The sequence below is a fragment of the Poecilia mexicana genome, unplaced genomic scaffold (genome assembly GCF_051168715.1).
Source record: "Poecilia mexicana isolate PSO_F unplaced genomic scaffold, ASM5116871v1 scaffold_3, whole genome shotgun sequence".
Taxonomy (NCBI): domain Eukaryota; kingdom Metazoa; phylum Chordata; class Actinopteri; order Cyprinodontiformes; family Poeciliidae; genus Poecilia; species Poecilia mexicana.
Genome location: NW_028263372.1, coordinates 15239463 through 15383641, shown reverse-complemented (window position 1 = coordinate 15383641; position 144179 = coordinate 15239463). Strand labels below are relative to the sequence as shown.

The 144179-nt window shown below is 36.9% G+C and overlaps 1 protein-coding gene across 1 annotated transcript; it reads right to left on the bottom strand.

The window, feature by feature from the left end:
• Positions 1-73269: 73269 nt before the first annotated feature.
• Positions 73270-129310, bottom strand: LOC148160193 (protocadherin-9-like). Its single transcript, XM_088004620.1, has 3 exons — positions 129227-129310; positions 117272-117473; positions 73270-75412 (listed from the first exon to the last, which is right to left on the bottom strand). Exons 1-3 carry the CDS (start codon positions 129308-129310, stop codon positions 75042-75044), a joined length of 657 nt encoding a protein of 218 aa, XP_087860746.1. The 3' UTR covers positions 73270-75041.
• Positions 129311-144179: the final 14869 nt, after the last annotated feature.

Sequence of the window (144179 nt, the reverse complement as noted above, 5' to 3'; positions counted from 1 at the left end):
ATATGAGATGTCACGATGTATTGTGCAGCAGATTTAATAATATTGGGCTTTTGCAATGCTGATTTGTTAGGTTTGGTCATTTGGAGTTTATCCACCCTTGACACAATTAGTAATGGAAATACTAAAAATGTAATTCGTACCCATTTTAAATTTTCTGCTTAAAGTGGAAAATGGTGATTGCAGTATTGCGGTGCTGAAGACCAGTCTCCCTGGATACCACATTTTCAAATTGGTACAGGAAATAAAATAATTTCACTCAGTTACTGTAATTCCCAGATGTGTGAGAGATTATTTTATTTGGATTTTAGCCTCAGTTCTAACAAATGAATGTGGTGAAATGAATCTAATAAATACCATAAGAGTATTTTACTCAAGCTAAATGTTGACATCTTTTCAGTTTAATCTGTTTCCTAATTTCAGTTGTCATAATCTACCCTGGAAATTGTTTAAATTTCAATTAGATGTTGTAACATGAATGTAAACCAGACATGAATGATAATTAAATACTACAAAAAAAGGTAAATAATTGTGTGCAGAAATATAATGCTGGAAAAACAAAAACTCAACGTGAGCAGATTCACACAGATTTTTGCAATGATAAGATATATTGCAATATAGATCATCTTAACTTCCACCACAAAAATAACAAAAAAAAAAATAAAAAAAATAAAAAAAACTATAGATGACATTTCATCTAAAGATTAGCATTGCATTTTGTTGCTGGTGTATGCCTTGTTGCAGTCCAAGTTTAGCCTTTTGTATAAACCCTGTGTTGATCTAAAAGATAATAATAATGTTAGTCTGAGATAGAAAAATAAGTAGTAATGCAGCTCCTGAAACACCAAAAAACTGGAGAAGGTTTTTAATCACTGAAATAAAGATGATTATTAGGCATTTTGAAAATGGCCATACTCAAAAAAAAAGAATCTCTGTCATATGGAAGTACTGTAAACACAAGTAAGGCACACTTTGTATAGACACCTGGCATGATCTCAGCACCGTAGCACAAACATGAAAGACGAGCTTTTCATGCCCCAAACTGTCACATCTTCAGCCAGACTCCTCGGCAGCCCTGTGAGAATTTCCCTGCCTTAATCTGTGACAAATTTGCAGAAACACAGGAAGAAAGAGCGATGTAATTTTATTATATGGGACGGCAGAGCGGAAAGACAGGAAGACGGGATGGTTTGAGCAACTGCAAGGCTTGAGTACACATGCTGCTTATCAAGTCTTTGTGAAAAATGTCCACGACTTTGGTTGCCTCCAGACATGTTGGGGTACACCCAAAGTCTGTACCTGCCATTTACCTGAGAGGTGACACAAGGTTGCACAACTGTGATAGCATGTCCCCCTTTAGTCAGATTTGTTTTTTTTTTTATTTGCAAACTAAAATTCAATAGAATTTGCTAGACTTCAAGGTTTGCATTTGCCTTTACTAAACTAAAGGCAAATGCATTTAGTTTAGTAAATTTACTAAATTAAATTCCTTTACTAAAAAGCTGACAGTCTTTGTGTAATTTTTCACAAAGACTTTGTGTTCTATATTAAATAAAACCATTAGCTTCACTCAAGTTATGTTTGCAAAGTGCATTGTAATTGGTGTTCAATATCTACAGTATTCAGGCATATTCAACAATGGGGTTACTTTACATTTTATGCAATATCATAACATTATATGAATATATTTCAATGTTTAACACTGAAATATATTTCAGTATATATATATATATATATATATATATATATATATATATATATATATATATATATATATATATATATATATATATATATATATATATATATATATATACAAGACATGCTGCATGTTCTGTCCCTTAAATCAAATTTTTAAAATCTGACTAAAGATCAGATTTGTAGGTTGTGTGTTTGAACCTACAGATTTGCTCCAACAATATAGACTTTTTAATGCTAAAGTAATGCCAAAGCACCTGGAAAAAAACAAGGCTAACAGTGTACAGACATCATAAAGTACAGCAATGATACAAAATCTGTAGAGAAAACCAAGGCAGTTGCCACCGAAGCACTTTAGAAAGTGCCAGCTTTGAAAATAACTGTCATTCTGTCTTGATGGAAGATGTCCAACAGCAGAAGCACTCAGCCCTTTCCCAGTAAGGAGGGGAAAGATTGTATCAGATAGGTCAGGATACTACCTTAAGGGGGAGATGGGATCCAGTTATTTTTGTGGCTGTGAGTACTTTAACCTGTATTAGCAAATGTTTTGTTTTCCAACTCCAGCACTGTAGCACACGTACGTGTGAAAAGGTAACCCTGACAATGCATCATTTGCATAGTGGTATTTGCAAATTATATACATCATCTGATATGTTTTCCAGTATGTAAAACTCTGCATTGTAAACTTCTAATTTTCACCATGTAGTGAATTGATAGTCTAGAAAAGTTTACAAAGTTAGATTCACTGAATATGACTTACTGTGTCAAGTGAAGCATGTTCGCTTTTCATGAGAAGCGGATTACAGATGGAACCACAGTTGAACACACTGTTAACACAGTTCTCAGCCTCAAAATGCCAGTAGTCTTAGAAAGCTTCATGGTGGATTTTCCTAAAGAATTTGTTTTTTCAAGTTTTTCACTTATTACCAACCACGGTTTTGCAATTAGTTTTAATTCTTAAATCTAACCTGAAACCCAACAATCCAACAGGATTGCTATGTTAAACATAGCTCTTGTTTAACATAACAATGTTTGTCTTTAATGTTATGCAAAACATGTTGAAAATCTAAGTGCACCATTAAAACCAAGATCAAGTCATTTTTCTTGAGTGTGGAAATATCTGGTTCAGCTTTTTATTATATGTGGTTTGTGTGCGGCAAACCGATGAAAGGAGGATGAAAGCTGTCCCCTACTAAACAACCATCTTTAAATTACCAAGAAAAAAATAACATAATTTCATCATAAACATTATCATGGTATCATTGTATATTAATTGCAAAAGGAAACAAATCACCGTTTTGCTATGTCATGGTTGATATCTAATTAGATCATGGATTCTATGACCCCGTCCTTAAAAAAATCATTTACAAATTCTATTCTTGCCAACTGGTTTCTAATAAAAATGTAATATAGCCAGTTCTGGGAACCAACCACTTGAGTGAAAAACTTCCTGGAAAATGCATAGAAGCAGAACCGTCATACAAAAGCCAAGGCAATTATTGTAGTTATGCAACAGGGCCATAACATGACCTTCAAAATGGTGACATCACAGTAATCTGAAACACTTGTCAGATCAAAAGCTATGTATTTTTCTTTGCTTTGTAAACTGGATGGATGCTAATGCCTCAATTACCAAAATATTTTTATTCACATCTTTTGTTTCCATTTTAATTTTATCAATATTCTTAATAGGATTAAGAATATCTCTTTATGGTAAACCCTACTTCCCATTTCATGCAACTATGCAGACAGATGTTTCTCCTAAAAAAAAGGTTCAGTCAATTTGACACAAAGGGCACCTTCCCTGTTGCCTATTTCTGGGGAAAGTTGAAACAAATTAACCAACCAAACAACAATAATAAGAAAATGCACAGCATCAACTTGTCGCAATCTAATTGTATTTGTCTGCAACTTTTTCTTCCCCATCAGGAGTTCACTGGGGGGTGATATAAAGTGATTATTGACTTTCTCATTGTCACCTCAAGCAGCACTATTTATTTGTTCTAAGAAAGGCAGCGTCCTACTAGGTTCACACGTGCACATAAGCATGGGCACCAACACATTTCCATGTGACAGAGACTAAACAAAATAATTTAACAAGTCTCTGAGCAGCAGATGGGCCTTTGCAGGACAGGTGTGACAAGTAGACAATGAGATTAATACTTATTAGATGGTTTCAAACTAAGCTCCCACTCAACAGAAGTGGTAACTTCTCTTTCTAAGAAAGCAAAGACAACTCATAAACCTCTTTGCTTCATAAATCAAAGTACTCTTTGGATCAAATAGCTCCATTGCATTTAGCAAAGTTGACTGCAGCCACCCTTGCAGGTAAGCACAGTGATTCTTCAATTTATTTTCCTAGCCATTAGCCAAAAGTATTTTATGGATCATTATTTATATATATTTAAGTACAAATATGTGACATTATTTTTATTTGTTATGCTAAATTTAGTTATTTTTAAATACTCACCTTGCAAAAATTACCAGCAATGATTTAATCAGATGAACTTCATGAAATGCAATGTACTGTGGTAGTTTGCATGTTGTCTTTTTCAATAAGCAAGACATTTTTGATTCTTTCAGTTGTTTTGTTACTAGTCTGTAGACAAACCTCTAGGACAAGATTTAACAGCATTAAAAAACAAAACTCTAGGATTTGAGAAGAAGTGGCAGTCAAAGGACATCTGTCTTTTCAAGTCTCATTAATAAATGACCCACTCAATACAAACACTAGTTAATACTCAAAGAAGCAATCTTGACAATTAGGGCACAAAGTAAACTGCAGATGTTACAGTGGCCCAAAGTGTTGAAGTTTACCATTTGTCAAACGACTGAAAAAACTGTACACATATTACAGGAACTATTAAATCGGTCTCTCACGGCATTTCAGTGCCCATTTCAAGCTGAATTTCTCCAAGAGGCTGTTTGGAATGAGGCTGCCGTCTGTGTCTGAAATTGATGCTTTTAAAGATGGATTGTGTGATGTATTTAAATTTAATTGTTGCTCTGAGAGCAAGCAAAGCTTTCTGCATTTTCTGTTAAATGTGTCATGAACAGTTGATGGAAACAGAATAAGTGATATGACATAAAAATATCAAATAATTTTAGAACAGGCTAAACCTGAATTTCTCCAACGTGGGGCTGTTGTTATTTCTATTCTTTTCTGATCAATTGGGCTTTTTAAGCTTTACAATAGAGCAGTGATAATACATGGCCTGTGTCCAGTCCTTTACCAGTGTTTGTCTGATGGGAATCTTACAGAATTTGTGGGTGTACACATAGTTGCTCTTTACTCTGACGCACTTAAACAGTCCAATCTAAAAACATTACACAAAGAAAGGTAAAGGGAAGTCACCTCTTCTTCACTGGGGAACACTCAGTGCTGACAAAAAACAGTGTCTGAGGGCCATGACAGGGACAATAAGTAACTACCCCCCTTTTCTCTGCTTCTCTCCCAGGGTGACTCCACTGTAGAATAATATCAGCCTCTCCTGGGGAATAAACGTGTACCGTATCAAGCCTGCATGTCTCAACCTCTAACAGTAGACTGGGTTTTTTTTTTTCTTTTTACAAAAAATAATTAATATTTTACATCTGTGTTACAATGATTTCATTAGATTGCATAGCAATCCACTTTTGAATTGGGCACTTCTGTTAGGTTAGGCAACAAATCTACTGAACACCAAATAAGACACCAGTAAGACTGATGTCTTATTTAGACTGGTGTCTAAATAATACCATAAGACTGGTACAGTCTTATTTGAGTTTAGCTGGATCTCATGACAGCTAAACTGTCATGAGACAACTAATCCTGGCTCCCTTTCAACTTAAGACAAAATACGTTAAATGAGCGAGAACTAGATTCAGTTGGAACTAAAACATATGTAGCTGTTGAAGTATGAATGTGAATTAGTTCACCTTAATTAGGGTGAAGGCAATTTAGTCAGAATTAATTCTTACTATGATGAACTGGAACAACACTGCCAATGGTTGAGTTTGGGTTTGCCAAAATTGATCAAATTTGTAGGTTTGGTGCAGCTTTAATATTTTGGTGTGGGTTTGTTTCTCAGGAATTAGCCTCGGACTTTAGTTACTGTGAAAGGAAATCCTAACTACACTACACCAGTACATTTTGGATGATTTTAAGTACCTTCATGTGGAAGAACTTGAACATTTGTGTTCTAGTGTCAAATTGCGTCATTCCTGTTTTGTTTACTCTTAAGAACCAGTTTGGAGCAAGTCTCTCCTCCACTTGTGGCTATAGGATTATTCCTTTGTCAATGTGGTTGTTATAGGAGAGGGCTGTGGCAAAGGTTATTGCTTTGACTGGCTTCCTCCTGTCACATGTCAACGTGCCTCTGGGCAGGGCACTTGACTCCCAAGTTGCGTACTGATCTTCATATTGATGTGTGCATGTTTCTGAGTGAGACTGGGTGAATATTTCTGTACCATAAAGTGCTTTGAGTGGTCAGTCTGGCTGGAAAAGTGCTGTGTATGTTCAGTTAGTTTGCCAGTTTTATAACACAGGAATGATCATCATGATGTGTTTTTGCATGTGTTTTCACTGGAGTTTTAATATCTTGTTGTTTTATACATTTTGAGGGAAAAAAAACACCTGACTAAACAGAGACAATGCATAAGAAAAGACAAAAATGTTTTGTTATTTTTTCTGTTTTGTGAATAGCAACACAGTTATGATGAAAAGAAAGCAACCCCTTAAAAATAACGTATTTTGCACGTTTCCTATGTACTTGGGATGGATAATACCTTGATATATAAATCTGTAGACATTAAAGACGTTGTACTTGCATGACCATAAACCTTCCTTATAATTGTTGTATTGTTCAAATAAGTAAAAAAAAACAAAACATAAACTGAAAATTAACTGCAATCTTTTTTTTTAATGATCATAACTATATATGCACTTCTCTCTGACTCAAGCTTAACTTTGAACATAGGTAGGCATGCTATCTACAGACAAGCAACCATAAATATGTACTTCTTAATGGCAAACTTCACAAAAAAAATAACTCAATCAAATTATACATACATTTCAATTGATCCTAACTGTCAAACAATGCAGTCAAGTTCAATCTATTATTCAACTTGGTTATAACAGTTTTCTAACTAATGAAACCCAGCACACTGCATCTAGTTAATGGCTTGCAGCAGCATGTTGCAGCAGCAGACAATCTAATGATAGATGATGAATAATGATAATCCCTGCAGTTAGAACCAAAGTCCTGGCACAAGATAACCTATTTCATAAATCAAAACTGTCACTTTGAGACATTTTAGCAAAGTTCTGTTGATATTCCATATGAAAAAAGGGTGTTAGACCCACTAACCTCAATTAAGTAAAGAAAGAAGAATATGTTAATATCTTATTTTCAAAACATTATTAAAGACTCTGCTGATGCTTACACTGCTGCAGCCCCTATAAGCTTAAGGATCATTTTGAGGGCAAACTGAGGACTGTTCCTGATAATAAACCAAGAAAGAACAAATCTACACACTAACTGGGTGACGCTGTCAGCTGCTACTGTACAGGACTGACTGGTACTGACTTCTAGTCATTATTAGTGACTCACCTGCAGACTTAGCACCTCCTGACATTTTAAGTCACAAAGATCATTAGTTTTTTGGTTACCTTTAGTGGATCCCACAATTTATTAGATGCAAATAAAAATGTAAGCAAAACACTAATGTGGATTAAGCAGGGAATATTAAAACTTCAACAAACTGAATTAAAATGTGATCTTTACTTTGCACTTATCAAATCAGCATAACAACTGGTAACTGGTTTTATAACTTATTTATTTGTTGACCAAATCACCTGTGGTTTGTGTCGTATGTTTGCTAATGACTTGGATTGATTGAAAAAATGCTACGGACAGCTGGTATGGATAACTTTAGTTCATTAGTTTTTAAAATATTTATTATATTAGATTTTACAGTTGGTTGATGTTTTGCTTTACAATGCTTATAAAGTTTATACCTGGAATAATGTCATTTTTTTAACATATTGCTATTTTAATTAGTGACTTACTTGTTAAAAAAAATGGACATAATAACTTCCAAGATGGTGTTGATAGAGCTGCCAGATTGTTTTAAATTGTGTCAAGAACTGTTTTATTTGACTAAATCCAAGATGAAGATAAAGAAGAGTAACAATGAAAAAATGCCCACATAAAAATTTTCTTTTCTTTCAATTTAGCTTTTCCTTCTGAATCAATGCTTAAATTCAAAATAAAATCCACCATCTGCTGAGACAGAAAAATGGAAACTGATCCAGGAACTGTAGATGGGATTTTAGGAATAATGTCCAAAAAAGAAAGATAGCAACTAAAAAAAAGAGTGTGGTTTTCCGTTTCTTGAATAACAATGAGCTTAACACAAACATGTTTTAAAATGGAGCTTTAGCAGAAGTTCAAGCTGGAAGACTCCGCCCCCTCCGTTCACCCATCGACATCATGCTCATCCCCATCCGCAGCCTGGACCTCACCCTGCACGTTCAATCAGCAATCAGGCTCTGCATAAAAGGATCCACACCCAAACCGTCAGACGCTTCCCAGCTGCGTTCAATCCGTTCATCTGCACGTCTCAGCTCCTCCACAGCTTCGTGATTCCCCGTCCTTCGACCTCTTATCCTGCGTTGGTCCTTTCTTTTTTCCCCTCAGACGCTCCCCGGATGCAAGAGATTTCACCCGGCCCCAGCTTCGATCACTTCAAGCAGCTTCTCCCGCCTATCTCTCACCTGCCTAGGGTTTCACTTACTCCACGATCCACCTCCGAAAAACATAAGCCCTCCGGTCACCTTGTTTACTTTGACCCCTTTGGCCTGTGAGGCACGACGCATTACCTCCCGCTCAGTCGTGAGACAAGGTAGTTAACTACGGAGCTCTACGTGGAGGGAACAGCCTGTTTAAAGATGCCACGTAAAGAAAAACGACAGAATCAAAAGGAAGGATCTGAGGGAAGCAGCAAAAGGCCATCTTCCTTCGCCCGCCAGCTTCTCTCACTTCCGCATGCCGTCATGGTCAGCACCTTTCCGGATTTCCCCCTCTACGCCCGTCTCAGGCTGTCAGGATGCTCCTCAGATGCAAGAGATTCCTCGATGATTTCAAGCGGCGTCTCCCGCCTTGATGATTTCAAGTAGCGTCTTCCCCCTTTCTCTCGCCTGACCGGGATTTCTCCATCTTCCGCTCCCTCGCCACCTACTCCACGATCCACCTCTGGCAAACAGACACTTGATCCCACTGTTTTCAACCCGCACCGTCTTCTTCACCTCAGCGCCTTCACACCAGTGCCACGCTAAGGATCAGCATGCCTACGATTTCCCTCTCCTGCATGGTCGCTGTCAGCCCGCTCAGCAACACCTCTCTGGTTTTCCCTCACTACGCCTGTTTCAGGCTACCAGGGTAAGACGTAGCATTCTCATGTCTCATTCGAGTCTCGCAATACTTCGTAACGCAGACACTTTTCATTAGTTTATCCCCTCCCGAACACTTTGGCCGTATATACATGCGCCACTCGGGTTCTAATGTTCAAGGACTTTTATCCGAGCATTGACTTAGTTAAACCATCGTCACCTGTTTCTCCGAGGCGCCTTTAAACATAACATTGGTTCAGCAGGTGATCAGCTGTTGCGTAAGAGCTGCAAGGCGTATGTTAGAATCCAGTCAGCCTGGAGGGATGTCTATCGTAGGAATAGCAGATGCATGTGCACTCAACTGCGAGCAGTGCAGCCCATCTTTAACTGGTCGTTTGGTCACCGCAGTTATCTATCTGCTTCACATTAGTTATTCGTCGCTAGTCAGCGCACTATTCTTCGTCGTCTGTGCTGTATTATAATTTATGCTACCCAGGCCCGGCAGCTTGGGCGGTCACTTCAGTTGTGTCCCAGCTGTTCTGCAATCCCCGTGTTTTACCTACATGACCAACTCTTTGATATTCCTGCATCGATTTGGTACCGGAGTTTCCTCCATCTCCCTTATCGCGTCCTCTGCAACCTTGTTCTGCAATTAAAATCAGTTTGTATGCGCTGTTAACATATAATCTATTCAAACCGCCTTCAAACGCAACTTAAGCCCGGAGACGTTCACACCAGTCGCCAACGGCGTAGGAGCCGCTAGTGTAACGCCAATACTTTGTGTAATTTAACCGACCGAGTAGAGTAATGCCGCTGGATGCAGGTGATGTTAGCTTAGTTATGACTAATTTCAATACAACCCCTTAAGCTTGTTAACAATTCGCCCGTGGCCATTGTCGTTGTGTATGTTCAGCTAGTAGATTCATTCGGCCTGTTGAAGATTTTAGGTTGTAATTTTGGAAAATCTCTGGCTCCATCTTCTTCTCACGGATCCCAGGTTCTCCCGGCGGCCAAGTTAAATCACACAGAAAACGAGTGTAGACATCTCAGAATTAGAGTTTAATCCAAAGAAGACACACACGAATTACAACTGAACTGCAGAACAGAGACATGCATTAATTTACCTGAGTCGAATGGAAGAAGGAAGAAAGAAGCTTAGACGTCTTTGGAGAATTACAAAAGCAAATCCGAGTAGTTACTGCTGTGTACAAAGTTTTATAGTAAAGGCGTATTCTAGACTTTCATTTATTCTAATAAGGCGTAGCTTTGCTCATCCAACCAGGGGTTGTCTCCGATCCTCTTTAGAGTTACACTCCCTGCAATTTGTTTTCAAACTCAAGCGCAAACTGTCACCTTTATCTTAACAAGTGGAAGCGGAGCTTCTCCTCTACTGGCCTGGACTCCTGCTGTTTCAAAGCTTTTCACAGATCAGTGTGAAAGCTGGAACTTCTCCTGATGATTTCCCACACAAAGGGCAGTTCAAAAGATCTCGGCAAACAATCTACTTTATTTACAGGTAACATAAAGGTTAACAGGACAGAATAAGTTATTAATCTGAGAACTATAGTTAGGCTTTCCAATAAAGATATGGCAAGTTTTAAAACTAGCATATTTTAAATTTACTCCTCATGACCTAAACAGTCAATTCAATCAGCTAATTTCGTCTGGAGCAGGGGTTCGCGTCTCGGCTGGCCTTCTCATACCACGGTATGAGGCATAAATTGTCATTCACCCAATTGTGGACTTTACCCTGTTGCGACGCAATGCGTGTAGTAGAGTGGCTTGCCAACGTAACATGAAGTCGACTAATAATTCCTCCTCAGTTCGGTTGAGTCTGTCCAGCGCTTCTGCTAATTATTAATCGGCCTTAAATTCTTGTTGACGAGGGCATTGTCCAATCATTGTTTCTAAAAATTTTTGCCCGTGTCCATTCACTACTTATCAAAGCAACCTTAAATAGAACTGGTTTAGTCTCAATGTAAGACGTAGTTTTTTCTTTTTAAAGCATTCGATTTATAGGAATTTTCCACATGCGCAATGTATAGTGGTTGATTCATATTTCATTCCGGTAGCTCAGTTCAGAACAATCCAGGGGATTTAAATGGTCTGGCAGTCGCTATTCCAGCAGGTGATCCTTTTTGTAGCTTAAGTCTTAGGTTTTTCTTAGCTGAACTCTGGATATTCCTGGTCTACTTGCCTCGCCACTATCAACCAAGCTGTTCCATATTCTGATGTGTCCTGTTCAAGTCCCATGGGTCGCTTCTCAGTTCTTATCTCAAGATCTCCCAGAATCGGCAGATCATTCCCCAGGCCATCCTGCCACTTTCAGGCTATGTAGTCGGTTCTCTCACTTACCCCGGTCCCATACTCAAACGTGCTCATTCCAGTCTCACTTCTGGGCCAATAGCCTTTAGACTCTTACCAGTCATTCTTGTGGGTCTGTCGCTACGGCAACCAGCTCTTGCAGGTATCCTAAAGCTCACAGCCATTCTAGTCTAAACTCCCAACCCCATTGCCAGATCCAGTGAAATTCATTCGAGTGACTCATCTCTACACGGCAAAGCTTTTTGATGAGTTTAGATGGTATTTTCTTTCTATTTTTCATTTTAAATTCAGTCTGTCGGGCATGGCCCTTTTTGGGGGGGATCTCCTATGTAGTTGGTTCAGCTTCATCTTCATTTCAGCAGCTCGAGTTTCCAGCTTTTTACGAAATTGTTCCACAGCCATAACCCGTTTCCTGAGGGGCTAACTCCGCAAGCAATCCCTAATTGTCGCTCTCATCAGTCGTGTGTTACTATAAAGCTGAACCTTCACCAGTCCGTTTCATGTCATCAACCGACTTAATCTTATCTGTTTTTCACCCATGATCATTTTGACTGCTGTTGATGAGCTGTCTCCACCTCTGCCCAGTCCAGTTCAGCCATTAGACGGCATCGCTCATTTCACGTTTAATCTCAGGTCTCGCTCTATAATTTATTAGTGAGGGCTCCCTCAGTGCCTAGGTGAGCACTGCGCATTTCGCTGGTGGTGGTTGGTCTTTTCTTGCCTAAGCAAGCATTCTTATCCAGTGATTTGTCCCATTTTCCTTCTCACGCCTCCATGCTCCCACCTACACGTCGCATCACAAGCACACTCCTTCTACCGCATCCTTAGTCTCGTGAGTCTCTTTATCATCTCACTGATTACTTCCCCTCTTGACTTTTCCTTCTCTCTCCATTGCTAACTCTTTTTCTGTTTTTTTTTTGGCTTTTCCTCTGTCCCTGCTGCTGGCCCATGTCCCAGCGTCTCCTGCCCCTTGCTGCTGGCCCATGTCCCAGCGTCTCCTGCCCCTTGCTGCTGGCCCATGTCCCAGCGTCTCCTGCCCCTTGCTGCTGGCCCATGTCCCAGTGTCTTCTGCCCCTTGCCGCTGGCCCATGTCCCAGTGTCTTCTGCCCCTTGCCGCTGGCCCATGTCCCAGTGTCTTCTGCCCCTTGCCGCTGGCCCATGTCCCAGCGTCTCCTGCCCCTTGCCGCTGGCCCATGTCCCAGCGTCTCCTGCCCCTTGCCGCTGGCCCATGTCCCAGCGTCTCCTGCCCCTTGCCGCTGGCCCATGTCCCAGCGTCTCCTGCCCCTTGCCGCTGGCCCATGTCCCAGCGTCTCCTGCCCCTTGCCGCTGGCCCATGTCCCAGCGTCTCCTGCCCCTGCCGCTGGCCCATGTCCCAGCGTTCTCTGCCCCTGCCGCTGGCCCATGTCCCAGCGTTCTCTGCCCCTGCCGCTGGCCCATGTCCCAGCGTTCTCTGCCCCTGCCGCTGGCCCATGTCCCAGCGTTCTCTGCCCCTGCCACTGGCCCATGTCCCAGCCTTTCTCTCAATGTTGGCCCATGTCTCAGGTGTTTCTTTTTCCCTCATATTTTTCAGTGTTGGCTCCCTTACAGTGGGCACCTATCCCTCCATCATTCTCCAGTTGATGTCAGCTGATCCTATCCCCAGCCTGGCTCCACACCTTCACTGTCTTTCACTCTCATGCCTTGTATTATTTCGGCCCCTTCTCTGAGCATGCCTTCATTCTTCAGCTGTGCATCATGATATCATGAAAACCCCTCTATCAAATTTGATTACTCCTGCCAGCTTCTCTCCTTCTGGTCTTCTGCACTCCGTTAGCCTACAACCGTATTGTACTTTTCTCCCTGCATTCCTAAGTCAGCACACGAGTTTTAGGTCTCACCTTTCCTTGGGCCTCGGCCCCGGCCTCAGCCCCTTTTTGGGGGGAGAGCATCCCTAATCAGTTATCGGGATGTTCATCGAGTTCACATCAAATCTCAGCTCAAATCAGCTGCCGGGGCCCGAGCGCCAAAGAACTGTTATTTATTGCTGTCATTAAATCTTTTAATTGTTCCTTGTTCTCCGTCTGAGTCTCTCCAGATTGAAATGGAGCTTTAGCAGAAGTTCAAGCTGGAAGACTCCGCCCCCTCCGTTCACCCATCGACATCATGCTCATCCCCATCCGCAGCCTGGACCTCACCCTGCACGTTCAATCAGCAATCAGGCTCTGCATAAAAGGATCCACACCCAAACCGTCAGACGCTTCCCAGCTGCGTTCAACCCACCACCTCCCCATCTCCACCCTCATCCTTCGGTTCTCCAGGATGGAACCCTTCCTGACCACCACCACCAGTGTCGGGGCCCCGGGGGGAGAGCATCCCTAATCAGTTATCGGGATGTTCATCGAGTTCACATCAAATCTCAGCTCAAATCAGCTGCCGGGGCCCGAGCGCCAAAGAACTGTTATTTATTGCTGTCATTAAATCTTTTAATTGTTCCTTGTTCTCCGTCTGAGTCTCTCCAGATTGAAATAGCTAATTTTATCTAAATGACAGAAGGAGTCAGGTGTTTTGGATTTTCAAACTATTAAGTGTTTAGTCATAAACTGATTTGAGTGTCCAGAGAATACCAGATAAACAACTAACAAATTCAGATTTTTTTTGTTGGATTATTTACTACATCATGTCTTGTAAAACTGGGATTATTTGTAATTTATTAAATTTTTGCCCAGCATAGACATAACTGCAGATATACTTCACCAAGAATCACCACCTTCTCATCCCTTTACATTATTTTGAAGTTTTAAATTTGAACTTAGGAGAGCAGACAGTTACTTTAGGTTTCATCACTTTTTATTAATAATTCATAAGTTTCACAACCATGGAAATTACCATATCAGCATTCAAGCATTTTTTTTTTTTTTTCTGTGATTTCAAGTACGCAGGCAAACATAACTGTGCTTTTTCAAGCTTTTGGGGTTTTCCACAAAAACAGGATGGACGATTTCAAAGAATGAATTGCGAAGGCTCTCTGTAGCTCCTAATATGAGATTGCTCTTGGTCTTACATATTAGGACTGCAAGCCATTTGTTATTTACGCAACACGTTTTTTTTCCTCTTATCTGTTTCTCTCTTGCCTACTTGCTGTTGTCCAGTTTTTGCCTGCTTTCTAAATTATTTTCTATATCCCTTAAAAATATATGCGCTCTTACAAGTCTTTACATTGCTTTTAATAGACATTATTTAAAACTTCATGTGTATCAGTGAAATTAAAACCTTATTAGCAAAAGCATTGAGTGATTCATTGTAATTTTATGGCATGTTCTGAACTCATTTTTGTTCAAATGTTTTTTTGCTTCGCCTGTACTATTTTAGTAACCAAGGACCCTTTGTGGATTCAGTCAATCCAAAGTCCAAAACAAACTGTAAATAATGGATTAGTGGAACTTCCTCCTTCTTAACCCTCATGGTGTAATAACCTGTCAAGATTTTCCTCCAGTTTGCTTATTTACCCTCTTAGTGATATCCTCTCTTGGAGCTTTGCAGCATTTGTTTGGGTCTCAAAGCTGGGACATATAATCTCTCAGTAGAAAATTAAGCAGACAACAACCAGTGATGCTGCTAGCCGAGGGCCAAGGATCTTGGCATATGGTAGATATGACTAATACTTGTATTGCCATGTTCAGACAGCTTCTTTATTCTTATATTTGTCGATGTTTCACACGCCGGATCTTTGAAATGTCTTCAACTCATCTCGTATAGGTTTGCAATAAGTTTTATTATGATAGCCTGATTAAGTAAAATATACACTCTGGGCTCTGGACAACATAAGGAAACATTGGAGAAGTTTAGTGTAGATAATTTAATAAAAATAAAAAAATAAAAATATGAGAGAAATTGTTCATATGTGCTGTTTGAAATACAAATAAATACATTTTTGAAGTGAAGTGTAGGACAGTGAAATCCATCTAAATAAGATCACTTTTGACTGGGTGCAGAGTTCAAACAAACACATAAGCATATACTAAATATATCACTTATTTTCTCAGTGGATCTGCAAAGTGAACGCTCCCCTGCCGGCAAGCCATGTTTTATGTTTTGTGAATAATTACACGAGGGATGATGTTTTCAAGCCCTTGTTTTTAAATGTTAATTATGGTGATTTTCCATTAATACAGCTAATTAAAGCATGACAATTACAATTTTAAATAGTACACAAGAAGCCAAATGAAAAGTATGTTTAACTCCTGCCTAAAGAATCTCATTTTCAAAAGGTATTTTTGAAAGATGACCGTGCTGAAATAAAAGCAAACAACATTATTGAAAAGCTTTAAAGGTGTTCATAGTTATTGTCAAAATGTACTTCCTGTTACATGTATGAGATAAATTTTACAAGTTACAGCTGGGCTTTGTTCTGTACATTTATACCATGTGATTAAATACCGTATTACTAAACACCTGAAGAAAATATGCAAGCATCTAATATACGTATGCAATTAGGCCCTATTTAGTCCACAACAGTGAAAGTGAATGTAATTTGATGTTTCCTTTCAATTGTATTAGTGTATTCCTCAAAAGCTTGGTTTCCGAGCAATGATAGCAAGAAAATACAGGCCTATTTGTTGAATAAATAAGTGATTAAATAAATAAATAAATAAATAAATAAATAAATAAATAAAATAAAATACAATGCAGACTGTTTTCTACCAGATAAATAGGCTCCCTCATGAGTGTGCACAATGAGGTGAGTTTGGCCTTCATACAACTCTTCTCATGTGTTTCAGGTTTATGCCTATGATGTGCTTTGGGGAACTCCCCATTGAGTATTGCTAATAAATCTGAGTGGGAGAGATGGAGCACATTTTATCCCAGGTTACTCTCCATCAAAATACTGCCTCAGGAAAATAATGTTCAGTCTACCACTTTGTATATCCATCTACTCAGTCCAGACCAAAAATCTGGGTGATGTATTTTTCACTCTGTTTTGAGAGACATGTGTCTGGAGACTTTCACTTCCTGACTGACTCAAAGCCCTAATATTGTTAAAAATGTTGATGATGAGTAAACAATTATCGCAATAGTCACTTGATCAATATCAACACACAATACATCCAATAAAATGCTGATAATTTTACTCTTCATCAATCCTCAACCACACTGCATTCTGGGGGATGTAGTAATACTCTAGCCACAACCACTGATGGCTCAGTTGAGAAAGATCGGTGCCATCAACTAACGATCTCAGTCTTTGGTGAGCTAACAACAACAAGTAACTTGGACAGTAACAGCTTCTTGTTGCCCCAACCTACTTGGGGACTCTTCAATCACGGGGCTGACTCAATGTGGATGTTTGCCGGACACGTCTCCACAAAAGTACATTTTTATAGCCACGTGCGTGTACTCAGTGGTGTACTGACTCACAGTGGGAAACTGCTTGGCAGGAAACAGCAATCACATAAACTGCTTTTGTGACACCACGCTGATAATGTTAAGAGTTAGTGCAACCACTACCAAGGGCTGATAGTGTAACTGCTGCTCTCTGTGCAGCACTGATAGTTTTGCGGTTGCTGCCTTTAAAACTTGCAAGTATCCATTCGGATTGTGGGGAATGAAGGAATTTGTCATGAGGAACGTAGTCAATCTGTATTCTTGACTATGAAATCTTAATCGTCCGTGGACAGTTTGCATAGAGTCAGCGAGCCTCAGAATACACACAGTGTGCTTGGGTATGTGAGAGCAGCTTCAAGTTTAGCCACCGTTCCTCATAGCTGCTTACAAAAACAAAACATGGAAATGTGAGTTCAACAGCTTCAGGGGAAATTGTGGATAGAAGAGGAAATGCCATGTTACCAGTCTGTCAGTACTTTGGATATTTAAATAACCGATAAATATTGATGTTGACTCATATGAAATGCTTCTATCATTAGCAATTTAGCTCAACCCTAAATGAAACAACGTAAAGAAAAGGACAATAGGAGAAAAATGACAACAGAAAAGTTCTCATTAGTTTAGTAGAGCTAATGACGCTGCAATCTGATTTCTTCTTGTTTTGTTTTCTTGGCAGCTTCAAGCTGTATGTATGTGTATATGTGTGTGTATATGTGTGTGGTTTACACTTGGCTTAAAAAATGTTTTTATTTAGAAGGGAAACAGGACATGGGAAGACTATTTAGGTCACGGTCTACATGATGGACACGGGGTGTGATTAAATAACGTCGACTTCTTCACAGCCCTTTTCAGATACAGTTACCAAATAAGTGGTGTATTTTAACGTGATAGCGTATGTGTGGTATGTAATAAGATCTTGTATTTACACTGAGGAACATGTATATATTACTTTGTTTTGTTTTCCGGTAGGAAATGTCTGAAATAAATTCACCGTTTTCAAGCTGCAAGAAAAGACGGTAACCAATTTTTATACCACTAACATTCTTGCTAGGAATCTAGAACAATGTACTTTATAGCTATACATATCTATGTTTACAGTGATGGAATATCTCATTTTAATCTGGGTAAGATGTTGACAAGCGTGACTTGGAAAAATAATTTCCACATTATACATCAGCTCCAGTTATGTGTAATTTAAATGAATTATGAGGCCTCTCTTAAACCCTGTCTCCATGAGATTTACCTGCATAAATAAAAATGTAATTAAGTATTAATGATAGTAAAAAAAAAAATAAAAAATGGTGAAGTTAATAGTCACTTAATGATTTAAAGCTTTAGTTGTGTGTGAAGTACTACGATTTTGATTTCACCTTCACTTTAAACTTGAGCTGTTCAACAGCTACGCAGACCAAATGCGATCACTGCAAGGAAAATGTAGAGCTGAAGCAAAAATACTGAAAAAACTGAAGCGTAAATGATGAAAAGAAAAAAAAAGTTGTTTTATGTTTTAAATAAGAAACAACAAAATTAAATTTCATGTCCAAAAAGCCAAGGGTTAAAAGCAGACAAGGCAACAAATCAAGAGGAATTAAAAGTAGGAAGGTCACTGTCAGAGAGAGCAGATTTTCTATGAGTTTAACTTCTGTGTAGTTTTTGCTTTTATGCCCGTTTCTTCCTTGAGATTAAAATGTTACCCTATGTTTGGAAATGAGTTTAAATTAGTGAGTAAATCCCTCTGCATTGTGTCTGGTATTGCTAAGAAAGAATTGCAAAGCTTTCTTCCATGAGAACAGTAAACCTAGATGTAAGCCTCCGATATTAAGACAAACATAGAGATCCTTTATTTGAATAAGGGCATGCTATATTTTCGTGCCTCTGGATAGATTTAATTTAAACTGTTTTCTCTCGGAGTGCTATCTTGCTCGATAATCACAATAGCATATTTTTCTCATGTGTCTTCTTTTTTGACTCTGCCTTGTAATCCATTTTTCTCAATTTCAGAACTTGAAGCTTGCCACTAAGGGCCACAGGATCAATATTTGCCAAGTTTAAACCACAGGATTATCCGTCCGTCAGGGCTCCCAACAGAAGCTCTCAACTGTGACATAAATCTTGGACTGTCCTCCACAATTTGAGAAGGTCACACCTTCCAAACAGCCTTTGTTACTTTGTAAACCTAAAGGATGGCTTAAGAAGTCAATACCACATTGCTACACTGTACAATGATATGAGCAATATACCATGAAAGTCTTAAAGGGGGGCTTTTTTTTTAGCTCTATATCATGTTATAATGATATCCCTCATTAGGAACATGCCTGGAGTGTTGTTTTGATTCTTTCACTCATGTCTGAGGAACTCTTTAATCTGCCATGGTAGCCATTTGGGTGCATAAACGCTTGGCACCGCCTATTTCCACAAAGTCCTCCCTTAGAGCTGCAGTCCCCAGTCAAGCGTCCGCCTCACAGAGCACCCTCCTCCATGCCTTCCCCAGTCAGCATGGGGCAGGGTGCTGCTACTAGCCCCATCAGACTAGCAGCAGCAATTACCAAACGCCTAGTTGAACTGCACATCTGCTGAGATAAGAATACAAACTACTTCTCAGTCCAATGCGGCCAAGAGCGTTTGGAAGCGGTAAAATAAAATAAAGGAGCATTGTTTAATCAGTGGTTAATTCAATGTACTGATGAGCAAAATGAAGGTTTCATAACATAAACAGAAAACGTTCAGCACTTGCAGAAAGAGGACAGGACATGGAGTGCAGACAGTGCTCCAAGTTTATTACTGGAGGAACCAGTTCTAAACTGTGACAACCAGCGAGTTCATTTACAGAGGAAAGAGTGGGGAGTGAAGGAAACTGAACACAAAGAAAACTACAAACCAGGGACTGAAATATACCAAAACTTATTGATCCCACCTAAGGAAGAGTGAATGCTGTGATTAAATCAAAAATGCCTCAACAAAGGATTGGTTTAAGGATGTGTCCCACTATAAAGACATGTTTTGGACAGGATAAATGTCAGATTTAAGGTGTAAAAAAAAAAAAAAGAACATTTAAAGTGATTGATTATGGCCTCATTTTTAATATAGCAAAACCCTCAAATTTTAACAGTATGGGCACATTTTTGATAGCCAGTATTCTTATTTCATCTAAGCTGATTTTAAGCTGCTTTTCACTGCTAAAATGACCAATCCCTATTTGGTAACACTTTATTTGAAGGTGGGTGAATAAGACTGACATGACACTGTCATAACACCTGTCATGAACATGAATAAGTCTTCATGAATGTTTATGACTGTTGTCATAAAGCGTCATTCGGTAAATTATGACACTTTTAATACAAAGTTGACATTATTCAAAATGTCTTTGTTATGACAACTTGACATTAACCAAGAAATCATTACTGATATAAATTTGTTATAAAAGTATTACTGATTGCACTTTAAAAATGAGGTAACTTTATGTTATTAAAGGTAAGGTTTAAACAGTAATGATTTCTTGGTTACTGTCAAGTTGTCATAACAAAGACATTTTGAATAATGTCAACTTTGTATTAAAAGTGTCATAATTTACCAAATGACGCTTTATGACAACAGTCATAAATATTCATGAAGGCTTATTGACGTTCATGACAGGTGTTATGTCATGTTTATGAAAGTGTCATGACAGTCTTATTCACCCCCCTTCAAATAAAGTGTTTTTATGGTATTTACATTACTGTAAGTCTCAAAAGTCCCCTGAAAAAAATCCTATAACACAGAAGTTTAAATTTGACTTGCATATCAAACAGTGAAATAACTACCTGCCAGAACCTCACAAAAAATACAGCACATACAACGCTGAGTCAGTCAGTCAATTATTCATAGATACTCATGACCCTAATATGTCGTGTGAATGAAACACATTGCAGATGATAAACGTAAGCCTGTACTTCTAAAGGTCTTCATCAAGTCCAGAAGACCCAAAGTGCTTCACACCACATTCAGCCATTCACACCCACTGGTGGCAAACCTCTGGATAGCCACAGCTGCCCTCGGTACACTGACGCAAGTGAGGCTGCCACCACGCACCTCTGAAATGTTTTACCACCAAAGTCCTGTTTGCAGAAGCAAACTCCTCTCCTCATAACCATGGGCAGATGGTCCAGTGGAATTTCCCTGTCCAATCCCAAGGTATTTCTAACAATAGAGGACAGTGTCTTCCTGATGCATAGGATTAAAACAAAATACTGGGTCTAACCCTATGACATCATCCAAAAAATTATTTAGAAACTTTCTAAGCATCCTTTAATAACAAGAGAAACATGCTCATAGTGCAGTTTTAACCTGTAAGTTAAGGGTCATCAGCTTGTTATTTTTCTATATCAAAGCATATTTAGTGCAAGCAAACAAGTATTCTCCGCAAGAGGTTATCAAAAATCAAAAATAAGCAGCTCTAAAATAAACACCATCACAAACATAACTTGACACTAGTGAGATACTTTAAACTTTTGTCTGGAAACAGAATTTTATCGTTTGATTTATTGTGCTATTCACGTATACCCAAAGGGATAGTACTGACAAAGCTGATTGATAAACGGCCATTTTATTCAACCACTGACTTCCTGTAGTGGATTTTAAGTGAAATTGAATTTCAAGCTCCAGTGAGATGTCAGTGTTAACACACCAGAAGCCCTCTCAGGGAAAATGTTGCTGTCAATGCAAAAATACATTTAGGATTTTTCTTCTTTCTTTTTCATTTTCAAATATTCCTCCATTCAAATATACTGAGACATTGGCAAAAATGAAAGAACAAGGTTTTGCTTTAGGAAAACTTTACTAGTTATATTTTAATTCCACATTGTAAAATATGCTCAGTTACTTTGCAGACATTTTTTATACAGACATCTGCATAAAAAGGGGCAAACTTTGCTGAAATATACAGTGTTTGTATTTGACAAGTTACTACAAGTACCATGTTGAAATGAAACAAGTTGTATTAGACAGGTCATTAAAGACAACATGTTATCTGCCTCTCTTCCTATTAAATCATTTCATTATAACTAGCTAGCACTTGGTATGTCACCCACTTAACCAACAAACCTGTCCCCTTGCTTGAAGTGGAGCTGTATTTGTATCTGGAACAAAGTAGCTGATCATATTATAGAACTTGTAAATTACAATGTAGAGCCTCTGAGAATCAGAGTTAAATGTCTGGCAAAGCACAAACTAAATTTAGAGCCGTTTTATTTTGAAGAGAAGTAGATTTCATAAATAGAAAGTATATTCTTGAATTTTTCTCTTTTTGACACTGAGAACATTATCTTGTTGCAGAGATTACCCCCAGAGATGACTTTCTCTAAAGAGGTGCTGGTGTGGAAACCTATTTGTACTACTGGAATGTTCTAAGCTAAACCTTATGAATTACAGCTCATAAACGTGTCCTTGTAAATTATTACCTACTTGCATCATGTACCCCTCTTTGCTTGCCTTTTTCTCTTGATACCATGTATCGTTTGCACAGACATAATGCAACGGGAAATGTTATTTTTTTAATTCTTTTGCAGTCATTCGTTGATGCTCGGATGATCGCAACAGGCGCTTTCAGTAGTAGGTAAACTGCAGTCGGAGTTTAGAGTTTGGTTCGGTCGCTCCCCACTTTAAAACTCAACATAATAGAAAACAAAAATATTTATGAACCCAGCATCGACTTTTTACAGCAATTTAGCTGTAGCACCTTTCCCATTGGTCTCAAACACACTATATCCCTGACAAAATGGTTAGCAGCTTATCCAATCTTATGCATGTTACTACACTGAAGATCCCTGGTTCACTTTCCAACTATTGACTAACAGGGTCAAAAAAATACATAGTCCACTTTACTCGTCAACTTTTAAATTGACAGGTAAAAATCCACATTCATTTCAACTAATACTCAGTCTGAACAAGCTAAATTTAGAAGCCACATTGTAACACCACAAATCCAGCAGACATATATATTTTTACCTTTTTCTCTGCAGTGACAATAACCACTGACTGGCATCTCTAGCGACACTTAAATAATAAACGATTCACCACCTGCGGCCTGATCGTGCAACAACTTCCTCCCAGTCTGTGTGGACTTAAATTGCGCACCCATATTGTGCAGAATCAATCGTCATAAGAGGGGTTGCTGCATGAGGTTTTGGACGTTTGCTTTGGACAGATTATCTCACAGGGGTTTTGATATTGATCTGTAGACTGAATCCATGTTTTACTGCCACACAGGAGACTGGAATTACAAATGGTACTTCAGCCAAAATTTTCAAATTGGGGAACATTTCTCCAAATGAAATAATCAAACATTGCCATGACTCTCTGAACCAGGGGGATCCTGATCTCTCAAGCCCTCGCTTCAGCTGGAGGAGATCTCATGCATGCACAGAAGCATCCTGTGATCTAGCACTGGTATATGACCTGTAGTGGTCACAGATGCACTCCAACGCCTTCTGTCCAAAACTCTTCAACTCACTGACGGCTCCTAAATAGCGAGATGAATAGAGTGCCCTGGTCAGAGATGATGCTCTGATGGGAATCTTTTTTTATTATTATTATTTATTATTGATTTAGTGACCTTAGCAATGAGTCTGTGTGTGTAAAATTGAAAATATCTGGGAGTCTGAACCAAGTGATCAGGTGTGTGAATTAAAATCTGTCAAAAATGACAGATGGTCTTTCATCGTGTTAAAAAAGTGTCAAAGACAGAAAATATTCAGTTAACATGACCTCTAACCTAAACCATCCACTCCATAAAAAGCCATTATCCACAAATGAAGAGCATGTGGAACAGTAATTAACCTCCCCAGCAGCGATCAGCCTATCCAAATTACTCCAAGAGCACAGTACTCATCCAAAAGGTCGCCAAAAGAAGCAGAACACCGTCTAACAGGCTGAAGACTTCACCTACCTCAATTAGGGTCAGGTGTGACAAAAAAAAGAAAGAAATAGATAAATAAATCTGCAAAGGGACAAATACTACTATAATGCACATTAAGAAGGCCTTGGTTCTGGTCCTGAAAGATTTGGCAACTACAACACCAACAGCAGATGTGTCATCTTTAGTATGTTAAAAATACCAATGGATTTTATATAGACTAGGCTTTAAGTACTAAATGTAATTGCATTGAATGAGTAACTGGCAAGGGGACATAATTTGAAAAATAGGGTAAGGACAAGTTAAGTATAAAATTGTATTGATGTCGATCAAGAGACTTAGGATTTTAGGTTTGCTGGAAACAGATGGGAATCTAACTATGTATCCAACATACAACAAACTTAAAAAGAGGTTTTCATCTTTCATCTTCAAGTTTTCAAAATGTAAGTAGTTTGGCCTCGTTTAAAACCAAAATATTAAATTCTGCAAGAGGTTGTGCGGTATTAATATCCACTTCTGACAGTAAGCACATCAGAGATTTTACAGAGCACATCACTTTACAAGCTTACACCAAAGCCCATCACCCCTACAGTGTTTATGCCTTCTCTTTTAAGATTTGAATAGTTCTATTAAATCTTATCAACATTTCACAGTCCATGCATCTTGTATGTTGTCTGCATAATCAAAAATAAATGCCTTTACCATGTAACGGTAAAGACATTTTTTATAACAAATAGCTTCTATAAAATTCGTAGAACTGAAGTGAGAGAGCATTTTTAATGCACTAAAAGAGTAATAAAGAATCTCGTTGATGAGTATAATTATTCTTTTTCTTAGAGGTTAATGTTAGGATTCTGAAAAGCTGCAGAGTAATTGATAAATGGCTGTATGGCCTAGAGATGTATTCAGGATAACTGGACTGCAATGCGCCTGGAGCAGCTCTTAAACTGAATTATTAAAGAGCGTACATTTCCCCATTTCTTTGGGTAGACTAGATCGCTTCTAAGTTGAAAACTAGAATAAGTGAAATATTCTGTATGAAGTATATTATCCCAAGAGGATTTTTTTTTCAGCTCTAGCATTTCATTAATTCTTTCACAGTAAATAAAGTAACACATCATTTAGAATTTGATATTCAATTTCCATTTGTTGAACTGCTTTGTTTTTTTTGTTGTTTTTTTTTTTTTTACAATTAAAAAAATTTTGAAAATATCTGAACTGCAGCTGTACAAAGCAGTGACTTTGTTTCTGGCACCTTTAGTGCCGCGCTTCTGTAGCTTTTACGAAACTGAAAACAAAAGTTCATGCTGCATTATTATTTGATCTCTTACATTCTTGTAAAGCTACGCGCTTCGCATTTTAAATACATAAGTGCTTTGGAGTCCTACCCAGTATATGTTTCATAGTGAGGGATTCTGAAGAGGGCTTGAACTGAGCACATCTAACTGTTTTCACCCAAAGGTAAAATCGATCTGATGAGCACCTAGAGGGCAGAGAGTAGTGGGAGGGTATTAGGGTAAGTGTCCCTCTTGGCCCTTGACATCTTCTTGTGATGATGACCTGACCAGCCATACTGTGACTCTCCACTTGTGTTGCTTTAGGAGAGGGCAAGATTTATGCCAAGAATATGAACCTAAGGTCACGGTATCCCCCTCCAGCAGCTGCTCTCTGTCTTAACGTGCTCTCTTCACTGGTCTCAAATCTCAGGAGGAATAGAGGGAATAAAAATGGGTAGGACAAACCTGAGGTGCACATATTTTAGATTTGCTTTTTCAAACATCACACCGTATGTTCTGTGCTTTTTTTGCCTGGTTTTGTAAGTTTATACAGTACAAGAAGAAGTCAACAGGTATCTTTAAAAAATTTGAAAAAAAAAACAGTTTTTTACATTGTTTTGTAGAAAAAAATAGCTCTTAAAATATTTTAAATTCGAGTCAAAATGTACATTTAAAACAGATTTATTTATTTATAGAGGGAGCATATAAAAAAAAAAAAAAAAAAAAAAAAAACAAGCCCACTTTTTGACATCTGCTGAGACCGAGGGTCGGCAGGGGGTATAGTATAGTATAGAATATTGTTTGACACATTGCAGTGTGAAAGCACTCTACTGTCAATTAATAACATTGAAAAGGGATTTTTCTTTTTAAGTACAACATCTGTTGGTTATTATTCTCAGCCTGTAAGAGGAGTACAATAGAAGCCCACACCAGTCATAGACAATAGTGCCCACAATACTAATGGTCAAAGTGAGTACTGGATGTGCGTTTTTACTCACTAAGGTCAAAAGGTAAAGTGGTAGTGTTTGTTTAAAACTCCCTTCACACAAATTCATTTTTAGAAATTGAATGGCCTAGGTGTTTCAGTCTGGTTTTAAAAAGCTTCATTGCACAGAATCTGCTCTCTTACGGATTTTACATGTTCTCATTATGCTTAATATGTTCATCCTTTGTTGGAATCCCTAAATGAAATCCAAGCTTGGATGGCCTTGAGATCTTTGAAGTATATTGATGAAAAGACTCAGATCATATTACTATACAACTCATATTACCCAGGTAAGCATTGTCTTGAGCATACTCCAGCAACATAATTTAAAACAGTCTTTATAGGAATAAGAGTGTTATATATATATATATATATATATATATATATATATATATATATATATATATATATATATATATATATATATATATATTTTTTTTTTTTTTTTTTAAGTCAAACTATTTTTTTTCCTGGCATTGAACTCAACTTGAGTTGAAAGAACCATTTCTATAGGTGCATAGCACAATAAATTCAAAGTGAAGTCACCAGTCTTCCAGTTGATCCTCAGTTAGCTTTTCACAGATAGCCAAAGTCCGCTAGCATTACAGTGAGTTAATGCTAGCATACTCAGTGGGTCACCACCCACTGGTTTACTCTAATTTATCTCTTCAACTCTCATAAGTCAGCATCATACATGCATTCAAATATAGATTTACTGACCTGTGGCACAGAAAACATGACACACACATTGAGCTTCTGTTAGCTTCCAATATGAGGGATTGCTTGTTCTATTTCTGTTTTCCCATGAGCCTCTATGCCACCAACAAGGCAGGTGCCCCCTACTGGGTGGATGTGGAATAGCGCTCAAAAACTGAAATAAGACTTATTAAAAAAATAAGTTAAGGATATAAACAACAGGACAAAAAAATGATGGGGAACCTATTCCCTCTCTCTACTTAATTAGTGCTTTTATTTACTCGTAACCCCACTTGTTTTTCACTCATCTACACTTAAAGTGGTTAGAATTTAAATTAAATCAAGAATAAACAAGTTACATTTATTACAGCATTGTAGTAGTTTATAATATGCTTAACATAGAAATAAAATGAAAACGAAATGTCAAATGCAACAGATAGATGTGTTTTTCATAATAATGTTAATTTTAGGATTAATATTATTGTTTAAGAAAACAATCTCTGCAGTGTACAAATGAATAAACATAGCAGGCTCAAAGCTAAAGTTTGCAAGGACTATGAAAACAGGTGGGGAGCTCAAAGTCAAAGGTTATTTACATAGTTTTCTGTCTTTTTGTAAACTTTTTTTAGGCTTTGTGTGGCGATATTGATTACACATTACTATCCACAGTAAGGAAATGTATGTTTATTACATCAGTCTATGCCTAGCACCGAATACTATAAGAACACCACATCTCTGTCCTTCTCATTCCTCACCAGTATCTGGCCATTTTAGGTCTATGTGACAAACACTCACCTTGAGTGCTGAATCACACATCCCAAGGGCTGCCTAACTCTGCCTGATGAATTTTTCTTGGGAAGGAAACGAGGGGTTATCTTGGAGGTCACCCTAATGTGAGCGACATTCATCAAACTTCGCTCTTGAGGAAGCGTTTGAAATTGGAAAACGGAAAAGGTAGCGATACCTGAAGGGATGCAGGCAAGCAAGGGCACACAAAGAGGGACAGGCGAACAAAACAAACAAACAGCTTTAATGCAAAGTCGGATGATAGCTAATGGGTTAGAGATATGGCAAGTGGCCAGTGCATGGTTACATGTTGTAAACTGAAATCAGCTCATTCATCACAACTGCCTCAAGACTTTACCATTGCAGGCTCTGCTTTTCCTCTGGTAGCTGTTGCAAACACTTTCCCGTCAAATGAAATTAATCTGTTCATTTAAACTTCTTGATAATGGTTAAAATACCTATACAATGTGTTTTTCTGATGTTATTGATACTGTTTGTTTGTTTGTTTGTTTGTTTGTTTGTTTGTTTGTTTGTTTGTTTGTTTTTTAATTAGAATGTGTTACTTAATGAAAGTAATCACATCATAAATATTTATAATTTTATAAAATAATCCTGTGCCTTTTGTTAGTTACCAAAAAAGAATGTTTTAAATTTATGACACAACTAAGATTTTTTTCTTGTGTATTTTATCTGGCTATTGTAACTCATTTAATATACAGCTTTGCAAAAAATTAAGAGACCACTTAAAATGATCAGTTTCCCTGATTTTACTCTTTATAGGTATATATTTGAGTAAAATGAACATTGTTATTTTATTTTATGAATTACTGACAACATGTCTGAAATTCCAAGCAAAAATGTAATATTTATTTGCATAAAATGAGAAATGGTCAAAATAACAAAAAAAATGTAGTGCTTTCAGACCTCAAATAATGCAAAGAAAATAAATTCATATTCATTTAGAAGCAAAAATACTAATGTTTTAACCCAGGAAGAGTTCAGAAATCAATATTTGGTGGAATAACAATGAGGTTTTTAATGGGGTTCAGTGCAGTGGTCTCTTAATATTTTCCACAGCTGTATGTATAGTGCATTGTTGTTCAGGCTCAGTTTAGTGTTATTTTTTAGCAGCGTTTGAGTGTTTCGATTTTTCACATTGTTATCTACTTGTGTGTGGGAGTGGGAGTTAGCATAAAAAAGAGAAGAAAAAGATAGTTATGTTTGGCTTCCACGTGCACATTGAGAAGGAACTAAAAAAAAATGCTTGTATTTAATTTTGAGTAAATGTGAATAACCTGCCTGTGACCTAAAATCAGTAATAGTAGTATTTGGAATAGAAAATAGTTTTTAGACTTGGTTATGTTAAAAAGGTTTAATTGCACTGACCCTTAAGTACTGTGATACACAGGCAGTCAATAAAAGTAGACTTATGATGATCCAGTATGGTGTTGTGGAGGAGAACAAGAAAATCAACAAATAGCTTGGACATGTATTAAGAGAAAAAATATACCTAGTATTATTGCACATCAGCTGGTCACACAAGTAGTTTGATAAAATACAATTCTATAGAAAAATCACATTCCTATATCATTTTTCCTTTGCATTTAACTCTATATAACTGTGTAGACTTTCATCCTGGCTCTGATTGGCTGTTTTTGTCTGGGAGGGGTTTATTCCTCAAATGGAGTAGGACCACCAGCAGGAGCCAGAGGATGCATACGCATTTTCACAAATTATCGGTCTTACACTGTAACGACAACGTAATAGTTTTAGTAAATATGTAAAAATGCAGCTGTAAATGTTATATACGCACAAAATCTTTAGAATTGATCATTTTTAAAATGTTTTAATGTCCCTATGTGATTTCAGTTCAAAGTGACACGCAACATCTGTCAGGATGGAGTGCTAGAATAAAGTAGTGATAGAACCAGGATGAGAATAATGTTCATCTGAGGCCTAAAAGAGCAGCCCTGTTGGCTAAACATTCCTCTCTTATGTTTTTCCAGAGACAGTTCCTTTGGGGCTAAATGTGGGAAGTAGGTCATCTCTTTTTGGAGCCACCATTTTCTATGGTACAGCATAAATATTTGATGTAAACAGTATCCCTTATGGATAGAGGAAATTTTTGACTAGAGGGATGGGTTTGTAAAGACTGTGCATGCACAGTCATCAAATGGTACATGGTATTACAAACATTACCCCGAGGCTATCCGATAGACTGATTGCACAAGTACACTGTCACTGCTAATGTAAAGGAACACACATTCACATACATATGAAGGCTGAGGATGGTTTAAAAAGCTGTTTCAAAGGATAGTCTATGCATTTACAAAGTGCTTACATTACTACAGCAAGCAACAACTAGAGCAAGAATAAACGATTTGCTTTTCCCGCTTCACTCTGAATCCACCTGCTAAAAATTCAGCAATGTCTTTCTGAATATTCATTAGATGTTCAGTCTGCCGATTTATGACAAACCTTCAGTTTTAGCTCATGTCCAATCTGTTTTCTCAAACCTACAAAATTACGTCTCTGACACATGTCCAGAAAACACTTGCAGTCATAACATTTGTGTGCAGGAGTCATTCAAAAAGACTTCTGTTTGTAACGCACTCTTTTATTTATGTCACCTGTCATTGTAAAATTCTTAAATTACAAAGTATCAGTTGACTAACTTCATGATGTTTTCTTAGGGTAATAAGAATACAACATCAGTTAGATTGTCTGTTAAGATCACAGCTATCAGTTGTTTAAATAAACCACAGTTAAAGTGCAAACAAGTTGACAAAGCAAGCAGCATGAAGTTACAATTGTTTAACGCATATTTTCTGCTGCTGTTTTACGTCCAGATGCCTTTTAATTGAGGATATTCAACTCATAAATTTAGCTTACAATTCTTGTCATACCATTCAACTGAATGAGTCGCCACTGTCAGCATACTTTAGCTTTTAGGCTCAGACAATACAGATCAATCTGTCTAATCAATGTTTAAATTAGAGACGTATTGGTTAATTTCCATTTTCTGCTGCAAATTTGCTGGAGTTTGAGAGCAGATAGATGTATTTTGAACACGCAGGCCCAACTTTTGCATGTTTCCAATGCTTAATTGGTTGAAAACATCTAATTAAAATGAATTTGTCATTAGGAGTTTCATGCAGAACTTGCAGACAGGCTAAAGAAAAAAATCCTTCCTGTAGATGAAGTGTGTTAGAGCAGAAACTCTTGTTAGACTTGCAGAAGGAGGATAAGTTTGGCCAAATTGTTAGACAGTACATGGTCTAACATTCCCTCTTGCACAATGCTGTTTTAGGTGGTACAAATGTATCAGTAAATAGTTTTAATTTTTGTCCTATTTTTTTGTGAGCTAACCACAAATATGTAACCTTGTCTTCTTGACTTCTTTTCACATTCCAAATTACATTTTTGGTACAATTTGTCAAATTAAAGGGAATACAAGAAAGAAACAAACATTAGTTTTAACATAATCTAATAAGTGAAAGTGGTACTTCACACTCTTTCAAAAATGTAAATAGTCATTGGTATTAAATTGTCTTTTTTCATATTTAGATGTACTCTATGTCTTACAGGGACAACACTTTTGGTAGGAGGACATTAATGCACAATTATATGCACCAGGCATTAGATATGATATATGAAAAAAGGCAACTGATACCATAATCACCAAGATGTAGCCATGTTCTCGTTGAGATAAATCATCAAATCATGAATCAACAGAGGCCTACACAAGACCTACACTAACAACAATTTATTTATTTTTTTTTACTCTGTTAAGGACTTAGTCTCCTGTTTTAATTAGATGTTGTTATGACTTGGCTCACTTATTTAAAATCCCAGGGACCAACTTGTGACAAAACTGCTACTAGTCACAACAGAGACTAAAGCTCCAGTGTTAAAAGTATCTTTATTGTTCAGATTTGTATTAATAAGCACTATTAATCAATTGAAGTAATTTGACTGGCAAGTAAGTTATTTTTCCTTTTAGTTATTCCTGGCAAAAGTGGATAGTTTTTTTTATTCTCAAATGAACATTGAAAATACAACACCTGTTATTATTCCAGCGGTGGAAATTGCTTTTTTTTTACTGCATATTTTGAAAGTCATAAACTTAAAATGAGTGAGACTACTGACCAGTTCAAAATCACAACAGAGCCACATACACACACAAGGAACTACAAGAAGTGCTCAGGTTGGTTTATCTGACAAAGTAATGCTCCGAGGCAGAGATGACAAGGTACCCAGTACCAGGAAAGATGGATGGAGGTTATTCAGTACTCTAACAAGATCCTAGCCCCCCAACAAGAACAAAAGAATATTGAAGATCAAGACCAACAAAAAATAAAAAAAGTAAACTGGGCTCTAGCTGTTCGATTTTAGTGCAACCGAAGACACTTGTGGCAACGACTATCTGCAAAAAAGGTGAGCTCAGCTGTAAGTTGATTAAATAAATCTTCATGCAGTTAGAAAGTCATCAACTTTATGTTTAGACTATTGTGTTATGTGCATTCTGTTTTCAAAAGAAACCAAACATCACCAAATATGTTTATTAAAAAAACAACACATACGACTATTAAAAATCTTCACTGTGTGCCCTTCAGGTAATGTCTTGAAAGTGTTGTATGCTATCTTTGCAAGACTGAGGAGATCCTCAGAAAATCATTGCATGCTTTTTCACAATAAAGTAGATTTTCAGACCTCAAACCTCCTTCTGCATTTATCTGCGTTCATAACAACCTATTAAAGGTCCTGACTGTTTATGTCGATAAGTTTGTGTGCTTGTCTAATTTTCATGATAAGGTTTGTGGATGGCTGCGCATGAGCACAGTGCTGTCATGTGCAACCATGAAGACACTAGTGTGTTTATGTTTTCCCCATCTGTGTATTGTCCCTTAGACCCCCACCACCAAAAAAAATAAATAAATAAATAGCCTTATTAGGTCTCCAGCTGGCGGATCCACTGAATGCTACAATGCAAGCTGCTGAGAGGTCTGTTGAGCAATAAAAAAAATGGAGAGCTTTTTGGCAATTATCAGCAAATTATTTTTTGAAATCAGCCTCTGATCCATATCTGTATGTTCCATTACATCAACAATTTTTATTGTGTCTATAAGAAATACACACAGATTGCAAATATATATCTATATTTTTTTTTTCTGCACAGAACAAACAAATATTCCTGATTTGGTGAGATGTCTGGAGTGTAATTTTATTATTTTTTTATTTTTATTTTTTCTCTGAACAGTCATAAAAACTCACTTTAATTTACCCTGAGCTTTGCAAAACCAAAGAGCCAATAGAGAATAAACAAAACAGGGAGCTAATGAGTCTTCTCATTCAAGAGATTATCATTCCCAAGAGACACTGGTACTTGAAATTTCAAAGAAGTGTATTTGAGGTTTTCGTCAGAGAACTGGTGATCCTGAATTGTGACCCAAGCTCTCTTGTAACTTGCTGTGCTCAGCCATCTCTCACAAGAATACTGAGAATTTCTCATTACAAGGCATTAGCAAAATACCAAGCAGGAGGGCAAGAGAGTAATCCATGGTTAGCACTAAACAAAGGAGGGCTGTCTGGAGGACATTGCTGATGATGAGGGGAAGCTTAGATGCTAATGCAATTCAACACTAAAGTCTTCATAGCATTATTAGATGGTAGAGCTGGGATATAAAACACAAAGAGACACAAACATGTGTACGCTCCAACAATTCTAGAAATGTTTGACCCAAGGAAAGTTTATTAAAGTCCATTTTTGACAAATAAACATTTCCAGTAAGACAAAGACTGTTACAGAGACGTTGCTAGACCAAAATTTTGCTTGGGCAAAGTCCTCTTGGAATCTGTGATTCTATTACAGGATGTGTCATTGCTCTGCTCTTATCAATGTCTTGCCCGTGCTGATAAAAACACTGGTAAGAAGAGTAGGACTGGAAAGATGGGCACTAAAAAATAATTTACTTGTGGGTGACTGGGGAGGACTCTGGCTCAAAAAATATCCTTGGACTTTCAACTGGACAAGCACATTACTCAGATGCATACTTACAATCAGCAACAGTGTTTTACTGTGATCTGTCTCTCAATGTGATACATATTGAAGTTCTTAGAAAAACACATTCAGCACACAGCCTCTGTATTTTGCCTCTTTCATGTTGCTCCAATATTTGAAAGATGTATTTCAAATCCTTCATTTCCCTTGTGGACTTCATTAATGTTACAGGACGTTGCACAACAACCAAAACATTTAAGGCAGTCTTTGGTTAACTTTTCCCTGCATCTCTATATGTTCTATATTACTCTTCAACTAACGCCTATTTATATTTCTAAAGGAGTAAATATTACATTTGATTATTTTTCCCCTTGCACATTTAGGACAAATTATTAAAAGACAACTAACAATAAAGATAACAGTCAAATGTCCACATTGTATTTCAGACCTAAGTAAAAACAGAGACGGTTCAGAGCCCAAACCCACAGCAATAAAGACTTAGCGCTTCACTAGATGCTGTAGTGTGATGAGAAAATGTTTCTCTAAGTTATGTGAGACTTGACTCTGAATTGAGGCAAAATACTTGGGGCTGAACTTGGGACTTGGCCCTCAAATACTGCAGACTTGACTTGGAGTTGTGAACATCTTTAAATAAGAAGTTAAGACTACGATGTGTGAACTCAGTCCAAAATAAAAATGTATAAAATGAAAGATTATCTGCTATATTTAACAGATTGATCTTGAATTTACTTTACTCTCCACTGTCTCACCAGCAGGGACAGTGGGGAGCCGCTGAGGTTTAAAATAATAAGAAAATGTCCTTAGATGGTCAAATTAGTGATTTCAGTCATTTGTATTTTCCCTTTGCAGACAGTGTGTAGTTTTTTTTTTTTTTTTTTTTTTGTAGATTGCAGCTCATTTTATAACATGCAATGAACAAAGAAAAGTGATTTGCAGCAAAACACAACAGGACGTTCAATATGTTCTACTTGCATATGTTTTATAGCTTTTTTGCTCATAATTGTTCCTGGTCAGTACTCAGGGGAACACAAGATTATAGAGGAAAGACATTTTCAGCTCATGGCTGCTGAATGTGGCTACAGGTATTCCAATAACTGCACCTTAAGGACTTTTTCCCATTCAAAATGTTCTCAAATTGCACCTTCTAATCAATTTCAATTAATAGACTGTTTTATGGAATCCAACAGCTTTTAATGGACTCGTAATGAAACACAGTTTATAGTTACTCATTTGTGCTGGATCGTTAAATCACTTACCAGTGAAGTAAGTTTAAATTTGGCACCTTTACAGTTGTGCTTCATCCACATGCTATTATTGTGATACAGCAGTGGAAATATTCACCTATTTTTTTTTTCCTGTTTCTTGTTGTTTGCAGACAAAGAGAATTGTGGGTGTTGCATTGTTTCTTTTAGGGTCTGAAAGAGTTGAGTGCCATGATAGCTCTGGGATATAAACTGTTTGTGTGTGATTTGAGGGGTCTGTAATGCCTCCCAGAGGCAGTTCAGACAAGTAATGCCCCTGGTGGGATGGGTCTGCCAGAATGCTGCAGAATCTCCTGAGAAAGCAAAAGCTGTATATTTCCTTTAGGGAGGGCAGGGGGTGGAAGATGATTTTCTGCATAGTGAAAATGACCCCCTGAAGCCATTCTCTGTGTTGAAGAGCTGTGGGTGAACCACACTGAGATGTAGTAGTTTAGCACAAGCCTAATAGAGCAGCAGTAGAAGGTCAACAGTAGTTTCTCAGATAGCTATTTTTTAGGGGATAGCCATTAAGAAATAAAGATGCAGCTGAACCTTGCAATACAGGAAACACTTCTTTTCCTCTTTCAGAATAATACATTGTATGCAGTTTTGAATAATAATAATGATAAAAATAATAATAATAATGTAATTGTTTACTTTGAATTTGGTGTTGCCGGTGTTGGAGCTCGTGTCAAAAACCCTGCTCATTTTCTTCACAAATTAGGTCCTGCACAAGAAGCTGAAGTGTAAACTCGATGATCACAGGTGGATTATCAAGTCATATGACTTAGAAAAAAGCACGATGTCCAAAGCTGCTCCATACAGCGTACATAACAGATTCTTTTTTTTTTTTTTTTTTTGATGCAAAACAAAAACCAGCCATTGGTAACCATACATTAACAGAAGGATTGGAGATGTTAATGAGTTCTCAATCTTTTTTTTTTTTTGTATGTGTTTGTGGGCGTTAATCTTGTACTGAACTATGGACAAAAGGACAAATGGCAGGCAGTTTGTAAGGTGATGTTGAACCTGTTACTTGATCCACCTCAGTAGTTAGAACCTCTAGGTGAGTTACTGATATGCACAGAACAAGTCTGATGATAGCTTGATATAGTATACAGTGCAAACCAGAGGAAAATAAATGAATGCTCAGATATATGCATAAGTACTTATACGTACACATATATGTATTATCACAATTGCATATCAAAATAATCTACTTTCTTCAAAACCGTAAGTGGAAATCACATTTTTGTAAGCTATGCTTTCTTAGCCGATCAGCATGTTGCATGTTTCCATTGGCATTGAGGTCTTTGAGGTTGGCAGGACTCGTTACCATCATCTTCATTTTGCTTCACAAATCATCAAATTGATGTTAAAAAGCTGGCTGGGCTACTATAAAGCAATGCCAATACTTCTAGTCAGATGAAAAGCATTGGCAAATCTTAAGACATAGACTCAACTGTAAAACATATCATTACAGTTCATGAGTTTTGTTTATGCCTGTGTTGGGGTTATTCAAGTCGCTTCATTATTTCCCACAGCTTTTATCTTTGTCTGAGTGGCGATCCACACTGAGAAGTTATTAGAGTTTTTCTTTATTTCTCTAACCACAGAAAATGTTATTCTTTTGATCCTTACCCAAGAAACACAGTGGAATTACAGTAGCTGAGCAGTCAAAAGTCTCTTGATCACATATAGAGGAATGTAAAAAAGCAAGAGGAGCAAAAAATAGGGTTGGACAATTTTTCATAATCCTATTCAGGGTTGGAGAGGGGCTAGAAAACTTCCAGCTGCCAAAGGGCAAAAGGCAAGTGATGATCTAAACAGGTTGCCATTACATTATTTCAACACAGAAACAAATAAGACAAGCACACACACACACACACGCACACACACGTACGCACACGCACACACACAACATTCACACAGAAATAACGTAATAAATTTTCTCCCCCACCCACTAAGAAAAACCAACTATAATACAAATCCTAAATAAACTCTACCAAACCATTGGTAAAATTGGGAAAATTCATTAAAGTTATTCTTGATTTCTGACACAAACTTGAAAAATGTGCAGAAATCTCTCAAACTCTGTGTAAATACTGGAATGGAAGAGATCATATAATGATGTTTTATACAGCCACCAAAGCATATGGTTAACAGAGGTGAGGTGTTCAATACTAAAGTCAGCTGTTCCCGAGGGTTAATTGAACCTTCAAATGTTGTAAACCGATCTGATCTAGACAACGGTAAATAAAGCGTTGACAGGGGTTCAACATTTTTATCCATCCATGCTTCCAAACCGAACTTTGATAGTCAAAGCAACTCTATCACCTTGCTTTCTCTTTTTCTTTAGTCAAAAATTACTATGGCCGCAAGAGGACTTTGTCATAATAAAAAAAAAGTCGTGGATTGTAATAAGCCTCTTGCTCAAATGACCTACGGGGTTGTTTTTATGGGAAGATGGTCTTTACTAACACAGCTGTCACTTCTTCTTCACTTTCATTCTTTTAAGGGACAATAAAGCTGTCGTCTTTGATGTGTGATTCTGTCTTTTATTGTCACAATGGCTTAGTTTGGTGAGTCTATTGTTGTATTTGCTACATTGAGTTCTAGTGTTTTTGAAATGTGTAAGACACCATTTTTTTATTATTTCCAACTTGTATGTTTTAGCATTCAACTTTTTAAAATCTAATTTTGTGTCATTAATTTTGATAGGGATTAGTTTTCATTTAAAAACCTTAAATCTAAAACATTCTAATTTACACATTTACCTTGGCAATCTACTTAGCTTGTTTTTATCCTTCTTCCTTTACTGAAATCAGCAGTGATCAAATAAAAATATAATTTTTAGTGTTTATACCACTAACTGACACGTTTGCTGAGATCAGTCACTTTACTAAGCCTGGTATATTGGACCTGTATCTGTCGCCTTAGTCTGAAAATAGCAATTTTTTTTTAACATAAGACTTCATATTATTGATTTTAATTTAGCTTAATATTAAAAACTGGGTATGGGCAACAAAATAAGAACAAATAAACTGAGACAACCACAATTATTTTTCCTTATCCTGTATTAAATGTGTTGTCTAGCAACAACATTTTCACGCATTATATTTTTCTTCGTCAGGTGCATATCTGCTTATAGATTGTCACTATCCTTTTCCTGTACTATTCCCCCTTTGACATTTCAGCCATTGCATAATCAGCACAGATGCAGAGCTGAGACATCTTGGGAATTAATAGATGTGATGTTGATGTAAAGAAATTAAGGTCTAAACTGGACTTTCATGTCAGTCTATTCCCCTCAAAACACGTAATGTGTCCTAATTTGTTTGTGTACCTTTGAGTTAGGTAAACAATATATTTTTCCTCTTCTCCAGTTCTTGTTGTTCATTGGACGTGCTACACCACATCATGTAAGAGTGAGCGATGCATTACCAAGGGGTACATGGAAAGAAGTGGAGAAAGAAAATGAAAGAAAAAAACAAAGAAAAGAAAGAAAGAAAGAAAGAGAAAAGAAAAGGAAAGAAAAAAGAGACAAATGTAGATTTTTATTGTAATATTATTGAGTTAATATGTAGATATATAGACTTTTTAATTCACATTCAAGAGGAGATTGATTCCTCATTATGCCACAAAAAGGTTCACCAGCTCAGACTTTTATTTCATTTTACTCATCTTAATTTGACCAGGTAAAAAAACAACAACAAAAAAAAAAACAAAGCTGTCTTTGATAAATAATATTTAACAACTGAGTTAGCTAAAACAAAGGGCAGATTTGCATATATGGTGTAATGTAAGTGTCAACATCATTAAATCCTGTCTGAAGTAAGACCAAGACTAAAACTGCTTGATTTTGACATCTGTGGTTTTAAACTCAATAATGGAGAAACGTTTTTGTCATATCCATTTATATGACCTGTTTCTTTTTTGTTTTGTTTTGTTTCTTAGGCATTTGTTTAAAACTGCATATGAGTAATAAATCTATCTTTCTGTTATCAAGGTTTTAGTTTGTGCACTGAGTTATGAGTTTTTAATCATTGCATAATATTATTAGTAACATCTTTTCTTCAGTTTCAGAGTTCCAGAACGAATGCATGGAAAATGACAAAACGTTGTGGTAGTGAAAGAAGATTATGACATAGCAATCAAGATGGAGCTGGATGAGTCACATTTCAAACTATTTAGCACTCTAAAATTGTAAAATTGATTGTACATCCTTTAAATCAGTCTGTGATTGTCCTTTCAAATTAAAAGAAAAAAAAGATGTAAATATACATCTTTTTTTCACAGCTTTACTGCATGAATTATTTTACATCTTCTCATTTAAATAATGATGATTAAATGGTTTCTTCCTGCATTTTGGAGCATGGTTCGATAGCTTCACTGAATGAACACGTCTTTTTATGGAGTCAGTGATAAAAGCAAAATTATTTGGAAATAGATGGACGTCAGTGTCCACATCATTTGCAGTCACTGTACAAAAATGGTAGCAGGTGTGCTGGAGGACTGTGAGCATTTTTTTTTTCTTTCAATAAATGCTTCTAAATCAATATGTTCAATTTCACCTTATGGATAGTTTTCACATTTTGCTCCTCAAGATGGCACATCTCATCCTAGAGTTGACAGCAGCTAATCTCAAAGCTTTGTTTTTCAGCATGATCCACTGCTGATGAGGCGGATGTGTATTGGCTCTATCAACCTTTAAAAGTTAACAAGTTGTCTGGGGAAATGCCATTTGTACCAGTTCAATATGAAATGTCAGACTCTGATAAGATGGTAAAGTCATACACACATGCCAGCTGTTGGAGAGGATCTACAGGAATGCCTTCGTGGCTTAGAGAGCTGATTTCATCACTTTCACTGGCTTTTACCAACAACAATGAGAGTGGGGGAAACAAATTAAATGATCTGTTCTAAACCCTGAATCAAAAATTACAAGAGTGATTTAGGACTTACTTCAGTTAAGATTGACTTAAAATGTAATTTTCATACCATCAAAGTGATAACAAAGGGGTAGCTATGATTGCATAATCATCTTTTTCACAGGTCCCTCTAATCAGTGATTTGATTGGCTTCAATCATTTGCAGGAAAAATGAACAACAGCAGATTACATGTGAAAGAAACTCACTATCATAGACAGCTGTATTAGACACTATTGTGAAGCTGTTTGCAAAATACTGACAAGAATGCAAGGATTAGAAACAACCAATGCATCTGGGCTTCACTGATGATACAAATTAAGGCAACATTTTCCACACAGGCAGGGACTTCATAATATTACAACAGAAAATACCAGTTTTCTGTTGTAATATTATCCAGTTTGCAGAATGTTACTTAGACTGGTCAGCGACTAGGATTGATCTTGTTATCAGCGCCCATTATTTGTGCCTGATTCTCTTCCTTGTTAAAATGTAAGGCATCATGTTCAACATCAGGTCACTTTAAATAAACATCTAGGTATCATCTATATGGAATCAGAATATTGGTCATTGTTGTTTTTTCTCCAAAATGAACACTCAATCCAAATTGGAAAGGCCATTTGAGGGTTAAATAGATGCATTTTGTGACAAAAAATACAATAAGTAAAATGTAATGTAAGATGCATGTAATGGGTATATGACTTTATGTGTAGGTTGTAAACAAAATAATGATTTCAATATGACTACTTTATTTTTGCATATTTTAAAGCAACTGCATGTATTGTAGGAGTTGATGTTCAAAAGCACAATATCTAAAAACTATGATTACGATCAAACATCTGCCAAACCGTCTGTTGTCACTTAAGTAAACTTTCTACAATACTCTCTTAATGAGCTAAAACCATTGTTGTTAAAACTGTTCTTCAATCACTAACTGATATTTAAATGGGCATTTTATATTGGTGCTTATAAATAAGTACTTTGTTCCGACAACCTCTGTATGAGATCTTAGTTTAAAGCTCTTGCAAAATAAGTGGATAATCAGTCATAATTAAATTATAACTAGATAAATAAGATAGGCAAACAGTTTAAATATAATTACAGCTATTACAAATGTGCAGTGAGAAACAGACAATATCATCTACAATTTTGATGATGACAACACAAAGATACTTTGTCATTCGCCTCACTTGTCAGGAATCTGTTATGAATTGTCTTTCTTTCTCAGTGACAGAACTACAAAGTACCACATATCTACTTATGCACTTTGCATAACATTAAGAAGCAGTCTTCATTTTTAGAATTTAAAGTTAGACATTTAATGCAAACTATGCATGCATGCAAATTTAGCTTTGGGAGATATAGCTCTACAAAATGAATTACGCAGCGAACCTGTAAACACATACTACTTTATCCACATACAAATTTTTAGAAAAATTCTTATTTGGTATATTTCTCTTTAATCTCATAAAAAGGAAAATCCACTTAAAATCTTTTCTCCAAAGGTTTTTCTCCAACTTTCCCAGAAATAAAAAGAGAACTGACAACCCTGTGCATATCTTACCCTCATGTAAACACACCCTGACACGCAGAGATAGATTTTAGTTTACCTTCCATAAACTTCCTCAGAGTCTTCATCTCATCTCTTGACCTTGATACATTCATTCTTCAGGCCGGCGCATCGGGTCACCAAGACAGAATTCCGGATGAGAAGATTCCTTACCATTCTGTGGCCGGATCACTGTTGTCCAATGGGATTCAGTTTGGAAGTTGATATACAATTGGGAGCAGTGAGGATCTCTGGCTCCACGCCACGTCCCCGACTGTCCCTTTCTCCTTTAATGCAACACTGTCCCGCTTCTGTTTTATTTTCTTCAACTCTTATAGGTTTTCCTAATACTGTTTCCTCCCCCCACCAAATCAAAGAATCTATATTTGCTTATTCATCTCTTTATTTAATTAAAATGTTTGCCGATGTTGGAGAGACGTAAAACTGTAAATGAAAGCAGATAAGATCACCAGCAGAATCTACAAGGTGGTGACTGAAATTTCAACACAACACTGCAACGACATATTAGTTGATTCATTTTGAAATCTGACATATATATATATTTTGAAATCTGACATATATATATATATATATATATATATATATATATATATATATATATATATATATATATATATATATATATATATATAAAAGAAATGTTATTTAGGCATTGTCAACTATGTTATTGTGAAAAAAGGAAACATTTTTGAGAATCAATCTTAAATCTGTGGCATTATTTGCATAAAGAAATAGACTCCTGTACAGCGTGTAGCGTACCTTAACTGTGGAAGCATATTTGGTCACTGAGATAAATGTTTAAGTGACAAATTTCTTGTCTTTTTAAAAATTTAATGAGAACATTACATCTAGTGTTTAACCGCAAAGTACCATTTGATTGAATTTATCATAAAGAACTATATTTGAATCAGAGGAAGACAGCAGCATAGCCTTGGAAAATAAATTATACCTAATTGACAAATTACGTTGCCTCAATTAGTCTGCTCCTGCATTTGTCTCTGTAATGCGCAGCTTTCTACATATAAATGATCTTTCCTTTGCTATTTTCAGTTCTATTTTAGCTCTGTCTCAGATCATGAGCGTTGTAATATGCAAGCGTTAATAGGAGGCATTACAACTCTAATTAATATTAACAAGTAAGGATCAGTCAGATCAAATTAGAACAGACAAGGCGCTTTCACTGAACATTTGGATTTCATATTGAAAGAATTGGGGTTCTATGTCTTTCTGCATTCTCCAAAATTATACATATTTAAAAATATATATATCGAAAAGGCTAAGCTATGTATAAACCCAGATGACTTGGTCAGAATCTAAACACTGAAAACATCCATTTCTACTTTTTCCTTTGAAACAGTCTCTGCTCTGAGCTTTGACCACAGCTCACCTCAGTCCAACAATTACCTTTCATTCTCTTAACATTTTTACTTGCCAAAAAAAGTGACAGGACATTTTTTTTATGATTTTATATATATGTGATGCAAAAATTATGTGGAAATACAGCGAAATTGTAAAAAATAAAATAAAATTTAAAAAATCCAGGGACTCAATGTCATTTGATCAGTTATTATTTTGTTGTGTTTTGGGTTTGCTGGTGTTTCCAGAGACCAATTTCTCACATTTCTTTGATGTTTTGATGATTTTTATTAGGATTTTATAAACCGAAGGTCATCTTGATCATCTGTTTTGTTGCAATGTCTCTGGAACAAAAAGGGGAATCCTTGCAAAATTTGTGTTTTATAAATCTCAAATTTGCATTATTCTGTCAGTGTACTGAGACTTTCATCTTACCTGAAACTGCTCACTGAGACTGAAGTTTGGTCTAACAAAGTCTTGACCTAAAGATCAAACAGATTATGTTTGATCTTTTCACATCAATCATACATCTATGCCAAGATATATTTCAAACTCTGCAGTCTACACATAGTTGCCACACAACCCTTGTCTTAACCTGAGGCTACAGCAAGAATAAATAAAAGTGATGCCAAACATACTAGAAAACTTGCTTTAAAGGCCAATACAGGGATCTGATCTCTCAAGGAACCAATTTGTTTCCTTATTGGTGCCATTTTTTCTACATCTCCATAAATTTACAAAGAATTGGGGCCAACAAGATAAAGTTTTTATACACAATATGAACTAATATAAATAACAGCATATTGACAGATTTTATTACTATGTTTAATGACAAATACAGAAGCAGGGACATACAGCATATGTTTTTCTTGTAATACACCATTTTACACTCGCTACAAATTCTGTAGCTTTAATGCCACACTAAATTCTTGAGAGAGAATTGAAAAGTGATCAGAAAGACAGAGTGGCTCAGGTGAACTCGTCGCTCTAATTCCAGTATTGCAAATCTTGTCACACTCAGATTGGAAAAATTGCAGCTGCTCTTGAAGATTAACATATGGAAAACAACTGCAGACCCCAAGAGGCAGCAACATGTGCAAGAACAAGAAAGAAGAGAGTGACATTAACTTTTTTTTCTATATTTTCCAAATTTCCACTGTTGTTAATTCTATCTTTCTTGTCATGCCAACTTTATTGTGTAAGACATGTGGATGGGGAAATAATTCCTTGTAAAGTTTGTCTTATGTTTTTATTGTTGCTCAAAGACATGAAAATACTTCATGTTATTCTACTCTGCGAGATAACGTACATCTGTTGGGAGTTATAATGGAGAACTTTTATTACTTTTATTGTCCCTCAGTGGGAAAATCAGGTATGTCCGCAGCACAGTGCAGGTAAGTCGAAGCATTCAAAGTCAAAAAAGTAAATATCTAACATAATAATGCATATGCTATATGAACCACGTTGGTCTCTAATTAATTCTCAGGAGCTGTTGGGCTCAGGGCCGTCCCAGGTAAACCTGTTAAAACCCTGAGAGATGATTCTGCTTTTTAATGCGTTTGTCCCAAACCGTATCGATACGTTGCTGTGTGCACCCTCTGCTTTTGAATGCATTAAGAAATAAAAAAAAAAAAAATCACCGTAGATCTTTTAGAAGAACATTTTTTTTTTTTTTTTGTAATGACTCTGTGATTGCACTGGCCATAAACACAAACGTTATTTTTTTTTTATTTATTTATTTATTATTTTTTGTAACTGCAAAGCACAGTTTGTACGTTTGTGGGCAAAATATTTTATTTCATCTAGTAGTTTTCCGAAATACTCAAAAAAAAAAAAATAATAAAAACACAAGCTACTGACTGAAGTGATCTGAGCTGACGCTTCTCTTTTGTCCAATCCAAGCAAACAGCAACTAAAGTTTGCCATTGTTAATGGCTCTGGCTGGTTTCTTGCCTCTGCTTTGCTTTCAAGGCTTGTGTCAAACCCTCTTCCATATAGTTATGGAAGAGTGTGGTAGTGACAACACTGGCTTAAAAAAACAACTTCAAGCATAACACTGCGCATTCTTGTGTCCGGTAACATTACACTCAGGTACCATTTAAGGGGGGTAGCTGAGGGAAACATTTGAAGAAACACCTATCAGAGATCATTTTATTTTAATGAGAACCACTGTAGCCTGTTCCCACTGTGGCAGTCACAGCAGCTGTTAAGCAGCATTGTGCTTTACACCCAGCCAAATGTCTTATATTGAATTCAATCAACTTTGTTTACAAAACACTGTTCTCAGCACAGCAAATGTCAAAGAACTCCCCCCCCCCCCAGGGATGAGTGCTAACAGCCTTGAGTGCTAACCCTGTTTCTCATCTCTCTACGTTATGCAATCCTGCCCAGAAACAAAGGAGGAAAACTTATAGCAGAACACCAGAAAGTGTTGGCCTGGAAGCATAACGTATTAGGCTTTCACATTTTAAATAATGCAATTTACATGAAGTTGCCAAACAGGCAGCACACCTGTCAAACCATGTTCTTTTGATATTTATTCATGTGAGCAAATAACTATTTCATGTTTCATGCACCTTTTCACCCTGGAACCTGTGAACAGAGAGAAAAATAAAAGTGCATTGCTTGACCAGTTTGAGTCCAGTTTCACCCCATGCCACTCATGATTTAGTCTGGTGAAAACCAGGCCTTTGTTCTACACTTTGCGTCTGGACTCTCTTCTATTCAGAAACGATTGCTTCCTGGAGGCATGTACCGCGTTGAAGTTTTAAATCTTACCCAATTGCTATCGTATGCGCGTGGCACATGCAATGCGCCAGTTCGATGCTATGAAACTTACTGGAAATTGCCTGTGCTACATAACAACCATCTCCCACTGCGAAGAGAGAATGCTGAGCAGAACGAGATGGCTGTTAATGTCAATTCACTATTTGGAATTGTTAGTTTATTTATTTATTTATTTATTTACTACATTTGTTTTACAAAAGGTACCTGCAATTTCTTACATGGGCTAAACGCACAAGACCAAGGAAAATCACAGGTTTTGATATTGTGTTCAATGTTTTAAAATGCCACGTTTACAGCTGCCATTTGAGAATTTGTTAAAATGAAAGAAAATTAGATTTAAAAAAATCTGTTTTAAAGCTGAAAAAGGAAGGTGTTGCACACACACTAAATTCAGCAAAGATTCAACATGATCTAAAAAGATGTCAGGCGAGGGTTTGGATGACTAAGCCAGTTACTGCAATATAAATATTACACCAACAAACTCAAACTATTTTTAAATGAAGGACCAAAGAATTCTCTGTGAAAGAGGGTTTCATCTCTCTCTAGCCAAAGACACATATATAATCTTCCAAAGCGCATATTTTCAAACTGCTTTCATCTAAAAAGAATCAAATTACACAACAAGAGAAACATCATTAGACAAGCTTTTCAGCGTGTGTTCATCAAGGGACCACTCTCTTCTCATATAAAAGACCCCTGTGGAATTTTGTTGCCAGGGTTAGAGAAGCTTGAGGTAGAAGAGAAATGAAATGGTGCAGCAGATTTCCACAGGCAAACTAAGTGTGTCTTGTAGCTATGCGTGTACCCTTCGTCCTGCGAATGTGAAAGAGGGAGTGCAGAGTGGTTGAGATTGGAAGATGTTACAATTGCCCACAGCAAGTAGCTGCATCAACTCTCCCTTCAAAACTTGAAAGGCCTGCTGGTCCTCTCTCATGTCTCTTGTCATCACAGTGGTCCACACTGGCAGGGGGTCCCCTCTACGTCCATGTCATTAGCTGAGCCCCCAGCAAGATGCCTTTCTACTCTTGACTCCCACTTTCCTGTTCTTTATGACCAGCAGTACATAAAACGAAAGAGGGTGATCGAATGTTTTTTTTTTTTTTTTCTAACTTTGAAGGTCATAAGCACCATCAATGTTTGGTTAAGATAAAAAAAAAAACTTGGGGTTTTCATTTAGAAAAAAGTAAAGCTTTCTTTTTTCTTCTTCTTTTTTTTTCTCGGTCACATAGCATACTGTCATCTGGAATCATTTTCATTTTACAAGAAATGAGACCAGTGGCTGAGAGCCTCTTCTTAAATCATGAACTTCCTCTGTATGGAGAGCCATTTCAGCCAAAATTAAATAAATAAATAGGGAAAATATTTATTTATTTATTTATTTATTTATTTATTTAAATTTAATTCAATTTAATTGTTATTTAATTTTGGCTGAAATGGTTCTCCATAGACCTGAAACAGAAAGGTGTTCTGAATATTAAATTGAGAGAAAATATTTAGTGAAAATAAAAGCATCTTTTGTTTTCACCACATAATCTGACAAGTAACAAGCACAGGGAAAACAGAGTTTTCACAAACATTTGTTGGTAGATGTAATATATGACAAATGATAAATGACTTGTACTTTTATGGCAGTTTATTAAGTCCAGAGGACGCCAGATCACTTCACACTATCTTCAGTCATTCACTCATTCATGCACACACACATTCACACACTGATGGCAAGTTACTACATTATAGCCACAGCTGCCCTGGGGCAGCCTGAGAGAAGGGAGTCCACCACGCAAACCGATGACCCACAGATTACAGGATGAACTCCTGCTGCTGTCACCACTGTTGCCCCTACAAAACAAAGTAATGTAATTATACCTTAGTACTACAGCAGTTAAAAAAATAAGCTTTTTTTTTTTTTTTTTTTTTTCCCACCCAGTTTCAGTATTTTGTTATACATTTTTAGTTCTGAAACATGAGGTGGTTAAAAAAAAGTGAGATAGCATTTATGAAAATGATTCCTTAGCATTAATGACCTGTACTAAAATTACACTTTTAATTAAACGTACACTCAAAATGGAGGTCAGACTAGATTCACCAGAAATATCTAATATGATGAACTGTTGTAAGAGAAAGGCACAGAAGATAAAACTCAGTGTAAAGGAAGGTTCATTTGAACTAAATGACGCAGTCTTTGCAGATCATTAACATGTTGTATATACCAGAACACGTGCGGTTAAATCTACACAGTTCACGACTGGCAGTTTTCTCTGTGTCAAGTTTACATTTGTTGACAATTAGTGAGCCAATGTTTCCCACACAAGGTCCAAAATATCACCTCTGTCAGAACCAGGACTACGTAGTTGTAACTGTGACAGACATTTGGACATTTTCTCACACTCAGATGTCAACAGTGTCCTTCGAGGAAATAGATGCAAACACCTTTTATTCTTTCATCTCTTCTCTCCAGATCTCAAGCCTATTATTTTCTCACTTCCGTCAAAGCTCTTACAAGGCAATCACGGAGAAAGTCAAAGAGGTAAAATAGTTATATAATGTGGCATCGCACAAGGATTTGTCTCAGCTGACTGAGAACAAGATTCCGTTTCTTCATTCAACATTAACATAATCTTCCGTGATCCATCTGACCCAGTGCAGTGCCCTCTCATCTACAGAACAGCTTAGAGAGATGACTGGGTGCTTTGACAGTGCAGATTATTGAGCATGTCAGTTGACATTCTTTTGCTCTAATGTACATTGAAATTCAAATACATATACATATATGCATACATGCACCAGACAAAAGACACACACAGACGTTTTTTCTCACTGTGTGGCATTGAATAAGAGCAAACTTCTTTTGTTTTAGGTCAGTTAGAAATTAACAACATTACTTTTGATTTGCTAATTGCCAGAAAACTTAGTGAAAACCTATTTTAGAGATACATTTGGTCAGTGTCTTTTAAACTGTTTAAAAGTCACAACAGTTTGCTGGAGTTCTGGCCCCTTCATCCTGACAGAACTGGCGTAACTCACTCAATCAGTCATACCTTAAAGCTGATGTTAGGGGTTTGTGATGGCCATGCCAAAACATTGACTTTGTTGTCCTTAACCCTCCCGCAGTCTTAAGAGAAGGGGTTATGTAGACCCCACAAGATTTTTACTCTGTGCACAGTCTGGCAGGGGCGCACTGACGTTGTGTTTTATGATATTTTCACCACTGTCTGACTGTGACATTTGCAGCACTCCTCATGAGCGTTACACAAAGACGGCGGGATATTTTAGCCACTTTATAACCACTTCCATTCTATTCTATTGTCACTGAGATTTTTTTTTTTTTTACCACCTTTCCTGGCTAGACAGGCAAAGAAGGATTTGATTCATGTGATGAGGCAATGTCCTGCATAAAATCCTTTGAAAGATATAGACTTCTTCCTAAAGCACTGTTTGAAGAAAATATCTTCTAAAACCTAGCAGTAGGTTTGGGAGTTGATATTAATCTTAAAGCGAATAAATGTAGAACCATCTCAAACCAGAACCAGTACTCATCCATGTCCACCTTGTGCCCATTAGTGTTCCTCCACAGTTTCATCCATCCACCCATCCATTCATTCATTCATCCATCCATCCATCCATCCATCCATCCATCCATCCATCCATCCATCCATCCATCCATCCATCCATCCATCCATACACTATCTTACACGCTTGTCCCTAGTGGGGTCATGAGTTGTGCTGGTGCCCATCTCCAGCAGTCCAGTTTCATCTGTTTTTTTGTTTTTGTTTGTTTGTTTAATAAAAATCCATCAAGCTTCACATATGTATTTACATACACAAAAGTATATTTCGCATATGTAAATACACAAGTAAAATCTGACAACAATATGAACATTCAGGTGTGACACGGCAATCTTTGCCAAATGCTCTCCTGCTTTGTTCTTTCTGCGACAGTGAAACAAAAATGCCAACATGTTGATAATATTTGACCTCATTTACATATGGTGTACCTTGATAGTAACAGGCACAGACTGCCTTTCTGGCATTTAAATTTCTTAAGTGTACTGGGTGGCACCAGACCTTTGCAAGCTGCTTTGTCTTTCCCACCATATGGCATCTTGACAGTGTTTTCCTCGCTAATTAATCCTTAACACATATGCCAGGTCCAAATCACTGTAATGTCAAGCTACATGCTGTATCCTTGCTGCATCAAAAATAAGCTGCCACACAGTATGCTAGCAAAAGGAAGCATTTCACTTTACTTCAGGTACGACAAATACTATTTTGTTTTTCCCGTAAAAATCTGATTGTAGATTGAAGAATTTGCCTCAAGAAAAATTGGTGCTAAAATTGTTTTAGATGTCGGCTCTGCACCACATTACACTGATTTTCCTTTCTTTCTGTTTCTATCTGAGATACTTTCATTACCTGAAAACTGATTAAAAAATAATCACATGCTAAAATGAATTGTTGATATAAATAAATGTAAATGTAAAACATGGCTGTCAAAATTAGTTTGCAATGAATCATTTAAAATAAAATACTTTACTAAACATGTTAGGAAGTCCAAAAATTATAGCAAACATTTCTTAAGGGATTTCCAGTGTAATCTCTAAGCTTTTGATAGGTAGAAAGTCTTAACATAAAAGTTTTGGTAACCAATCTTTATTTGTAGAGAAAACACATTTTGTGGATTGAGCAGTAGATCCTCCTGACTACCAGTAGTTCATTTTTGTCCTCTGTAGAGGACATTTCTAAACCTGAATATCTCCCACCCCCTGCATTCTACTGAATTAATTCCTTTTGGTATCTAGAGAGGACATTTAGGGCTTTTCAAAGATACCACATGTGAAGGGGTGGGACTTTTCTACGTACCTTTTTCTAATTCATAAAAATGGCGTTCATCAGTAAAAGCACATTTTATGGGAAGAGACAAAGTAAGTGCATAAAACCTTTTATTACCTTACAAAGAATGTGGGATTTAAAAAAAATGGTGATTGGACAATATTTTTTTCCTGGTAGTCAGGAGGATATGAGTTATGCCCATGGAAAACTTACCAAAACCTTTCTGCCGATATCAAATTGATTATTGTGTTATTGACTTTTGTTTGGCGACATTTATTGGATTAGATTATGCAATTTTACTGACAAATTCCAGAGGTTTTACCCAACAAAGCCCTTTCTGTCTGGATGAGCGCTGACATCTTTGAGGACGACATTTGGTTGCTACGAATGGAGGTATGGTATTACCACAGGCTGCAGAATTGTATCTTGCTATCTCTCTGCATGAAGATTGCTTTTACTGATAACAAGTCTTGTTTTTCCAATGATGGCTGCGCCAGCTCACAAAGTCGCTTCCACAAAAGGGTGTTCAGAACATGTAGAGAGCATTTTCCATAGGCTTTTATTAATTAGAATGAGTAAAATTCTAATTAGATCGCTTTTCTCTGACTTAATGAATTATATCAAACAGTGTTAGATGATTAACCACTCTGCACTTGTCAATGACAGTATTCCTTAAAGTCTTCTGAGATGGGGTGAATAAGAATGCATGGTTCTTTATGTGACTTCTGTTGCTAGATTACTGTGGTTCTTTTTTGGCATGGACAAAGTGATGTTGTTTCCGTTCTTCACTTTGAGCACCTTACATTTCATTCTCCCTCTCCTTATCTTCCTGTTTGCGTTGGGACAACTCTGCACATTAATTTGGCAAGGAAAAAGAAGAACAAGGAGAAATGCTTCTCATGCCTTAACACCTTGCATCTACTGATTCAGCAATATGAAGCCATATCCCTCATTTCCACTGTCTTTCCCTCCACCTGTAGCTCACACAAGCCAACCAGGTATGTTGAAGAGAAAATTAATCACTTTTATTTTGGCTCAATGAACTTTAGGTATTTCTTGTGTGCACAGAAAGATTTGGCGAATAAGTTCAAGTAAAAAAAAAGCCTTGTAGGAAAATGTGATCTCCCTGGTTTAAAGTTGTGCTCTAGCCCTTTATTATTGTTGGCCACTGAGCAGATAAATTAAAAAGGCAGAGTGTGTACAACGGAAACATCTCACTCCGGAACAACACATTTATCCTTGGTGATTTGAATAGATTAATCCCGATCCCTGACAAAAGCAAAGTCTCATGTGTGATTTTTAGTCATCAAATTAACAAGATCCTATTACTGTCAGTAAACCAGACCAAGAAAAGAAATGCATACGTTAGGAAGAAATGACTATGTGTGACCAAGCACACTGCCAGACAAAACTATAGATGTGAGTACGAAAATTAACAATTTAACCAAAAGATCAAGATATTGTTGACCTATTTTCGTAAAACCACTCAGACATTTTTATCTTTTATAAAATGCAAATGGGACAAAAAATAAATCAATGGTCCCATTCTCTTTTTATTTTGCATTTAATGCTAATACATATAATGCATTTCTATCTGCAGTTCTACCTCTTTTAAAGATAAACTATCTGATAACCTCATTTATTGAAAGAGGAAATGACACCTAACTTTAGATTTGCAAAATTGTATCTGAACAAAAACTCAAGCATTGTGGCTAGCATGTCTTGTACAGAAGAAATTAAAGAACAGTTTGCAATCCATAAAGTACAGAACACTGACAAGCAAAATATTTTATTTGCATCACTGATCCAACCAAGAGGGAATGTATATATACAAATTAAACATACAATGCATTGTTGTTAGTTACACTTAGGCCATATTTCATCAAACAGAAGCATCCAATGATTCACAAAACAAGGCTGAAAAAGACTGAAAAAGTTTGTTTACTTTCTGCTCAGGTTTTATTTGATGATTTTTAAGTCTTGGTAATGACCAGATAATTTAAGTTTTGATTTGTTTCTCATGTAAAAAATCCTAAAATTAAAATAGTGTCCACTTTCCTTTTGCCACTTCTGTTTAAGTATTCTGTATATTACAAAAGCAGAGCATTCAATATACTTTTTCTGTTACTTTCCGATATTGGTATGCTGAATCTGTAATTTGTCCCCTAACACAGCTTGCAAGGTTGCATCCATGTGGTCAGGTGCGCAGGGCCTTGACCGGTTGATGTTGAGCTTCCTTGCACACTAAGGAGTCTGGCACTCAGGTCAGTTGTAATGGCCGAAGCCAGATGGTACCTATCCACTGGGGACGGAGGACACAGACACGCTGGTCACAGTTTAACTTTGGAGGTTGCATATTCTAGCATTATTTAATACTTGATTACATGCATCATTTATCACAATTATGTCTTGATAAAAGTTTGATGCAAAACATAGCAGGGACATGCTGAATATTCAAACTTTGCCCTCTCCTGTCTAATCAACCTCAAACAGCGGAGCAAGGGGAGCGGGAGCTGAAACAAAGAAAAACAGAAGTTAAGATCAGCAAAAATGACTTTGATGACACAATTGCATATTAAACTAGCTGATCATATTTCTTACATATAGATTGTGGAAAACAATCTATATTGCGCTTTACTTTTTTCTGCTTAACAGCACAAAAAAAAACAAAAGGCTTTTGAATATATGTCTGTTTTTTGGGGTTCATGAAGATACATAGACAATTAAAATATGATTAAGATTTTATGTGATGTATAGATTGCATCAGATTGATAAACATTCACACTTGTGGCTGTAAACCTTTAGTTTTTTTAGTCAATGATATTGATAATATTTACATGTTATTTACAAACTAATTCTTCTATTTTATTCTAGTGAATAAATAGTAGCTTAGTTCAAAAGGAGCACTCTTTGTAAAGGCGATCATAGGCACTAAATATTGCCAGGCTGCTCATCTTCCCTTTTGAATAATTCAGAAATAAAAAAAAAGAAAAATATATTCAAATTAAAATACATAAAGAATATCAGGGTTTGAGGTTTGGCAAAGTAACAATGGATGGATGTTGTTGCAGATGCATTTACATTTTGATTGGATTATGTAAAACAAAAGTTGAATTCAAAATCCATTTGACTGAAACTCAGCGAAGGCTATCTAGGGACAGAGACATCATTATGAATATTAATTGTTAATAATTATCCACCCCCTCAGGGTAACTAATTTTTCAGGGCAGAAGATTTAGAGAGATAAAAAAAAAATGCATGTCGCAAGATGGAAAGAGCGAAGCATAAGAGAGAGAAAAGAACAGCATCTATATCTTTACTGACACTTGCAGATTTTTCTTAACTTCTGCTGAAAACTCTCTGTTGTATACGTTGCTTAAGGACTTGAGGTATTAACATGAAATCCAGATTAGTGTCAGACCATCTGCTTTAAAATATTTGTATCCACACAGAGGATTTCATTTAATACCAAGACTGTCAGGAGAAGTGTCACATTTTGTAAGCACGGCTGTCCATGTTGAAGCCCCAAAGACTGTTCAATTATTTCAAATAATTCTTTATGGCTGATGAAACGTCAGTGAATCTTTGAGTTTCTGTGAAATGATTCCCCAAATGTGAAGCACGGTCTGAGAAAATCGTTTTTTTTTTGTTTTGTTTTTTTTTTACATTCATATTTTTCCACTGCAACTGTTGAAAAACACGATAACGTGTTAAAAAGTATTCTGTTGCTGGAGATTCAGTGATATGGACAAAAAATATATCATGATGTTTTTTTCTGAATTTAATGATTTAAATATCATGAGATTTATTATTATTATTATTATTATTATTATTATTATTATTATTATTATTATTATTATTATTGATCGTAAATAACACTTTGACATTTTGAACCACAACTAAAAAATCATGCAAATTAAATTCACACTACTGATTTTAATCAGTCTTGCTTAATGGTTTCCACCTTATTGCATGTTATGCCAAATGTGTTATCTGTTTTATTGAATTTTAAAGCTGGTGTGTACAATCATTACTGATATTTTCTGTCTCTCAGTAAATTACAAAAATGGTTTTATTGTCCAGCACAGTATGAGACTGAATAATTTTCCATCATATTTCTTTCATTAAAATGCAAAAGAGAATAATAATAATAATAAGAAGAAGAAGAAGAAGAAGAATAAGAATAAGAATAATAAGAATAAGAATAATGCAAAAAGATCAGAATGCAAAAAGGAGTTTTATTAAAAATGCGGGAGAAAACTTCTGGATCAATACAACCTGGTGGGCTGGTCCTTTGAAAATAATCTGACTCTGAAAGCTGCAAAGGCAAAGGAGTAATGAAATGATTGAAGTCTTGTCATTTTTGGGAAGAGAAGTATCAATTTACTGGTAACCATTTAAGAAAAAATAAGAGAAATACTGCTTACTGTCAGTGTTTCAGTTAAGTTTCTGGTCCACATGCAAGACTCTCAGGAGACAGCAGTAACAGTAATAGATTTATTGTACAAGGAATCTGCAATTGATAATGGTCTTGATTCGGGGGTTGATTCTGCTGCTCGCAAAACAGTAACTATAGGGAAAAGGGAGATGGTGAGGCTGAGAAGGTAACAGAGATTGTGGAGGTTGAAGTAATGAGCTTATGGCAGGTGGTGAAGGAAGACGCCAGGGAGGAGTGAGCAGAGCCTGGAGTGCTAGGTTTGTGTGGCAGGTGATCGGGGAAGCCGGAGCTGATCTGACAGATGGCGGCAGGAAGAGCGTTGGAGGGCGGACAGGACAGGTTGGTTCGATGGATGTGTAGATGATTGAGGAGCTTGTGGTTTCCGGCCGTGGTTGAAAATACAGAAGGTTGTGGAGCGAGAGATAATTGTGGAGGCATCCAGGAAGTGACGCGGAGGTCAATTTCCAGGAAACAAAGAGGTACCTTCAGGAATGGAGGATAAAATGAGAGTGAGAATAAACAGGAACAACAAGGGAATTTACAGGGGGGTAGAAGTACTGCAGAGGAAAACACTCAGGAGTCGAAGAACCTGCAGCACAAAGCAGGTGTATGGGAGCACCCTGCTCTTACCTGCAGTCCGGGGAAAACCTGCAGCTCCAGCATGGACAGAAAACTACACAAACACAAACAGAATCAAACTCTGAAATTTGCACATGTAAGAAAGGCAACACAGTTACTGTTTTTTACTGAAGTCATTCAGAAAAGCCTGCCTGTTGCATGAGATTGCTTGTACACTTCAGAACTGCATCCTACTACCTATCAGGGTCTTGGAGTAAGAAAAATCCAAACAACTCTCCAGGTTGATAAAGGGAAATGCCAAAGCAATCCCAGGTCCAGTGAGGTGCGGTGAGGTTCATGACCGGTGAGGAACTGACTTCCTCAGAGTTGGAAGAACAAATCCAAAATCCAATGTAGAAGCTTGTATTTCAATTTTGACTAACTCATTGAAGCGTTTAATTATGCTTTAATCATTTTTGTATAATTTAACAATATGACAACACGAAAAGAAATATTTAACATATGGTCAAATTATTTTTTAAATTATTTGTATTACTTTTATTTTACTGTGTATTTTGGCTGACCTCTCTATTTCCTGATTAAAATTAAAAATAATGTATGACCTTACCTATATTTTCATATGAAGTCCATGCATGTCTCATTCTCCATCTCTGGCACTCTGATTTAAAAACACGTCCTTGCTTGTCTCTCATTTTCCTCTCACTTTTAACAACCAGGCAGCTTCAATGGGGATGATCACCAAGGAGTAAGTGCATCTTTTTTGTATTTTCTGACTGCTTCCAGTCTTTTCAAAGTGTAGAAGAAGAGGACCCGTTGTGCCAGTGGGGTCCATCACTGCCCTCTATCAGAGAGGCACGGTACTTTTTGCCTCACCCTTTTGCATGTTCGCTGTGCATTTATGGCCAATCAAAAAGACTACGCGTCATCCACATTCATTTAATATATAGGACAGACTGTGGAACGTCGACGTATGAATGTGTAATTTATCAAATGCATTGACGTGAGGAGAGAAAGCAACAGGCATGCGCCAGCTGCTTGGTTCATTTACACCTCAGGCTTCTTCCATGTAATTGAAAAAGTTGTAATTCAGCCATTTTGACCATAAAGATGTTGATATTACCAAGAGATATAGTAAAAAAAAACCAAACATTTAGAAAGTAAATTGGACAAAGAGATTTTCTGTCATCATTATTAGTTTTACTTTCCATTTTACTTCTTTGGATCGCCCTTGACTGCACATCACTGCCAAAGCCACAGGGGACGAATAATCCTAGTTCTGGGTCTGTGTGAGGTTCCTCCCCAAGTAGGATGTACATAGAAAATTATACTGAATTCATCCCAATCAAATGGCTGAACAATCTTAACTAACTTCTTTTGATTCACTACAAAAGCACTACAGGTGATGGAGTTGCTAGCTTTCATCCTGAGGCGGAGAAAGGTCATTTTCACAACTTGTTTCTAGGATCCCGTTCTTTTTATCATGATGTATTATTGAGTCTCATAACCATCAGTGATGGTTGGGATGTAGATGGTAACAGTCACTGAGAGCTTCGGGTTTTGCCTAAGCTGTTTCCCCAGCGTGCAGCACATGCTCTAGGATTTTCTTGTTGTTTATAGAATAATAAAGCGCACACAAAACCAACTCCAGTTGGTTTCAGGTCCACTGAGATCATGAGTGTAAATGTTTCTGGCTCTTAAATGTAGTAAAACATTTGCTTTGCTCTGGCTGGGGATGACACATTCAGAGGTTTGGCATGGCAAGAACCAGTAGCTGCTCATTTTAATCTTACAACAGAGCCTGACTGGAGGAAGAAAAGATGGATAATGTTTCATGTTTTCTGTCTCTGAGGCTACTGTGAATTTTAAATGTGTTTTCTTAGTAAAAAAAAAAAAAAATATGGAGACATGAATTATAGAAATAAAACTGACGAGGTGTCAATTTTACAGGTCGAAAATTAATGGGCCTTGACCAAAGTTGTAAGTTGCTGCTGGGGGATGTTCACCTTGAAGCAAATTAAGTGTCTGAGCATAAATACTTTAAACTTTAGTGGGTTCTTAATTACTTATAAAATAATACCAACTGTTGGCTTAAAAATGTTATTCTCCTGAAAGATCTTAGCTTACTTTGGATGCCAGTGGAGACGACACAGCAAAAATATGTTAAATAATAATGTTTGACTGTTAAGCCTTGATGACAAATAAGTGGTTTCACAAATTCTGACAGCGTGTTGCCACTTTACATTCTTCTTGCGTTGTAGATGATAATTACTAAAGCATATGCCTAAATTCTAACAAGATATTAATTTGCAATACATTATTAACCCCCTTTGTCCATGAAATTAACATACCCCATGGTCAAAAACATACTTGCTGTGATTAGTAATTCTAAACTGACCTTAAAGCAAAATCCAACCTTAGTGTTTTACCTGTACCTTAAGCCCTACTCCTGTCTTATCTGTGTTTAAGGGTGGAAATGAAAGAGTAGGCATCGCAAATTGTTTCCGTACTGCACAAAGACGGGGAAGAGGCATGGAGTTTGGAGCCCTTCTGAGAATTTTTCACAGACACATTTGAAAATGATTCAAGTAAGATTACCACTGGTAAATAAAAATAAATATTAATACTTTTCGAAAAATATCTAGCTTGCAGATTTCCCATGACACGTGATCAGTCCAAATCTACAAGGTCTCCACAGAAGCAGACCAGACATGTGTGGGAATCTGCCTGACATGGACAGATACAGACAAACACTGATGCAATTACCAATAAATACCAGGCAAGAAAGTTTGACAAAAAGCTTCTTGAAGCATCTCTTTCACCTCCCTAGTCCTTTAGCAATAGAAATGTGTGTTCTTTATTCAACTCTGACTGTGGTTTATTAAAAAGAGTAAGGCTACTCTTATAAGCAGAGTGTCTTCTTTCCTTTGGAGCTGTTTCTACCAAGAGGAGCCTGATAAAAGCTCTCCTTCACCCCCACCTGTTACTCTTCAAACCACAAGTAAACCAACTGTGTGCACTGCTGGGAAATGATGCAACTATGAATTCTTAAGGATAATCTACTAAATGTTTTAGCCTACAAATATTAGGAATTTTATACTATATTCTGAACTTAACCGGGATTCAGTAAAAAGAAGCTGAAATTGGACAAATATCTTCTTTGAACATTAACACCCTGTGGACAGCATTTTTGAAGGCATTTCAGAGATTTTTTTGTTTCCCCTTCATGATTAACTCGAGTGTGTGCGAAGGATTCAGTTTTTGCCTGAACAAAACAGAATCTGCCAAATAAGTCGTGCACTAGCAAGGTTCTGTTTTCTTTATACCCAATGTCATGACTAGGCCTGTAACAATAGAGAAAAAAAAAGATTTGTTATTTTAGCAATTATATAACAACTTCAGGTATGACAGTGGCAGCTGCAGCAGTTTGCTTTGGTACATTGTAAGCCATCTATGTGGAGCAAGTCTCACTCAGTTTCTTCCCAAAAAGTCCTGTCTTTGCTATAATTTGAGTACAAGGTACTTAAATAAGCTGACCTAAAATTGACTGACAGCAGAGGAAAAAATGGTTTATTTGAGAGAATAGTTTGAACAAAACAATTGTGCCTCTCCAGTGAAACTGCTCAGTCAGGAGGAGTCATTGTTGGGAGATATATTAATGGGGGCCCAGACAATACTTCTAAAGATGTTCAAGAGGAGGTGAATAATGGGCATGCTGCTTCCAGAAAGAAGCCCTGTGGTGGAGAGTCCAAAGTGAGCCAGTGATTCTAAGATGAATGGTGGAGAGTGGGGAGGCAGGGTTGATAGAAGAAAATGTTGGAGCGTCCAGTCATAGCTTTTGTCCTGCCAAGAGCCGGTGAGACTTGTAGTCTTATGGCTCGCTCGGTCACTTCGCCACAAAGAGATCTCCCAAAATCATTGACCTGTCAGGAAGATAATGTCTCAACTGGCCTTGAATACCGACTTAATGATAAGAAGATGGCACACAGCTGCAGTGACTGCAAACTGCGACTGGAGTTCCCCTGACTGGAGAGAATGGGTAAACCACCTGAGAAAACTAGTGAAGCAAGGGAGAGGCAGAAAGGGGAGAAGGACACGTCCAGGACTGACCAAGTGACGATCGAAGCTTATTGAGGTTGTATGTGGACAGTTTGCAGATTTGTGATACTGTGTTTTCTAATCACATGCCAATTTCAAGTACAGACTTTAGATGACCTTTGACGTGTTGGGGGGAAAAAGAAAATAGGAAGACAGTAGGGATATTTATCAGAGCACTGTAAAAACTGAAAAAAATATTTTTCAGAAGTTTCATCACAAGCCACATGTACTCTTCAGCTTATAAAATGGTGTTGTGCAACCATTGATAAAAAAAACAAACAATAAAAAAATCAGGTCTTCACTTTCAGAAATACTGGAGAAAGTTATTTTACACAATTACACTATATATTTTTTATAGAGAAATTATATTCCTGATGTGTTTCAGTCCGATTTTAAAAAGCTTCAATCCACAGAATCTGCTGTTATAAGGGATTTTATTTATATCATAATTATGTTGTCCTTGTGGTATTAAACATTAAGGCTGCTGATGATACAGAGGATCTTTGCTTTTTAATTTCTTGTCTTAAGCACTAAGCGTAGTAAAATGTGCAACCTTGGAGTGGTTTTGTTCTCACTTGACTGATAGAACCTTTTATGATTTAATGAGTTTGTGTCATTTCTGTGTCTTTTGGCAGTGGCGCTCTGTACTTGGACCTCTTCTTCTTTGTTGTATCTCTCACCCATGGGTTCCATTTTGAGAAAATGTAGTATTTCATTTCATTGTTATGCTGATGACTGTCAGGTCTACATCACTGTTAATAAAAAACAACAACAAAAAAAAGATCCTCACTCATTCTTTGCTACAGTCCCTAAATTAAATCAGAGATTGGATGATGGTACATTTGTGGAGCTTCAATGATAAAAAGTCTAAGGTTACATCGTTCTACATAAGTGGTCCTTGTGAAATCCTTGTGGATCTTGGTCTTTGACTCAAAATCCACCATCACCAATCAAGACCATTTTGTGCAGGTATTTTTTAAAAGATCATCCATGCTTTCATTAGCTCGTGCCTCAATTATTGTAATGTAATTGTAATTTATTTGATTTACTTCACCCGTAAACTCATATTCCCATAAACTCATTCTCTTTTGCGGCCATGTCCCTTCATTTATGGAATGAGTTGTCTCTACATGTTAGTCAGACTCCTTCACATTTTTAAATCCTTTTGAAGACTCATCTTTTTTCAACACAGCATTAGTTTGTTCTTTTGTTTGACTTGTTGTGCTGTCTAAAGCAAATGTATGTCTGTTTTTTCTTTCACTGGTTTTTCCCCCCATTCTTCTCTCATTTTACAGCACTTTGTTCAACCATGTCTGTTGTTTTAAAATGTGCTTTAGAAGCACATTGGACTGGATAAAAGCAGCATGTGAACGGTCCAATTTATTTTTGCATCTGTTTCCCCCTGCTTTTATATTCTGTGACCAGGCTCCATTTTAATAAAAACTAGATTAATTTCACATTAAGTAGTAGGAAATTGCATGTGAAGCACAAAAAAACTGCGCCAACTAAAGAATTCATACATGCCATAATGCCATGACAATCCTCATTGTGGAGACTAAGAGGTTCAAGTCTGAAACGAAGCTCTTCAAACATGCATATCCACACAAACCCTGTTTGAAATGGGCCAATTGTAATTTCAGCAAATTCCCCAAAGTCTTTTGACAACCCCCTTTTCAACGCCTTTCAGGGGCTTCGTCTGCTACCAAGAGATTTCAGTCGCCACCACAGGGAATGGGAAGCTTTTCCCAACAGCAAATCATTAGACCGAGCCTCTATCGCGGTGTATGAAGTATTTGAAAGCTGGGGAACTGAACTATTTCTGATCAAAGAGGATCTTACCGAAATCAGTTCTTGATGCTCCCTTGTCTCAGTCCTTCTACCTCTGAGTAATTTGTTTGTTTGTTTTTCTTTGTGTGCTTTTGAGAGCGGATTCTGTGATTAATCCAAAGTGGCATGAGAGCCAGAAGCTCATGGCACTCGGATCATGAATTATTCATGTTTTTCTCAGTTTACTAATTTGAAGCTTGTCTTTCATACAGCCCAGGATGAAAATTTGCTCTGGCCTCCCCGAAGGTTTACCAAACAGCTGGATGAGCTTTGAAGAGGTTAAGGTGAAGACAAATGGCATCTTGAGTGAAGATTTACGTAAATCTGCCTAAATGACAAAAAAATAAAAAATAAAAAATAGGCATTAATATTTATATCAGTAGGAAGTATCACACCAGTAACAGCTGGAGAGAGCGGTGTCACAAGACCCCTGCATTTCATACCTTTTACAGTAAAAAATGTAAAATCCCTTCTGCCTTTCACTGTCTAATCAAACGTTTTAGCCAGAGATTTAGCTGTTAAAATTTAGTGTTTTTTACTACAGTTAGTAATATGTGTCAAAGTACCGGGTTGAGCCAAAATAAGGCAATGAGAAAATTATAGACACACAATAATTAGACCATGTGTTATTTTTTTATTCTTTTTTTTTGGGAGATCATCTTCCACCCCCACATCTCACCTCCAAAGCATCTTAGCTCTGACCTTGAACTAAGAAAAACAACTTAGAAAAACCTTTTTTTAATTGGATTTTAAATCAATATGTCTAACCTTCTAACTTCATGTAATTATTTCTTTCCGCTTAGTTCTTTCAAGCCGACTGTATCATCAAGGTGGGACCTACGTTTGGGCTCAGTGGTTGTGTTCAAGGCCCGATGGTGTTGTTCGTGAAGTTTGGAGAATGAGTTCGTGTAAAAGATTATTCTGTAAGACGGTTCTATAAATAACTAGTTTCTTAAAATCTGAAAATTCTCAGATTAAAGAATTTCCATGAAATCCCTATGTATCCTAAATCCATTCACCTAAAACTGATTAGGATTACTTGTCGCAGCATGACATGCACAGAGATTATCACTGATTAGTTATTCATTGTACTATGTCACAGCTGACATGCACAAAATAGTGCTGATTCAAAATTATAGTCCCCATGCTACATGCTGTTATTACTGATCAATACAGCTTTGCATAATAATAAGTTCAAACCAGAGATGTACAGCTTTTTCTACAAAAGAAGGTGCCCTTCTTTGATCACATCACTTGGCATGATAACCCCTTCCCCAGTGGCTATGCTGCTTGTACTTTGCCTGTTTGTTCATGAATTACAGCTGCCAGCCATCATCTTGATATTCTGTGATAATTTCAGATAAAGTTTCATAAAGACCTAAATCGTTCCTCTGCACTGCTGTCCCACTTGCATTAACCTCTGCATAATTAAATCAGAAACTTGTTTGAATTTGTCCTTCCTATTGTCCCTCCACTGAATCCAGTGTCCACGGCTAAGATTCTGTTCATCTGCCCTCATTTAAAGTAATTTCAGATTTTGGCTCATGTAATGGAATTTCCATTCTTACCCGTGTGCACCCTGTCAGATGTCTATTTCCTAGTGAAAGCAGGGTAAATGGGGTCTGCCTTTTTTTTTTTTTTTTTAATAAAAACTCTCAACCAGATGAAATATTGCAGGAACTTAGAGTTTAGATTTATAACGAGAGCCTGAGCTGAACCCTACCTGAAATTCGGGTGGCGTCAGGCCAAAATTATTTGTTTGATGGTCGGGTTTGGGTTGGGCCTCTGCGGCGCGTCTAACACAGCACAGAGAAAACCAAATGAGAATGCACGACATAAAGTTGTGCTGATTTACTTATTATATTCTAAATAGTGGAGTTGGCAGCTTACCCTGTTGAGGAAGGAAACAGGGCAGAAGTTTATTAGACTGTAACAAGCGTCACAAAGCGCAGGCAGCCCCACTCCGCTCTGCTCTTTTCAATCACTGATCCCAGATGATTTGCTCTTGACTCACCGCTTGCAAAGAGAAACAAAGTGAAGCTGAGAGATGCAAGCGGGGGAAGTTACATTGCTAACTCAAATTATGGTCTAAAAACAAAAGCCGTAAAAGGTCAGTTAAAACAATATGCCGTGTTTACCTTCTGGCTCAGGTTTGTAATTACAGATAACTAGTCGGGTCAGATTGGGCTCGGACAAAATGTCTACAGTCTCGGCCCAGGTCGGGTTGGTTCTTTTATCTAAATCTAACAGTGAGAACACTGATGTCAGTTGTTGACAAAAGTAAAATAAGATCAAAGTAAAATAAGAAATTCTGGCACTTTTTAATAATGGCTATGTGTTTCAATTTAAAAGCAATATTTGCAAACTACTTCTCTATATTTCTGTTGGTGTTTGTAGAACGACTGCATTACTAATAGTTCCTATGGTAACTGCTTCGAGCCTTGTTATTATTGTGTTTATCCCCTACTCCAAGTTTTACTGTTAAAACGCTCCCATTGTGTAACAATTTTTAACCTTATGAAATGATTTTGTTACTCAATGATATGTCATAATGTGGAATTGATTAAAGGCCTCACGTTGTGAGTAAATACTTGGCTTCTTAAAGATAATGTCTGTTGTCATTTTGGTTTTCTGCAGATCACTTAAACAGTTTTACATCAGACAACGATGCCCTCACTAAGCAGAAAAGCAGTCTTCAGCAATTCAATTGCAGCAATTCAAGAATAGACGAGAAACAAGGAAAATCATATTATCGTTTATCTGTCGGGGCCAGCCATGGGCGGGAACAAGAACTGAACTACACTCAGACAATGAAAGAGACTGATTAGATCTCTGAACCCCAAAATGCACAGCATTAACTCGTTTTCATGACGACTCCCAGGAAGCAGAAGTTTCACAGCTGGATTATCCACGACATTGTAGAGCTACAAAAATCTGGCATGCAGTGGGATTCTTTGTCTTTGCCTGCAGCTCTCAACAGACTGCAGCACTCCATCCCAATCCCTTTTTAGTAGGTGATGATGGAAGAAAAATAATTAACGGACTAAGCACAATAAAAATGCCAGTCTGCCTGAAAACAAAACGGACACCTTAAAACATTGTTCGCCACTCAGATACATGGACTTCTCTCAGACAAATTCTTTTTGATTCTACATATGAGCACAAAGCAAGTGGTGACCAGATCCCACTACTTGTTAGCAATCTGTGGCGTCGAATATACACAACCTGAGAACAATCAGAACATTCTAATTGCTTGGACCTGAATGAGCTCAATGTTTTATCAGAGTAAAAAGCACGCAGGGCTAAACAGCTTTAACATGTTTCTGCAGAAAGTGGAGTAGAAAGCAAAGAAAGACTGACTGTAATTGTTTAATTTCCAGTGTTCAAGTTGGCATCCCTTATTATAATAAATCAATAACATTTCCATGAATACTAATTGTGGTGTGGAGGCAATAGTTGGTGTGGGCGATAGGTGAGAATCTGATCAGGCCTCTGCCTTTCCTGCCCTACCCCAGAGAGGCCTGGTGGAAACTCTTTAAAGCAGAAGAGCGAAATCAATAGAAGATGTCAGAAAATAATGAACTTATTTGGAGCTTAATGTTCACATGCTGAAGGCTTTATAATGTACAACGATGCACACAGGTACAGAAAAAAAAATAGAATAACGTGAAAAGCAAAATATTCTTTGTCGCTTATTTCAGAAAGTGAAAATTATTTGTATATTAATTTCACACAGAGTTAAGTATTTCTAACCTTTTGATGATTATGGCTTTCAGATGATGAAAAACCCAAAATTCAGCATGTCAGAGAATTAGAAAGTCACATAATATAAATAAAACAGGATGTTCTAAACATAAGTTTAAAGCTTCTGAAAATAATGTTCATTTCTATGCGCTCAGTACTTGGTCGGGCCTCTTTTTGCATGAATTACTGCATCCACACGGCGTGGCACAAACCCGACCAGCTTGTAGCACAGCTGAGGCGTAGTAATGGACGCCCAAGTCGCTTTCACATGAATGTGTGGAGCTTCCACCCAGGGCAAAGACAGACATATCATGTTACAACATGAAAACTTTACTGCTTTTGAAGCAAACGCTGATGTTTCTATGATGTTCAGTAAGAAATAAGGCAAATTGCCCTCTCCATGTTTAGAAACATATGAATTGAGTCGCCACCAGAAGATTCTCTGAGTATTCATGTGAGAAGTTGAAAAGATGTGTCTCATAAAATGCCATTTTACTTCTTAAATAATTTGGAGGAAGCGAGATAAATTTTCACTCATATTTTACAATTTGCCTTCTTCGTAGTTCTGCTAATATTACTAGTGATTTATTCTGTATGGTTTTATGAACTCAATATTTGATTTAAACTATTTTATAATATGTTGAGAACCAGATTTTATTATGTGTACGATGCAAAACTCTGAAATTAAAAGTGTGCACTTTCTTTTCCCTGTGGCAGTATGTTGACAAATTTCTGTTTCTGGAAGTAAACTGCTTTTAACTCTATTTTCCTTTCTTTTTTCATAACACTGGTTCATTAAGCAAACTGCTTCGGAGTTATTTTAAAGTGACTAATTACATTCTCTCCAAGCAAATTTTGAAAACTGTATCTTTTCTCAACAACCCAATTATTCTGAGCTTGTTACACATGTAATTGTTTTAGACTTGCCACAGTCTTTGATCAAAGCAAATTGCCAGCTGGAATGTTGCTATTCAGGTGTACACAGTATATTTGGGCTTTTTCCATTTAAGATGAAATTATAAAATCATTACGTTTTATTTGCATTATTTTCTGGAGGGCGAGTACAGTATTGTTTTTTTTTTTGTTTGTTTGTTTGTTTTTGCAGTCTCTTGTGTGTTTTTCTCTACAGGAGTTAAAACAAGCAAATAGCTCAGGTAATTTATGAGAATAATATGTTAGCTTTTTTTCCCCCCACAAAATATTTGATTATCACTTTTGCTATGTTGAGGAAAATCACTGTTCAGTGACAGACTGTAAATATTCTAAATAAATAAATAGCTAAATAAATCTAGATGTATTAACTGTTACCATACCTCTGGGTTTCTTGTGATTTATGAGAATATATCCCGCTTTCACTCAAAAAAAAAAAAAAAAAAAAAGAAGATGGCAGCCTAAGAAAAGCCAAATAAAAAGTAACTTGATTAGGGGGAAAGGGACTCGGTAAGACGGAAGAAAGTCTAAGCTCTTTAACTGGTGCTCCTTTGCATATAAATGAGAGATTAGACAGAAACTATATCTTAGTGCCTATTAGAATACATATGCCTAATTACAATATATTCATAAAGTCAGAGTGTAATTTCCACAAAGGAGATTACAAACGAAGCACAAGGTCAGAAAAAAGCCCCTTCTGTTCTCTCATATCATTAGGATGATGATGCTGATGCTGCAAAGAACATGACTCACGCTCATTGGTTCTCCTCAGAGATTATGGTTTTTAAGACTGAATGCAGAACCGGTAATAAAAAGCAAGATGAGTAAGTACTCGAGAGTTTTATGCTAATAAAGAAAATGAAAATATGAAAGTTAAAAGATAGCCCAAGTTGAACTTTGAAAAAGATTCAATTTCAGGAGTCATAACTGACCATCAAGCTCGGCTGATTTGAAGAATCAGTCCCCTGAGTGCGTAAAGAAAAAAAAAAAAAGATTTAGTACTGATTTTCTTATTCTCTGAAGACATCATGTAAAACATTGAAAACAGAAACAATTATGCAGCTCTCAGATAACTAGTCAATACATTTTGGTTATGAGACGCGATGTCTATCTGAACAATCACCGAGAAAATATGCAGAGTTACGTCTGTATGCTGTCAAATGTAAGTTATATTGGTTCACTGTGTTCTTTAACGAGTTAAAACAGGTTCTTGGTTAACTAAGTTTTATTATTCTGTGGTATCATGTTTGCATAGATTGCAATATCATCATCAAACAATGATGACGCATTTCCTTGTTAATTGAGCTTGTTTAAAAAAAAAAAAAATCAAAGAATTTAATTTGTAACAAAAACTGCGAGAAAAATATGCCTTGTTCATTTAGATGCAAATGCATCCTTCCTAAAAGACATGCAGTATACTTTTAAGTGCTTGTCTTTTCAACGTGCACCTTTTCATCTCAAATTATGTCTTTTCTAAATAAACTGTCGCAATGGGAAAAAAAATCACTGAAAATTTATTCCCCAGCAAGTAAATGTCTGAAAGCTCTAATGTCTGGTAATGCTCAGGCACAGTCTTGTCATTTAAATTTAAATGGGTCTCACTTATCTGTGTCCTGTCTTTCAGGTATTCAAAAGTCCTTGGATTAAATAAAATTAAATCATCGCCAAAGCCAGTCCAATTACACCTAATTCTATTTTAATTCGGCCAAAAGGTGACTTGACAGGAGGCATTTCAAATGCCGGCAGGTTGTAAAAAAAAAAAAAAAAAGAAGAAAAAAAAAAGAGTTTCAATTATATGAAAAGGGTAATCTTTCACGGAACTAGTAAGTTTAAAGGAAAAGGAGAAATATGCATATTAAAATATGAATCATTACGACCAAGTGTAGTTAATTCTTAAATATTCTGTAAATACACTGTAATATACATATTTGTATTAAATTAGCCTTATATAATAATCTTTGAATCTTTGGACTGCGTATAGAAGCAAGTGTTTATTAAATTACTTCACGGGGGAAATATTTATATCATTGTAAATATTGAACGTCATATGGTCTTTTACCAATTCATAATAACATATGTCTTTCTAGACTTGGTATAAGAAAAGCATAACAATAGTTCATGAATTATTGCTTTCTTACCATTTGGATATCAGATTATTCTATCGTTTTTACTGTAGTTGTTTGCATATATATCAGAAAAAAGATATAAGCTGCCAAAAAAAAAATATTTGGGGGTTAATAGCATTGAACAGTTTTAGCAGAGTTTAGCTTTTTGGCAAGTAATTGTGTTTCTGACTTATGTAAACTGGTCCAGATCTCCTAGTTTACTCCATCTTTTCTGTAGAGGGTAAATATTCTTCTCCTTTTAATATTTTGTTGAGATCTTGATCACTAAAGCGCAGATTTTCTTCTTCCACTATCTGACCTCAACGTCCTCCACCACAAAGTTAAGAAATCTCTTCATCATACCACCGACCTTGTTGGCATTAGAGTTTACAGTTTATTCTCTTTAGGGTATGTCATGAAAAACTAACATCAGCAGCTGAGATTTTCCAAAAAAATAAAAATAAAAATGAGCCGAATTTTGATGAATTTATTTCTTGGTCAAATCAGTTCAACTAGATTAAGTAAAGCTGATGGACATAATTGTCATACGAGGCATTTGCTGAGGACACAAATGTCAAATAATTTGGCAGCTGCATTATGGGATGTAGAACGAACGAAATGAATAGTGTGAAAACTTGCAGCGGACACACGATGAGAGCAGACAGGAAATGGAGAAACAGCAACAGTGAAACCCTGTGGCGATGGGGGGATAAAAAGCACAGAGCTTAAAATATGCTGAGATAAAATTATGAATAATATGAAAACCAGGTGAGTAACAATCAACAGAGGGAATCAGCTGAGAGAAGGATGAATAATGGGCAACAGAGAAACAGAATGAAAACACACAGAATACATAAATAGCCAAAATCTAAGGACTAATACCAACATCCGAGAGATAAAACCAGAATACACAAAACAAACAAACAAAAAAAAAAACAAACTAAGAAACTCAGTACAAAGGAAGTAACTATTATAGAGACAGAACAATGATGCCAAAATTATCTCCACACAAACAACTTAGAACCTAAATACACACAGTTCATGAATCATGAATAGGTGTATAGATGATATTGGTAATTCTTAAGCAAAACCTCCATTTCACCATAATGTGTTTGAAATGCAATAAATGGAAAATTGCTGAGAGAAAACATCTTTCTGATGTGCTTAGAGGAAGTGGAGATATGCATGACAGTACTTGAGTGATTATTTTGGCTCTGCATGTAATATGTCATGTTTTTCATAAGCCATTTCCCTAAAAACCTTTTTTGCAGTCACACTGACCAACATATTTAATGTATGATTTTGGTGATGGCACTCATTGTTAACTGTACAGTGTTTTCTTTATAACCTTGTAATTTTATTATTATTATTATTTTAATGTAAAGCACCTTGAACCACCTTGCTGCTGAAATGTGCTACATGAATAAACTTGATGAATTACATGATATTCAATAAATTACAATATGTATTGCCGTTAGGCGTGCTCATCAGATTTTTGAAAATAACACCCTCTAAGTAAGCAATACTCTTTCTTCCATCTGTTTGACATAATATTCTAATCTTAAATGTCATGTTTTAATTAGCTGTAAGCAGAGAATCGTCATCATCAACAGAAATAAAGGCTTGAAAATCAATCTGTGTCATTAATGAATGGAAATGCCACATAGTTGATTGAGTTATTGAAATAGATGAACGTTTCAATACGTTTCAAAGCTACTGAATGAGTCTGTATATTTTCAAGGGTAAAGTGGAATAACATATGTTGTTTGCCTCAAAAACCCCCCAAAAAACAAGAGAAATATCAACAAGGTTTTTTTTTTTACACTGCATTGAAGTAGCACTCTGGGAGTGAGGTCTTAGTCATTACAAGGTCCCACAGAGAAGGCAATAACAGGGGAGCAGCAAACTGCTCTACAACCTATTTCAACACACTGTGTTTAAAGACAGTTGCTCTTGACAAGAATCCCTTTCAGATTGCCGTGGTGGACATGGATGGGTCCAATGCCAGCACCTGGGTTTCTCCTGTGTGTACAGATTTACTGCAGACTGCAGAGGTTAATCAACAATCGCGCTCTGCTTTCTGTCTTTCATCTCAGCCCTCTGTTGAGAGCTCAGGCCTCATCTGGAGGGAATATTGGCAGAGTGTTTGTTCCTCGATTGGCTTGCGGGAGTAATCCATACAGATGTGTCTGTTGTGTCCGTGTGGATCAAATTTTGAGAAGGACCAAGACGGACTGAAGCCATCAGATCGTTCTCTAAATGGCCTTCTGGTCCAGGGAATTGCTGTTTCGCAAGCAGTGTGCTCATTGATCCTCACTAAGGTGTTAACTCTTGATGAAACTATCAGGGCTTTATATCAGTGGCTTTTCCAGGTGTCAAGCTAAATATTTTATTTTCACTTGAGGTAGGCATAAATATAATAATCCTACCAGATATAGTTGTTGCAAAAAGGTTTTCTAAAAAATCAGAATCATAAAGTTATTAATGTTGTCCCCTTTTGGCATCTAGAAAGTGTGATCAAGTAAAAAAAAAAAAAACAACAACACATCTGTTACACTTCCTTGAGCATTGTTTCAGATTTACACCAGTGAGGTGTTGCACTGGAATACAAAATGTTCCCCTCAATTTGCCGTTCAGTTTAATAACAGGCCAGAGTTCCAGGCATCTCCCTGTGCAATCCTGTTTGCATCATTTCCTGATCTAAAAGTTGAGCGTTTAAGGCTTTTACAGAAAACCTCGGCATTCAGCTTTGACCCATTTTTTCACTGTGACCTCTATGAATGTAATAACTCAAATGACTCGGATTTGTGGTACGAGGTCAGAGTTATAGTAGCTGGCCAAGCTACAATTTCTCTTTAATCTGTCATAGTTATTGCGGTAGCTTCAGCATGACAGTTCATGTTCCCTCATCATCCTCTCCACTGACCTTCATGTTTCACTTAGCGGGCCACCTCTTTCTCTGGGTTTATAAATATAATATATTGTCCCGCTGTTTATTTAAATGGATACTCTAAGGTTAGAGTTTTGAACAAGATCCATAAGCCTCGGCTATTTGCAGATATTTCTAAAGGTTGTCCTAACAGCACTGTAAATCATTCTAAAAAGTACACACTGTAAAGCATTTAGAGTACTATTTCTCTTAAAAATAATTATTTGTCTTATTTTTTTGTACAAGTTGTTTTTTTTATTTCACTTCATTTGAAAAACTTCAGACTCCTATAAAACTTTGTTTCAGGGTGATATCGTGTACGTTTAGTTTTTAGAGAAGGGTTAAGGGAAGTTAAACAGCTTTGGTTGAACAGCTCCAGGGCTGTTCAACTCTTGCCATTATGCGAGTACAATCTGTTAAAAAAACCTCTGTTCTTTCAAGTCTGCTCTCCTTCTGGTTTTAGATCTTGGCCTCTCAGTGAGGCCTCTTATTTCAGAGCCAAATCTAAATCCCTGCCAGCTCACACCATTAAAGCTCAAAAGCTGTAGGATTGCTCGATTTGGTTGAGGTCCCAGGTGAAGTTACACATTTAACAGATGAACTCGTATATGCTATTGGTTAATACTCATTTTTGCTATTATTATCTGAAAACTTTATTTTTAAAATACGCTGTTTTTTTGTCTACCGAGTTTTGTTGGGAGCTCTTTACTCCCGTCTGATGCGCATGCAGTCCCTGTGAGTGATTTCTGCTGAACGTTTGCTCTGTTCCACTCCAGCTTGCCAGTCTGAAAAATATTCACAAAGCAGCAGAAGAAGCAAATGCGATTGGGATTTTTTTTTTTTCTTGGTTGTGTGGTGTGACACTAATTTACTTCCCCCTCTCACTTCCAAGGCAATTAGCTTTGAAGTTCCTCAGAAACTATTCTTGCACAAGTCGATAGCTAGCATGGCAAGTCAGAATTTAAGCTAGTCCGCTGGGCAACTTCTGGTAAAAATATGAAACGAGGTTACAGTGAGAAAGAGAAACCTAAAGGACTAAGAAAAAAAAAAAAGCAACTGTCTTGGGAGATACCACTTATAATACGGTATTTGATTCAATGTGATGCTCTTTAAGCAAAACACTTTAATATATAGAGGAACGGTCTATGGAGGTGTTTGAACTCCCCAAACATATTTGCTCATTTAAGAGCTCTTGGGAGTTAATCTCTCAATCAGTCGATCAATCAAGAATAATCTGCTTCCGAATGATTCAGTGGCCGTTGATTGGTTGTTAATGGCTCAGTATTAAATAAATCAAACTTCCTAAATCACTAGAAACTCAAATGGGGCTACTTCCTTTTTCTGATCACTGTTATTTTCTTAATTGTTTGCATATAAAACTAAGTTTTGAACTGCATCATTATTCTGTCATCTATCCATCTATTATGTCTACACAGTCCAGTTCAGGGTCCTGCATGTCTCCAGGTTTGAATTCATGAATTGAAAAACTCATCATTATTTCCATTGTAAATAGCAAATAGTGGCTGATTTATTCAATTATTTGTATTCATTTATTACCAAGGTTAATACGAGTTAATTCCTGAAAGCCATTGCTGAAGAAATCCCACCGAGGAATGGAAAAGACAATTTTAAATTACAGTATTACAATATTTTAAAGTATAAAAACGAACTGATTTTCAGTTTGCTTTAATGAAAATCATCAAAATTAAAATTAGCTGTACAATATGCTTCACCTAGGGAATTGAGTTACTGAAATAAATTAACCTTTCAATATTATTCTGATTTAATAAAAGTGACTATATATTAAACGCTATTTTGCCAAAAACACTCGTATATTGAGGTGAAGAGATTGAACTTTTTATTGCAAGATGATATCATGAATGTGTCTTATCTTTTTTTGCCTCTCACTGCTACTATTATTAGCAATGTTTGATGGAAATCTGAGGAATTGGTTAGAATAACACAACAATTTCACTTAGTTTAAATATACAGCAAAGTCTACTATGATAAAACACTTTACAGATGGCTAAAGTTTTTATTTTTATGGTAACCTTGTCAGGGAACTTTCCTTGAATCACATCCCTTGGGATTTGTTATAGCTGTCTGCTTACGCCACCGTGACCCTGAAAGTAATATTTTTAAGAAGCTTTTACTTTCTCTAAGGACAGAAAATGCAAAAGAGAACAGTTGCAAGAGAAACTGTTCATCAGGACACGCTCTCTTGGAGGATGCTCTAACAAACCTGCTTCTGCTTTGTTCATAAGTAAATGCGTCATCCAAAAAAAACAAAAAACAAAAAAAAAACGTGTTAAGTAGTGTAAAAACGGATAATGGGAATGATTTTCCGTTTTTGGAGTGAAAGAAAATCACTCTAATTAGGGGCAAACCCGTGCAATATTTAAGCAGTGCTTTGAATTTAAATTAACAAACGTTCACGGTGGGGGGGCGGCGGGGGGGGGGGTATTTATTCACACAAAAAAAAGGACACAGACATCCCGATGTAGCCGTCTTGTACGCAAAAAAAGCATACGCATAATTAAAACATTTATTGCAGTAGCTGTATACCTGTAGAGTAACAAGGATTAACTGTTTCAGTATTGGTGATGTCAAACACCCTCACAACTAATAAACATACTGCGATAAGCAAATCACTCCATCCCACTGAACATCTTTATACTGTGACATTAATGTGAAAGTGCTTTACAAACGGAACTACTCTTTATGCACAACTCAACTCTACCCACCACCCCGTCTCGAAAAGAAAAAAGAAAAAGCAAAGACAAAAATGACAAATTTAATTAAATAAGGTATATCATTTAGCATGCTTTTCCTTTGTGTATTTGCCGTCCATGCTGTGAAAACCAACTCTTTCAGATGGTGAAATGACAAGTTATCTTGGCTGACACACAGTCTGACCATGCCTTTTTTTTTTTTTTTTTCTTATTCGGTGACTTTATTTTGCCCTTTGTTTCTTTAAATCTGGCAAACACTCAATGCATAAGGCATCTGATTATCAGACCGGATATTTTCGGTAGCCAACATGTTCTTGTCATTTGAATAAGCACAATTCAGTGTTTCATGAAGGCACGGTGATTTAAGTATTATCTTTACCTGTGTTTTCTTATGTATGGAAAATAATAGTCTGTGGAAATAGTACATATATATACAGTATATATATATATGTATATTTACATATATAGGTCAATAAGTTGCAGGTACTACTGAGAAATTGCCCTCAGTTAAATCACAAATTGAAGAAAATCTATACAGTAAGATCAACCTTAGATAAAACATTTAGCCATTTACAAATATATTGCTATTTAATTGTACTAAACACTTTTAAAATCAGAGCGCTTTTAGAGCTTTTCAGTTTTATAATGCACATGTTGAGCACTGACATCCTTCATAAAGCTTTTTTTTTTTGTTTGCTTTGTTTTTCTAACAAGAAAAAAAAACTGATTTGCCTTTGAGATTTTGCAGCACTTGAATAAAATTTATATGGGATATAGGTAACAGTAAAATTATGTGGCAAGATTTTCTTTCAATAAGAATACAGAAAAAACAAACAAACAAAAAACAAACAAACAAAAAAAAACCCGAAAATGTTTCCGTGTTGGATATGCCACTTTATGCTGGAGATCTCTGCCTGGCTGAATTTCCCCAATTTTGATGAGAAGCCATTATAATGACGAAAGCCAAGAACTGTCCTACCCACTGTGAATATTACAGATACATGATTGTGGTTAATAAGTATTATTTACAAACACAGAGACAGTGACAGAATAAACAAGTGTCCACAAACAAGTGTTATAGGACCAACACTTTTTTGAAATATAATCAAAAAATTTCTTTGATTGTGTTGATTAATATAGTCCCAAACAGCTCAATAACAATCACACCACAAAGATTTGTATATATTTGTTTGACAGTCATTTTTTCCCCCCTCTTTTTCAGTTGTATGCAGGTCCTTCTTCCACATGTCCCCAAAAGAAGTGGAAAGAGAAGGTTTTTCATTGAGAATCGTAGCATTAAAAAGGAAAAAAAAAAAAAAAAAACCTTTGTGTGAAGCTGCAGAAACATTTTACTGTGAAGAACTAAGCATCAGCACTATTTTTAGGCCTACACAGTACATGTGGCCTTTAGACTGCAGAAGCATTAACTTAAGTTGAAGAAAGGAGACGAAAAATAAACCAATGAAACACAGGGTGAGCCCAGGTGAGACGCCTCACCAGTTTACTCTGTCCAGATTTCTTGCAGCAGAGAAGAGTCAGTTTTATAGCTGCTGGTCCTTTGGACTGTCTGGGCAGGATGCTGACTGGCAAGACTTCAGACTCACCAAGGGAATATCAGCCATGCTGCTGCTGGTGAAGTGTCCCTCCCCACTCCCAAACTGCTTCCTGTCGCCAAAATGCTCTGACCGTCCACTTTCGTTTTTCCAGGTTCTGGACAGAGTGTGTCCATTGAGGAGTTTGTCCTTCTGACCCCACTCCCGCTGAGAACTAAAGCTAGACACGGGCGACTTAGGATGCTGGTACGATCCTAACGTGGGAGGCATCCAACAGTTGTCTGAATGTCCAAGGACAAGGCACTCCTGTGTGCACATCTCTGTAGCTTCCACAAGCCCTCGTGGTCCCAGGGGTCCATCTGAAAAACAAAAGGCCAAAATACAGTTTGAATGACACTATGAAGTGCATTAGTATATTTTATTGTACCTAATAAATCATCTTATACAACAGTATGTTTTATTAAACAAGTTAAAAAGATGGAGAAAATATGAAAGTTGGAAGAAATCAGCTCACTCTTTGTCTTAAAATGATAAGAACAATAACACACAGTCAATCATGGTGGTGATTGCATGAAAGTCAGAAGTTGCTTTGGTTGGATGAATTTCTATAATTGATAGAACCACAAATTCAGAACCCAAGCAAAGCAACTTGTTTACTGGTGGATGTTGCAAAAACAGCAAAAAAACAAACAAAAAAAACAAACAAAGCTTGGAGTTGGGCCTTGTCAACGGCTGGGCTTAAATCAAACAGACACTGTGGTGCAACCGTAAACAGGGAGTTCATCCTGGAAAACTTTCCAGTGAGACTGAATTAAAACAAATTTGGAACTCATTACCAGTTATTTTTAAAGAACGTGGCTATTGCACGCTCAGCTGTTTCTCAGGTGGCTTTTCAGCTGCGATTAGTAAAATATTCTCAACTGAAGTGTCCTGCTTAAGTGTCAGAGCTTGGCTTGACAAAAAGCAAGAGGATGCCAGTAATTTTTGTGCGTAAATGACGAACACTCGGAATTAACACGTGGAATTAATTGCGTGTATTTGCATGGAGAACTGCAAGGAGTAGTGATGCGCTGTTTCCAAGTGGAGACAGTATTCATTCTTAAAACCAGGATGAAGATTGTTCAGATCTCAGGGGCTGTTGAAGAATGGAGATTGCAAAAAAAAAAAAAAAAAAAAAAAAAAAGAGTGGCTGTGATCATGTTCAGGGTGTGCAGAGTGAAAAGCACAGAAACTACTTACTGACCTGCCATTTATGTGACATTTAGCTTTTTTGTATTGGTAGATAAATGGCTACACTGAAAGCATCATAGCATCATGATCTCACTGATGGCATTTCCTCAAACTCACAATTCTTGCAAAAGAATGGAACATGAATAGTTCGTGCATCAGAGTACATATATTTGCATGCAGCATCAGTATTTGGTGTATTAATTGTCAAAACTATGACGTCTGCAATTCACTTTGCTCCTTCAAAGCAGCTCGGGGATTATTATGGACACTCTGTGCTTTCCTGTTTCCCTGGTGTGATAAACATGACCATTTGCATGTAGACAATCAGTGCCCCAGTGGGCAGCTGAGAATAATTTGAATCAGCCACTTTCTCTTGCAATCAAGCACATACCTTCTCATTTAGAAAATTTACAGATACAATTTGATTAAAAGACCACTTGAGGTAGTCATCTGACGTGTTTCACAATATATACATGAACAGCATAACTTTTGGTACCGTCAAGCAGAGCATCGAACATGCATAGAAGTCTAAACACAACAGACTGCTGAATGATAGATTTTTTTTTGTCACCCAAGTGTTTTATTAGGACAATAATAAACTTGCAAAATGGACGGTGTAATTTAAACCGAGATGTAATGTGTCAGTGTCACACTGTTTTAAAAAAGCAATATATTTGAAAGGTTTTAATTTCACCTGATTATCTTCTCCCTTTCGAGAAAATCTACAGTTCCCTTGAAGGTCAGATATGATAAAAAGTTCAGTGTTCGTGGGTCCTACTTCACATCTATGCAGCTCCTCCACACTCGAAAGACAACATTTTCCAAACTTGGACCTACTAGTTACAACAGCTAATGTTTTTTTGTTAGTTTGTTTTTATTAGATTTACACTAACACAAAGAAAATAGACATACCAGTATTAAGGTTTGTTGGTGAATTCAGTTAATAATGAAACACTTAGATCTGGAATTTTAAAGTAACTGCGTTTCTTTCCATTGCAAAAATGGATGCATCAGATAGAAATTTGATTTCCCAGTTTGACACCGTGAAATTGGGCCTCTGTCTCTTTAAGAAGCTCCTGCTCTTTGTGACACTCCGCCTTCAGCACATCACAACAGTGTTCCTGCATTATGCCAGGACCTAACAGTCCTAGCAGTGTTGGACTGAGATGTAGTTTATAACTCTGTCATATCTTTACCCTTGGATGATTTAGATTTTATTCCACTGCCTAATAGCACCATCACACTGCAGTGAATATTCATAAAATGTAAATACTGTTTTTCTCAAATGACAAAGACTAACAGAATTTATGCATCTCTGATTTGCTGAAAAGGACAATAGATAATACATTTCCCAAAGTCCTTGGAGTGTGTTTGAGCATAAATTTATTCTTGGGGAAAAAAACCAAAACAATAAAAAACAAAAAACAAGCACTGTTTAATTATTATTATTTTAAATCTCTGTCATTAATAGAACTCCAAATACCAAGACTGAATAAAAATAATGCTATTTGTTATCATGTGCAAAATAAAACAATAAGTAACAATGTCTTACAGCGGGTCTTCGCGAAAAACATATCACTTCCTTTTGCCAACGTCTAGACAAAATGTTTTACAAATTGTTTAGTGCTGTTTGTCTTTGCATAGCCTGTTGCTAATAGCTCAGAAAGCAAGTTCTTCCCCTAATACTTGCACACACATACACACACACTTGACACACACAAGCAAATAGCCGGTGGCTGGTGTTTGGTGCAGAGCCCCTGAGTGCTTTAAATAACATTGAGGCACAGGTGTTGAGGAATGCAAGGGATTCAGTTGTGTGTCAGATGGTGCTGACTTTTGCTTACAGCGTTGTGCAAATTATGCAGAGGTCCACAAAGACAGATACCTTAAAGACAGAGAAACCATTAGACTGTCTTGTGATGCAGTGCTATTAGGATATGCTGGAGGCTGTCTAGTCTTAATTCTGCAGGAGCTGTGGAATAAATGTGAGCCATGAGGAATAGCTGCCTAATGATGGACACTTTGACCAAGCGGCATTAACAAACCTTTCCTTTTGTCCTCCTACTCAGCGCCCACAGATCACAGAGGTTACAGAGGAGGAGGAGGAAAGGAAGCTCAATGCTGACCAGAGGATGTTTGCAACTGTAAGGGAGTGTACTTGCTTTACTCTTCTGGCTATTACTAATGAGATAACGTTTGGCTAATTAATTGGATGCACACTATCAACACTGATGTGCCAGCCCCACACCAACAGCCTTCAGAAAGTCAAGAGGGAATGGGAAGAGGGGGTGTGTGAGAGTGATTGAGTGTGGGGGGATTTAGAGTCCATAGGGCTTGTTTATTTATCCATGCTGTTAAGCATGCCCAGATGTTGTTATTTGGGGATAAATACGGCTTTGTTTTAGTCCAGCAAGGAGGCTTAAAAGTACCGTACCAATGTCTCCAGCTGGTGCTCAAAACCCCTCCAGATACGTCTGGCAGATTAACGTCTCATGCCTTAAATCTGCAGTAGGTATTCCTAGTGACCCTTTGAATCTTCTCAATACAACCTAAACACATATGAGGCCAATCCATTACTATGCACACCATGGCATATAATGATACACCCTATTATAACTGTGCCCTGCAAAAAGATCTGGTTCACACCAGCAGCACGGATATCACAAACAGCTTGGAGAAAATGTGTGAGCAGTGTCCAACAAGGCATAGAATTAAACTCTATACAGCTTTGCAAAAAAAAAAAAAAAAAAAAAGGAAAAGAAAGAAAGAAAGAAGGAAAAAAGCAGCCTGTGATCTACAGTAAAGGCGATCTGGCGTTAGATAGATATAATAGTGAGCGGAGCAGAACAGAGCAACATGCTGGATGCATTCTCCTGAGAATAGCAGTCTGGCTGATGGATCCTTTCTAGTGCTCCCTTTGAGGCCAGGCAGCAGCTTCTCATGAGAGGACATGAAGGGCAGGAGGGAGTCAAAATAGAAAATGAAGACAAAGCTTGAGTTTCAGAGTGAGGGGTGGTTTAGGAAAATATAAGGATCAGGCAAATTTTAAAAGAAGAACAGCAGAGGAGGAGGTATAGGTAAGAAAAACAGAAAATATTAAGCATGTTGAGAAAGTGTAGTCATTCACTTAATTCCCATGATCACTGATAAATGTTACTGGATTAGACCTCACTAAGTACTATTCTTGGGTCACTTTGTAATTTAAATGTTCAAACAAATGTACTCTCTTGGAAACACACATTTTCAGCATTAAAAGTGAAACACTGTCTATGGCAAAATACCTATTATTATTACTTATGTGTTTATTGGCAATGTTTCTCAAAACTGTGACTTGGATTTCCCAGTCTTTATTATTACAACATGGTAAGTAAATGGGATAAATAGGAGTTCATGTCTTCAAAGCACATGATAAATTACAAAGTAGCACAACTGTTTTTTTTTCTGTAAACCCCATTTAAATGTTTTAGCATTAATATTGTATATTTGACAAGAGAGAGACATTTTAAATTATTGTACAGAGCCCCAACCTACTGGCTGAATAGCTGAGTGCAGTTTGAATGCAGTGTGGCGGTTCATCTAATTTATTAACAATCAAGATGATCGTTGATTAAAAATATGAGATAATGCATCCATCCCGTGTCTCGTCTCCTTATTCTTTCAAGGTCACAGGAGAAGTTGGTGCCTATCTCCAGCAGTCATTGGGGAGAGAGGCAGGGTACACCGTGAACAGGGCACCAGTCCGTCACATTGACACACAGAGGAAAAATAAACATGCACATCCACACACATGCACACATACCTAAGAGCAATCACAGACACGTTTTGGGATTCTGGGAGAAAGCCGCGGTACCTGGAAAAAACCCACGCACCCACGGGGCGAATATGTAGAAAAAGCCTAGGCCAAGATTCGAACCCAGGAACCCATACCTTCTTGCTGCAGGGCAACAGCGTCAACATCTGTGCTATTCAGCCCTCCGACAATACAGCAAACGTTATTCTCGTATGACAACTAATAAGCGTGGTTTCGTCATGCTTTCTGTGCTGCCGGTCCAAAACAAGCATGTCATGTGCTTCTAAATTTAGCATGTAGGGATACTAAAATCTTCATCAGTGCAGACAGAGCATCCGCATACTTTAGCACAAGATAAAGCAATACTAATTGGGCCACTGCTAATAGATTTGCTTGGCACTTATTAAATTTTATGTATGATTATGCAGGGTGTCAGAGTTGCAGTGTTTATGTTCTAATTTTTAAGGCTGTCAAAAATGCATGACAGGGTGGTGATAAAATTGTGTATGCCAGAGCGTCAAATTCAGAGAAAGTCCGTGTTGGAGCACTATTTACTTAAGGCAGCATAACTTCCAGTGACATATGAAACTTCTCCATTCAAGGTCCTACACTTATTATCACCAAAGGTGCTGGTAAACCAGGGTAGTAAAAGCAAAACAGCTAGGATGCGTGATACCTCTGCTGTATGCTATTTCTCTCACTGTCACCAGATTTATGGTCTACACAACAACATCACAAGGATTTGTAAAATTAACTTTACCTTTCATGCCCTCTCACAGTAATGGTACTTTGGATGATGAAGGCATTCTTCAGTCCAGCACAGCAAAAGAGCTGCTACCTTAATGGTATAAACAATTACAATTCCTTGTTAAAGTACCTCCAGCATGTCAACCTGCTCCTCTGTATTATTTTTGCAATAACTCATTTGGAACCAATAGATGCAAATATATATTTTCAAAGACGTTTTGTTTTTGTCTAGGTTTAGCACAGCAGATCAGACCTGAAGGGATATCTGAATGCCCAAAATTTCTTTTAATATTCAAATGCAGTTCTGCAGCAACATTATCAAAGTATGGTGCTACTAACAAGGGTCACTGAATGCACCAGTGCACAGTGACATATTACACTTGTACAAAATACAGTGCGCTAGAAAAAAAAAAAGTGATTAGGTGGTTTAAACAAGCACAAATTGGTAGAATTTGATAGCTGGAGAACACAAGAGACGAGGTATAATTTATTCCAGGTCTTTTAACTTAATCTGTTCACTTATTTTCTACATTTCAAGGCAATCTCCAACAGTTGGTGAGTGAGAGGTGGGCACATCACAGGGTATGATAACTGAGTAGAGTAAAAAAAAAAACAACAAAAAAACATTGTGAAGTTCCACTTTGCTTTTAATATAGAAAACAAGCACTATGATGAGCAGACTACATGCAGTTCTGCTCCTTTGGTGCATGTGAAGCACTTCTTATCAGTTTTAGAAAAATAGACCAGAGGATGTTTATAGAATACTAAAAATGAAATACTAAAATGAAAAGGGTAGCTTTGATTAAAAAAAAAACTGTGAAATATTTCCTTCTCACCAGAGCAAAGAGGTTTGAGACAACTAGGAAAAAATAAGTTCTCAAAAACATCTCCCACTGCATCTTTGGTGACATTCTAACATCTTCCCTTTTTGCCTCGGCACAGAGACTTTTGCCAACAATCGTTATCTGTGCAATGCTTTCCAAACAACCACAGCCTACACCAAATAAGATGGAGGAGTGGAAAAATGTTTGTACTGCACTGCAGCAGAAGCTAAACAAGTCACCATGGACTAGTCGCTACACTTCAAAACATTTTTTTTAGTTTTTTTTTTGCTGTGTTATTCTCCTGCAGGATGTCTCCATGTGACATGAGCTGGCAGATATCACAATGTTCACAGCAGCCAAGTTGCAATGTACATTTTTGGATCTAACTGTGTTTTTGGGAACAGTAAAGAATCCACATACGTTTATTGTGCTGTTGCTTTCCTCCAGGTGAAAGCTCGGTTGAACAACACATGTAAAGATGACACTATAGAATGCAAAACAACCGACTCGAAAAGGCACATCATGATACATCACTGTTTTCATAACTACTACATTCAGTTTGATACTGTGGACACCGCACACAACTATTTTTGTCATTGTTGGATTAAAATTAAATTGAATGGCATTGTTACTATTTACCTTTTTTCCGCAATGATGAGAGTCATATGTTAAATACAACGCATTTTAAATACCACATACCATGTATCACAGGCAAATGAATATATTAGTGTTTTTTAAAATAATGTTTAAACAATTTAAGATGCTAGCTGACAACTTTTGGCAACTGTTTCTTCCCATAGGCCATGTGGGTATGCGTTTTCTTTAATGGTTTAATGCATTTCATGTAATTTATGTCTTTTCTTGTGAAAGAAACAGTGTTGTTCTTCTTCCGTCGTTTTTCTGTAAATAAAGAATGATCTGTAAAGCAAGATACAATGGAAGGGAAGGGGCAAGGCCAAATAAGTTTATTCTTCTGTCTACCTCCTTTTCAAACAAATGGTTATGTAAATATCAACACTGGCATATGAATTAATATAATTAATATTTTTGAAGCAAACAAATCAATTTCTAATTAGATTTTTAGCAGATTTTATTGACTCTTCCACTTTTCTATAATTATTATAGTCATGATGACAATATGGCAAATATGACAACTGCCTTCACACCAAAAATGGGTAAAATCAAAACCTATAAATTGTATAAGTTCACTTTTGTAAGAAAATGTGTTAATATTGGATAAGACAAACAACTAAATAATAAGTAAAAGCAGCAACACCATTTGATTTCAGTATCAGTCGATTTGACTGCTGAACAGACTTTAGTATAGCCCTTTCATTTGGTGTTATCGACGTACCTAAAGTAACATGTACAGACAGTGATTGTGTTGATTTCAAGAAACAGTAATATTGCAGCATGACTATATTTATTTCCTTCAATCTACAGAAACAATTTTACCATCTTAATGGAATAATATAAGAAAAGCATCAGTGTTGTTCAATATTTCAGTTCAATTGCTTGCTAGTGCATCATATTACACTAAGTCCTTGTTATTTTATTTGTTATGTGGCGGTCTGTATTATACAAGTATTGATTTTCTTCTCTGGGAGAGATAAGATGTCAAGAAATTGTCACTTATGACTTGCTATTAAATTGCCATGCATGAATTGCAATTTCATTATGTCAGGCAGAATCATGTTGCAGACTCCTGAGAGCCATTTAAAAATAACCACAGTAATGAATGAAATGCAATTAAATTATTTTCGTGATGTAGACTTTTTCTTTTCTTTTATGTTTTGAAATGGGGTTTAAGATACATCAGTTCAGATTGACTTTACGATTACTTTTATATGTTGGATGTGCTGATTAAAAGAAAACAAAAACATAGTAATGCCAATCAGATTAGCATTGTTTTCACTGGAACTAAAAATATATAACTGCCTTTGTGTGATTGTATTTATTTAAAAATAATAAAACACTTACAAAAAAGTATTAAAATGACTCTCTAATTTATGCAGATTTCTGCAAATCTTTACAGTAAGATAATCATTCCTCTTTGTCCTCTTTAGTTTCTGTAAATAAATGCATAAATAAGTACAAAGTTTTCAAGAAATGTTTAGTTAAAATGTGCTACCTTGTTATTTGCCACATTTCATGAAGTACTTATGCTCTTAAGTATAATTAGGTCTACGTAGACCAATTTTGGACACACATGCATGCAAGCTGAAAATAGAGTGCAGTCTACAAATGCAAGGTGTACCACTGAGAATTTAACAACGGGTTTCTTCTGTCTTTAAACTAAATTGCTCATCTGAGCTTACAAGTACTTGATTAATAATGACGAATGACGCTGTCAGTGACTATATAACAATGCATTAACATGCTATTACTGCTAATGAGTATGGCATCATGAACTGAACAACTTAGACTAAAAATTGTAAATTTAGTTTCTTAAAATATAACAATAATAAAAAAAAACATGTTTTAATGCAGAAATGTGGGATTAATATAACGCAAAGGTTGTTATTTTTGAAACGTACTTTTAATCTGATAAAGAAGCCATATTGGAATGCATGTTTTAATTTATTGACTGTGAACATATACACATAGAGATGAAGGAAGCACTGGAGGTACGGCAACGGCTCATTGGCAGAAGAACATGGAAAGAGTAATAAAAAAGAAATAAAAAAAAGTGAGCAGAGAAAGCAGCAGACAATGGATGATATAGAGGCACAGATACATTGTACCGTGAGGTGGTGACAGAAAGATGTAACTTTCTGTGTTGATGATTACCTTGAGCCCCAAGGAATCAGATCAGATAATAAAACAGACCCTTGTTATTCCCCGGCGAACTCCGTAATTGCAGTGCTGAAGTGTATCTCCTCTCTGTTAATAATTGTAATTTCAGACCGGGCTCTGCCTACATACATTTATTCATAATTACCTTAGGGAAAGAACAGTGTCATGCTGCCTAATAAAAGTGTGCCGAAATAAATTGAGGAAAGGAATGCTTGAAAAATTACTTTAAGGTCAGACATTTTTCAATTTGGCAAAAAGCACATAAATGGAAAATATTTTGGTATTTAGACTTCTTGAAATCATCTTACTAAATGTACATGAATTATAATACATGCATATTAAGGAGCGGCAGCGCTTGTTTCATTAACAGTTTACTGGTACTTGTTTTTGGTCTCTCACAGCCTAGCATGTGTTGTGCAGTTCACAGTGATATCTTCTGTTAAACATGGAAAGGTGTCAAAATTTACGCACTGCTCAGGAATCAAATTGGCAATGACATAAAAGTTAGCACCTCCTCTTCAATCGTGAGAGGAATTTGACATGTTAACAAGTGGTAGATATATATTTAAAGGTGCTGGATCACTTACAAAAGTATCAGAGTTCATCATAAAGTAGAACAAGTTGAAAACGATTCTCTGTAGATCAAATACAGAAGACAGATATGGGAAAGATGAAATATAACCTAACCTTCCTATGTGTTTACATTTAATGTGAGGTAATGTATACTGCCTCTACATTACATCTATAAATATTTTTTACAGAAATTAATTATGCATTCAGTGCAAATCTTGGTTTTGAATAAGAGGTGAAATGGAAAAACTGAAAAAAAAAAGACGACAGAAAAACCTGTTAACAGAAACAGAAAATGTGCGTATTTTCATATGCATAATTCTGCTTTGTGAGCTGGTTGGTATACTGGGAGGAAGTTGAGGTCAGGGTCTGGCAGAGACCCCTGTTGGGTGCAGGTGGCAAATAACTTCTGTCAGCCAAGTAATTAAGTGTCCATCACATCTTTGCAGGAGGGCTGTGCAACCCAGAAGCATCTTCCAGTCTCCATCTGTGAGACGAACTGGAGCTTCTATATGCCCCAACATATGACCACCACATCTATAACATGTGAAGAAAATATTTTTAGCTGATGCAGTCAAAATATAAAATTCTTACAAAAATGTTTAAACGACATTTTGGGGGGAGGAGAGGAGAAAATTAAATACAATAGTACATTTTCATGGAAAGGTGTAATACAACGATAAAGTCAAATATTTATATGTACAAGGTATGTAAACATCTTTTTTGTAGAAAAACAAGCACAATGTAAAAGCAATTTGACTCACCTTGTTGCTGAAATGTGCTATCCAAATAAGCTTGATTGATTTATTGAAGGAAAAAAATATACTGTGTTTAAAACCTGCGTTGCAAAAAAGAACTTAATTGAAACTGGGGTATGACTGTGCTAGCAAAGGACGCTAAGTCAATCAATAAATGAAAACACAAACTGGTCTCAATCCAGTGGGGTAGAAAATACATAAAAGCATCTAAAAAAAAAAAAAACGAACACAAAAAACTGCACTAATTTCCATCTGTGAGAAGGTAAATAGGGGAAAAAAGCTGCTCAACAACTAAACCAGCTTTCTAAGTAATTCAAATGTTAAGCTATGTATGTAAATGAAAGTGAACAGTTTTTACACATACGTTTTAAAAGTTTGCATAGATCAAAAACATTTTGTACATTTTAGACATCTAATGTGAAGACTTTTTCAGATTTTCTTTTTCAGATTTTCTATTCATTTGTCACCCCCCCCCCCCCCTTTCAGTACAGAAAAACATCACAGATGTCTACTTGCACGGTGTTACAGCATTGCTTTGGCAGGTCATGTGTTTTTCTTTTTTTTTTTTTTAATATGCGGTTATGGCATATTAATTTCGCAACATGTGTGAAAGTAATTTGTTGTTTTTGAAGATGGCGGCAATTAATCTCTCAAATGACCTAGCTAGATTAAATCAGAAGAAAGAGAGGATGCTATGAAAATAAATGCCAGTATTAGGGTAGAAATTACATGATGACCTTACTGAACAATGATTTATGGATTCCCCAGTCAAGCAATTACATCAGGTGATACCTTTGAAATTTCAAACCGTGGAAATTAAATTTGCTCCTTTGCAAACTGTGCACTTGTGAAGGACATTTAAAGTGTGGCCTACATTGCAATCATCCTCAGTAGTCACATTTCTCTCTGAAAAATTTACAACATCAACAGGAACTGTGGAAAACATTTAGCAAAAACTAGACCAAATAAGACAAACTATTGCAGAAACATGAAAAAAAATAAAATAAATAAAAATCATGCATAGGACTGAATTTACAGACTTCAGATTTCTTGGAAAAAAGTACAAATTCAGCTGATACTCCAACATGATACATGCATACTACAGTAAGTAAACAGAAATGAAGAAAAAAAAAAGCTTCACATTATGTAAAACTCACTACGTAATAAGCAGTTGTGTTTCAAAGTACATATTTTGTTTTTCCCTGTTTAACTGTGCTAAGCTAAAAAGTGCAGCTCAGTCTAAACTTGGACTTTAGTTTGAAAAGTGTAAATCAGTTCCTGTATGAAAGGTTGAGCAATCTCTGTCAAGGCCAACTTTTCCAATCAAGAGGGTCACTCAAGATAAGTAGAATTAAAGGCCGTATCTCACCACCATGAACCTATTTCAGTTACAGTGTGTCAAGAACCATTGGGCCTAGGTATATTAGCTTCACAACCTGCATCGTCTTCCACATATTTTATATATGAAAAAATCCACAAATATTTGAATTTTCCATAAATAATTTGGGGTTACGGTTCACAAAAACATCAGCAAATAGGTGAATCTGTGAATGCAGAACTGGGAATAAGAAGAGGTCCACTGTATTTACAGCATGCTCCCTAAGTCTGTAAATCTAACAGGAATGAGCTGTGAGTAATTGTTATCCTTTGCTATTTCTTATAATTGGACTGAACTGCACAGGCCTACTTGATAAAATAGCTAGTTAAGAGCAGGGCACTGTACCTTCTACCTTACTATTTGTTTCAGGGGTAAGACAAAGTATTGTTTACCTCTGTTAGGTGGATTGTAGCATGTTTGTCTGCTTAACAGAGTTTTTTTTTTTTAATAAAAAAAAATAAACAAAAAAAAAAATTGGGCAAATCTCTTAAAGGAATGTTATGCTTTCCAAAAACTTTTTTTTTTCAGTTTGCACAAAAAATCACATGAATCAATCGCAAATCAATTTTCTTCACTTTCTACATATGAATGAGCTGAAATGTACATCAATTGGGAAAATGCAAAAACAATCAATATGTTTGTTTTATAATTTCTGGCTGTCATCGGGGTTCTGTCTTCTGCCGCTACATTGTCAGACTCTTATCTGAGTATGCATTACAAAATATGATGCATGGGGATGAAAGCAAGGCTGCACACCACTCAGGTCTGCTGGAGTAGATGTGCCAGTCTCACCATATGCCACAGGAAACTCCAATTACACAACAAATAAATACAATAAGCTATCCAGACAAAGAGTGACCAAAATATTTTGATGAAATTAGATAGTGGTCTTTACATTTAAATTTTAAAGGAAAAAAAAATTCACCATGGATATATTTAGAATTCATCTCTCTATATAGCTATATATGGCTGGTATTAAGAATGCAAACTACATGAAGATGGAAATATATTAAGATGCAGCTTGTTTGCTGAGCAGCATTTTCTATTTATATGCAAAAATTAAACCAAAGGCCTTGAATCAAACATGTTTAATTGAAGCTACCGTTTCACAGCGCAGCTGGGGTTATAATTATGACTAATTAGCTCCTATATAAAAGTTGTATAAATTGGACGATTTCATATTTCTGTCTAAGATGTAAGAATGACAAGCTACTGTGATCAGTTTAGTGTAGCTTTCATTTTACATGCCCCATACTGGCCTGCGATGTTCTTTGAATTCAGCTTCTATAGACGCCTCTCCCTGATTAGCAGAGAAAACAGACTGCTTACACAGTATCGCGTATAAAACTGTTCAAAACAGGTTTGCTGGCAACGCTTTGCTAACAACAAGGAAGACTTCAGCTGCTGAAATAGCTAGTAAATTTTAAGTGGCACTCTGTCAAGACCAATCCCTCCAGTGGACCCAGTCACCGGACATTTGATGAGTTGCTTTGTCTGTTCCCCTCTCAATGTCAAAAAATCAGCAGGCACTCTGACTCCCTGATGGGGTCAGAGACCTCCGCCGCTGTGAGAGGGTGACCACGTTGATTCGAGGACACACAGTCATCACCCACAGATAAAGGGGCTTACATTTCCTGAGATACAATTGAAACACCATGAGTCAGTGACAAGCACATTAAAAATAAAATAAACGAAATGTACACAAGATTGTAGCGCTTAGCTAGCAGACAAGTGGTGTCATTGCTATGAACGTCTGCGGTTATTTTTATCCAACATTTGGATCCTGTGACACATTGAATAATGCAAATCTGAATTCACTGACAAAGGAGTGGAAATGAAAGAAAAGACTGTATGGGGCAGAAATGGTGCCAGCGGCCTCATCATTTCATTTCTTTTAGCCCATCTGTAAATGGCATGCATTTTAATCCTTTTAATTATGGTTCCTCACTACAATTACCTCAAATTAAATTACTTTGCAAACCTCAGAAGGATACATGGCGAGCAGAGAAGAAGTGGATCCTTCTGTCAGGGATTTAACCTCAGTTTCTGTGTGACACATTTAGCTGTCTCCCCCACCTTGTAAATCCGATGCTATATTAAACTGAAATATTGAAAATACCCAAAGCCTCACACTGTACCCATTCTGGAACCCAATCAGGCCTCAAACTCATCTAAATCCCCTCTTCCCCAGTCTGACTGCATTCACTGGGCTTCAGAGATTACTGCAAGGAACCCTGCCTGGCAGGCACGCCACACTTAAATAATCTCTGGGTGAAATCCCAGTGTTAATGTGGGGTTTCTGGATCATGGCACCGCAGCGTTTTGCGGTGCTCTGTGCCACACTGCTCTGGTCGCAGATGACGGCATGCACCAGCAAGCGAAAGATGCATTGGGAGAGGGGGGAAACCATCGTAATGAAAAGAGGGAGAATAAGAATAGTGATGAAAAGAATAGAAGAGAACGGGAACGGAGTGAAGAATCGCAAAACAACAATGTGGCGTGAGGCGGCAGAGAAGATGAAAAGACAAGGCAGGGGAGGCATCGAGGGTGAGCGAGAAAGGGCTGTGGAGGCGAGATAGTCCCCTGAGTGGGACAGAAGAAGCTTGCCAAGGTCTAAATGACATTACTCTGCATGTTATATACTTCATGGCCTTGGGTGGGTGTCTCATGTGCCAAGAGATGCATAAAATCCTGACTGCTATTCTTACCCTTCTCCGGAGCTGACCCATAAACACACTCATCTCACACTTGAAGTGTGGCATCAAACCAAGGATGCTTAACGCAGAAAATGAAGTAATTACTTGATGTTTCAATTGCAGCGCAATAATTGCTTTAGTCCACAGGATAACCAAGAAAGTGAGAAGATAACATATGCCAGCGAAGGCGACAGCATAATGACAGGATTAGTGTAGGTCTTAAAGACTTCATCTTTCACAGATACACATGGAAAGGAAGGGGGAGGGAAGCTGGGAGACAAGGAAGACAGTGAGGAATTTCTTTGAAGAGATGTTCTCCTTCAAAAGCAAACCACTGGCAAATAACTGTAAATACAAAAACACTTTTTTGTTGTTTTTTTTTATTTCTAGTGCTGGAACCTGTCAATTATTATAATGGTAAAAAAAAAACAAAAAAAAACTTGACGACAAATCCCTATCAAACTCTTCGTTCTGCATCTGACTGATTCTCAAATATTGCTGCTGTCTCAATCATTGCTCCATCGCCTGTTGTTGACTGTCTGGATTCTCTGTTGTAATAAAATTTCTAATCAGTCAGGAGAGAAGACTATCTCCTCAACTGAAAAATCTCCTTAGAAGAGATTGTGTTTTAAATAAGCTTACAATAACCAAATCCCAAAGTGGAAAAACAGGACATGCGGTGATTCTGTAACACACACGTAGCGCTACATTAATTCAATTAAAATGTGAAAACTATGTCAGTAAAAAATGCACTGATTAGTGCTGCCTTAAACGAGGCCGCTTCAAGAAGCTAATTCCATAAAAAAAGGTTTTGGGCTAAAATACAAAAGGCACCAAAAAGGGAAAAATAAAGAAGAAAAAAGTCTTAAGAGATATAACAACACAACCTCTTTCTGACAAACTATTAACTGTCCAGCATAAGTTCAGTCTTATTTGCTTCTATTTACTGTGGACACCGATTCAACTGAAGATTGCTTTCCATACAGATAAAAAAAAGATTCACATGCAGGGTGTTCTGACCAGCTTGAAGAAGGGTAATTAAGGATAGCATAACATCAACAACATAAGGTTGTGTCAAGGCCTTTGACACTTCTAATTGTATTTATCTAAAGCCTTGACTCCTCGGTCCCAGGAAAATTCATTAGACGGCGTAGCAGCATGAATTTCTAACACCCAAACGTCAAGAGTTTTTGAACACAAGGCTTTGTGTTGTTGCAAGAGGTAGACGGGCTGGCATCGGCTGGTGTGTGTGGGGAGGCAGTTGGACGAGAGGAACAATCTGTACCAGTTAATTAGCACACACAAGGGGGCATCAGGACAGCTCTCTCTAAATCCTCTCCTTCATCTCATGCCCATCCACAACAAGGGCTGCTAGATTAACCTGCCGGTATTATCACCTCAGCCACTGGGGCTGTCGATACATAATAGAGCAGGGAAGTCAAAGCCAGAGACGGAAATTACACATCGAAAGCGGAGTTTATTGGTCTTAAATGACGGCAGGGAAGTGTCATGTCATGTGTTTTAAGGTGCTTCACTTCATCTGGTTGCTAATTTGTCTGTTCCTATTATGGCCCCGAGTCGCTCGACTCAAAGAAAACAGCTCACCTCAAAATTGTTGAATTTTGTTCGTCATTGCTGCTACACTTTTAACGTGTCAACACATGTCTTTATTTGTGTTTTTGTAATAAAGATTGATATAAAAACCTTGAGATATGACCTCCAGCAGGTAGCAGTAACCTGTCAAGATAAATAATGTCTTTACTTACTGAAAGATGTGTTTATTATGAAAAAAATTGCCACCAATGACTTCCAGGAACTGCTCCAAGTGTTAAGGACCTCCAGTGTCCATAATCACATCTATAATGACTAGATTTGTCTACAATATTTGCGTGAATGTAACTTCTTTATAATTGTATCCGGATGGCAAATATATAATTCTGCAGTGATTACCGCACTACCTTCTAATTAGCGGATTTTCTGCATTAGTCCTTTAGGGAAAACATTATCTCAGCTGTTTGGGTATTTCATGACTATGAAACTAGACTGAAATTGATCACATTACCACAAGCCCATGAGAGGAATTGGCATTTAGATGGTTTGTCATATGTGTAATTCTTGGACCACACCTTTCATTATTTGTTTGCCTTGAGTGGCCCAAAAATTTAACCCTGTGCTGTAATGTAAGTGTACGTTCCCAGTGATTCTTTTCCAGGATATTTGTAGCACTCCTCTCTAACTCCTTTGCTCAAAGTACTTTTCTTTAAAAGCATATATCACCATGCTGAGAAATGACTCCACTTTTTTCAATAAAAGATAAAGACCATCTTATTACCTTCCCATTAAGGACATAACATTTTGTTAAATGGACTCCTATTTAAAACACTCCTTTGAGCTCTGAGCCAGATTCGATGAATCTCCGCTGCACTTTAATCAACTCCGGCTCTGCTGGTTCCACAGTGCCTTTTCATGATTAAGACGAATAAAAATTCATAGTATATGATTATTCCAAGTCCCGTTCAAAGCAGAGTAGAAGTCCCCAAAGGGTAATCTTACATATATCTACATCTACAGTGTGAAATATCAACAACATTTCCATTTTTGGGGATGAAGAAATGACACAGGTAAAAGATTAATTAACATGCCGGTTAAATCTCTCACTCTTTCTCTTACGCATCTCTCTATCACACACAAACACACGCACACACGCATTACTGGCCATAATACAAAAGGACAAAAACGACTAAAATTATAGCATGCAAAGCGATTTAGACTGATTTCAGGGCATGTCCATACCCTTTGAATATTTATAAGGCAATATCAGTTTGCCGTCATTCGGATCTCTTTTATTTGAATTACTAAACTAATTTGTAAGATTTTATATGTGAAAAGAAAACACTTCCTGAATTTAGCATTAGGGGTCAAGTGAAAACGCTGACAGTAGATGATATTTAGACCTGAAATCTCTGCCAAAGGCTATCAGCCCTGATCATGAAGACTGTGAATAACAGGGCTTTTGGCAGAAAAGGTTATGAAAGTTGAAGACGTTGTGCAAACAGCAAAAGTGCTTCTCAAATAGCTTCATCAGCTGTTCTCTACCAGATAGCTCTTGTACCCAAGGGAAAGGTCACAGTGGCCCATTTTTCAGAGCCTTAGCTCCGAGTGAGTCATATCAGGGCCCATCATAACCGATCATGTGACACTCCAGGCAGAAACTGGCAGTTGTCAACATTAGTGAGAGCCGGTCCTTAACTCAATTTCAGTTCATGTGCTGCGTCTGCTCTTAGCCTGAATCAACAAACTGCCTTGATGGCGCAGCTTTAGGTGAAATGTTTTAAAAAATGATTTAAATAGGAAAAAGTGTCCTGACAATGTGTTCATGCCACTTAAAACTTTTTCACGATTTGCCTTATTATGACTAAACATTTTCTGCGTTGAATTGGGATTCTACCTGATAGATAATTGTGAAATGGACAGAATATTATTATTCAATTATTTTATTTTTATATAAATAAATAAATAAATAAATAAATAAATAAATAAATAAATAAATAAATAAATAAATAAAAGTGTGGCGATCATTTTAATTTACCCCCTTTCATTCCAATATCTCTCAATGAAATCCAGGGCAAGCAACTATCAGAAAACAATAATTAAGTAATAGGAGTGAATAAATTAGTGAATTATTTAGGGAACTGAAACTCCCATGTGCAAAGAAACAAAAAAACAAAAAAAACAAAACAACAACCATAAAATAAAATAAAGTAGGGAAACCCTTTACAGTATGAGGCTTGAAACCCTCGAGTGTTTTAGTGACCTCAGGTTCAAGATTTATCTCCCTCCTTTTTGACTAGTATCATGTCAAAAAATCGTACAGTGCCTTGTATGTTCCTAGGACGGGCTCTATATAAAACATACAAAAGGATTTTCCAACATTGCTGCATTTCTTTCCCTGTTAAGGTTGTTGCTCCTGTTTTAGTCTTGCATTTGTAAGGCAAACATCTGTCACATCCACGCTCCAAAGGTTGGGATGCTATCCAATTCACATATGGCTCCCCTGATACGGTAGGTTTACTCATTGTCTCTTCTGTGAGCCCATCTGCTGTGGCTGGCGTTACTTTACTCTTTTCTGTAGACTTTGAAAATCTGTCTACTTCAAAATGTAATCATATACCTAAGTATAACTGATTTAATTGCAATTTAAATTCAGTATAGATTATATATATTTACATATAAAGAAAAAAAAAATGGTTTGCTTTCATGTTTTCATGTACAGGTCTTTGACCCTCAAGTCAAATTAAAACCAGCTGCTTTAAGAGACATGGAAATGACTCCCTGTATCGTTGAACAGAAATTGCATTCATGCTTCACAGAGGTAAATGATAGCAGGGATGTGAAAGGGGTAGTGGCTGATGCACTTTTATTCATTACGCGTTATTTGCATTTTACATTGTCGCTACATTACTTCTAAATTAGCTTCAAAATTAAAATATGCAAATCAGTACCCACATCATGTCTGCCACCATCAAAAACAGCAATGGTCATGAGTGCAAGCAGCTCATTCAGCTTTGTGGCACGTTTGAGTGCTGCTTGTTTTAACGTAGAGCAAAGTGCAACTGGTTTGTTATAGTTGTGTTCTGGATATGTAATTCAGCCTTTATGTACTTTGAAGCTTGTAACACAATAACTTGGTGATGAATTAATTCATGTTAAATCATTTCAAATTGTATGTGAAAGATGTTAATTATTTTCTATGGACCTTAATGGAGTGCTCTTTGGTGAATTTTATTTGGGTATCTATCATTTACAAGCAAAATCCTTCTCACGACACATGAAGATCATGATTATCAGACAACAATGTGGTTTCTCCTGTACTCACGGCCACATTTCACAAACTTTGTGAACTTAGTGTTAAGCTCAACAGTATTAGAAAGCTAGAATGAGGGGTGTCAGTCAGAAAATGTCTCGTCAAACCTTTTTATATTCCTTCCTCACCATTAATTAAAAACAACAAAATCTGAATTTCAAATATTCACAGCAACTGCTTAAAAAATGGCTCAAAGTCAATTTTTGTCTCTTACATTGTCCATAGTCAATATATATCATTGACTATCAATATTTATCTTGCTCTTGAAATTTTGCACCCTCTGGGTCACTTTCAGTATTACGCATGAAGAAAAGATGTTCTAGTGTTGGAACAGGACTCAGTTATTTTTTTTCACAGCTTCATGACTCCAGAACAAACTGACAAAATATTAGAAATCAACCAGGATACCAGTAATCATCTCAATCCCTGAACCAGTGTCTCATTAGGAAGATTTTTTTTTTTCATTTAATTTTCTCAGATTGTTTGCACTAATAAAATCCACAAAGCAATGAATGGCTGTGCAGGTGTAAGAATTGTATAACAGATTTTTTTTTTTTTCGAATCCTTCATCTTTATGGACTTTGACCTACAAGACCTACATGTGAACCACTTAAGGGATTTATGACTCTGCTGTAGATGCTCAAGGCCTACATTATGCTTTTACTATTTTGCCACCTATTAACATTTATCAGTTTCTAATAAAAATAACATATGTGGACACCTTTGTGTACTCATTCTTGCAATGAAGAAAATAATGACCACAGTGGCCTTGGTGCCCTGAGCCTGACTCCAGCAAGTCTCCCAAAAACTTACATTCCTGTTACTATCAGTTTACACATTTATATTTCCCTTTTCCCATCGTGTTATATTACATGTATTTGGAATAGAGGCGCTGCAAAGACCTGTAAGCTCTGCTTGTTTGTACAGCCCTCAGCGGTAATTAAGTACTATCCAAGCAAACCCTTGTTTCGTATGGGTGTGTGGGTGTGTGGCAGCACATGAGTGACTTTGGAAGTTTTTCTGAGTAAACATTGAGCGATTTACTGTGGTTCAGTAACACATTAGTGTTGTTCACTAATGCGTTTGTGTATTTGACCCATGCATCACTGAAGAATAAGAATTGTGGAATCAGTGCATATTAATGCAATGTCTTAGAAATGTTTTAACGTTTTTAAGAATAATTAAAAAAATATTATTTTGCCATAGCATGTGCCACTAATGTTTATTGAAAAGGCACAATTATTTACTTGTAAACAGAGGATGCTTAAGGATTTTGTTTTCCAGAAGTGCATAATAATCCAGTTTTTGATCACAGACGGTTACTATTTCTATATTTCTGTTGAGCAAAGGTACAAATATGAGTCGCAGGTATCAACCATATCTCATATAAATATGTTTTTGTAAATTTACAGAGTTCGTCAATAAGGTAACAACAAAAGGTGTAGACAAACATTTCACTTCAATATCGGCACATGTATTTGGTCTTATGTTGAGATAAATGAATGACGTTGCAGGGAGGTGTGCTGATACAATGCCAACTTTCATTTCCTACCCTGACCCCTACAGAACAGTGATCTAAATATTAATAGCAGTGGGATTATTTACAAACAACACTGGCACAATCGTTAAACAGTTAATATGAAATAAATGACATTTTCACAGTGATACATTTTATAAGAATGAACTTGCTCTAGAAGCTGTTTCTGTGGTTTGAAGAGAAGAGTTGAACTGATTAGAAATCTACTAAAACCACAGAGGGAAGGATGTGATGTGTGAATTTTTTATAACTTTCTAAATATTCTGCAATGATAAATCCTGTTGCATTTATCCACATTGGAAAAAAAAAAAAAAAGCAGGACAAAAAGGTTGCAGAATGGATTTACATTCTCTGGCCAATTATCAACTTTTTAGTGACATAAAAACACTTTTTTTCCCTTTCCACATTTATTCTGTTCTTTGTCAAACTTAAAACCTTTCAAATGATCAAAAAAACTCTTTAAATCATAAAAGAGTAACTTGACTAAAAATAAGACGCAGATTTTACACAATGATGACATTTTTAATTGGAAAAGTAATTGCCCCTCTTCCTAATAACTGATTTTGCTACCCTTGGCGGCAACAAATGTCAGGAAATGACTGGCAGTCAGTGTTTTACATTACAGTGAAGCTATCTGACCCACACTGGACATTTCTTTTAATGATTTATCACAACATCTCAATCAGATTTTGAGCTATTCAGAGGTGAACCAACTGGAGTGTTTTACATAAGTTTTCAACTACAAAATGTCAGAAAACAAACAGACAAACAAAAAAAAACTCGCTGTGTGCTTTCACATTGGGTCACTGGAGATCCAAAGCTTCAGCTTGTACATCTTTCTAGACTGATAGGGAAAAATAATAATAATAATTTAAAAAAAAGCTCAGAAATGTCCTTACATTTCTTTGCATTGGTAAATTAGCCTACTTCATTTTGTAGAAAAAATTTGTTTAAGAAGGGGTAGGGGGGTGTAATTCCACATGCTGGGTGGTAACAAGGCCTGGATGTGGCTGGTAAAATTTAACAAAAAAATAAATAAAAAAATAGGTAATTAAAATTGGTGGATGATTTATTTAAGCATTTAATTACATTTTCACACAGGGGTAGGTTGGTTAATAAAATTATCATTTGAAAGTTTCATTTTGCATTCACTCAGGCTATCTTGGTCTGATCGTACTATTTTATTAAGGGCATCAAAAAAAAAAAAAGCCAAAATAAAAGATTGAACCTGCAAAGGACAAATACTGTTTCATAACACCACAGACCTTTGTAGTGCTATGAACATTGAAAATGTGTTACTTGCTCAATTATTGCTTTTAGCTCATCTTAAATTTAGAGTTTTAAAATACGACTGCTGTAATTAGGTCAGTAAGTAGGTCTTAGGAAACTGTTACAGTGTAAATGTGCTTAACCTAAAAACGCATTTGTCCTGAACCACAACTGAGTGTGTGTGTGTGTGTGCGTGTGTACGTATGTGCATGGTTTGATTTTGATCTAAAATCTTGAAGGTGTAACTATTATGATTTTTAAAAAGAAAATCTTGATTACTAAGCATAATAAATTGAAAACAAAAAAAGAAAAAAAAAGCTTTTAGTTAAGTCTGCTCACTTACAAGGAAAAATAAAAACAGCTGGATACAATACATCAGGTCAAGGTCATAAACTAGAGAAATAACCTCCGTATATTCATTTTGAGCACAGACCGACTCATGGCTGCACTTGGCAGATATGTGCAACTCACTACACTGTGAGCACCAATTATCATTTGTGTGCATGTTAAAAACAAATTCACACATTTGTTCCCAAGCGTGTAATGCAGGCTCGGGGGAATAAACACATCACGATGTGTGATTTCTTTAAATCATGCGATATCCAGGGTAAGTCTGTAATGATCTGACATCTCAAGCGAGAGAAAGGATTCTTTAGTCAAGGTTTGAAGGATCTTGATGATGACTGTTTCTTACTTCATCATAAATTTCTTGCACAATGTCTGTCATCATATCTATTTCTATCACACTCAAAGACATAGTTTTGGTTTTTTTATCCTGTTTTTTTTTTTTTTTTTTTTTGCCTTTGTTGCTCCTAATGAAAGCGTAAGTATAAGCTTGCCTTTAACTGTAAAAAAGAAATGAGGATGAAAGCAAAAATAATAGAAGGGTCTTGATTTGTGCCCTAAGCAGGGAGTAATAAATGCAGAGATAGATGATTATTCCAGTGTGGACAGCATTTTTAAGAACAAAGGAATTTAAATAATATAGAAAGGATTTGTTAAAGATGCCTTCAATATTTTCTTTAGATAGCACGTACATCTTTACTTTTCAGTCACTTGTAAAACACATGAAATATTAATTTGCTAGTGTGAGCACAAACACAGGGCAAACAAATATCCAAACGAATGCGATCAATCCAACTGTTGTCTTCTTGACATACTTCCAAACATCTATATTTAAGAAGGGAAGGCATAAAATAAAATGCCCCAACGAGAGCTACAGCTTCGATCAGCTATTGTATCAAGTACAGACGCAGTCAAACTCTTAGATGTGTGCATTTATCCTTTATTAGGTATTACAATGTTAGAACTTCAGAACCACCGAGCCAATAAAACTGCCATTCAAACTTTTATTTCTTTTTTAAACTCGCTAAGTGCCCCCAGACAGCGAAATGAAACTCGGCTTGTGCATCAGGGTCTACAGAGTTGGGACACCGCGCAGACAGACAAGCTTTGTATTGAGGCAGAGCCGATAGGTCTGGCAAGTGTGTCCTGTTTGGCATTTAAAACACCTCTGCTCACTCCTGTGTCGTGGGAGAAGTGACGGACCTGACAGGCTCAGTCTCCTGGGAGCCACTGGGCCTCTTTCCAATCTCCGTGGGTCAGTGCGGGGGTGAGACGCCAGCGAGGAGCTCCTGGCTAGAAAGACTAATTATCATGGCTGCCTCGCATTTAGCTGTACAGTGTTCGGCGTGAGGTGGCGTACACCTCCTGGTCACGCTGTCAGATACCTCACAGGACTAGCTCTAATTGTGGAGATTGTAAAGCTATGGGTGCTTAGGTTTAGGCTGCCAAAGGCTTCGCTGGCGTATCTAAATAAATGGGTGAACAAACAAACGTTAAATGTCCCTTACCCCAGTTTAATGCTGATATTGTTTGTGTCTGTTTTCGTGGATGTTGCCCTTTTAAGTTTGTATGGAAAACTTTGATTGGCAAATCATGGAGCAGGCATGTTACTAAATGCACACACGCTAACAGACACTGTATTGCCTCTGACCATACTCATAATAATTTAATATATGCCTGAAGGCAGAGTTTGAGGCAGTGGACAAATATAAATATTAATTAACACACCAGGGACTGAAGCATCGCGCAAAAAGCTTCTCTGCCTATTGGCTGCTGCTGTATTAAAGGAAACTCTGGTCAGATTTTTAATGTGGTTTAGAATATGCATTAGCACTTCAAACATTAAGTTCTGAAGTTAACATCTTCTCACTGATATTGAAGGTTTAAGCAGCTACACAGTTAAAGTTGCAGTGAGTGCATCATGAAATTCTGCTCAATGAAGTTCCACTATCTTTTGATAAAGTTTTTTGACATAATAAATACCTTATTAAAGTTAATTTTGACCGTTTCAAAGCTTTTATTAAATAAATAAAGAAAAACATGCATTTTTATTTTAAGAACTTTTACCAATTTACAGTACTCTTCCACACGAGAGTATCATAGGATTCCAGTATTCAAGTACTGAGTGCCAATGATGTATCCCGGGTGACAGGTCTAAGTACTCTTTGGAGCCGCTCACTCCCACATTGCCCGACTTCATCATATATCACAGAAAGCCGGCAAGTGGGCAGGGTGTGACAGCGTGGGGTGAAAAAAAAATGGGCTACGTCCTGACTTTGACCATTTCAGCCTAAATGAAGAATACTGCTCCAAAATATTACACTACTGAACACAATTTTAAAAGTACCTACAGCTGAATTTAGTAGCATTAAAAAATCAATATGTAATCTATAAATTAAAAAAAAGAGCATTGATTTCCTGTTTTTTTTTTTTTTTTTTTACTTCACTCACAGAAATGACCAAGTTTATATACCTTGAAAGTTTGGTTATCTGTCTCACTTCCTCACTTCTATGCACGCATGAATGCAGCAACAACATACACTAAGCTCCGACTTAACCACAGCACTCAGGGGGATCAACTTTCAATCCCATATTACAACACGGCATGTCAGTGGAAAAGCTCAAGCGCAAATTACAGGAGTTTTACTCGTGACTGAACCAGCCCTGGACAGGTGTAAAGGCATACATGTTCGACTCAGCTCCTCACTACGAGAATTACGAAATCGGCCACACACAATACGCTCTCTCATCTCTGGCAAGGAGAGAACTGAGGTGCTAAAGTAGAGGGAAGACAGATGGGTAGGAGTTGTGCCTCCCAGCTGCTTTGCTCTCTACTATCACAGTTTGGCACGAAAATGCATGGATTTTTTTTTCTCCTTGCCATTTCTTTCAAGAATAGCTCATACAACAAAAGTTATGACTACGGGTTGGCACATGATGTTTGTGGTGTAATTTCTCTGTTTAGCCCCTGAGCGCCATAATATCTGTGAAGAAGAAGCAACTAATTTATAGATCTTTGATTCAAAAATAGCACGGATTTTTAAGAGGGCAGGCAGTAGCTTCATTGACAAGAAATCACAAGAGAAAAGAGAACAATAGTTTGGAGTGTGGTGTAGCCAAATTTAAGACTATTGTGCACCCTGTGGTAGCTACTTCCTTGTTGCAGAAGACTATATCTATTCTGAAGCCAGATACTGACATGATTAACGATGGTACCTAGCCACTAGTGCTGGCAAATAAGAAGGAGACTACTCACTTGCGTTAGCTTTGGGGAGGCTAATAACTAGCAGTAGAGGATGGTCACCCACAGGATTATCTACTTCCTGTGCTCTTGATAACCACAGATAGGTTTGCATTAGCGTATGATTTGCTGGTGTTAGCCTTGGAAAGTTTAACAATTAGCCAAGGCTAGTCAACCCACAACTCCTACTTTCTTCCTGAAAAGAAAACTTTATAAAGAAAACAATGTTTGTGACATCCATTGCATCGACATGTTCTTTTGACAGAGTCCGCTCTGTAATTTAGTTAGACACTAAGTAGAAACATACTGGATAATACAGAGGTGAATATGGCTCCTGATTGAAACTTCCTATTCAGCAGATGGCTAAAGGGCAATTCCACTTAATTTGTATCTACCTTGAGCATCTTTAATTAGTTGAACTTTGGTGACCTTGGTGGTGAATAGGAATGTAACATAGTTTATAATGTTAAATAAAAAACATAAATTGATGACGCCAGGCTTGCCTTTTTAGAATACAAATCAGAAAAAAATATATTTTTTCATCACAAGGACAAAGAACACAATTTGTAAATGGTATAGCTGTGACTAAAAGGAAGAGGTTCAAAATCTAATTAAAAAAAGAAATCCTTTTGAAACACAAGATATGTCTTGTTCACATAGTTTATAATGAAAATTAAACAACTCACTACTGTTTCTCCTTCAGAATTTCAGATGGACATGCTGACTTGTTTTTTTAAGTTAAAAGTTTGAGTTTAGCCCCTGGAGTATTGCCCTCTGTCACTTGTAGTGTAAATTCTTTATCGGAGTCACACTGTCTACCATGCAAAATTGCAGCTTGTAATGGCAGATAGATTAAAAGGAATCACTCTCACCTAGTGGCAAATTCCACACCAGTAAGCAACAAATGCCTTGCCAAGCTCTCAGTGACATTTCCAGGGATTAGCTCATAATGTTAAAGCTGAGGCAGGACCCAGTAGGAGGGACAGCAGCTAAGGATAGCAACGCTGTGCAATCCCTCAGACACACACACACACACACACACACACACACGCACACACACACACACACACACACATGCACACAATCTTTATAACAGTCATACTTCATTTTAAAAAAAGAATACAAATAAATAATATGTATTTTTTCCAACTAAAAGTAGGCTGTTAGAAACAGCCCCTTGCTTTGTTTCAGTTGTGGAGTGAACAGAGACAAAACAGGCTTATCCAGGTGTAGAGATGAACAGATGTGAATGTCAAAATATAGATTTTTTTTATTCCTCTGAGGAACAATGTCACAGGCAGGGCAATTCTGTGTGCAAACTTTATTTTTATGCCATAAGTGACAAATCCAAACTTTGTTTTGGAGCTTGTCTGTGGTTATGCTTGGTTATGCTGTGTTTAGCAAGGTCAAGAACTGGGAACTTCCTGCTGCACTTTGAGTTTAATGCTATCTCCTTTAGTCAAAATGTAGCTTGAATTAGCCAGGACTACTCTTTTCTTTTGAACTGTTTTTTGGTCTCTCGGTCTAGTTTCAAAGGCAAGACAAAGAAGGAATTAAGAGGAATATAAAGCAATGACACTGGAGTTTTCAGTGCCAGATCAAGGGTGGGACAAAAAAAAACAACAACAAAAAACAGCAATGTAACAGCTGCTGATGGTCACGTGGCCTGAGGGGTGATGCGTGGAGAACGGTAAGGTGTGGATGACATGCAGAGAGAGGGACCTATATGACGAATTTTGAGGCTCTCTTCCAAAATGCTGCATCTCAAAGTGTAGGCGTAACAGCCGTGGCATCAGCTGAGTCAAAATACTGTCAATCAACTGTCAGTCTGCTCGGATTGAGGGATGATGACTGACAGCTAAATGCTCGGCTTGGGAACTGCACAGTCTTACTCTGCACCTCTAATGTTTAGGAGCTCAGAGGAATCCTGTAATTAAAGGCTGTCGTGGCTTGATCCGATGCAAAAGCAAAACTTGGGCTTGACATTTATGGAGCTGCGTGTATAGATGTCTGAGCCCCAGCTTAACTCAGGGGAATTGTATAATACGACTATGTATTATTCAGTTGCAGACCACCGTTTGTATTTGTATGACTGCGACCCTCAAGCCTCGTCTTTACTCTTTTCACCACCGGATGGCAAGTAATTAAGCCAGTTGTCCTCAAAAGCTTTAATACATTTAAATGAACAGGCCTTCCCTTAAATGACTAACATATACCACCAAACTGTCCACTTTTGGATAATGTTTTGAGAAAGCCCTCCTGGAGGAGCGGATCATAAGCAATCTTTTCTCCTCTGAAACTTGCTTTATTTTGTCAGTGACCTTTTCCCTTCTATCACTTGCAGGATCAGTATGCATTCTCCTCTCAGAGTGATTACTTCTCACCCTGTCAGCTCACCTTGACTTCACCTGTCATCCCTCCATCTATTTTCAACGTGATATTTTCTTTCTCGCCCCTTATTAGTTGTGCCCATCTGAGGTCTCTGTTGAGTACTCAAATCTATGTCTCCTTTCCTTCACTCACCCAGACTGTCTTTCACATACACGCACGCACACACACCTACACACACGCACACACACAACGCAAACTTACCTTCACATGCCATATACAGGTAAAATGTTGGCCGTTTATAAAAAAACAAAAAACAGACTTGAATCTTGCTATTTGTGGTCTACACTCCAATCTCCCTAAAATGCTTTAACATTCAGTAGTTAATTATGGCTGCTTTCAGAGGTCATCAACATGACTTACAGAAAAAAAAAAAGTAGTGCACTTTAATCTTAGTGATAACAGCAGTATAGCAGAAAAAGCCAAATTAAGTTACTTATAGGAACCCAGCGGTTTCACTTGAAAAGTGGAGTGAAGAAAGAATCCTATTGGTATCTCCAAGCCAATCTAACCTGTAGATTTCCTAAGATTTAAAAAAATAAATAATATGCCACAGTGAAGCTAAAACGTTACTGGGAAATAAACTGCACACCTCTATCATTCTAGACTAGGAGTGTGCTAAGGTTTCACAAGGTTATCTGTTCAAAAATTCTGTTTAATAAATAAAAGTGATACCTACTTATGCCCTCAGGTTAGTTTCTCTTTTAAACATCAGTGTGTTATGCTGTAAAAGTATATATAGTATATAATCGATCTCTTAGTCATCTGTGTAACCAATTTAAGCACATGGATACATGGTATTATACAGTGTTAAATCACACATCAATCCATACGTACTATTGTACTGCATCAAGATGTAGTGTAGAAAAGTTTGCAGGTAACGCATATAAAACATTTGACCTATAGTTAAAAACGTGCAGTAAAATTGTCTCATTTCTTATCCATCAACATCATCAACACAAACCTTTAAAATAAGACAAGATAACTTAAAAGTGCATTTTTTGCAATCAGTGGATTGTTTTTTCTGGTTCAGATTTTCATTGATTAAAAAAAAAAAAAGCATCCACTGTTATTGATCTAAATAGTAAATGGCTTGTACTTGTGTAGCGTTTTATCAAGCCCATAGGACACCAAACCGCTTTACACTACATTCAGTCATTCATCCAGTCACACACACACATTCACATGCTGATGGTGGCAAGCGGATAGTAACGAGTAGGATAGTAACCTGGGAAGTTTGACAGAAGCAAGGCTGCCATGCATCGGCACCACAATCTATATAATACCTGATATTATTGGCTCTGATAATATTATTACTAACTAACGCTATGCTATTAATAGCAGGTGCCATATACAACCATCATTCTTAAGCTGCTGTCACAATGCCTTATTTATGGTCATGTTTTGGTGAATTGACAAAAAAGTCTCCATTGAATGTCAAAACATGAGGAAACTGTTTCACATTTTATAAAATGTGAAAAAGATTTATTTATTGCCTGTTACATTTATAGCATGTGATGTGTTTGGCAAGAAGGGTGCAGTGTGGTGCTCTGTATCCTTTTATTCTAGTGTCATTATTTCACTTTACTTTTTTTTTTCTTCTTTCCAGCTTACACTCACCTGACCATCTATGAGTGTAGGTCTGATATTCTCTACTCAATCAATGAGGGCCACCCAAGTCCTCAAATAATAACAGGTTGATTAAATAGTAAAATGCAGAACATTCCTCTGCCACGTCAGCCACTGTAACGATTCAGCAAGTTGAGGTGACTGAACTTTAACAGTTCTGACAAAGCGTCTTAGCAACTTAGGATCAAGTGATGCTGCCACCGAGTTACTGCAATGATCAAAAGACGTCCAAAAGATCTCAGAGGCTGGATATAACATCGGATTGATAGAAAGGTGATGCTATTAGAATGTCATTTTACCATGGTACTGATTTATTATTATAAAACATGCTACGATTAATCCCACTTTCAAACTCTGAGTAACAAGCATTTTTCATTCTGCTTAACAAATGCTAATTATTTTCTGAGTACAATGTATTTTTTTTAAATTGATGATTTAATTATTTTTTGGTGTAAGCATATATTTTCATTTTAAATGACGTAGAATAAGTGTTTCAACATATATCTATAAGAAAGGAGTGAAAATTAGGCATCTGCAAAGGATATAGATTTATAAACATGTAAAATATGCCCTCAGCTTTCTCTGTCTTGTTAAAATAATTCTTCTCCTTATTTTTGTCTTTGTTTGTAGATATACAGTTTTACCGAGATCTATAAAAATCTCACTCCCTTGATTGTTTTTTCTGTGCATCTAAAAAGGCAGCTGCTCAAGGATTGTTTTCTCTGGTATGAAATTACTCTCTCTTACCACATGATTATGGGTTTCCATAACAACCAAGACAGAAATCACAGAAATACCAGAGTAAATAGTATTTGATGAGGGAATATTAGTCCAACATCTCAACCATTTAAAATAATCCAGAACTAAAGTACAAGCAAATGAAGTTAATTGTGCTGCAGTGACAATAACCAACAGTTTACTGTTTGAATGCTGCAAGTTTTAAGCTCAGTACAAGTGTCAAGGTTGCACAATCCATTAAGCAACAACAGCAAACATGTTGCCCTCTATGACTTGAAGTCCTTGTCAACCTGTCACAATTGGAAATGTCAGAACTGTTGACCCTTAATTGTTGATCTGCCTTCAGCTACACAGTGTCCTTTTTAATACTTGAAGTGAGATGCTCCATTCCGCCATGTTGTGTCAAAATTACGTTGAGGGGTTGTGAGTTATTGCGCAGGACACATGGTAGAGTAAACAAATAAGTTAGTGCCAGTCCTTTGTTGGCATGTGTTAGAATGGCTTTAGCTCAAAGGATAAAACCACAATGACACATCAGTTGAATGATTAAGAATATTTTTTCCAACAACAATATTATTTTTAAGTTGATGTGTTGATAGAAAAGTATTTGTAACACAGTAGTCACAAATGTGTGTAACTTGGATCCTGTTTTGGATGGAAACTGAACATTGTAGGTTTATGTCGTCATGCATTTTAAACAACACAGAGCAACTCATCCTTTTTGGAAAAAGAAAAACAACACAGTTAACTCCATTCACAAAGCTGGCAGACATAGAAGTCTACACATTTCACCGACCAGTTTAAACAGGAAGAGAGAAAAAAAAAAAAAGGTTTGATTTACATGTTAGACCTGTATTCTCATGCACCTGGGAAACATAAAAAATTGTAATTCAATCTTTTATTTACCTGAGGCCTTCCAAACATCTGCTGGTGTTCTCAGTGTCAGACTCTGAATTCCAAATTGGCAAATTTCTGCAATTAACCACAAGGCAACACCTCAGTTCTTGGTCGATTTTTTTTTTTTTCTTTCTGAACTAAACACCATATGCTTCTCTGAGAAATTCGCCCTTCAAACACACCAACAGACACACACACTGACACATTAACCTGTCTGCCTTTGCACTCTCCCACTCACGCGCATACAGGATAAGATCCCGACTGTGAAAGGATTCATCAATGTGACAGTGCCACGTCAACACGTTTTTCAGTTTGTCAGAAGTCTCTTTCTCAGCACTTGCTCCAAACTTCTCCATGGTTTCCTCTGGTGTATTGCTCCGAGTCCCCGCTCAAAGCACACGTTGGGGGATTAGTCCCTATCACAGCACTCACCACCCCCAGATCAGTTCACCAGGGTTAAGGTGTAGCTTTCTCTGAAGATACTGTTTTCATTGTGAGAAGTCTCATGGTGACATGGTAAAGGAGACCAGTCAGAGGGGATCCTTAATGCTCTGATAACCTATTTAAGTTGCTGCCTCGGTATAAATACTCGCTCTCTTTCCCTTTCTTTTACTCCTTGTCGTTCTTTCCAAGTGTTAAGGCCAGCAGTTTTATGTGAACGTTTGACTCCGCAAAAAATTCCCAACCTTGTTTGTCGTTTTAAATGCACTGTGGACTGATTTTACACTAAAAGTGTTAGCTAATCTTAAAAGGACGAGTGATGCATGTATTCCATTTAAATTCAAACTCAATTAAAAATACTTTGTTGATCCCAAAGGGAAATTAAATGTTGTTGTAGTGCATGGTTTACAAATTTCTTCAGAGTGGCTCTGAATGATGATGGCTGTGGGCAGGAAGGCTCTCCTGTAGAAATCAGTACTACAGCAGATCTTAGAAGCCTCTGACTTAAAAATACTTTGCTGTTGTGTGGCAGTCTTGTAATAGGTTTGCTCAGTGTTGTCTGTAATGTTCCTGACTTTCTAAAGAATACATCCTTGCACAATCATCTCCACCGGTTCAAAAACAGAGCCGGCCTTCTTTATCAGCTTGTTGAGATTTTTTCTCGGCCCCTGGCTCTGATGCTGCTACCTCTACAGGGGATGGCAGAATAGATTACGCTCCCCACAATAGACTTATAGAATATATCCCAAATCTTACTGCAAACACTGAAGGATAGAGGATTGCTCAAGAAGTAAAGTCTGCTCTATCCTTTCTGGTAGACAACTTCATTGTTGTGTCTAAAAGTCTAACCTGTTGTCCATGTGAACACTGTATACTCCTCCATTATTTCCATTTCTTCTCCCATGACGGAAATAGTATCTGACTTGTTTCTCTTTCTTCTGATATCTGCAGCCATCTCCTTTGTTTTCTTTATGTTACAGATAAGGCATTTTCCTTTTGTCCACACCATGACACAAAATGATCTGCCAGCTCTCTGTACTCACGTCAATCCATCTCTGATACACCTAACCACTGCAAAATAATCTGAGTATTTATGCAGACGACAGCAAAGACAAAGAAGGTGGTTGTGCACAAAACGCCGCATCCAACTATATTCTCAGAAAGTTGAGAGGAAGGAAAAAGTGTGGCAGGAAAAGCCTCAATGCAAAATTCAAACAAAAACTAAATTAATTCAGGTGTTTAGTGGAGCTTCGAAGAATGAACTGAATATGGAGTCAGAACATTGCATACTTGTATAGATATAAACAGCCACAGAGCTGATTGATTTTAATGTACTTTTTTTCTTCAAAGAATTCCAGGAAACAGAGGAGTTAAGACATAACACAGAGTTACTGTAATTGGCTCTCTTTTCAAATAGCAGATAAAAAATGTTCATTCCCAGCAGTGAGTGTTCTCACATTTTTCTCCTACCAATTGTGACTAATCATTGGCTGAGGAGATGCTCTTCATTAGCCCACCCGTCTGCTCACCCTGGATGTTGGCACCGGCTGCAACAATAATGACTGAGGCTACTCTCAGACAATGTTTACTAGCTGACAGCAGCACCCAGCGTTCTCGGTATGCTCCAGCAAGCATTTCTATTTAGCTCACTTCTGAAGCTCCTGCCTAATTTCTCTTTGGAGACAGAAATCCTTTAAACCCCATTGTATCCTGGGGCAACATATTTACTGAGGGCTGGCTTTCCAATACCTGAGAGAGATTAACACTGCTCCCTGATTTATGAATCCATGCCACCCACCCACAGGCTTGGTCAGGGGCCCCAGCTACTCTACCCTGCGACTTCCTCTTCACACAGCGGGATTTAGGTATCAGAGAGAACACACAACCGCACGTCCGCTTTCTTAAGCACCGCAAAACTGGGCTTAATGAGATTTGGAACTGTGAATATTCATATATCATCGCTCTGAATTTCCCCTTTTTAAACCAACTTGCATTGTTGGAAAGTAAATCTTACTTTTAACTAATCCTTCGCATTAATACTTTCTTCAAAACGAAGCCTCTGCATTTTAGAAATACCATTCTGGTATAACCGATACTGTAAATTAAAAGAGATACTGGTTTTACAGTAGCAGGAGGTAGCTACTGTCAACAGATCTGTGGCTGCCATCGAATGTTTTTTTGCACACCATCAACTGAAAGTCATCACAGGCAGTCTGCGACTGAGGTGGTTGGATGGCAGCCAGACTGAGTGGTAGTCTGGTGGTAGTCTTGTTTATCCTGGATAGTCGATTGCTGGGCATCTGTACCACAGGAACAACAAAGCTGTTGGCAAATGCTTCAGAAGAGTTGTCTGTTATGTTTATTCAAATGAGAGAGAGATTCTAAATTGCCATAATTTCCACAATAAAGAATTCATTATATGCATAGCGTACGTATTTATTTGAAAATATGTGCATCATTAAAACCAGACAGTTATAGGGCTTATATTATCTTTGCAATATATGACTTATGGTGGCTAGCAAAACCCATATGTTGAGGCCTTATGGCGTCTAAAGATGCTATATATAGATTGTCTCAACAGCATCACAGCCTGCAGGGTGAAAGATTTCTTTGTGCGAGTCTTGTATTTGATTCGGGACCTTTGTTTTTTTCTGTCTTTTGTTATAATTCTATGATACTGAATAAACATGTTTTGCTCAAGTGTCTTCCAAGTAAAATATTTTCTTTAACTGCAAATTGACAGTAGGATACAGCATGTAATATGTATAATGACCTTCCTTCTCCTAATTAGCTGTAGAGTAATGCCAGATTGCATTTCATTTGCAGTATTCTACCATTATTCTTTGCTTATGGTAAGTTATTAGTATGAGGCAAACAAGATATTTTGACACATTGTGAGATACATGGAATCACAGAGTTTTCTTAATGGCTAACGGATATTACAGAATAATGAGCGTAGCATTGACACACATATTAAAAAGTAAAGCAAGCCAGAAAGTGTGCAACTATAAGAAGCAAGGTAGCATCAAGTCTGTCTAACTCATGTTTAAGTGTTTAATCTTGAGCAAAAGCCTTACTCTTTTCTCCGCCTCACTGATGCTTAGTGGTGGGTGAACATTTAGTTTTAACTTTATTTGCTACAGGGATCAGGATGACTGCTCTGGGCTTTGTTTTACCAACACATCATGGCAATAGTTTCCGTGTGTGGATTACTTCAACTTCAAATGCCTTTATCTGTGACACTTAAGTGCATTCTTCCACTTCAGCAGCTCATCAAGAGTGCTGCAGTCTTTTTTATTGTTCAACCCAAGTCAAGGTTTATCAACTCTGCTTTATTTTCCAAGAACTGAACACATACAGCATGAAAGCAAAAATCCAAATTGTGCCCAAGAGTAATGCGCACACCACAAGCACATATTATAAGCCCACTCACAAGGCTGTGCTGAAGTCTTTTTGCTCTCTGTTCTACAAAGTGTTTTTTTTTTCTTCTTAATTTCATTTCATCTCACTTGTGCATCAAATGAGTAAAAATAAATTCAGTGTTTAGAAGTGTTTGGTTTTCATATGAAAACTATGCCTACCATTTTCTCAAATAACATCTTAGTATTTAGTATAAACTCAAATAGAATATTTAGTTGCGTTTTGATAAAAAAAATCATTTTGTGAAGATGTAAAATAGACAAACGATTAGAAAAGTTCTGTGGGTGAAGAGCCATTTCCAGTTTGTAGGGATGCAGCGATGTTTTACAATGATCCCAAATGCACCTCAAAACCGGTTTTGGAAAGCATAAAGCATGCTAATGTTACGCTTTTTATCTGAGCTCACCAAAATCCCAATATCAACCGTATTGATGATTTGGGGACTACATGGCATTACACATGCATAATATATTGCAAGAAACTGCAAAAGCATTGATTCTTGTTCCGTGACTGCGATAAAAAATTAAAAAAGGATTTACTGACTTTGTTAACAGATAGACACACAGACAGCTGGAAAATATTTTTTGTCGTCAATCCTTTGCTAAATTGGTGTTAAGCATGTTTTTTGTTTTTTTTTGTTTTGTTTCTGACAGTCTCTTTAATTTCATTATTTCCATGCCAGTTGGTTTGCTTTGATATATTAATGACTAAGACCTTAATGAATTAAAATAAGCAACAACAGAAATAAAAAAAAACTCCACACATCTAATGCTTATAAAAATAGAAATCAGTTACTTTATATTGAGTCTCCACAAATACATCAGCATCAAATGTTAAATTTTACTGCCTTTAGACAACTGTTATAAATAAAATTCAAATTATTCAACTAAATTAAAATTGTCTGAAACAAACAATCAATTGCTTTACTTTCTGTTTTTGCGTAAATTGATTCTGCAAAAGACTTTCTAGTCTTACAGTTGTATTTCGCATTCATCAAATAATTCATCTAAGCCTTTTGTTAAATAACGCCTGTTTAAGAGCATCTCACATCTCTATATACTGTATATTTACACACTCCTTTCATGAATTATTTCAGCTTTCCTTCAACTTCCTCAGAATCCTTTGGAGGTTTTGTGGAGTGGTCATTTATTTGTTTTATTATGACTTCATTATGCAGCAACCGCAGAGAATTACTTCACTATGTAATTGCAAAGGGACACCCAATGGTCCTTGAAGACATTCACCATCTGATGACATAGTAACCTCTCCTTTTGTGGTTTATTTCATTAGTTTTATTAGAACAAGCTAATAAAGATAGAGATTTCAATTTCAAGTCAATACTTTGCATTTGTTAGGGTGGAAAATGAAAACCACATTCAAATAAGAACGACAAGTTATCCTTGTCCTCTGAAAACATCTTAGCAAAAAAAAATAAAAATTCTGATTAATTTCTTTTCACAGAACATGATGAATACAAATTATAGACAATCGGTTTGCATCAAAATCCTTAATATGTGAGGACCAACAACCACAATACAAAAACAAACAAACTTTGAATTCCAAGTAACTGAACTTTAGCTGCACAGCATGGGAAATGCAGTGTTAGGGCTGGTGAGCTGTTATTTCCCTGGAGAGTACCGAGTTTATTTCCTCAACTTCAACAGATTGGCATCTTAGTGACTCCTCATGCAGCACAGTGGGCCACAGTGGGAGGAATGGTGAAACAGAGGGTGCGGAGATGCCAGTCCTGGAATGCAATAAGTTTATCGAGAAAATCGCCCAGTGCATCTCGTATAGTTCACCAACAACTTACTTGGAGCACACATCAGCTCGGATATATGCATTCAAACGGGTATACTTCATAACAGTTTTTATTTATTTATTTATTTTTTATAATCAACCTGTTTTTTTTTTCAGCTGTTTAAAACTAATTCTATGTAGAAAATAAAAACAAAAGGAGAATAAATATCCATGCACACACAGATTGCAAAACATAGGAACACATCACAGCCATTCACATATATTAATGCTCAAGAGCAGGAGGACACAGAGTCAAAAACTGAAAGATGTGACTGATTTAAATAATGTGTTGAAATAAGAATTTTACCATGAAGTGAAATCTGTTAAAGATCCACAGTGATGTCACTTCACTTTGTTCGCTTCATTAACAGCAGTTTGTCCTACATTTGGGAACTAAAAACTTCCCCTTCATTACGCGTGAAGAGAAAAATGTGAAATTCTTTGTAAAGGGGGTAAAAATCATCTTTTTGATTGGTATAAAATTAAACTAGATAGGTATTGCTGGTTGCAATTGAATTAAGTTTTAAAATCGCACTAGAATCATTTAAAGATTTAAATAGATGCATAAAAGCTTGATCTCACCACAACACACCCCTTTTTAATGGCAAGATGTTTTTACAAGTAGAATGCGGTTCTGATACTTGTTAAAAGTACTTTGATTTGGAAAAAATAGAGCAAATATATGACACGGATATGTGAATAATATAACATGAACCTAATGTCACACAGGGTGGGCTGTGTAGTGAGGGCAGCAGAAGATCAGAGGTAAAAGTGGCATTCTGGCTTCCTGCAGTTAAGTTAGCGAGGACAATTACAGCAGCAATAACTTAGGATACCACAAGGGCTTATATCAAGATTTGACAATGAGCGATGAAGGGAACATTAATAATATTGTCAGGACATAGGAGCGGGTGCAGTCATACATGTATAAGCCAGAACAATGGGAAGACAAACGGCCTGCTGACTGAGCTGCTGATGCACACCGTGTAAAAAAGCAGAGAATGTGAAATTGTGAGTCAGTGAAATTTTGGTTATTATATGAGAATGTATGGCTATTTCTAAGTGTTAAGCAGAAAAAAATATATATATATATTTTTTTTCTGTTTTGCCTTTTGTTTTGATGAGGCACATTCTAATATTCATTGGTCATTTATATTTTGTGATGTATGCTAATGTAAACAAACTGCATGCCGGTGGCTGTCGCGTCATGGTTTCATACAAATCTAATAGATTGGAATACCTGATTACTTGCATCCTGCAACAATATGTTAAACATAAAACATCATATGTTTTCACTTAGCACAATTTAAAAATAAAAAAAAAGTAATCCTACTTTCAGTAGTCTACCTTTATTAGCCTTCCAGCTGTTACTGGCCATTTTGTACAGCTTTCACTCACATTAATCCTGTTCAATCTCTATACCTTCTGCAGTGTGGCATCAGTTTTGATCCACGGGAACAGGATGAGAATAATTGCTGTCCAAGGTTTGCTACCGGGGAAATAAAACTGAATGTAAGCCATCTACTAGGCAGCGCAGCCATAAGCCAGTTGGAGTGTGTGTCACCTAAAAACTACAGCACTAGTTTTCCCTGATAATTTCACTCCAGGGCAACTGAACCCTTCATTTCTCTCTACTCAATGTTTGTTTTGAGGTTAACAGGATGGATTCTTTACACCTGCAAGTGTGCTCAAACATAAATGTCTTTGTAACATTGATTTATAGCCCATCTACAAATCAGATCCCTGTTAGGTAAAACAGGAGTCAGTGATGCAAGCAAAGGGGTTCTGCTTTGTCATTACATGTGAAAGACACTGTGTTACTAAAAGTGACAATTCTGAATATGGACAATAACGAGGCCAAATCCACTTCTTAAAGCAAATTTGAATTGTAGTTGAAAGATATAGTCTCTTTACTGGTCAATATATTCAATATATTAATTACAAATCCATATCTGTTTCTGTCATCATTGCTGTGATGGAGTTTATCTAACTTCCGGGGATTGTGTGCATTAGTGTTGAAAGTTTAAAACTGAACCAGCTGTAGGGACTTTATTATTATACACTCTTCATAGATTACTTTCACAGTGTCATTTGTTGATTTTGTTCTGATAAAATGTTGTTACTATATGATGTGGTTTAGGTAGAACAATATGTACCAAGTTCCTTGAAATTTATTATTTTCACTTTATTAAAAAAACAAATTAAATACATAAACTGCATATCAGTGTGTGTCTTTGGTTTGTACTTAAAAAGTAAGAATATCAAATTTATGCCGATGAACACAACGTCTCTTTTTCGGTCAGTTACTTTTTTTGTAACCTTATTTTCACACCATCTCCGTTATATCAGTGACAATAATCTTTCTGTGTTCACAAAACTAAACGCATGATAACAAAAAAAAATTAAAATCAGCATCTTGACTGCCGTGTCTCTTTTTACAATCCATCTGTCTGCCATGTAATTCACACATGGCAGACATGTGTGAATTACATGTCTGTTCAACAAATGTTTCTATTGCTTTGTTTCTTTGCATGTTTTTAGTTTGGTTAGGATTTCTAGATTTCCTCAAGACAAAAAAAGAGAGATAATCACTTACAGGAGCTGAGAGAGTCAGTGAACCCTAACTCTCTCAGCTCCTACATTGTAAGCGTGGGTAATTCACATGAAAGCTGCAACCTACGTACGTCTCATTCCTTTCCTGTATAACATAATATAATTAGAAAGTTTTGTGTTTTTTTTTCCACTGAAAGAAGGCTAAGGACTGGAGGTTATTCAATTAGTTATATCCACTTTGTCAGTGTATAGTCTGATCTATCAACAATATAGCTTGTAAATTACAGACAATATGCCTATACCAACTCTTGCTTTATGAACAAGAGAGATGCTTTCAGATAATCAAGAATGTTTACATGTCCGAAAGATCAATGTTGATTTCTATATATAACTAAACTTGTTACAAATACATTTATCTAAAGCCGGCTTTAACATAATCATCTTAAAACTAATCACTTTTTTCTAACGTGCTGAACAGACTCATGGCCTTAAGTTCCATAATAATTTTATAATTCAAGTCATTTTGTTATTTTCATTCTTACTTGAATTTTTTTTTTGTCAAAAAGCAGTACTATTACCTTAAAGCCAAAAAATAAAAAAAAATTTAAAAAAAAGACCACCCACCATCTAAAATCATTTACTATGTTGGAATATTTTCAGTACTGTGGGAACATACTTCTTTTTTTTAACTTTTCTCATAAATGTCAAATATGCTTCATATATCATTTCCTTTTGACAACAGATTAAGTTAAATTATACCTTTAGCACAAGAGAGAATCTATGGCTTATTAAGTCTGACAGTAAACTGAAAACTAGTTAACCTGGGACAACTGAGTTCATATATTTGAGAGTACCACAGCAGGTAACACATCCCTCATTGACAAGACATAAAATCATTATCCTGCCAAGAAGCAGGTCAGTGATCAAAGACCACTGCTGTCACTGCTAAGAGTTTGCCGACAGGCAAACAACAGTAACAAACAAAATCCCTTTCACTAAGGACAGAGATGATGGTAACCTGAAATAAATACACCCATTGTCCATGATGAAGCCTCTTACTTGCACAACATGTTGAGGATTTATTCTGTTCTTCTTCGTGTTTGCCTAAATTAAGTGGTCTACAGATGACAGTAGATCAAACACAGTTTTAATGTGCTACACATTTATGCAAGAAGAACCTGTTACCACTCCTTTCACACTTCTCTCCATCTCTACTAATCACAAACAATTGTCATTTTGCACATTTGTTAATTCTTGGTGTGGTCAGAGATCTCTTTCAGATTATGGGCCAGGACAGTTCTTTCTATGCTGAATACACTGCCTATCTTGACTGTTGTGGGCCAGAATCCTTTTTAAATCATCATGAGCTAAATTTCACTTTATTTTTTTATCTAAATGGACGATTTTTCTGCGCACCCCCTGCACATGGCAGGTCCACATGTAGCTCTGTAAGCAAAGTGAGCCACTGGGTCTGAACTTTACTCACCAAATGCTACTGCCAACTGTGACCACAGCTGCTAAGTTGGAGTCAATATGATATCACACAAACTCAGTTTATGCACAGCATTTGTTTTTATGTACTGCTGGCTGCCTCAATCTCAGCAGGCATGCTGGCATCGACCTTCGGGTGATGGGTTTGGTCTTTGTGCACGCCTCACCTCTTAATGGTAAAATGAGAAAACTGGGTCGGAGATGTACATTCCCACCAGAAATAGTGGGAAGTTAACATCTTCAGCTGAGTACCAAGATTTCCAACTGGGAAATCATCTCTAAATAAATCAAATGAGTTTCACAAATAGGTGAGGAGCCTTTGGGAGGCCCAGGTTTGCTCCTGGGAGGAATGAACAAGTCTGGATGATTAACTGAGAAATGAATGACCTGCTCATGTATCCACTAGAAACCTACTTGTGCAATGAAATGACTCTAAATTAAATGATATTTGGTGTGTTCAGTCCTTTATGGAGACAGATGTTGTTTTTATGACAATTTATTATCTCTTTTCAGGAAGGAAAATGTAATACGGTTCCATTTTCTCAACCTGAACTTCCGAACAAATATTCAGCATTCACCGTGTTGAATACAACGAGCGAGCACTTTGGAGAAAAGAAGCAGTATTCCGTCTCACACAATGTCTACAAAATTGGAATAAAGCAAAGAAATTAAGAAACCGTGGAAAAATGTGTGAAACTGTTCTTGATGTTACAAGAGGACAATTTCCAGAAGAATGGCAGAGAAAGAAATAATAAATAAATAAAAAAATCCGAAGCAATCAATAACGCACTGAAGAGAAGAGATGTCGCAACTTACCAGAGTTAGGATCGGAGTTGCCGTCAGCTTCGGTCCTCTTATCTGGGGAGGCCTGCTCGTAGAAGTCGTCCTGCGCCTGCACCAGAGGGAGAGGTTGTGTGAGGAGAGAGCCACTGCCTACAGGCTCGTGGTCCCCCAGACCGCTGTCACTGCAGCTCTCCTGAGAGCCATCCGGCAGGTGAAACGTGACGCGCCGCTGTGACTAGAACCAAGAGCACAAAACAGAGCCTCTGATGTTAGTGCTCTGCTCTGCCCCCTCATGTTGTCTTTTCTTTTCAAAGTATTTCTTTACATTGAGCCAAACATGCTCATGCTTGCTGCATTACACACAACGAGTCCTGATTGGGATAGCAGTGTGTGAATAATTTTGAACAAATAATGCAAACTACTGGGGTTGCAAACCGATTTTTTGGAATTAAAAGGTCCACTTTGACCTGTTCTGGCAATCCATGGGGGAGGGAGTTCAGGCATTGCAAATATAGTCACGTTTCACTGCACACTGACAACCCGTAACAGCATGCAAATTCATACCATGCAATGTTACAAAAATTAATCAGGATGAAAAATAAAAAGTTTCATCTCTTTCATAAGTACGTGGTGTAATGAATGTGTGGCATAAATAATGATGGTTATTAGATCCTCCTCCCTTGCTGGGTGATACAACCATGTTTCAAATCAGCAGCAGGAACATTAACAACCTCACTATTTAGTTTGTCCTGTCACTTTGTTTAGATAATGGTAAAGTCAAAGTAGATCCTGAAGTCAGCAAAACCTTTCCCCAGTGGGTTGTTATTTTGGGATTCGGTACTCTGAAAGAGCAAAGAAATTTTGGATTACGCAAGTGTTATTTTTTTTTACATGTCTTATAATCTATTTTCTAACATGGCAATGTTTAGCATCATTCTGTTTAAGAGTGAACATTAACAGTCAATATTTGACAATATTTCTGCTCGAGAACATGACTGTTTCTTTGCGTGTGGGTTTTTGTGTGTGTGTGGGTTAACGAGAGCAGCTTTATTGCAAATTTGGTCATAATAAAATGCAGTGGTTGCAAGAACTGAAAGTAAAATGTAAACAAACTGATTAATAAACTAGCTGTAGCCACAATGTAAATGTCATGTCATGATGCAAATAATGCATCTATTGTGATGTCACATTTGAACATTCAATCATGTTATTTATTATGCCGAGACTGTAAAATTTGTTTAGATAGTGACCAATAATTGACATAGTTGTAATCTGTGGAAGCTCAAACTTATAAGTGATTTCACCAAAAGGGATAATTAGCACAATTCATCTTAGAAACGTTACTTCTGATTCACTTGGAAATATGGCAAAAAAGAAAAAAGGAACCCCCTCCCCCAAAAATAACAGAAAAAAAAAAAAATACGCCGATCATCCTAAAAGCCTCCCTGATTGAATTTCCTATTGTAAATTCCGAGTGTCTTTTTCTCGTGCTCTAATGACATTTTCCTCAGGCTTTTTCATAAGTCCAGACAGAAGCCTTCAGCTAACCTTTTGTGAGCATAGAGAGGTCCCTGCCACATCCTTGGCGATGACAGACAGAGGAGGGTTTTATAGTAATTATTGGCAAAAGCAAAGGTCACCCAATCTGCAGTCTAATGCAAATCATCTCATTATATATTTTAGAACTGCTCCGAGCGCGTGCAACATTCAATTAAACAAAAAGGTAGTATAAAGGAAGAAAAAAGGAAAAGGGTGTTGGAAAAGATGGAGCGATACTTTATTTGTAGAAGAATGGTTGTGAGAACTGAGATAGATAGATAGATAGATAGATAGATAGATAGATAGATAGATAGATAGATAGATAGATAGATAGATAGATAGATAGATAGATAGATAGATAGATAGATAGATAGATAGATAGATAGATAGATAGATAGATAGATAGATAGAGTTTAACAATGACAACTGAAAGTCGAAGATCCAGCACACAATTAAATAAAGGTAAAGGTCTTGTAAAGCAGCGTGAATCTGGATAAATGTCACTGTTAGCAATTATAGAGAGGCAGATGAACAGATGTGGCATTTCAAATGAAGATGACATACCAACAGTTCAGCTGGGAAGGATAACCCACCTTTAAAAAAGGTTTCTCTTTTGTTTGTTTGTGTGCAGCTAATTAGCCAGAGCACAGCTATCAGTTTTACATGAGCTATGCGGTGCACATGTAAAACCAGTGACTGTGAAGACGCTGGTATTCATCTTTAAGAGAAGCCTTAAAGATGGCATGTTTGGTGCATCTGCACCTAATTAAATGGAGCTGTAAATGTTTATCTTCCTGCAAATGCCAACGAAACTGGCCTTATGAGTACATTCAAGTCAAAGACAAATGCATATTGCAAAGCAATGAATAAATTAAAAATACAGATGATTATATTTCAAACATATATTTTCATGTGGAAATACATAAAGAAAAAAAGTGTCTGTCAAGTTATGATAAAATGGTTCATATGACAAAGAGCAGAGAAAAGAACAGCAGTGTTTTGACTCAGTTTCTCACTATGACATGACGTATGCAGTATTTGCATATGCAACATGTATCTATTTCAGACAGGTCGATATATGTATCTGCTGCACTTTAGTGCTGAAGCACTAAAGAGAATTTCCTTGGGGTCCTATTTGTAAAAAAGCATTAATATTTAGTGCCAGACAATTACTGAACAATTAATTATTTCACTTTGTGTACAATTTCATGCTAAGCAAAAACAAAGTAAATAATATTCCAGCTTTGTATGTCATGCACCATCTATGTCTGCAGGAGTTTTCTGTTGGAGTTTGTGCATGTGGTTATTAAATGGGTTTAAACATGTTTGAAGATATTTGTGTTTTTCTTTAGCTGACAGTCACTCGTGGTAATATTAGCATAAGACCGGCTTAAAGTATCCCTGCTGCCAGTTTACAAGATATTATGGCTTATCATGCCTGCTAACCCTTATTATCCGCTTGTTTTTATAATTTGCCTGACCAAACACACGCACTTTAACAAACACAAAGCAAATAGCGCCACTGATCTGCTGTGTGGTTTAAGTTCTGACAAAACCGGAAAATTACTTTAGAAAGTGTTCACACTTTGGTGCTCTCATACCTGAGAGGAAATTGTGTCTCAAATGTGTCAAAGTGGAAGGTTTTGTGTAAAACTCTGATAAATATATTCTCCAGGAATCAAAACTGAATTAATGGCTGCTTCTCAGTTTTGCAAGCTTGAGGTAAAAAGAAAACTGTTTAAGAGAGCTGGGTGGATCAGCATGAGCACCACGTGCAGAGGCTGTAGTCCATGCTCCGGAGTTCATTGGGTGAATTATTGCTTGTCTTTCCTTTCTCTCTCCTCCCAGTTTCCTGTCCATTTACTGTTCTATAAAGACCACTAGAGGCTAAAAGATCGTTAACAAAAAAAAAAAAAAAAAAACAAGGAAAAAAGTTCAAATAAGGATCCTATAATAATGCACAGCACAGACTGAATCTGGTTGCTCTGAGCATCTTTCTGCGCAAATTTGCAAAAGTTGGTTCTGTATTCCGAGAAATTCTGAAGTTGAGAATATGTATGAATATCTAGGCTGCCAATGAATTTAGCACTGAAGAAATAGTTCAGAAAAGAGCATCTGATGATTAAGGGGCACAGTACTGCACTCAGACACGAGGAACAACACACTATTAGGTTATTCTTTCGTTAATTACTTCAAACCCCAGCAACACCTTGATAGAACAAACAAAAGTCTAACTTGGTGCAGCAGAGATCCTGACAATTGGAGCAAACATTTCCTGGAAATACTTTATGTGCAAAAAGGAAACCGATGACTAGACTGTGGTGGGCAGCCTGGATTATGCATGTGCAAGTGAGATGTAAGGTTCCAATGTAGAAAAGATGTAAGAAAAGAGGGCAAAAAGAAAAAAAAAATCATCCTTTGTCCAGTGATCACTGTGTGAGAAGAGGGGTACAGAATGGACATGTTGGCAGTTCATCATGGGGCAACAAAGAGACACACAAAATAACCACGCACGCACGCACACACACACACACACACACTGTCCCGTCTAATTGGACAGTGAGGGGAAGTCAGAGTCCTCAGAGAGGACTTGCGCATGCACAGGGAGAACATGCAAAATGCATGCAGAAAGATCAAACTCAGGAACCTTCTTGCTGAAAAGCAATATTGTCCTGTTGCAAAAAAATATCTATTGATAACATAATAAGGTATCCAATAGCTCCAGATCTCTGATACAAATGTAAAGGAATCTGTTTTTAATACAGCTCTTCTGGAACCAAAAAATACATTGTTATGAGCAAGGTCGTAAAAGTCCTACTCGTTATGTTAATTTGGGTGTGCAGGTGTCTTTCCCTGATTGGTGGAGCTGGAAGAACAGCAAGACACTAAATGGAGACCAAAGAGGAGATTACGCTGCTGTGGACCACCCAGTATTTATCTTCTCTTCATTCTGAATGAAACCACAATTCATGTGGTGGCCAAATCATACCCTGAACATTAATACATTCTGATGACTGTGTTTACATAGCTTAGCTTTCATTTTCTACTTTCTTTCAGTTAGAGAGGTAAGTTATTTACTTATTTTCAATTGTTAAAATTTAGTTTCTCTCTGTTTCTTATTTTGGCTGAAGTCCATGAAGGTAAAATCTCATTTTGCAGTGCAAAACAAAATAAAAACATCATTTTCTTAATAAATATCATTGTAAACCATTACAATGTGCCCCTGGCTATTTCTAGTCTTAAGAGGATCATCACCTTTATGTTACGACTTGCTCACCAGTAGAAAGGCTATAAAAACACACACACCAAGTGAAACTACATCTTAACTCAAAAATTATATCTTTCACATTAAAATCTGCTGCAGAAAAACTACTCTCTCAGACTTTCAACAGCAACACCTTAATTTAATTTAGCAAAATAAAGGGGGTAGGGCTTATGAAAGTAAAAACCCTCCCTGCCTCTGTGTCTTTCTCCTCCTGAGTTTGACCATATGGAGCTCAGTATGCAAGTTCAAAACAACTTCTGTGTTGTACCGTGTTCCAAATGAACACAATATAGCCTTCCTATCAGGCCAACATTTAATGAGAAGAAGCACACACGGGGACATAATGTCAGCACGCACACACGTTTGCAAACACACACGCACACAAAATAATGCAACTAACCTCCTCACCACCACAAATAATCTTATCTAACAGCAGCCTGACACCTGCGGTGAGCGAACACTTCCCACGAGTCCATTCTCACAATCAAACCACGAAGGGAGATCAGTCAACCAGGAAAACAAAACTCACTCACCAAAAGATCTCCTTACTCCCCCTCCATCTCTGCCCTGCTCTCTCTTAAGACACCATAGGTGCTCTGCCATCTGCTGGTCGTTTTAGAAAATGCATGTGTTTTTTTTCACCACCCCCCCACCCCTTTTGCGTTCCACTGCTGGCGTTGATTGATTTTTTTTTTCTCTCCTTCTACAATCTGTTCTACGGCTTTGCTTAGCATTGTTAAACAACTTAATTAATAATTCACAGAACTGACCATACAGTTTTATTTGACCCTAACATTAAAACATAAAGAGAATAGGCTGAATATTTTATATATGTGTGTGTGTGTGTGTGTATATATATATATATATATATATATATATATATATATATATATATATATATATATATATATATATATATATATATATAATGCAATTTTTGCAAGAGCATTTAAGTATGAAACTCTGATCCACAGAGTTTCCGCCAGTTGTGACAAGCTGCTACATTCAATAAAACATCAAATCTAGTGACACATTAACAGCTGATAGACGTTGCCTCTAGTCAACATAGCATGTAGTTTTCCTTTGGGCTCATGTATAAAATGCTGCAGTCTCAGTCAGGCTCTATTTTGATGACATGAAAAACAGTTAAAAAATATATTTTTTGAAATGTTAAAAAAAGATGAAAGACACAAAGATACAAACGGTTTCCAAACGCCTTCCTGTAAGTAACACTGAAATGAAAAGTGACATATAAATCACAATCTCTGCATCTTTTATTCTGACTCCTATATTGATGCAGTTTGCTCCTGCCACCTCTCCAGAGTCTAATTCCTCTGCCTTCTGCTTTTCATCATTACATCACAGCGAGACAGTTGTGAAAAACATCTGCATTCTGCCATGATCACAATAAAAGTTGATTAGTCATTCTCGCACGCTTTGCCACAGAGACACAAATACAAACTCGCAAAGATAAACACAAAGATGCATAATTCTCAGTCACATCTGACCCATTTCCCAAATTGCAAGCTTGGATGAAAGGGCACGTTGTGTGTGTTTGTTTGTTTGTTTATGTACATAAGTTATGTCTAACACTAGGGCGCATCTTGTTGTTCAGTCACACAACAATGTTTGGGTTTGTGATTATTAGTGCTGTTTGTTATTTTGAGATTTTCTTGTGTTAAAAGGGCTTATGCAGATTCATAGATGCAATACATATATTGAAAATGTCTTCGGATATTCTTTTAATGTCTTGTTCACATCTGGGAATTTTTCTTCCTTTAACTTCATGAAAAACACAAATCATTGTATGATTGTAGAGCTTATTTCTCAGTAGGCATACCATCTCAAAAGTGATATTTTAAATTCGGGAGCTGAGGTAACAAACGTGGTTTCATTTGTCTCCTTTTACACCTTTTTTTATTTTTTTTAAGAAACCACACGTCAGCCTGCTTTTAATAAATGAAAAAAAACAACAACAAAAAAACACACCTTACACCTTACTTTATTTTGCAATCTGGGATTTTTGAAAATAAGACACATTTGTAAATGTAATGTGCTGTTGAATACAGTGAAAAATAATTCAATTTTTGAACATTTGCATTTTTAATGACATGTCTCTTTAAAAGAGTTAAATGACATCTGCTAAATCCATGTGTCCATGGAGGAGATGCCCAATGGAAACAGACCATTAGCTAACTTTTAGCACAAGAACACAACTATTATACAAGAAATACCACTGCACACACTATAGTTTACTGATTTAGCTCATAGATTATTATATAATTATAAATTATTTAACAGTCAACACATATCCAAATATTTTTATCAATATTACAATTACACATATTGTAATATTGTAACACCACCAGTTGTCTGTTTGTTTGTTTTTTTAAACCAAGACAATGGAAATTCAGGGAGCTAATTAGTTAATTAATTAACCTTTTACTGGGCATTAGAATTTACTTAATCCATAAAACCTACATTTTTGCTAAAGAGTAAAAACAATCCACTGTAATGAGAATTGCTAGAAGAAGAAAAAAATGGTGAAACATGCCACCATTAAAATAATTATTTGTATTTTAACTATCTTTAGCTTGTGGTTTGGTCATTCTTTGACAAGCTAGACTTAACAAAAAACAACAACAACCATTTAAGGATAATTTCCTCCTTAGAATCTCTCTTCTTCTAGTGCCTGAAGTCAGGCTAAAATTGCAATAAACAGGCACACAGCTAGTTGAGCTAAGTAAGTCTGACACTACAAGTGCCTAAAGCTGAGAACTTGAAATGCAAACACTGCCTGAGCATGTATACCACATTTCTACATGGCACCACCATCTAGCTGTCTCAAAAAGCTTTCCAACTCCTTAAGATTGGTATGCGCTGCACCAACTGTGGCATATGGGATTTTACATTGTACATTCCAGTCTCTGAAAACTGAGAAAAAAGAAAAAAAAAAATCATTAACTAAACAGACTTCACCTGAACTGACTTTTTGGAGAAGGATGAAATTTCATCTATAATAAATGCTATCTAACACCACCTGGGGCTAAATACGGACATCTTGGCCTCTTCTTCTCTTTTATCCTCTGTACCCTGCAGTGACCTCTTGCCTTTTCTGATGAAGCTTTCACCAGCCTTTCGCTTTATGTCTCCCACTGCCTCCTTATTCAATATGTTGCTAAATCACCTGGCTTGCCTGAGTGAGAACTGTGACACGGTTGTGGTTCGACCAGCTCTCCTCTGCGCCTTAAGCAGAGCTGAAGAAACCTGTGCAACTGCCACAGAGCATTAGCTACAAAGTTAACTACTACTGACTCACTCTTCAGTTCCACCCTCTGCCGACATCTACAACCATAAAATGAGAGACACAGCAATTCTTCTCTATGTGTGTCTCCTGCATCAGGATGAAGGATTTGACACTCAGAGACAGTTAACTATAGAGCAGAGCAGACGAGGCCCTGAGCACTGAATGGGAAAGCTTGATGTGTTTATGAGTTACAGTCCATGTGATCTAGGTGCCGCTCCGAAGTCCCCGTTCTGTGGCACTTTCTGCTACGGAGTGTGTTTAGTTCTCTTTTAATTCGCATCAAATTCTACCTTTGCATGAAATAATTTGCTAAAAAGTGACGTGCACATGCGCAAAATAAATAATAATCAACGCGTGTTCTGTGATTCATAATAACCTACAACCCTATTAGCCGTCATGAAATCCTATTTGTGATTTCATTACATCAAATAGGTACAGAAGCACACATTTGTTTAGTTGGCTCTCTGTTTATCTTGTGGAAATAATGGCTATTTACACAGCCATGATTATCCGGCTTTGAGGGATCAAGTGTAAATCGATGCAGCAGGGAGGTCTGTTTGACGTTGGCAGTTGATGTGAATTTCTCAAATTTGAAAGATATTTATGCAATTGTGAAATGGTTGAGACTTTCCCGCCCCCCACCCCTTATAATAGACGAGAAATGAATCGTCTTCCCCTCTGTTCATCAAATTAATGGCCTGGGGAGTTTGTTGGCTTTTTGAACACTGGAGGTCGCATTCCTGCCCAGGCAGCTTGATTTTTCACGTATAGGTTAATATTTTTACAGATTTAAATCAGGTGAGTTGTGTCACATTGGCGAACAGTATTTACTGGTTTGAGCAACAAAAAATAATTTTACCTTGATACATTTTTGCTCATTTTTCTTTTTTTTTTTATCTTTCGTAGCCCATAGCAGAAGAACTAAGATAAAGTTGCTGAGTTGGAAAAAGAAACAATCATAAATATGATGCCAACAGTTGGGTATTTTTTAAATTATTTTTTTGCCTCCGCTGCTCCTATGTGAAAAGAGCTCTTGTGTTTAAACTCTGAAAAATTGGGAAAACTGTGCTATCTTCCCAATAGCCAATTTTCTATTCATGTTCCTGTATAGCTTTATCTGTCAAATGTGATTTTTTTCTTCATTTTTCTGTTTACATTTCAGTACATTTCTTGTTGTATTTCTATTTAGCCGTAGTAAAAGAAGAAACGAAACATAAATTATGCATATCCCTCATTAAACTGGTATTTATATGGGAACTTTCAGCTCTGCTAAATGTAGCTTTGCATAATATTATTATCATTATTAATTACTAAAACACTGAAAATTGACCAGGACCATTAGCTCTTATTTTGAGGCAGAAAATAACCAGTATTAGTTTTCTCTGTGTAGGGTCATAAACTAGACCTAAATGAAACGAGCAACTGAAGAGATACATTTTTATAGCAATTACAAAAGTACAAAATGTTTTTTCTTGTCATGAGACATCATATATATATATATATATATATATATATATATATATATATATATTTTTTTTTTTTTTTTTTTTTTTTTTTTTTTTTTTTTGGAGAATAAAGACTTTTGAGGTAAACAGGTGCTTGTCTAGACCTAATGGACTAAAATATTTTGCTTTTGTAGTTTTATTTTTGTGCAAGATATCCTCCAAAATGACACAAAGACACAGCAGATCGGGCGGCCCCTACCATAATGAGATCATCATCATTAGCCATGTTCTTGTCCCTTGTGCCATTTTCAAAATATCCATGCCTTATCTCTTTCGCTAATGTTTCCACTTCTCAAACTACATCTCTTAATGTAACAACCAAACATGCTTTTACACAAAGCAGCTTGTTCATGGTTTTGTTTGTTTGTTTTTTTTCTCTTCAGAAACCTAAACGCTAAAGGACTAAAGGATAGATAAAAGACAACATTACCAGAGACTCTTCCTCCTTGGCAGTTTCTGCCATCCTGACCATTGTTCTCTGCGGGCCTTTGTTCAAATGACATCCTCATGAAACTATTTTATCGGGCTTTCACTCTTTTTATACAAAGGCTTTATCAAACAACCTTTATTTTCACTTGGGACAATCTACTTTCTGGATCTTTTGATGCAATGACAAAGACGTCTGTTTTTCTTCTGCGAGTTCAACTTACTTGGTTGCCTGATAAAAGGAGCGCAGACACACATATCAAGGAAAGACAGACGCATTCATGCAGTCATCCATTAAGTCATTTTTCTATACCAGCTTACTCCTGTGCAGTGTCATGGAGGCTGGTTCCTTTTTTCTAGTGGTCAATGGGTGAGAGGCAGTTTACACACTGGACATGTTGCCAGTCTATCGCAGTGCACCGGCGCCACCACAGAGACATGCGGCAATGAAACGCATACTCATACCTCAGGGCAATTTGTCCTATTATCCCATCATGCATGGTTTTTAACCACTGGGAGAAACTAGATTACTAGATAAGCCCATGCATGCTCCATAGCAGCATGCAAACTTGACGCAGACACATTCTATGCCTGAAACTTCTTGCTATTACAACAACTACATCAAACACCAAAGCCACCATGCAGCTCTAAAAGTAAATGAATCTGGTTAGGATCCAGCACAGCAGATGTTTAATGATTTTGAATCTGAGTGGGAAACTCATCGTTGCAAGAGAATGTTCCAAAACCTATTATTGTAACTTATCAAGCTTTATATGAATATATCTCCTTCTAAGATGAAGTATTCATTTCAATGTGTTTTTACACTTGACATGGTCAAGAAGAGATGTTGCCATGCTGATTACTGTAAGTTATAAGCTCCAAAAGCATTTGAGGATAAGACAGGAAAGGTCTTGTCACCACGTTAGCAGTATTTCAGTTATATGGAACAACAACAAATAAATAAATAAATAAATAAATAATTCTGACTTATGTGAAACTCTTACATCGACAATCCAGTTTGAAAATGTTTTTACTAATCCAACACAAGTCGGTCATTTAAAAAACTTTATTCACCTAAGTTGCTGCTTTGAATGCTAAAACAAATGTTTTCTTTATATTGCACTGTTCCTTTTGACATTAATAACAAATTAGTTTAAATTTAATTGTCTGCTAATTAGAAAAGATCATCATGAATGTGTGTTAATCTCATAAAATTTGGTTAAAATATAGAGCTAATCCAATACATAAGCTTCTTTATTATCCAAAATAATTATGATTTAAAGCTTAATCCGACTTATCAAAGTGCCTAATACTGTGGACAAAAACTGATTACTCTGATATTGCAGGATACAAAGAAAATGTAGTTGGCATGTGGGTAGAGTAGACTGATCAAAGGGGAACCAAATAAATAAAATAAAAGCTTAACCCTTATGTTCAAACAAGTGCTTTGCAGTTATAGCATAATGTTAAAAACTGTTTTTTTGAATACGGAATGGATGAAGCTGTAATTCAATACAGAAACTAAAATTGTGTGCTGGAACAATACAGCTCATGTCTCCCAGTAGAAAATAATGTTTGATAACTGCATGAGAAAGACTAAAGGTGCCTAAACATTAGAAAACACAACTACATTCTTCTTCTATGGACTTAAGAATAAAAAATATCATATTTTAATACATTACGTGTGAATAATTTGAGTTGAAAACAAAAAAAAAATACCAGTTTGGTTATAAAGAGCCCCTTGTTCGACATTTTATTTGAGGGACTGGACCCTTGGCTAGTGAGAGATGATTGTTTGCTGTAGGCGTGGAGTCAGTTTAAGTTTTAAATTTTACTCAATTGCTAACATTTGGCTGTACGCAATACGCTAGTTCATCCATTAAGTTTACCAGAAATTGCCTGTGAACGACCATCCCTCACTGCAAAGAGGGAAGTATAGAACCAACTGAGAAGGCTGTTGATGTTGATTCAGCATTTGGAAGCGTGGCGAACACGGACCGAGTGCCTTCTTTCACTTCCTCTGCTGCCATCGCTAGAACTCTAATTCTAAAACAGCGCAGAAAATTAACGTCAGTTTTCACAACTCCTCCTTCTGTTTGCTGATCAGCCCGGTTGGAATTGTTCTGGAGAAATCCAGCTGAATGAGAGGAAGCCCAGACGGAGCATTGTGTAGGAAGGTAACGGCCAGGTTAGGCTTCTACAGATTCTGGTGCATGCAGGAGGTTTAGAGACAATGCTGACCAAGCAGTCCCAGTCACACCTTAAGCATGACTCCCTGATGCTTGTGACATGTTGTGGGTGCAGCTCTCCTCCCAAGTAGTGTTTGATCACCTAATATCAAAGATGCGATTTCATCTAAATCCTATAGACAACAGCAGCGCAATTTTGATTTTCTTTTTTTTTTTTTTTCTCAATGCTTTTAATTTTAATGTGTGCAGATTGTATTCTGCTATACAATTACAAATACACTATCACTTTGAGACAAGAAAAACAGCGTAAATACTCATATCAATCCCTGATGCGTTTTACTGCTAACTGATATCGCCACGGTAAAAAAAAACATGTTCCAAGAAATCAAACGCATGTTTATTTTTCCTCACAGGACAGTCACAGAAAAGGAAATAGGCTGAAGTTCAAGTCCTAATAATTAATTTCATGGTAAATGATCTTACCAATAGCAGTTCTGCAGCAACTAATCATCTGTAACATACGCGCCAGCCGGACCATTTTTATTTGTTTTTTATCCTAAGCAGACAGCAATTTCCTACCTACCGTTCCCAGTCAAAGCAAGTTGCCGGCATAATGCAGGGTGGTGGATAGTGTTTCCCAGTGCATAATTTGTTTTTGTTTGTATGTGATAGCTCGCTTGTTTGTATTCAGTGAGTCTGTGAAAGAAACAGAATACTTCTGTGTCTCTCTCTTCTCTTCACTGTTTGTTTACTTTAATGGAAAACCATTCAGGCAAAATGTAGACCAAAGCAGCATTACATGCTTGTGTACATTGTTGAATATCTAAAAAGTTATGTATTATTTCAACTTGTGCTGGGAAGCAGGTGTCTAAACACAAGGTTTCAACAGTGGCGGGAGATAAACAAAAGCATGTGAATTGTTGAGATTACATAGAAATTAATCTTAAGAAAAAAAAAATTTCTTACAATGTATGAGCGTCTATATTTAAAGGTATTGTGAGTCGCATAAAGTGGAGCTGCAGCAAGAAAATACAATTCTTTCTGTTGCAGCAAAAAATCCATTGCTTAGCAATATTTTCAAACAACACTGAGGTTTTGTACATATAGTTAGTTCCACTTATATTAAAAAAGCAATGCACTGACATTCTATTTTATGTATGTATTGCCTCCTAAAAGTGTTTGGCGTATGCTACCAAAGATTTTCAATGAACAAAAATAAAAAAAAAGAAAGAAAAACAAACAAACGGATATCAACTATATTTATCCTGAAAAAGTTAAGCATCGTATTACTGAAAAGCTGCAGGAAAAAAAGTAAAATAAAAGAGAAAAAAAAAGAAAAAAAAAAAAAAGAAGCAAGATGAAGACTTGGAAAACAAGAGCAATCCATGAGAGTTACAGATGGAAATTGACAACAATGCTTTCTATTATTTTGTCTATGTAAAAATTCACTTTTAGAGAATTATTTTTTCTGTTTATAGCTAACATGAGCATACAAAAATGAGTTGTTCCCTCACACCTATGTTGTTTTTTTTTCCCTTTCCATTTCCTTTTTATTGTGTTTATCATCATGCAAATCTAGTACCAGATAAGGGCATTTTCTTTCATTTTTTTTAAAGAGAAAAACAAGCTAACATTATTTAACACAAAGAGAAGTTGTGAAACAATATATATATCTTTTTTTTCACTTAGAGAAAACAAGTATTTTAACTTATTTGGTCTTTTGCGAAAACATAATTGCCCCCTTGGTGGCAATGACTATCATTTGGAGTGATTACTGCCAATAAGCCTTTTATATCACTGTGGAGGAATGATTGCCAACTCTCTTTTGCAGAATTGGTTAAATGAAAAGAAGGGTTTTTATTCACAAATTGTTGAGGTCATTTTAGAGCACCTTAATTTGTTATAAATCTGAACATTGACACATGCTCCAAAAGTTTAATCTTGGTGATTTTAAGGGAATTTGTTTCTTTCTTTTCTTTCTTTCTTTTTTTTTTTAATATTGAGTCATGATGTGTTTTTCAGATGTTCAGGCTATGCTATGTTGACAGGTTATGTGTAAGTGTTTTCCTGACTGCAGATGTGGCAGTAAATTAACCTTGGTGTGACTTTTGAAACTTTATCATTCAAAGGAAAAAAAAAATGTAACCACGATTTACTTAGGATTTAACAAGTTTATAGATCAAAGCCTTGGGGCTGCTTCCTATCTGCAGGTTGAGAAAACTCTTGTTTAGCTGAGCAACAGTACCGTTTTTTCTAAGTACAGTTGATGGCTTAAACTTGAAAATCAGTTTTAAGTTGCTTTGATCTAAGTGAGAAAGGTCGCACTTTCAAAAGAACTTAATTTCATTGTCACTTGAATTATATTTATTATATTTGTTTTTATAAGCATAAGACAAACAACAATGATTTTTTAAACAACCTTTAATGTTTTGGTTCCTTGCATTGGCCATTGGATTTCATTGTTTTTAAGCTTTCTTATGCTCTATCCCTCTTTTTTCTATCTTTTTGCTCTGGTCACTTTTCTTTTAATGAAAGTGTGTTTTGTTACCCACAAGGTTAGAGCTATTGCCGGCTCAATCCTTACACTAACTGCCTGAGGGATGATGTCCTGGTTTCTATAATAAGAAAAAGGTGAGGCTGTGCATGCAGAGTATGGCTGAGGATTATCTTTTCTTGTGCTCACCTGCTGGTCTTATCCAGCTTAACTTTGACTGACTAATCTCAACAGTCTCTCCTTGTAATGATAGACTGACGTTTGCGCTTCACCTGTGAATGTGTTTAAAGGAAATATCCTTTGACAAATCTGTCACACTAAGATCTGTCACACTAAGATCATTTTAAGAAAATCTACAGTAAAGATGGGTGACTAACGTGGCTTTATGGTTAAACCAAGATCCAGTACTAATTACCATATAATAAGGGTGACAAAAGCCAGATGGGACCAATGCACTATTTCAGGAGCATTGAGTTTCAGTTGAGCTTTAAGAATGAGCATGGCAGACCGCAGGTAAGAAAACCTCCTTTCTTCTCTGTGGCCATCAACAGCTTACAAGCAATTCTTGCCTAGTTGTCAACATGTCAGTAAGACAGGAAGAGCCTTCTTGTCAGTCTCCCTTGTGGTGAATTGCTGATTCACAGAGAGAATACATTATGAGGAGAGCTTAGTCGCATATATATTTAACTACATATAAGAATTTAAATAAAAATACAGAGCAATTGTGCGTTGTATCTTTTAATAAGACATATCAAGTAAATTTGAATAAGATTGTCAGAATCAGAAAAGTAAATATTGATAAAAAACAACAACAAATAAACAACTGAGTCATCACAGTTCAGGAAGTTTAGGAATGCAGAAGGGTCTAATAAAAGTTTGTCTTTCGAATTTGTCCAACAATCCGAAAAACTGCTATGTGAGAAAAAAGAACATGTACTACGCAGACACACGCACACACACACACACACACACACACACACACACATACAGACAAACAAACAAGCAAGCAATCAAAGAATTTTTAGAGTAACCACATGTCAAATGTTCATTCATTTCACTTTATTAGGAGGAAACAGGGACCAATATAAACCCTGTCACTTAACACTAACAAATCCTACAATCAGAGTAAAACAGATGCATTTCTGTTCAGGGCTTCAGGCTTGCCACACATTCCCATAATATAAAGCTGTCATTCCTTCCTCACAAATATTTAAAACTGGCACAAAAACATATTTTCCAAGCCAGGGGTTGACACTCAAAATAATGTTTGCTGTTCAAGAATATCCTGGAGCCATAACTTATTACACATCTAGTAAAATAAATCCCTAGAGAGAGAAAAAAAACAAGGATGTCTGGAAGTTACATGAGCAGCACAACAAGTAGTTCTATTTTTTTTTCTTTTATGATGGGTACATGTATTCCCTATCTACCCTAAAGAAGACTAAATGGTACGCGTTCACTCGGGATTTTCTTAAAACCATCGTAATTCTACGGCTTCACAGTTTATATTGGTTATTTCTTTCATCATCCCCTCTTACCAACATTACAGAAGAAAAACAGCATCAGGAAAAAAAAAAAAAAAAAAAACAGGATGACAAGCAGGACCAGGAGAAAAAAAAAAAACAAGTGTCAAAATTATAATAACAGTTTAAAGTGACAACTTTCAAAAAAGTCATTCATAAAACCTGCCTGCGAAGGCTCGCTGGCTGCATGTAAACATAATTAATGGCTTCTACAGCCTGTATCATCAGGAATCTCATAAACCATTATGGCTTTGAAGTCTTTGCTAAACCTCCCACGAGTTCAGTGGCTTATCACATAAATGATTATTGACTGCTCCGTGAGTTATCAATACTATCAGTGCAGTTTTCCATACGCTATGCCTTTCAACTTCATCACAGTAAGCAGGTAGTGGCAGCAAGCAGAGACGGTGTATAGTCGCAAGAGGTTTTTACAGTGACAATAAAAGGGTCAGCTGCAGCACGTTCTGCAGAACTATGTACACCTTTGAATCGAGTGGAAGATTACCGAACATAAAAGTGTTGAGGGTAAAAGGATAAGGATTTAATTCATTATTCATAACTGGATTTGCAGTATTTTAAGATACGACAAAAGGTAAAAAAAGGAGTATGGCATTCTGCCGTTAACAGAGAGCTGCGACGACACAAAAGCTCATCGGATGACTGTCTGATTGTGCAATATATTGGTATAGAAAATGGCGCCCCAAGTCTTGCAGATGAGCCAAAACAACTTAATGGATTAATTGGGAACCAACAGAGATAATTAGGCCTTTGGGGTTGTATGATTCCACCCCTCGTCGACTATTGCCTCAGAACTGTGATGTAGTGTGTTCCTGCTGTGTAATCGAGATAATTAGCAAGAATGTTGTGTCACTGTCCAAAGATTAGCAAAAGGGAAAGGCCAAACAAGCCTCATTAAAATGTGATTCCTACCTTGAGAGATTTTATTAGACTTATTTACCTACGTAGGTAAAGCATCACTTTCATTTCCCTGGTTTGGTTTGTGTCCTTGTGAAAGTGAGGTATGAAAACAGAATGTTTTATCTTTTCACTTGAAGACGGACCTTGCTCACTTGGTAAGCAAGTGAGAGGAGGTGGCTTTTATCGTGTCGACCATTAACAGGTACCCAAACAAAGCAAGGCGATGTATCCGTTTCTGCACTGTGTGAGGACTACGTGCACCACTGTTAGATATTTGCCTGGCTGGAGGAGAAATAAGTATGAATGGCGAGATTATACTGTAGCTGAGACTAACTGAGCCAGGGCTTCAGTTGTTTACTGTCGTCCTATTATAGGATGCCAAGGTGTCCTTCTGTGAGCCTGTCAGGCACTGAGTAGTAGGCCAAATTGATAGGTCTGCTCTTGCCCACCAAAAGGACCTGAACTCAATTTGCTTGTGATGGCTTCAATTTCCTGGCTGGACAAAATCTCCCCCCAATCCACCCCCCACGCCCCAGTCCTTTTCTGCTGTGCTCTCTTTCTCAGCATCCCTTCTTCGCTCAAGAGCTGTCATTTAATTTCATTACTCAACAGGGGGAGGTTCGTGCCCTGTCTCAGTTTCTGTCGTTCACCCCTCATTTTGTTCACGTGAACCTTATCAAGTTTCAGGAAGGAAAGGTTTTTAAACTGCGGTTGTTTTAATGCGTCTGATTGGTTTTACTTACTCTTTTTCTGCCTGGCAGCAGCTGAGTCAAAATTTACAAAGCTATTACTGTCAGCTGGAGGGATAAAAGACTATTTTTATTCGAGTGTTTTAGATCGGTAGAAGACAATTCAATCCTACACATCAGAAGATGAAAGAAAAAAAAAAAAAAAGAAAAAAAAGACCAATGCATGACATTTTGTGATTCATTAGGTTATGTATAAGAAAGAGAAAGTGGTCTGCTGGACACATATTTTAGGGATGTTTTTACCATCATTATTTAAGCCGGCATGAAGCTGGTTATTCCCAAAAAAAAAGAAAAAAAGTCATCAAAGGTTGGACTAATTTAGGCCTTACTTTACAAAGCTTTTTTTCTGCAACATTCTCAAGAGCAAAGACCTAATTTGCTTTTCCAAACATAATTTCAGATGCATGTAATGCCCACACGGTCAGCAGCTGATTAGAAAGAAAACAGGATCTAACGCTGGAGTCAAGCTTAGAGGTCTTTGAAGTGATTACCTTACATGTTTTGGCCCTGTTTTTTTTTTTTTTTTTTTTTTTTGTTGTTGTTCTTGCGCTAAGATAAACATGTGGAGCCACTCAGCATATGCCAGCTTATGTCAAGATGAAAGATCTTACAAGCCATTATCAGAGACCTGCAGATTGTTCTGAGGGTATTAGCTGGCTGCTGAAATCCGCTTCATCTGCAAAGATCTTGCTGTGATTTCCGACGCTGTGAATGGGGAGGGGGGCTAAACTCTCACCACTTTTAGATGGCCTCAACGTCTATAAATTAAAGCACGGCAAAATGTGAGGTCCTGGAATTCGCTAGTTATAAGTTCTACTGTATAACAGAAGAAGAGAAAAATGCGGTCTCGAACATGCGCACTTAAACTTTTTCTACCAGAGATAGAGAGGGGCTGAGAGAAATGGGCTACATATTCGTTCCCCAAGTATGCCTGACTTTACTCATCTTTATCTCAGAGGATATGATCTCTTCTGGGTGTATTTACCAGCGGTCTACAAGCTTTTACCTCCAGGAAACAAGCAGCTGATCTGGCTCATATTTTACAATGATTCATCTTGCTCAGTATCAACCACGAGGCATAAATGCAATACAACCAAATTAAGGCCACTCAGCCAGACAAACAAGCCGAAGAATTTTAAACCTATGCCTTTTCTTTGTTATTTGTTTGTTTCATTTTGTTTTGTGCGCCACTGCAATTTATTGCTATGTGAGGGCTGATTTCTTGAAGCTGTTTTTCATGTTGTAGCTCTTCTTTAATTTTTTTTTTTTTTTTTTTTTTTTTTATCCACAGGCAAAGCAGAAGAATGGCAATGCAGTGTGTCTGCACACTGCATTGCTGTCTGCACACTTACAGTCGATGGAAATGTTTTTTTTTTTCTTTGTTTTGTTTTGTTTTTTGGTTTTTTTTTTTAGAGTTTACGGCAATTCTTGAACCCAGGTGAAACTCTCTTGTTTTTGTGTGACAACGTTCAAATGTCAGAACACAATGAAACGCATCAAAAACTACTGCCTTAATAAAACATCTACAGTTGTTACTGTGCTTTTTATTTGAACATGGTGATTACTCTGTATATACAACACTGTGTTCAATCATTGTTACACTTTCTGAGCAGTTTGATCACCTTAAGCAAGAATGACTTCTGCAGAGTCTGCTTAGTTTGCACAGACATGCTGTGCCCCTCCAATGCTGGACGTGTCTGTTCTGGCTGTCTTCAAGTAAATCAAAATTCCCCAGAGGGAGGAAAAAGCCAGAATCTTATCTTTGGTAGAAGGAACAAAGAAACAAAGAAAAACCCCATAAAGAGCAATAAAAAGGGAGAATACGCTGGACGCTTATTAAACCCTTCAGTGTCTCTAACAAACAAAATGTACAGACTTATGTTAAGAAATTCCTCTGAAATGTGTGAAATTATGCTTTTTATCTTCAGATACTCTGAGTGCATGTACAGTTTAGGATGATTTTCATGTTTTTGAACTCAGCGTTGAAGGATAAAATCAGTGGGTGATGAGCTTGTTGAGTAATGTGTTAATTTAAACAGCACAATCATTATATTAATTACTGGAGAGCTGTTTCAAAATACCAATCAACATTTGTTTTTGCTTCTTAAACACGCTGTATTACAAGAAATGCATGAAAATATTTTAAAATAGGCTACCAACTGAGCCACAGATATATTTTTGACTGAAATTTGACTTTTCAGGTGTAAAATTACTAACAGGTGGAGTACCAGTAGAAGTAGTCAAAGTAGTAGAGTGAGTCTGCGTTTGACAGGTTTTCACATATTAAAAGGGAGATTTTCTTCTTGCTGTCACAAAGTGCTTGTTCACTGGGGAATGTTGGGTCTATGTCTTTAAAACTGTAAAAACATTGCAAATAAAATATAAACGGATACATCTTAAAACTGAATGAAAATAAAACCTGTGTTTTCCCCCACATCATTTTATGGAATCTCTTCTTAAATGAAATGTTTTAGATAGCAGCTGTGGATCCCACCATCAACAAGTTCGTTTTCTCTCCTGTTTCCTTGTTTTTATTTCCTTTTCTTGTTTGGTGTTTAAGGACAGGCTTCAAAACCTGAAAAAAAGCATGGTGACAGACAGAAATGACAGAAGTAAAATCGAAACGGAAAGTAAGAGTGGTAAAAGCATTGTGGTATTATAGTGGGAGTAGTTTAAAAAGACGGTTTGACCTTCACACCTTGAGAAATCAAGGTAAAATTGCAAAGCGTTTCCAGGTCAGAGTAAAACAGCAAAGTTTGAGGCCAAATGCCGGATACATTACCTAAAATATATACACTTGTAAATAATGTTCAATAGGTAAAATGTAAACATTACTTTAAAATCAAGTTTGAACTTAAACTGTGTGTGTGCGTGTACGCATCTGCGTGTGTGTGTGTGTGTGTGTATAAAAGGTTTACTTTTGTATTGAATTTCTGTCATAGACTTGTTGTGGTGCAACTGGTTAAATTGCATTCTAAAACAAGATAGATTGTTCTGCCGCACAGCTGTGCCAAGCAGATAAATCAATTAAAGTGACCCGATCTGACAAGTTGCCTCGTCCCCAGACAGGCTTAATATGAGAACACATGTCCATGAGGCTTATGCCTATCTCTGTCTCACCATGGAACCTTTCTCTTCAGGAACTCTGAGCAAAAAGACAAGTTTGCAATGCCAACGATTAGACACGGCTAGTTCAAAAGACAATAACATACATTTGTCTCAATGGGTTAGATATTATTTTCATTTCCATGAGCAGTTGCATTTTTTTTTCCACCTGCAAATGTATTTAATCTAGTCGTGACAAAATCGCTAGACGATTTGTTGAGTGTGACATTTCCGTCCAAACTTTACAGTCTAGTGACAATCAAGCATTATTAGTTTGATTTTATACATTCAGCTGCCAAAGGATATTTGATTTGGCAAGCAAACTCATTTTTGTTTAGTGAAGCCTCACAAGAGGCTTCACAAAACACCCACTCAACAACACACTTATGTGCTGATATCATATTATATGAGAAGACAATGCTTGCTTGATAGGACTGAACTCCTTCTGAAGCAACTCACAAAATCCAGCGGAAAATGGAAATTAGCTTTTGCTTTCTCTGTGAGGTAAAGAGGGTTGCATTTTAAAAACTGAAAAAACAAAACAAAACAAAAAAAAAAAACAAACATCTGTAACACAGTTTGACAACTCCCCTACATCGTTTACTCATCTGTCACCATCTTCATCACCATTGTCATCAGATGAATCTATAGAAAATGTACATAGTCTCACTAAATAAGCAGTACAGGAGAAACACACTAAAATGTCAGAAAGTGAAACGTTGCTTAGTCAAAGCATCAAAATCTACCATAACTTGGAGCCCTTCAAGCGATTTCTAGATCCTTCTATCTCATGAAAAACAAGAGAAATGTTGACTGATCTTATTCTTTTCTTTGAGGAAGGATTTTTAACTTAAGAGCTAAGCTTGCTCTGCGAAGAAAACATGGTGGCTGTCTCACTGCAGGGTGCGCAGGACTTAAAGAAACTATCATGAACACCTGGCTGGACCAGCTGCCAGTAAAGGAGAACTGATAATCACACAAAAACTCATTTATCTACTGATGATGTATCTTTACAGTTTGGGTCACTGTATTGCTTTCAGGTCATTACTATTTCAACATAACACATTAGGAGCAAACTCAAAAAAAAAAAAATACTACTAAAAACTGATTAACTAATGCACATTCAGTGGCGTCTTATGCCTGTTCACACAGTAACATTTTTTATGCTGATTTTCGTTCCCATTTATTCTGTCTGAGAATTTTAGGGGTGCCACAATTACCAGGATGGCTCTAATCTTGAGAAATTTTCCTATCGTATGTGGTATGCAAAGAGTGATCTGGTCTGCTCAGAAGGACATCATGACTGCTCCGACCTAAAATCGGGGACATTCAACATGTTGGATTGTCTTGGCCCGATGCAGGGTGCTCCCAGAGGTCAAACGAGAACACAGCCTGTTGAATGTGACGCGTAAGCAGTCAGAAAGCGAGATGACTGATGTAGGGGAATCCAGAGTAAAGACAAAACAACTGCTGTGGCGCCCCAGAAAGTCAGGTGGATGTTGCAGACGTCTTTATATTGTATTTTTCTCTGTTAAATATAGTCCACAAAACTATCACCCTTTCTTCTTCCCAGTAGGCCATGTTTGTTTATTCTAAAGTCATGTTTGGTCTCGAGAGGTTTTGCAAAATTTCCCATCTGACATCTGAATGTGAAAACAATTGTGTGTGGTGTGTTAATCCTGCCATGTGGCACAATAGCACACTCTGTGCGACCATGCTGGTTACATCTGTGATTTTTTTATTTATTTATTTTTTTTATTGATGTGTGTGTGGTCTCTCAAGTTTTGAAAGTCGGTCAGGAACTTTAGAAACTTGCCATGTGAAGCAGGCATTAGTCTTTAATCATCTCAAGTATAGACTATCTTTTATCAAAGCACAGAGAGAACATGAATATGATTCTCCTAAAATGCTATTTGCCTCATGTGGATCAAAAAACTGGTTAATTTTTAATCATTCGTCTAGGGAAATACTGCTATGCTTATTTCAAACAGTACATCTGTGAACTGTGATCTTTCAAACAATAGTTTGATGGCCTGCTTTCAAAGATCCAGTGGTGTAATCATTTAGAGAATTGATCAAGCAGTGAAGCAGGGGCTGAAATTCAAGAGGAGAAAAGATGACAAGAAAACTGGAAAATGAGTCAGTAAGACAGAAGCTGAAAAAAAAATTGAAACAGTGTAATTCCATATGTGTTTTCATCCTGTTTAAACACTGTTAAGTGCTTTGTTTTTAAAGTGCTGAGTGGTTGGCTATCATGGTAACCCTTCTCTGAGACTGACAGCTGGTGAAGCTAAATATGCAGAGAGAGTGGAAGATGCAACACAGTTGCTTGAACAATCTATCAATATCTCCATGTCTCTGTCCCTTTCCATCTCTGTCTCTCTCAATTCAGTTCAGACTGAATTTACTTCAGTGGCATCTCAGGAAAAGAACTGTCTGGAGACCATGATGAGCATACAGCCAACTCAGACAAATGATAGGATGAGACATTTATACGTCATCAATACTAAGTAGAAATAAAATATTCATAAGTAGAAATCAATAATGAATTCCATGTTGTAAACACCATTTGACCGAGGCAACAAGTGATGATTTTAGTGGGAACGGTTAGCCTGTATATTATTTTTAAAATACAAATCTTCTATATGTTTGTATTTTTCTTATCAGCTACTGCAAGGCATTCATCTTTCACACAACTCAGCTAATATGTATCTATTTTAAAATACTCTGGCACTAACACCAACACAAATACTCTCAGACATCACTTGCTTTAATTTAGTTTTTAGCAAAGTAGCTGCTCAATTAAGATAAACAATTTGTGTTTTGGGTGTGTGGGAGTGTTTGTTGGTGTGTGTGTGTGTGTGTGTGTGTGTGTGTGTGTGTGTGTGTGTGTGTGTGTGTGTGCGTGTGTGTGTGTGTGTGTGTGTGTACGAGGGTGGGGATGTGCGATTGATTTTGTATGTGCCTGTTTACAAACTACGACCAATGCTGCATCGTCTCAGGCCCCCTGCCAAATGTGGGGCCAAATGTCACATTCCCTGCCCATGGGTGGTGTACCCTCTGATGTTTTGGAGCTGCTTTTGTCGGCTCACACCCAGGGGACTGGGTGTGAGGCAGGGGACTCACTGGAGTCCCCTGCCTCCGTGGGGCCTCTGCTGCTGGACAGGTGGTGTGCCCTTGGGCCCAAGGCCGGTGAGCAGAGGCAGAGAGGGAGTCCCTGAGGTGGTTCTCCTTGGGGCTCCCATGCTCTGGAGGGGCCTCTAGATATCTGGGGTTCTGATCTCCTCCATGTCTGTTTCAGGCCTGATGGGAGGGGTCTGCGGTTCCGCACACCCACAATTAGGTTCATCTTACGTCTTACCTACTTAACTGGTACCGTGTGTTGTTGTGACACTGTTGTTGTAAAATATGCATATTTTGTTTTTTTGTTGTGGTTTCTCGGTTCCCTGGTTTTTTGTTTTTCTTTTTCTGTATTTGTAAAAGAAGAGTCCCACTGTGGTTTTCTCTCCCGTTTTAACTTTTTTCCTGTTCTGTCTGCCTCCATACACCTAAACCCAAAGTATTATCTAGTTATTTATATTTATATAAATATCTACTGGAGCTGCAATGCTCCACTTTTGAAAAGAAGCAAACAAAAATTTAAAAATCAGTTAATTTTCTCCTTGGTACTTGGAAAACAATACTGATTGCTACACTACTGGACAGCACAGGTAAATGAGAAACATAAAAGATGTTTAATGTGTCATTGTGAAAATATATCTAAGTGTCCCCTTACTTTGGATCTAGACTACTCTGGTAACAACAGAGACTCTGGTAGTAAAGCGACATTAAGACAATTACTTACATGTTGCATGTTGTCTCTCTAGGAATTGATGTGTTCAGAAAAATTATATGTGGACCGACACCACAACTCTGACCACAGTAATTGTCACAACAAAAACATTTTCATTCACCTATGATGGGATAAATGGCCTCGATGACACTCTCACTCAAGGCAGTTAGCTGGCTCTTAACCCCACACAAATCACGAGAGGCTTCACGGCTCTCTCCACTGTTGTGAAACATTGGTTTTAGGTCATGTTACTCTGACCTCCCAAGGTATCCCACCAACCTTCAGGGCGATCTATCGCTGTGTTCCTGGCTCCAACATCAAGTGTCTCTCTTTTGATCTGTCTCTGTTCTCGTCTTCTTTCCCTTTCCTCTCTCCCTCTCTCTCCTTCTTTCTCTCTCTCTCTCACAAACACACACACACACAGACCAATACAGAACCACACATAAACTCCAAAGCACTTACCCTCATGCTCCGGTAATGCGAGTCTAGCACTTGTACTCCAATTATTCTCCTGTACTTGTTCTTGAAAGGGTTCTTGCCTCTCTCTTAGCTAAAGCATGTCATGACCCCCTGTGATTTCTGCTGGACCATCAGAGGCCTTCTAGTGTTCATCTCTTCAGGCATGTCCCTACGCAAATGAACATTTCACTGCTATTTGACCTGAAATTTACTCAACAAAAAGAGTTTGGGATGGAGAAAAAGTTTGAGTTAGAGTCACCAAGTATTGTTTGTCCAATATTAACTATCAGTGTAAAATTCAAAACCCAATCAGAAATTTGGATTCCATCTAATTTAAGATTCACAGTGATTCTAGTCTTTCTAGTCCACAGCAAAAGCAAAAGAGAGGTTGACTTGCAAAAGTAAAAAAAAAAAACAAAAAAAAAAAACTACAAACTGTTACAGCAGGCTTTACACATTACCTATACGCTGCTTTTTCGGGGGTATAAAAAGGTGATATATGTGCAAAATGCATAAAAGCTTATTTTAATTTAATTAATTAGTCATTTAATGGCTAGTTCATTCATTAAATGCTGCTTTCATTCATTAAAGCAGCATTTGACACAATAGATGTTTTTTTTTTTTTTTAATTGACTAAATCAATAAATACACATCATTTGGATAATGATGGTGTAAAAGCAATTTCTTAGAGCAGGAAGAGACAGTATCTTATACCAGAAAGTCAGCTGTGTTACTCTTTCGCCTCCTCTAAATCATGCAAATGTGTTGGTGAAAAAAAGCATAATATAAGTTACAGTAGGTTTCTGTCAATTACTTATATAATCAGAAGTGTTCAACAGCTCCCTGTATCACTCTACACAGTCATTGCATTATATTGGAAATGGGATTTTTAAATATTCTACATATAGATTATATTTTAACACCTGCAGTGTGAACTAAATACAAAGTAAAAAAAATAAAAAATAAAATAACAAAAATGTGTCGACTGAAAGAATGCTGGGATACCAACACTAACACATCTCCAACAGTTTTTTTTTTTTTTTTTCTCTCTCTCTCACCGTGTTGCTGTCTCTTTCTGCCACATATTTTCTCTGGCTTTAGATGTTAAATGTTGACCCTATCTCTACCGACAGTCATTTGTGAAGTTTGCTCATAAAAGCAGCGCTCGCTGTAGTTTTACTACTGTTATCCAGCACTCTGTTTCACGTCATAACCTGGTCATTGAGGCTTGCACAAAAAAAAAAAAAAAAAAAAAAATGGGGCATCAGCTTTGTTGCACTCTAAAATTTATTAACTCGGATGCTCTGCACAACAATAGCTCTGCACTGCGCTGAGCTGCGCGCAAGTGAAGCCCAACTCCCCCCTCGGCATAGAGGTGCACGCAGCTCCATGGGGCTTACATGGCAATCAGTTTAAAATTTAAGTGCCTTTTTGGGATGCAAGCCCCTAGGCTGCTGCCCTCGGCTCTCTTCACTTTCTCACCACCACCAGCAAAAAAAACGCATGAGAGAGAGGGAGTGCTACAGGGCGGAGCAAATCATTATGTGCTGCATTCACTTGCACTGGGATGTCTTATAATCAGTCATTTAAAGGTTGGTTCAGATGCCGTATGGGTTTGCATTACATGGTA

Excerpts from the sequence above, each read along its gene's own strand:
- LOC148160193 (XM_088004620.1), bottom strand. The coding sequence starts at position 129,310 with ATGGCAGCAGAGGAAGTGAAAGAAGGCACTCGGTCCGTGTTCGCCACG. Across the intron at positions 117,474-129,226 it reads CAACATCAACAGCCTTCTCA|TCACAGCGGCGCGTCACGTT; the intron begins GTTGGTTCTATA and ends TCTTGGTTCTAG. Across the intron at positions 75,413-117,271 it reads CAACTCCGATCCTAACTCTG|ATGGACCCCTGGGACCACGA; the intron begins GTAAGTTGCGAC and ends TTTGTTTTTCAG.